Raw genomic sequence first — 115,134 nt, forward strand, 5'->3', positions numbered from 1 at the left:
ATATATAGCCACCAAAGCCCCATGGTATTTTCCGCACAACTCTAATGTTATCCCAATGCCCCTTGGCCCACTAAACTCCCGAAGGTTTTGCCCGACGGAGAGAAACAAAGGTTCTATAGAATCTTCATTTTGCTCTGTCGGACCAATCCCTAGTTCTGAACCACCCCCGCTTGGCACGGTGGAATTTTGGGACATTACATTACGACATTGAAGTGGTCCTCAGGCCGATACACTTTGGGAGAATTCTGTTATTGGGATTCCACCACCTACCACTAAGACCGGACGAGGGGGTTATATGGCCGCCAAACCCCCATGGTATCGTTGGCACAACTCTAATGGATACCCCAATGCCCCTACGCTAAACTTCAGACGATTTTCCCTGAAGGAGAGAAACGGAGATTCTGCAGAACCTCTGTTTTGCTTTGTCGAATCAACCCTTATGTCTGAACTGCCCCCGCTTTGCACTATTGTCACGGGTGACTCTTTCATTGCACCATCAAGCACCTACAGTGAGCCATCCGAGTGCCAGCCACGTGCTTTCAAGGAGCCAACATGTGTGTCATGGGTGGGCTTTGCTTGTATTTTGTAAGGGGGACCGCCGATGGCGTAATTGTAATTACTTAGTATGCTTTTCCATTATTTTGATGTTTCATATTGTCACTCCCCCAAAAGCTTAACGTACTCTTGGAGGGGAGGTAGGTAGTCGAGTGAGCTCATAAGCGTGTAAAGGTTAAGCACGAGATCCCCTCGACACTGTACTGTGTGCTTGTGCTTACCACTGATTAATGCAATACAAGTAGCCTTTTGCTAATTAGTGTGCCTTCTTGTTGCCTTTCTGTGTGTGTTTGCTTTGTTTCGTAGGCTTACTCGCCCATTTCGAGTGCCGCACGGGGCCCCAAAGATTATCCCCGTGACAGTTGGTATCAGAGCAGGTGCTCCTACAAATACTCTGGACCGTTTGCGTCCCTACAATAACCCAATGAAGAGCAATCGGGGCGTTTCCGATGACACACCACATGGACGGATTCAAGGCCACGACACTGACGAAGCGCCACTTGACGAACCTACCAAGACACAAGCCCCAAAGGGGCGTACAACCAAAGCTAGCAAGCGCGACAAATCAATCGACCAACTAGCTACTGTGGACATGCGCCTCCTACGTTGCGAGGTGACAGTGGGAGAAACCCGAGATCGGGTTGATGAACTCCACCTCAGCCTAGAGACGGTTGAAAATGCAGTGGTGGAACTAGAAGGACGTTTCAATGGCGCCTTCAGGGACATGCACACCACCATACAGAATTCGGGAGCTGGGCCTTCCCAAAGCAGCCTACAGGGCGTGCTAGACAGATTCCAAGCGCAATTGGATGAGATGAGAGATGAGATGACTCTCCTAAAGAGGGCAGTGGCCAACACACCAAGCACTCCCTCCACCCTAGCTTCCATGAACATCAAGATCCGAGAGCCAACACCTTACTCGGGTGCTCGGGATGCTAGGGAGCTTGACAACTTCTTGTGGCAATTGGAGCAATATTTCTCTGCCACTGGCATCATTGACAACCAAACTCAGGTACGTACAGCTGCTATGTATTTGACTGATATCGCGATGTTATGGTGGCGTAGGTGTTTCCAAGACATTGAACGTGGAATCCGTACCATCGACACTTGGGCTGGATTCAAGCGTGAGATCAAGCGGCAGTTCTACCCAGAAAATGTGGAGTACTTGGCGCGCCGAAGAATGAAGAATCTCAGACATCAAGATTCACTACATGACTATGTCAAGGAGTTTTCGGCCTTGACGCTGGAGATCACTGACATGTCAGACAAGGATCTTCTGTTCAATTTTATGGACGGTCTCAGACCATGGGCTGAGCTCGAACTCCAGCGACATGGGGTTGAGGACCTTGCCACCGCCATGGCCATAGCTGAACAGCTTGTTGATCTGAGAAAACCTAAGGAAGATGGGCAAAGACCATCCAGCCCAGGTACCAGGAGTTTGAGTGAGGGTGATCCACAATCAACCCCTACAAAGGAGAAGCCAGTGCCCGTGGACAAGCCCTACAATTACCAGCAAGGGAAGAAACCACAAGGAGGCCCAAGCTACCAGGGCCACCAATCCTCTAGGAGACCTCCTCCTGCGCCGTGTTACCTTTGCAACGGGAAGCATTGGACGAGTGACTATCCAACCCGAAAGAAAATAACTGCCCTCATCGCCAAACTCAGTGATAGTGAAGAGAGCGATGAGGAGAAACCCACACCGGCGCCCAGAGTAGGTGCCCTCCAACTCATCAATGCCATGGTCAAGAAAGAGACCACATCAAAGCGGTCCACCAAAGCCCATAAGGGACTGAGTTATGTAGACATCACCCTCGGCGGGAGGCCGACACAAGCCTTGGTGGACACTGGGGCCACCCACAACTTCATTTCGCTTGCGGAGGCAAAGCGACTCGGCTTGACCACCACCAAACAAACTGGGTGGGTCAAGGCTGTCAACTCCGGGGCCAAGGCAGTAGAGGGCACGGCCCGTGGAGTAGAACTCCGAGTGGGACCATGGAAAGGACCTATCAATCTATCTGTGGTTCCCTTGGATGATTTTCAGGTGGTTCTTGGAGTGGAGTTCCTCAAGCAGGCGGAAGCAGCACTTATGCCACACATCAACAGTTTGCTTATTCTGGATGAACACTCCCCTTGCATGGTTCCTGTCTCATCAGCCTTGCAGATACTTGGGAAGCAGCTTTCAGCTTTGCAGTTGTACCAAGAAACTATCAACCATGAAGACAGCTCGGCGTCAACAAGGAAGAACCCCTGTCAAGTACCTCACATCGACACTGGAACCGGTTGGGAAGTCGTCACCAGGAAGAAGGCACCCCCAAGACAAATCCATTTTCAGCGCCAACACCGGTGTCAGTGCCCAAGTCAACACCAACAGCAACATCAGCTTCAACGCCAACCACATCAGCAGAAGTCGACTTCACAGCAGAAGCCGCAAGTGCCCGCAACTGGTGGGCCCAACAGAAGAAGACCCAAGGCCGTGTCAAACCTTGCCCACGTCTACTACCACAACCACCGGGGAGAGCGAGTGCCACTCAAGCCATCTAGGAACCACATTCACATCATCCCTAAGGCTAGTTCCCGTAGCAGCCCTGTGAGATACCCTTGGGGAAAAATATATGGGAATCCACACCTTAATAATCCAAAACACCACTTTGATCCTTACCTGGCCCAAACCTACCCCTTAGCCAAACAGGACCAGCCGCTGACATACCTTGAGGTTGCCAGGAAAGGACTTATCCATAAGAAACCCCAACAGAATGAGCCAACCCGACCCTGCCACCAAAATCTACACCTCGGCCTTGGACGACAGCAGGTTTGGGGAGCAGCAGAAGAACCCTCCTTCCGCAACAGTGACTATAAGCGACCAGCCGAAGCCGATCTCCGAGGACGTAGATCGAATTGAGTGGGGGAGAATGTCACGGGTGACTCCTTCATTGCGCCATCAAGCACCTACAGTGAGCCATCCGAGTGCCAGCCACGTGCTTTCAAGGAGCCAACATGTGTGTCATGGGTGGGCTTTGCTTGTATTTTGTAAGGGGGACCGCCGATGGCGTAATTGTAATTACTTAGTATGCTTTTCCATTATTTTGATGTTTCATATTGTCACTCCCCCAAAAGCTTAACGTACTCTTTGAGGGGAGGTAGGTAGTCGAGTGAGCTCATAAGCGTGTAAAGGTTAAGCACGAGATCCCCTCGACACTGTACTGTGTGCTTGTGCTTACCACTGATTAATGCAATACAAGTAGCCTTTTGCTAATTAGTGTGCCTTCTTGTTGCCTTTCTGTGTGTGTTTGCTTTGTTTCGTAGGCTTACTCGCCCATTTCGAGTGCCGCACGGGGCCCCAAAGATTATCCCCGTGACACTATGGCATTGTTGGACATCACCCTACAACAATGCTGTGGTCCCCGGGCCAATACTCTCTAGGAGGACCCTGTGTTCCACACGCAATCAAATGCTAGGATTCCAAGACCCTACCATTGTGGTCGGGCGGGGGTGTTACATGGCCGCCAAACCCCTATGGTTATACCTAGTAATTTGGTTGGGTGGGTCGGGTTTGGGTTGGGTCAATGTATTTTTGGTTGATTTCGGGTGAGGTTGTCAAATGCTATACCCTAACCCTAAATGTTCGGGTTAGGGTTGACCCATGGGTCAATTCGGATCATCCAAAAAATAATTGAAATTTAAAAAATAAAGAAAAATTACATGAAAAGTGTCAAAATCAAAAGAGTTAACCTTAAAATTCCAAATATAAAATAAAAAACTTGAAAATTTAACAATTTAAAGAGTAACAATAAAAAGTAAAGACTAAATAGAAAAAATTAAAAGTGGAAACTTCTAACAATCCATAAATAATCCCAATTAGACTTGACAATCGAGTTAGTGGATTGAACCATGACCCAACCCAACCCAACCCATTTTTTTCAAGTTTGGTCGTATCGGGTCATTTTCACATTCGGGTAGCTGAATATGAGACCCTAATCCTATTTTTTCAGGTTGGGTTGGGTCGGATTTACGGTTGAGTCAACTTTTTGCTAGGTCTACCCATGGTATCGTCAGCACAACTCTAATTGATACCCAACGCAGTTCAACCCACTAAACCCACGACGAAGAGAATCAGAGATTCTGTGGAACCTTCGTTTTGCTTCGTCGGACCTATCCCAAGGCTTGAACAACCCTAGTTTTGCACTATGGCATCGTGAGACATCACCCTACGATATTGTGGTGGTCCCTAGGCTGATACACTTCGAGAGAACCATGTTTGTTGCACGCGACCAAATGTTGGGATTCCACCACCTACCACTAAAATCGGGTAGGGGTTATATGGCCGCCAAACCCTCACAGTATCGTCGACACAACTCTAATGGATATCCCAACACCCTTGGGCCCATTAAACTCCTGACAATTTTTCCGACGGAGAGAAACAGAGATTCTACAGAACCGCCATTTTGCTCCATCAGACCAATCCCTATGTCTAAACCACCCCCGCTTTACACCGTGGCAACAAGGGACATCACCCTACGACATTGCTGTGGTCCCCGGGCTGATACACTCCGGGAGGACCATGTCTACCGCACGAGACCAAATGTCTGGATTCCAACACCCAACCACTAAAACCGAACATTGGGTTATATGTCTACCAAACCACCACGGTATCGTTAGCACAACCTTAATGGACATCCCGACGCCGCTTGTTCCACTAAACTCCTAATGGTTTTGCCCAATAGAGACAAATGGAGATTCTACAAAACCTTCATTTTGCTTCGTCGGATCGATCCATAGGTCTGAACCGCCCTAGCTTTGCACTATTGTAACAAATGTTCTCTTCACCGCGCCTTCAAGTGCCAATCACCATGCCACTCCAGCGTCCAAGTGTGTGCCATGGGTGGTCTATGCATGTACTTTTGTATGGGGGATTGCCAATGACACTATTGTAATATTGCAGTATTCTTTTTCACCTTTCTGATGTTTCTTATTGTCACTCCCCCAAAAGCTTAACGTACTCTTTGAGGGGAGGTAGGTAGTCGAGTGAGTTCATAAGCGTGTAAAGGTTAAACACGAGATCCCCTCGACACTGTATTGTGTGCTTGTGCTTGCCACTGATTAATGCAATACAAATAGCCTTTTGCTAATTCGTGTTCCATCTTGTTGCCTTTTTGCTTGTGTTTGCTTTGTTGCGTAGGCTTATTCGCCCCTTTCGAGTGTCACACGAGACCCCAACAATTATCCCCGTGACAGTTGGTATCAGAGCAGGAGCTCCTCTTAAGCCATTCGGCCCGCGGCGTGAGTGATAGCATGAAGCATAACAAGGACATCATGGTGGAGATCGAGCATGGACTCTCCACAGCACATGAGGCCGATGATGTGCCCGCCAATGACATCGTCAAGGACAAGGAACCGAAGCCCAGAGAAATCTTCCAACAAGCATGCAGCCGTTGAATTGCACATGCTACGTTGTGAAGCCACCGTAGGTGAGATGCGAGACTCGATAGACGAGCTGCATCAAAACATGGAAGCCATGGACAACACACTGGTCGAGATTGAAGGTCGCTTGGATGGAGTCGTGGACGAGGTCTGAGACATAATCAATGGCACGCTCAAGCAATTTTGCAGCACTGCGCGCCAACAAGAAGCAAGCTCCTCCAACTCATAGGTACAAGACAGGCTTGATAGTTTTCAAACCCAGCTCGATGAGATGAAGAACGAGTGGGCAACGTGGAGAAGAAGCACCTCCACATCAATGGTCGTCCAAGCCCAGCTAGATGAGATGAAAGCGGAGTGGGCCTCAATGAAGTCCGCCGCATGTTCCTCCTCCGACACCCAAGCTCAATTAGAGGAGCTTAAAGCAGAATGTGTAATCCTGAAGTGGGCCATCGCTAATCCAACCAGCACCTCCTTTACACATACTCCCTCCCACATCAAGATTAGGGAGCCAACCCCCTATTCGGGAACCCGCGATGCAAGAGAGCTTGACAATTTTTTGTGGCAAATGGAACAGTACCTCGCCGCCGCCAATGTGACTGATGAAATGACTCAGGTACGTACCGCTACTATGTATTTAACTGATGTTGCTATGTTGTGGTGGCGCAGAAGGTGTGTTGATATAGAACGTGGTACGTGTGTTATCCGTACCTGGGCTGACTTTAAAAGAGAGCTGAAGAGACAATTCTACTCAGAGAATGTGGAATATCTCGCTCGTCGCAAGATGAAGACTCTCAAGCACGGCGACTCCCTCCACGACTATGTCAAAGAGTTTTCAGCCCTCACATTAGAAGTCACCGATACGTCAGACAAGGACTTATTGTTCAACTTCATGGATGGTCTAAAGCCCAGGGCCGAGCTCAAGCTCCAACGACGCAATGTTCAGGACCTTGCCTCCGCCATGGCCATGGCCGAACAACTTAGTGAACAAAGATTGTCGGATGACGAAGGAAGCAGACCAGCCAACCCGCGTACCACACATTTGAGTGGGGGAGATATACAACCCAGTCCCCCGAAAGAGAAGCCACCCTTCAACCACAAACCAGTCGAGCACCACAAGGGGAAGCAGCCACAAGGAAGTCAAAGCTACTACAACAATAAATATCAAGGGAGACCAAGCCGTCCTCCCATTTGCTACATTTGTGGGGAGGAGGACTTCACTAGGAATTGCCCAAAGCAAGCAAAGCTGAATGCCCTCATTGTCAAGCTAAGTGATGATGAGCAGAGTGATGGGGAACGGAGTACCCAAGCGCCAAGAGTGGGCATCCTCCAACTTTTCAATGCCATGAAGAAGAAAGGGGCTACCTCTAAACAGCCATCCTCAGTCAAAAGAGGACTGAAGTATGTTGAAGTAACCATTGGCGGGAGGCCAACTAGGGCCCTAGTTGACATAGGGGCCACTCACAACTTCATATCCATTGCAGAGGCCAAGAGACTAAACTTGGCCATTTCCAAAGAGCCTGGCTGGCTCAAAGCAGTTAAACAGGTGCCAAACCTATTGAAGGCATGGCCCGCCGAGTAAGACTACAACTCGGTACCTGGGATGGAGATTGACCTCTCTGTCATCCACATAGATGATTTCAACATTGTCCTTGGAATGGACTTCATGATACAGGCCAAAGCTGCACCGGCGCCTCACCTCGACACCCTGATGATCTTGGATGAGCAGTCACCTTGCATGGTTAACATGATCGGCACCGCCAGCACCAAGAAGAAGCGCGTCTCTACCTTACAACTCCAACACCACCCTCCACCATTGTTAGCCGAGAGATCTACAACTACCACCATTGCAACAGGAAGTGATCACAGCAACTCTGGGAAGAAGTCAGTGTCAGTGCCAGTGCCGCCACAACAACAACAGTGGAAGCCACCGTTGCAGTCGAAGCCGCACACACCCACAACTGGTGGGCCCAACAGAAGACCCAAGGCCGCATCAAACTTTGCCCACGCCTACTACCACAACCATCGGGGAGAACGAGTGCCACCCGAGCCATCTAGGGACCTCATTCACATCATCCCTCAAGATAAATTCTGTAGTAGCCTTGTGAGTCACCCTTGGGGAAAAATGCATGGGAACCAATACCCTAACAATCCAAAATACCATTTTGACCCAGTCTTGGCCCCCAACTTTCCTACCACCATCAAGAACAAGTCAAAATCCTACCTTGAAGCAGCCAAGTAGGGACATAACTTAGGGACTGGCCAATGGCACTATTGTAATATTGCAGTTTTCTTTTTCACCTTTCTGATGTTTCTTATTGTCACTCCCCCAAAAGCTTAACGTACTCTTTGAGGGGAGGTAGGTAGTCGAGTGAGTTCATAAGCATGTAAAGGTTAAGCACAATATCCCCTCGGCACTGTATTGTGTGCTTGTGCTTGCCACTGATTAATGCAATACAAATAGCCTTTTGCTAATTCGTGTTCCATCTTGTTGCCTTTTTGTGTGTGTTTGCTTTGTTGCGTAGGTTTACTCGCCCCTTTCAAGTGCCGCACGGGGCCCCAACAATTATCCCCGTGACACTATGGCATCGTGGGACATCACCCTACGACATTTCGGTTGTCCGGGAGCCGATACACTTTGGGAGAACCCTGTGAGTCACACGCGATCAAATGTCGGAATTCCAGCACCTCACCACTAAGACCAGGTGGGGGTTATATATCTGCCAAACCCCCACGTTATTGTCCGCATAACTCTAATAGATATCACAACCCCCTCAACGCACTAAACTCCCAACGGTTTTGCACAACGGAGAAAAACCAAGATTCTGTAGAACCTCTGTTTTGCTCCATTGGACCAATCCCTAATTCTGAACTCCCCCCACTTTGCATAGTGGCATCATGGAACATCACCCTACGACGTTGCAGTGGTCCCCGGGCCAATACACTTCTAGAGAACTCTATATGTCGTACACGAACAAATGTCGGGATTCCACCACCTACCACTAAGACTGGTCATGGGGGATATATGGCTGCCAAACCCCCGTGGTATTATCGGCACAACTCTAATGGATATCCCAACACCCCTAGCCAACTAAACTTCTGACAGTTTTCCCTGGAGAGAAATGGAGATTATGCAAAACCTTTCTTTTGCTCCATCGGATCAACCCCTATGTCTGAACCGCCCCCACTCTACATTGTGGCATCATGGAACATCACCCTATGACATTGCAGTGGACCCCAGGTCGATACACTTTGAGAGAACCCTGTATGTTGCACGCAACCAAATTTCGGGATTCCACCACCTACCACTAAAATTGGGTAGGGACCGCCAAACCCTCACAATATCGTCGGCACAACTCTAATGGATATCCCAACGCCCCGAGGCCCACTAAACTCCCAATATCGTCAACACCCAACCACGCCGCACGACCCACTAAACTCCCAAGTTTTGCCCTTTTACATTCCGAGGGGTCAATTTAGACCTCATACTTAAAAAAAAGGCCATTGTTAGCCACAAAATGCAGAGTGTTAGTGACGCCATTCACAATCCATTAAAAAATGAATACAACTAGAGGGGACCCATGCGATGCACAGGATTTATTAAGCAAAAGATAAATAATAAAAGGGTCGTTTACTAAAACACCCCCTATAGTTTTATAGATTTACTGAAATCTATCTTATAGTTTGTCTTTTACTAAAACACCACTTATAATTTGCAATGGATTTAATCAATATTCCATTAGATGACAGTGTTGACCCTAATGTTCGTTTAAATAAATTTAATCGAAAGAAAATATAAATAAAATGCCATTTTTACCCCTAATAAGACATGAACAACCACTCTATTGGATATATTTGGTCAATTTTGTTTTTTGTACAAAAAAATGTCAAGGGTATTTTTGAAATAAAAAATCATGGGCATAATGGCAAAACAAACACTCCTTAATGAAATGTTGATTTAGTAAATAAGTTGTAAAATATATGGGATATTTTAGTAAAATGAAAAATATAAGGCAGGTTTAAATAAATATGTAAAACTATAAGGTTGTTCTAGTAAATGACCCTAATAGAAACACATACGAGTATGAAGATTATTTTATATTTTCAACTTTTTAAATAAGTAATAATTATTCATATTTTATATACTACTTTTAATAATTTTTTATAATACAAAATTACAATAATTAATTTTAGTTAGGTTTATTCATCAAACTACAACCAACACGACCAACTCAACCAAAGTTGGTCGGTTTTCTAGTATTTTAGGTTGGCTTTGGTTAAAAAATTTCCCAACTCGATCAAATTGAATTAATTTCACTTTTGCCATTTGAAAACTAACGAAAATCGAATGACTTGACCATTGATATATATTAATATTTTATATTTTAAATATAATTTTTAATATGAAAAAGTAGGAAATTTTCCATATTTCTTAGTATAAAATGTTTTATATCATAAATTTAATTTGTAATAATTGTACTATAATTTTTAAAACTTAAATATAATTTTTAAGTTTAAATCTTTTGAACAAACTGACCAAACCAAAAACTCGACCCAAGCCAGTACAGCTTGAGTGGGTGGGTTTTCACAAATGGATAATCGGTTTAGGTGACGAACTCCAAAACATAACTAGGTGAAAATGGTTGCCCAAATAGCCTACAACCTAACCGAACTAACTCATAACACTCAAAATTTGAAATTAATTAAGAATCTCACGCTAATAAATAATAATAGTTAAATCTCTAATAATTATTGAAAATGTATAGTGAAAATACACGATTATTGAAAATATATTGATAATGAAAAATATAAAATAATTACAAAAATACAATAAGTAATAAATTATATTAACTTAGTCAATAAATAGTACAATCTCAAATAAAAGTTTAATCTCTAATAAATATTAATCAATAAGTTATAACAAAAATACAATAAACAAAATTTAACAATTTAAAAAATAGAAGTTTAATATCCCATAATTATTGAAAGTTTTCAATTAAATAACAAAACAAAATTAACATTATACATAATTATTGAAAATACATCTATCACAAAAGGCAACAAATAATTATTGAAATACAATAAACATTAATACTTTTATATAAAATTATATAATAAATATTTACTAAAAGTTTAAAATTACTAATAATAAATATTAATTTTTATAAAAGCTATATTCTTGAATTATTAATTGATATAAGTGAAATTAGTTATTTACAATATTATGTAAAAATATTAAATTATTATTAAAGTTATTTCATTATTAATTTTGTAAAATATTAAATTATTATCAATTTCAATACTATGATATAATTATTTGTCTACATTTCAGATTTTTTAAAATTTTTTACATAATTTCTTTACTTTCACTAATTTAAAATATACCTATGATAAATATTTTTTTATTTAAAATACTTAGTTATTTAAATACTTAAATAAAATGTAAAATATTGAGATGCTAAAATATTAATTAATTCTTTAATTTCAGAATTCATAAAACAAGAATTTATACTGTTGTTACATAATTTTGTTATATATTAAATTATTATTAATTCCAATACCATGTTATAATTATTTTTCTGCTTCTAAGAATTTATTTTTTAATTTATTACATAATTTTGTTTATCTAGTTATGTTAAATATTTAGATATGCAAATATTTATATATTATGTAAAATATTTAAAATTTTTGTTACTCAAAGAATTTAATAATCCATAAAATTATAATTTATACTATTAATACATAATTTTATTATTAATTTTGTAAGATATTGAATTATTATTAATTTCAATATATTTTTCTACTTTTAAGATTTTTTAATTTATTACATATTTTCATTATTTTAACTATTTAAAATCTAGTTATGTTAAATATTTAAATAATATGTAAAAATTTTAAAAATTTTTATTGAATTTTATTTATTTAAAGCTATTACATATTATTAAATATTTTTGTATGATTATTTAGATATTTATATTATTTTTTGTTTATGATAATTATTTATTGAACTATTTAAATAAGATTTTACTTTTTAATGTTAAAACTTTATTATTTGAGTAAATTTAAATTGATAACTTGGAAAACCATAACTTAAATTGTTAGTACATAATTTTGTGAAATATTTTTTAAAATACAGAAAAACTTTTTGTGTTTTTAATAAATATTATAAAGTTATTATTTTCTTTAATTTTTTAATCCAAACTTTCTTTAGATTTATATAGAGAAAAAGTGGAGGATAGGATAAATAGAAATTAGAGATCATTTAGGAGAAAAACTCTCTACAAAATTAGAAATAATTTTGGAGATAAATAGGAATTATAGATAATTTAGAAGATAAAAATGTATGAGAGATAATTTAAGAGAAAATGGGGGAGGTAGTTTAGGAGAAATTTTAGGAGAGGAGACTATTTAGATTATTGGGAAAATGCGTCTCATTGGTTGTTTAAAAAATGACATGGAATTAAAAAAAATTAGAAAAATGAGGAAATTTCTAGACTTCCTTGTTTTAATATATACTTGTGTGTGATGCTCAATATTTCTTAAGTAAAGCTAAACATTATAAATGATGATTTACTAAAATACCCCTTATAGTTTCATGGATTTACTAAAATCTACCCTATAATTAGTATCTTACTAAAACTCCATTTATAATTTGCAATGGAGTTAATCAATCTTCCATTAGATGTTAGTGTTGACCCTAATGTTTATTTAAATAAATTTAATCAAAAGAAAATAAAGATAAAAATACCATTTTTGCCCTTTAAAAGACACGGGCAACCACTCTATTGGCAAAGTTTAGTTAATTTTGTTTTTTGTACAAAAAAAAATGTTAAGGGTTTTGGAATAAAAAATAATGGGCCTAATGCCAAAACAAACACTCCTTAATGAAAGGTTCATTAAGTAAATAAGTTATAAAATAATTAATAATTATTTATATTCTATATATTGCTTTTAATAATTTTTTTTATAATACAAAAATAACAATAATTAATTTCAGTTTGGTTTATTCATAAACTGATGAAACCTACCAACCCGATCAACTGGACCTGAGTTGGTTAGTTTTCTAGTATTTAGGTCAGCTTCGATTAAAAAATTTCCCAATTCGACTAAGTTAGATCAATTTCACTTTGTCCATTTCTAAACCAACCAAAATCGAACGAGCTATTATATTTTAAATATAAATTTTAATATGGAAAATTTCCCAAATTTCTTAGTCTAAAATGTTTTATATAAAAAATCTAGTTTTTGAATATATTTTTAAAAAATTGCACTATAATTTTTAAAATTAAATTAAATTTTTAAGTTTAAATCTTTTGAACCGACTAACCAAACCAAAAAATCGACCCAAACTTATACAACATGAGTGGATCATTTTTCACAAAAGGTCACTTGGTTACACCTGACCAGGTCAATTTGGTTGGCCAAATAGCCTACTACCGAACCGTATCAACTCATGAAAACTCAATAATTTCAGCTAAATTAATAAACTCATTTTTGATAAATAATAATAGTTTAGTCTCCAATAATTATTCAAAATTTATAGCAAAAATACGTAGTTATTGAAAATATATTGATAATAAAAATAATATAATAATTACAAAAGTACTAAAATTATATTAGTCAATGATTAATATAATTTCAAATAATAGTTTAATCTCAAATAAATATTAATCAATAAGTTATATGACAAAAATAGAATAAATACCATGGTTTTCAAAACCAGACCAGACCAGACGGTCGGACCGGAAAAAGCGAGAACCTGTCAGGTGACTGGTTTCGTTTTTCCCCAAAACCGGATATTTGAAAAAAAAAACGTTGATTTAGTCAGCAAACCACTAACTCAGGCAGTTGAACCATTCTAACCTTTCAACGGTTTCGACCATTTTTTTTTTCGAATAGGCCGACTATTCGACCCGAGAATCGAATCCCTAAATGGTTCATTCTCCAGGTCGGTTTTGAAAACCTTGATAAATACAACAAGTACAATAAATTAAATTTAAAATTTTCAATAATAGTAGTTTAATCTCCAATAACAATTCAACGTTTTTTGTTAAATAACAAAACAAAATAAATTTACACATAATAATTGAAAAACATTTATCACAAAGACAATAAAAATTACTAAAATACAATAAATATTAATTTTAGTATATAATTATATAATAAATACAGAAGAAGAGTTTAAAATAATTATTAATAAACATTATTTTTCTGAAACTCATTTTCTCGAATTATTACTTGATATAAGTGAAATTATTTATTTACAATATTATATAAAAATATTAAATTATTATTAATTTCAATATTATGTTATAATTATTTTTTCACTTTTTAGATCTTTTTTTAATTTATTACATAATTTCTTTATTTTAACTATTTAAAATCAAGTTATGTTAAATATTTTTGTTTAAATTATTTAGTTATTTAAATACTTAAATAATATGTAAACTATTTAATCTTTAAAATATTAATTACTTATTGAATTTAATTATTCATTAAATCATAATTGATACTATTATTAGCTAATTTCATAATTAACTTTGTAATATATAAACTATTATTAATTTCAATATTATGTTATATTTACTTTTACTTTGAGAATTTTTTTAAATTTTTACATAATTTCGTAATTTAACTATTTAAAATCTATTTATGATAAATATTAAGTTATTAAATATTTAAATGATCTATAAAATATTAATTTTTTTATTATTTGAATTTTATTTAGTGAGAGCTATTACATATTATTAAATATTTGAAAAACATTTAAATTGATAATCCGAGAAAACATAGTTTAAATTGTCAGTGCATAATTTCGTGATATATTTTATAAAAATATAAAATTATATTTTGTGCTTTTAATAAATATTTTAAAGTTATTATATAATTTTGTTAGAATATTTAAATAATTCTTAAATTTTTGAAATAGGAATTAGAGATAAATTATGAAGAAAATCTCTACTCAATTAGAGAAAATATTGAAGATAAATAGGAATTAGAGATAATTTAGAAGATAAATAGGAATTAGAGATAATTTTGGAGAAAGCGGGGGATGAAGTTTAGGAGAAATTTTAGAAGAAGAGATTATTTAGGTTATTGGGAAAGTGCATAATCTCATTGGTTGTTTCAAAAATGACGTGGAATTAAAAAAAATAAAAACTTCAAAAATCAGAGATAATTTATAGACTTCCTTGTTTTATTATATACTAGCTGGGACTCATGCGATGCACGTGATTTATGAATTTTTTTGAAAGTTGTTTTATCGAATTATTACTGGATATAAGTGAAATTAGTTATTTATAATATTATGTAAAAATAATAAATTATTATTATTTTCAATATTATATTATAATTATTTATCTACTTTTCATAATTTTTAAATTTATAACATAATTTCTTTATTTTAACAATTTAAAATCTAGCTTATTGAATTTAAAATCTAGTTTATTTCAATACTTAAGTAATATGGAAAATATTTATATTAAAATTCTTAATTATTTATTGAATTTAATTATCCATAAAATCATAATTTATACTATTATTACTTAATTTCATTATTAATTTTGTAACATATTAAATTATTCTAGATTTCAATATTATGTAATAATTATTTTTCTAATTTGAAGAATTTTTTTAAATTTATTACATAATTTCGTATAGTTTGTAATGAATTTAATCAATCTTCCATTAGGTGACACTGGAAAATGATAGTGTTGACCCTAATGCTCATTTAAATAAATTTAATAGAAAAAATTAAAATACCATTTTCGCCTTTAATATTACATGGGCAACCACTCAATTGCCTATATTTGGTCAATTTTGTTTTATGTACAAAAAATGGTGTTAAGAGTATTTATGGAATAAAAAAACATGGACCTAATGGCAAAACAAACACTCCTTAATGAAAGGCTGATTAAGTAAATAAGTTGTAAAATATATGGAATGTTTTAGCAAAATGAAAATTATAAGTTCGGTTTAAGTAAATGTGTAAAATTTTAAGGTGTGCTCTACTAAATGACCATAATAGAAACACATAAGAGTAAAGTTCACATATGCACCTCACAACTTCCCACAGCACATCTCCACCATGTATTGGGAACATCTCTCAATGATAGTACCAAAATCAATTATGCCATCATCAGGAGATGCTCCCAATAAACGATTGGGATATGTCATGGGACGTTGTCGGCGCAGATGTGAGCTCATAATATTTACAATTGTTTTATATTTTCAACTTTTTAAATAAATTATAATAATTTATATTCCATACACTGCTTTTAATAAATTTTTTAAAAGACAAAAATAATAATAATTTATATTTGACCCGAGTTCATCAATTTTCTAATATTTTAGTTCGGCTTTGGTTCAAACTTTCCCAATTTGACCAAGTTAGATCAATTTCACTTTGGCCATTTGTAAATCGACCAAAATTGAACGACCTAACCACGAATAGATATTAATATTTTATATTTTAAATATAAGTTTTAATATGAAAAAGTGGGAAATTTCCCATGTTTCTTAGTCTAAAATATTTTATATCATAAATCTAATTTTTAAATTTACTTTTTAAGAATTATACTATAATTTTTAAATTTTAATTTAATTTAAAGTTTAAATCATTTGAACCGACTGACCAAATCAAAAATTGACACAAACGATACAACTTTTGTGGGTCGGTTTTCACAAAAAGGTCACTTGGTTTCAGCTGACCAACTCCCCAACCTGACCAAGTCAATTTGGTTGGCCAAGTAGCCTACAACCAAACCAAACCAACTCATGAACACTCAAAATTTCAGCTAAATTAGTAGTCTCATCTCCGATAAATAACAACAATTTAATCTCCAATAATTATTGAAAATTCATAACAAAAATACATAATTATTGAAAATATATTGATAATGCTAAAAATAATAATTACAAAAATTCAATAAGCACTAAAAATATATTATCTTAATCAATAAATAGTATAATCTCTTATAAATATTAATCAATAAGTTATAACAAAAACACAATACATACAATAAATTAAATTTAAAATTTTCATTAATAATACTTTAATCTCCAATAATAATTGAAAGTTTTCTATTAAATAACAAAACCAAATAAATTTAAAAATAGTCATTGAAAATACATTGATCACGAAAAATAATAAATAATTACTGAAATACAACAAATATGAATTTTAGTATATATTGTTATATAATAAATACATATTAAGAGTTTGAAATTATTATTAATAAATATTAATTTTTTTGAAAGTTATTTTCTGGAATTATTACTTGATATAAGTGCAACTATTATTAATTTCAATATTATGTAATAATTATTTTTCTACTTTTTAAAATTTTTAAATTTATTACATAATTTATTTATTTTAACTATTTGAAATCTAGTTTTGTTAAATATTACATAATTTATTACATATTCAAATTTAAAAATATTAACTATTTATTGAACTTAATTATCCATAAAATCATAATTTATACTATTTTTACATAAATTCATTATAACTTTATAGTATACTAAATTATTATTAATTTCAATATTATGTTATAATTGTTTTTCTACTTTGTAGATATTTTTTAACTTTATTACTTAATTTCGTTATTTTAACTATTTAAAATCTAGTTATGATAAATATTTAGTTATTTAAATAATCTATGAAATATTTATTTTTTTTAATTTTAGTTTTATTTATTTAAAAATATTATATATTATTAATAATTTGAAAAACTTTAAATTGATAATCCATAATAAACATGATTTAAATTGTTAGTACATAATTTTGTGATATATTTTGTACAAATATAAAATTAATTTTTGTGTTTTCAATAAATATTTGAAAGTATTATATAATTTTGTTATAATATTTAAATAATTCTTAATTTTTTAATCAAAACATTATTTACATAGATATAGATAAAAAGTAGGGGAGATGATAAATAGCAATTAGAGATAATTTATGAGGGAAACTCTCTACTAAATTAGAGATAATTTTGGAGAAAGTGAGGGATTGTGGGTGGGGGGGGGGGTAGTTTAGGATAAATTTTAGGAGAAGAGATTATTTAGATTATTGGGAATGTGCATATCATTGGTTATTTCAAAAATGATATGGAATAAAAAATATAAAAAATTTGAAATCTATTTACGATAATTATCACATAAATATTTCGTTATTTTATTGAAATAACATTTATTTATTTTACAGAAATATTTATGATAAATATTTACATGGTTATTTTACAAAATCAACTAAATAATATCATTATTTTAAATAATGATATTATTTGAAAATTCAAAATCTCATTTATTACATAATTTCGTTATTTTATTTATTTAAAATCTAGTTATGATAATTATTTAATTATTTAATTATTTAATTAATATATAGAATATTTAAACTTTTTTGTTATTTTAATTTTATTTATTTTAAGCTATTACATATTACTAAATATTTGTAAAACAGGTAAATTAGTAATCTGGTAAAACAAAATGTAAATTCTTAGTACATAATTTCGCCATATATTTTTTTATGTCTTTAATAAGTATTTTAAAGTTATTATATAATTTTGTTACGATATTTTAATAAATCTTATATTTTTTAATCCAAATTCTTTAGATAGATATAGATAAAAAATAGGAGAGAGGATAAATAGGAATTAAAGATAATTTAGGTGAAACTCTCCAGTAAATTAGAGATAATTTTGGAGATATATAGGGATCAGAGATAATTTAGAAGATAAATAGGAATTAGATATAATTTAGAAGATAAAAATGAATTAGAGATAATTTTGGGGGAAGTAGTTTAGGAGAAATTTTAGGGGAAGAGATTATTTAGATTATTGGGAAAGTGCATCTCATTGGTTGTTTGAAAAATGACATGGAATAAAAAAATAAAAAATCCAAAAAAAAAAAGAGAAAGTGGGTGCGATGATAATGGAAAATGATAGATAGATAGGTAGATAGATAGACTAGTGGGTGCGATGCACGGGATTTATTAAGTGAAAGCTAAATAATAGAAAGGGTCATTTATTAAAATATCCTTATAGTTTAATAGATTTACTAGAATCCACCATATAGTTAGCATTTTACTAAAACACCACTTATAATTTGCAATGGATTTTATCAATCTCCCATTGACCCTAATGCTCATTTAAATAAATTTAATCAAAAAGAAAATGAAAATGAAAATACCATTTTTGCCCTTATTAAGACTCGAACAACCACCCTATTAGCTATATTTGGTCAATTTTGTTTTATGTACAAAAAAGTGTTAAGGGTATTTTTGGAATAAAAAATCATGGGCCTAATGGCAAAACAAACGCCCCTTAATGAAAGGTTGATTAAGTAAATGATGAGGGGTATTTGGCCCGACCTAATAAGCAGAGGACACGTGGATGCGACTTGCCAACTAGATGATGATTCAACACCTCCAGCCACCTCGGCAAATTAAGTCACCTCGGATGGCATCGGGGTCTGGGAACCTCGAATGACCAAATCTGTTGAAGATGACACGTAGCAGATTCTAGAATCCCACCCACTACCTCTGAACCGTTCGGGATTATGCCGCACAATCGTAGGCCTTATCCTTGTCCCCCCGGAATTGGGCGGACACGATAAGCCTCATCTGCTAACACGTTGGTCACTTTCCGAAGCGGAATGGACTCCTCCTACTCAGTCCAAAGATCTCGCCGGAGTAGCCACCCCGGGTTCTCTGATCCTTAAACTTGTAGTTTGACCAACCAGTTGAGCATCGACATCCGAGCTGCCCTCCAGCTTGGAGCATCCAGATCACGCACAATCAATCGGCATTGTCTATGGGAAACGGCCGAAAAGCTATGTTTTCTACCCCACCATTTTTTTACTTAATGGCTTCTTCAAGCAACATTGGAAAAAGCGCTGACATGACTATTTTCGGGGTACAAGAACAGACTACAGCTAATTAGGAGTTCCCCACAGTCTGCATCGGCCAATTCACGATCCCCATCACTGTCTTAGGGATCCATACCGTACTGACTCAGCAAACCCAGTACCGTACCCAACCGTTGAAAGCCCCGCTGCCTCAGGTAAGCACCACATTCTCCGTGCCGAAACCTTTTGTGGTCCTCCCTGTAATCGGGCATCAATAGTTCGACGAGGTAGTTCGAAGTGTCCACAGCATGCAACTACAGATGCAACAGATACATTAGCTGAAATAGTTCCAGCAATATTACTTTTATAAGTAGTACCAACAATAGTTTCCGCCGCTGCAACCGGACCAGCATCAACACCAAAATCAGTAGCAGAACCAGAACCAGAACCAGTACCATGTCCTAAATCAGCAGTAGGATGTGCGTCAATTTCCCCATTGAGGTGTAGAGAACCCTTGGGTCCCAACTCCTCCCCGAGGTTGGACTCCTCGAGAAACTCGAGATAGGATTGAAGGTCAGCACACACCCACACCTTCTCAAGGGGAAAGAAACCAAAAGGAATGACCTGAAGTCAGTCGTCAAACAAGGACCAATCAACAACTGCACTCGCGGTATGAGAATCGCGATCCACAAGTTAGTGACCGTCAGCTATGGGAAAGAGGTGCGGGCATGCGACAAGAACACTTTGCCCCTCATAGCAGTCAGCACCAAGTTTGTGACCAAGAAGATGTGGGAGGTAGGTACCCACTACCACCTTGCGACAATGTTCTAGAACGAGAACGAACTAGAATTGAGGTGCAGATAATACCGAGGTCAACTATATCAACATGGAAGCAGTGAAGAATTGAGGTGCAGATAATACCGGCATCGCAAAACACGCCGGCTATCCGCTAAGAACAGCCCACCGCCAAAGATCAACTAGTCACTGGGACCGAGCAGAGTTAAGGTGTAAGTGAGCTCGGTAGCTACACAGTTGGCTTCTATATTGGTGAGTTGGCCCTTCCCCCCGGCGCCAGAGATCCTTGCGGCCCCGAGGCTGAAAGATTTCAACATACCCACACTAGAGACCTATGATGAAAATTTCGATCCCAACGACCACGTTGATGCATTCCAGTCTCAAATGCACCTCGCTGGAGCAGATGAGGTGAACATGTGCGTGGCCTTTTCCACCACCTTCAGAGGGTTAGCTAGACAGTGGTACATGAATATAGCACCTGGTTTGATCAAGAGTTGGGCCCAATTTGCCAACATGTTTACTGCCCACTTTGTCACTAGTAAGAAGTGCCCAAAATCTGCAGCGAGCTCTGAACATGGTCCAGAGGGACAATGAGTCGATTAAAAGTTACATAAGGCGCTTCAACGAGGAGTGTTTGTAGATACCCAACCATGATCCAGTCGTGCGCCTCACTGCGGCGTAGAAAGGAGTTAAGCACACTAAGTTCGCATGGTACCTTGGGGTAAATCAACCGAAGACGATCAAGAAGTTCCTTGACCATGCTGAAAAGCTCATGAGCATAGAAGAAGCCCTCGGCTCAAAGGCAGAAATCCAGCAAGGAGAGAAGAGGAAGAGAGAAGACGAATGGGCCAATAGCAACAAGCATCGGCGGAAGAAGAGCAAGTCACCAAGGAGAAGCAGGTCTCCTCGTAAGAGAAGTAAGTCACCATCTCGGGGATCTAGGTCAGGTTGGCGATCTAGGACCCCTCCTATTGAAAGGACATCCTACACCCCCTCAATGTAAAACAAAGCAAGATATGATGGCAATCAAGGATTCTACCTACGTCAAGTGGCCACCCAGGCTGTAGGGAGATTCGGTAACCAGGAATCCGAATGTCTATTATCACTTTCATCGTGATGTCGGGAACAACACTGAGAAATGCCAGAACCTCCGCGACAGGATTGAAGAACAAATCCACCATGGGTATTTGAAAGAGTACATCTAGCATGAGAGCAGGGAGTTGTCAAAATCTCCGCCTTCGAATCGGAGACTTGCAATAGCTCCATCTACCAATCAGACTACTCAACTAGCGAGTGAATCATCGAGTTCGTCTACCAAAGAGGTGCCGATTAGTAAGACAAAGAAAAACACAAAGAACAAATAAGTGAATTCAGAAACATACCACCATCAAATGACCCCACGCCGTGGCAGCAAGCTTGGAGTGCGGCATCCCATCGTACTTGGAGATCTTAGCAGGAAAGACAACCTCCTTGCTCTTGAGAGTGGCAATTCGAGCGTCAAAGATGTTCTGGCCCTCCTCAGGAATTGCGTTGGAAGTAGTAACCTTGGGTCGGACGAGCTCGCAACTTGGTTCCCTAGTCATCCTCAACCAGGTTGATCACAGGGGTGTCTTCTCTCCTTCTCGGCGCAAGATACCTTCTTCTTCTTCTTCTTCTTCTTCTTCTTCTTCTTCATATCAGAGAAAAGTTTGAAGACTAGGATATACGCCATGGTACCTATAAGTTCAACACAAATTTAGCAGAAAAACTATAAGAAAAGGCCTAAGTGTGTGGAACCGAAGTGGAGACCCACCTAGACTCAGCCCCGCACTAACCAACTTCTCATCGGTCAAGAAAATGTCCAACTCCAACCTGAGCTTTGCCTAGGCATGAGTTTGTTTCTTCATGTCCTCATCTAGCTTAATGTCGGGGTCACTGATGGTTGTTCTCCAATGTGTCAGAAACGGCCACCCCTAGCCACGGAAACAACGAAATAGCGCCTCTTCTAGGGTGGGACCTTGTTGGGGTAACTGTGCAAGATCTTGTATCCCAAACGGGGAGTCAAGTAGTAACTATGGTACTCACAAGAAGGGAGACTAGCAGAATTTCTGTTGACAGAACAAATCGAACTAAAAGTGTCCATGGTTAAAGGTCTACCGAAGTGATGAAACAGGGAAATGGTACCTACTATGGAGCGAACTGAGTTTAGTTGTAACTGACCTACGGTGATGTTAAAAAACTTGAGGATCTCTACGATGAATCGGTGGAGTGGGAAGTGCAGCCCAGCTGTCAGCTGCTCTTCGAATACAACGACCTCGTCAGAATCATGATCCCAGGGATGCCTTTCTAAGGGAATACTACAGCCATGGTCCTAGGGAAACTTGTAGTACTCGGCTAGAGTTTGAAGTCTCTCCGCAGTCATCACAGAAGGACCAAAGCGATTTGGCCCCGGTTTCTGAGAACCACGGGAGATCGAGGCATCCTTTTCGGAGTCCTCTCGCTCATTTGATTGGGATTCCACCTCGGATGGGCTGGGTTCAGAGCCATGTACCGAAGTGCCCACCTCGGCAGGACCAGACTCTACCATCTGGCCTGAGGAGTCCACCTTGGCCCCAGTTGGCTCATTACTGACATCTAGTAAGCTACCAATGCTAATACTCAGCATCGCAACTGAAGGAAAACAAACGAGAAACGAAGGTGGCTTACCTAAACCAGGGAGAGGAGGAGGCGATTTCGAGGACAAGGACAGATGACATTGGCCTGGAAGCAGACGTGCGAGCTCAAACCACGAATGCATGATTTACGGCAAAGAAAATGAGGACCCCAACGCCCATATTTATAGCCACTGTAACCGATCTTGGACGGTCAAGATCAACACGATCTGATGGTTCCTTGGGAAACTGACTGCACGCCTCCCGAGATTGAAGTCGGTTGAGCGTGCATTTTGACGTCCGTGGGGTTAAATAATCCGCGTAACGTCTCCACGTTCCCAATATGCGATCTGGCTTCGTAGTCGAGCTGGGAGGGTCATTGAGGTCAAATCACCATATCAACCATTAAACCTAAAGGTAACCAAGGCCAAATCCACTTCATCTCGCCATGAACTCCCTGTACCAGGTCAGAACCCCTAGCACGAGGAGTGGGGGGCAATTGATGAGGGGTGATTTGGCATGACCTGATAAATAGAGGAAACGTCGACGTGACCTATTGACTAGATGATGATTCAGCACCACTGGCCACCTCAGCAAATTAAGTCACCTCGGGTGTCCCAGTCACCTCGGATAACACCTAGGTCTGGTAACCTCGAATGACCAAATATGCCAAAGATGACACATAGTAGATTCTAGAAGCCTACCAACTGCCTCCGATCTGTCTTGGATTGTGTCACGCAACCGTAGGCCTTATCTTTGTCCCGCTTGAATCGGGCAGACACGATAAGCCTTATCAGCTAGCACATTGGTCACCTTTTGAAGCAGAATGGACTCCTCCTGCTCAGTCCGAAGATCTCAAAGAGGTTTCTTGAGGCTCAAGGCAGCAACTAAGCTATATAAAGGCATCAACCCTTTGTACCTTGGTACGCGCAATTAAGTGCATTCTAGCTCTCAAGATTACTGATTTCCAACTCACAATTCACCTCTATGTACTAACTTAAGCATTAGTGCAACCTCATTGGGTTAGACACCCCGGGTTCTTTGATCCTTTCACTTGCAGTTCAACCGGCATCCGAACTGCCCTCCAGCTAGGAGCATCCAGATCGCACACAATCAGTAAATACGTTGTAAAATATGTGGGATGTTTTAGTAAAATGAAAATTATAAGATATGTTTAAGTAAATATGCAAAACTATAAGTTGTGTTTTAGTAAACGACCCTAATAGAAACACATAAGAGTATAGTTCACATCTGCACCCCACAACGTCCTACAACACATCTCCGCTGTCTATTGGGAACATCTCCCGATGATAGTACCAAAACCAATGTTGTCATCATCTGGAGACATCCCCAATAAACGACATGAATATGCTATGGGACGTTGTGGGGTGTAGATGTGAATTCATAAGAGTATACAATTGTTTTATATTTTTAATTTTTTAAATAATTAATAATATATACTACTTTTAATAATTTTTTTATAATACAAAAATAATATTAATAATTAATTTCAATTAGGTTTGTTCGTCAAACTGATGAAACCGACCAACCTGATCAACTCGACCCGAGTTGGTTGGTTTTCTAGTATTTTAGTTCAGCTTTGGTTAAAAAATTTCCCCATTCGACCAAGTTTGATCAATTTCACTTTGGCCATTTGTAAACCAACCAAAATCAAGCGGCATAACCATGGATATATATTAATATTTTATATTTTAAATATAATTTTTAATATGGGAAAGTGGGAAATTTCCCATATTTCTTAGTCTAAAATGTTTTATATCACAAATCTAATTTTTTAATAATTGCACTATAATTTTTAAAATTAAATTTATTGTTTTAAGTTTAATTTTTTAGAACTGACTAACCAAACCAAAAAATTGACCCAAACCGATACAATTTGAGTGAGTCAGTTTTCACAAAAGGTCAATTGATTTTAGATGACCAACTCCCCAACCTAACCAGGTCAGTTTGGTTGTCAAATAGCTTACGACCAAACCGAACCAACTCATGAACACACAATTTCAATTAAATCAATAGCTTCATTTCTCATAAACAACAATAGTTTAATCTCCAATAATTATTGAAAATTTATAGCAAAAATACATAATTATTGAAAATATATTGATAATGAAAAAATATAATAATTACAAAAATACAATAAGTACTAAAATATTTTAACTTAGTTAATAAATAGTATAATTTCATTTAATTGTTTAATCTCTAATAAATATTAATCAATAAGTTATAAAAAAATACAATAAACACAATAAATTAAATTTAAAAATTTTACTAATAGTAGTTTAATCTCCAATAATTATTGAAAGTTTTCTATTAAATAACAAAACAAAATAAATTTATACATAACCATTGAAAATACATTTATCACAAAAACAATATATAATTACTGAAATACAATAAATATTAATTTTAGTATATATAATTATATAATAAATATAGATTAAGAGTTTAAAATTATTATTAATAAATATTCATTTTTTTGAAAGTTATTTTCTCGAATTATTACTTGATATAAGTGAAATTAGTTATTTAAAATATGATGTAAAAATATTATATTATTAATAATTTCAATATTATGTTATAATTTTTTTTACTTTTCATATTTTTCTAAATTTATTACATAATTTCTTTATTTTAACTATTTAAAATCTAGTTATGTTAAATATTTTGTTATTTAAGATACCAAGTTATTTAAATACTTAAATAATATGTAAAATATTTGAATTTTAAAATAATAGTTATTTATGTAATTTAATTATCCATAAAGTCATAATTTATACTATTATTACATATTTAAATTATTAATTTTGTAATATATTAAATTATTATTGATTTATAATTTCGTTATTTTAACTGTTTAAAATCTAGTTATTTAATTATATAAATAATCTATAAAATATTTAATTTTTTTGTTATTTAAGTTTTATTTGTTTAGAGTTATTACATTTTATTAAATATTTGAAAAACATTTCGATTGATAATCCAAAAAAATATAATTTAAATTGTTAGTACATAATTTTGTGATATATTTTTTAATAATATAAATTTATTTTTTGTGTTTTTAATAAATATTTTAAAATTATTATATAATTTTGTTAGAATATTTAAATAATTCTTAAATTTTTTAATCCAAACTTTCGTTAGATAGATATAGATAAAAAATTAGGGAGAGGATAAATAGGAATTAGATATAATTTATAAGAGAAATTCTCTACTAAATTATAGATAATTGTGGTGATAAATATGAAATAGAGATAATTTAGAAGATAAATAGGAATTAGAGATAATTATAGAGAAAGTGGGGGAGGTAGTTGAGGATAAATTTTTGGAGAAGAGATTGTTTAGGTTATTGGAAAAGTGCATCTCATTGGTTTTTTAAAAAATGACATGGAATAAAAAAACAAAAAATTCAAAAAAAGGGGAAAATTTCTTGACCGCTTTGTTTTAATATATATATATATGTAGATGGATAGATAGATAAATCTTGTAAAAATTTTAAATTCTTAATAATTTGAATATTATATTATATTTTTATTTTTTTAATTTATTACATAATTTCGTTATTTTAACTATTTAAAATATAGTTATGTTAAAATATTTCATTATATAAATATTACAGTAGTATATAAAATATTTAAAAATACTCATGATTTGAATTTAAGATATTTAGTTATTGAAATATTTAAATAATTAAATGTTTTTCTTTGTAAGTATTTAGCTATTTTTAGTATTTTATTATTCAAGATATTTACTTATTGAAATATTGAAATAATATTTTATTTTTATATTGTTAAATTTCTATTAACTGAATAATATTTAATTTGAATAATCTGAAAAATCTTAATTTATATTGTTAGTACAAAATTTCATGATAAATTTTGTAATAATATAAAACTATTAATAATATGAATATTATTAAATCTATTATAATTATTGCTTGTGTTTTTATTAAATATTTTATTGGTTTACTATTTTTACATAATTTAATTATGAACTTTTTAAAAATATCAATTTATTATTAATTTAATATTATTTTTTATTATAAAACTTTCTTATTTTATTGCATAATTTCGTTATTTTAACTTTTTAAAATATAGTTATGTTAAAATTTTAATTATCCATAAAATAGTTACTAAAATTTTACTAAAACACCACTTATAATATTAGTTATTTATGGAATTTAATTATCCATTAAATCATAATTTATACTATTATTATCTAATTTCATTGTTAATTTTGTAATATATTAAATTTATTATTAATTTTAATTTTATTTTTTAATTATTTTCTGTTGTTAATAAGTTTTTAAAATTTGTTACATAATTTCGTCATTTTTACTATTTAAAATTTAGTTTGATAAATATCTAGTTTTTTAAATATTTAAATTATCTATAAAATATTTAAAATTTATTGTTATTTGATTTTTATTTATTTAAAGTTATTACATATTATTAAATATTTAAAAAACATTTAAATTGATGATCATGAAAAATAGAATTTAAATTGTTAGTACATAATTTCGAGATATATTTTGTAAAAATATAAAATTATTTATTAGATAGTTTTTTTATTTTAACTATTTAAATTATAGTTGTGAGAAATATTTAAATAATTTATAAAATATTTAAATTTTGTTGTTATTTGAGTTTTGTTTATTTAAAACTATTACATATTATTTTAACATGTGCATTGACTACATCGACCTCAATAGAGCTTGCTCGAAGGACTGGTTCCCACTCCCTAGAATAGACCACCTGGTAGGCGCAACTTGCTGAGCTTCATGGACGCTTACTCCGTTACAACCAAATTAGGATGGACATAGCTGGCCAAGACAAGACCACTTTTGTAACCGAACTAGGGTTGTACTGGTATAAAGTAATGCCCTTTTGATTAAAAAACGTTGGAGCCACTTTCCAGTGACTTGTAAGTAAAGTGTTTGAACCTTTGATTGGAAATAAAGTAGAATGTTACATTGATGACATGGTCGTGAAGACACAATTTTCAAATTCTTTGTTGGATGATTTAAACCGTATTTTCCAAATTTTAAGAACATTTATCATGAAGCTCAACCCGAACAAGTGTGTCTTTGGGGTCACGTCAGACAAATTTGTCCGCTACATAGTGAACCAACGTTGCATCGAGGCCAACCCGGATAAAATAAAAGCCATATTAGATATGAGACATTATCAAAAGATAAAGGAAGTTCAAAAGCTAACTAGCCGGGTAGTAGCGCTAAACCGGTTTATGTCTAAATCGGTGGGTCTGTGCCTACCCTTCTTTAAAGCAATTAAAAAGAAAAAAGACTTTGTGTGGACCGAAGAATGCTAGCTCGCGTTTGACGAGCTAAAGAAATACTTAAGTACCGCATTGGTTCTGACCCAACCTGAGGAGGGAGACGAGCTGAAGTTATACCTCTCCGCGAGGGACGAGGTAGTCAACTCGATACTAATTAGAGAAGTAGGCTATGTTCAATGGCTCGTCTACTATGTAAGTATGGTTTTGCAGGCCGCAGAGACTAGGTATCCTAACATTGAAAAGCTGGCGTATGCGCTATTAACAACGTCTAAAAAATTGCACCCGTACTTTCAAGCCCACACGATCATCGTCCTCACCAACAAACCCTTGAGGCACGTTCTATTGATGCCCGAGGTATCAAGAAGATTGACAAAGTGGGCCATCGAGCTGAACGAGTATGACATCTAGTAAAGCCCAAGTCTTAGTGGATTCATGACAATGCACGTTCAGCACGCTGGCCCCTGAAGTGGTTGAGCCAGTTAGCATGTCGAAGGTGTTAACCAATGCGGCGTCGGACCCGGTAAAAGAAGCGCCGACCTGGGACTAGGAGCCCTAGATCCTCCATGTTGACGGCTCATCTAATCAGCGAGGAAGCGGTGTTGGACTAATACTATACGGACTGAGCGAGGTGAAGCTGGAGTACACTCTCCGATTTGGATTCGAAGCATCGAATATTGAAGCGGAGTATGAGGCGCTGATAACGACCTTAATTTAGCAAAAGAAATTGGCGCGAAGCACCTCGTAGTATGCAGCAACTCCCAATTGGTGGTGAACTAGGTCAATGGCGAGTACGAATATATATGCGCGAAGCACCTCATTGTATGCGCGAAGCACCTCGTAGTATATATATATATATATATATGAATCTTTTTTGGGAAAGTAGAGTTTCTAATTGTAGTTTTGAAAATGACATGGATTAAAAATTTTAAAAAATTCCAAAAAGGGAGAAAATTTCTAAACTTCATTGTTTATATACATACATATATATACATATATATATATATATATATATATATATATATATATATATATATATATATATATATGGAAATGCTGACATGACAGTGTTAAACCCAAAAAACTGAAAAAATTACAAGTGGGTCCCGTTGAATGAAATAAAAAATATTTAATGTATAATTAATTAATAAAAATATTATTTTTAGAAAAATAATAGGTGGGTCCCACTTGAAATTATAAGTGGGTCCCACTTTAAATTTTCTCTTTGAAGAAAAAAATAACAAGTGGGCCCTGTTTTAACTTTCATCCTTTAAGAGAAAAATTAATATGTGGGTTCCACTTGAAATTATATGTGGGCCCCACACATGTGAGTCAAGGTGAGGATGCATGTTTAATAACTTTCTCTCCAAAAAGTGGAAAGTAAAGATCTTATTAATAAAACCCACACATGTGAGCCGAGGCTGTCATGAAGTGAAACATGTAACTATGATTTGGGTAAATTTCATAAAGTACCCTTTTTGGCTTATGGTTTAGGAAATTAATTAACTATAACCTCTTCGTTTCCATTTCATTGGTGCACACATTCATGAATAATGTGCTTTATTCATAGTTGTGGTGCTATGGACAATGATCAGGCTTGGTGTCAGCCGATGATGACGCAACCTATGGCAAGCCCTTGCCTCAAGACTCCGTTGTACCACCTCTTGAGCTTTAGTTGGATAAGCTTCCAATTTCTTTATATTTTACATCTTCCCCCAATGCCAATTGCATTATTGTAACATCCCTTGCATGGGTGTTCAAAGAGTCTTTGGAACAATCTATCTTTAGCTGTTATGTTCTTATGCAACATTGATGCCGGTGTTTGTTTATTCTCTCTAATCACATGCTAACTCCCACTGATCACTTGTACATTGTTAGGTCCCAATTTTTGCTCTACCCCTTCACCCTACTTCTTTGTACCCAAAAGCTTAGAAACACAACCGGATCAACTTAATACTTTTCAAAGCCCGAAATACCCTCATTTGACACAATCCACGGGACGAATAAGAACCTTGAGATCAATATTCGATCAGATATCATCCCCATACTTGGAAAACTACAACTTAGTTATACATCAATTTTCAATACTAAACTACAAAGATCAATCGCTCATCATGCCAACCCCCTTTCTAATGGCCCTTGTCTATAAAATATTCAAAACCCTACTCCTCCAAAATCAAACCCAACACACCCATCACTTCAAGATCACTAAGAAGCAATCAACTAGCGAATCCCACTACACATTTATAATAATCAACTGCAAAAACATCAAAATCTCATTATGATGGCTTTGAATGATTACGAAGATTGACCATGTCTTTCTCAAATCAGAACCATCCACTTGACTCCTCACCCTAATCCATGCCAGCTACCAAATTATAGCTCAAATTTCCCCCGTTTGACCCCCATCAAGCCTAAATCCTATTTTAATAAATCTTATTAATTAGAGCTTACCATCTGTCATCACAACTTCATATGACCAATCGGATCTTGGAACTGTGTTTGGAGACCCAAGAAACCACAGCACGTGAAATTTCATGACCAAACACCATCATTTGATCGTTGAAAAAGTAAGATTCCATTTTGGGCCCTTTTATTCATTGAAAAACCATAAGCTAAGACCATTATCTGAACTAAATCAGTAAATCTATACCTCTAATCAAAGATCCATCACTTCCATTAGATTTAGGACATCCAAATGTGTTAACCCACCAAATTTCATCCCAAAATTCCTACGGTTGACCATTCATCAAACAAATATTTTATTGTAGCAAATTTCATTGATCCGAACTTGTTAGCCTTAGATCTCCATCATTCATACCTTATTTGACCAATCAGACATCACCACTGTGTTTAGAGACCAAAAAAAAAAACCTAGCACATCAAATTTCATGACCAAATTCATTTGTTTGACCGTCAAACTATAAATATACCATTTCGATGCACCATATTAAATTGCCACATCACCTGTCTCAACTTGAAGCTTTAAAAGGGTGATGGCTGATGTCAGGCCCATTATTGACCCATTAGAACACTTTGACCAATGAAATAGAACTAAATGGTCCCCAAAAAGCCAAAACCCTAAGATATCCCTACTTGAAACTATGAACAGGCAAAATAACATTTAAAAGTTCATCAAATTTACATTTCCTACCACTGATAACCCCATATACAAGACTGTCATGACAGACACACCCCAAGCTCCCATTGGACACACAAAACCCATGAAAAACACCCCATATCAAAGAAAATGTTTTACCAAATAGGAAAGTTTGACTGAGCATTTATTTATTTGAAGAATTTTTGTCTATTTGTGTGAAAAACCTCAGTTGAATCCTAAGCACTATAACCGGACGAATTCATACTTGACCCCCTTTCCATTCTCTATAAATACTGATCTAATTCGACCTTAAAGGGGGGAAGAAGAAGGGAATCTGAGGGAGGCCCCCAAGAGAAAGAGAGAGACAAAGAGAGAATAAGGCTTTCTCCTAGCCCATATACTACCTCTTGTTTACCCGAAAGTCGGAGATACTCTGAATCTCAGATTCTGAACTCGTCTTCTCCTCCATTTTCAAGTGGAAGTTGTTGTAAACAGAAACATTCCCTAGCTCAAGGACCCATTTGAACTTCATGCTATTTCACCATAGCTACTGCAAAACTTTTGACAATGTACATTTGAAAGGTTAGTATTTTTTAGTTTCTCTAGGTTGCTTGAGGTTCTGAAAGATTGGAGAATCAACGTTTGTAATTTCTTCTTGATTGACAATAGAGGCAAAGAGGCGAGGGTCTTAGGGAAATCAGTACCTAAGACCCGATAACATTACATCAAAATTGGTTTTAGAAGAAGTTGAAAGCATGTTCCTCTAGATTTAAGAAATTCCTGCAACCATTTATGATTTTCTTTGAAAGAAATTGAGTCTAAATAACTCTTGTAGTGGGCTGCTACAACAATTTGGAGAGAGGAGTGCCTAATACCTTGCCTCTTCCAATCCTTGGGACCTAAAATCACTCGGTTGTGTGCCTTTTCCATAGAGAACGGAGTCCCTATCAAGGCAAGCAAACGTTTTTTTGAATCTAAAAATGAGGGCCCATTCCCTCTAAAAAATGGGTGGCAACTCTATCTCTTTGAGTTACTACCCCTGTCACTGAGAGTCAGAGACCAACTTTCCAATATTAGCAATTGACAAATCCCTCAATCTACAATGGAAGACGAAGGACGATGCACAAATGTTATAAAAAATTATAGTTTAACGGGAATACCTAAAATTCTCTAAGGTTGGATATCAAACGATGATGAAGCCTAGGTTTTATTTTGAATATTTGAAGAATAGTATAGGACAAATTCAAAATTTCGTTGTGCTTAAGGGCGACGTCAATTGTAAAAAAACTTAAGGGTACTCAAGGATTAAGGTATCGATAGATACTCTCGATATGGAGTGTATCATATTCATATACATGATCATTGATATAGGATACATTATAAGTGGATATGTATCTCATGAGTTGTGCGTGGCAACATGATATGTTTCTGTATTGGGCCGTATCACATTGTATCGATTTGATACGGTTTGATACACACTGATATGGAGGCTTATCCGTATCTGGTTTTACAAAATTGAACATTAACTACTTTTGGATTGTTATAAAAATAATATATTTCATCTACCTTAGATGATTTATATATTTTATTTTAGACATAATCATATGTTAAAAATGAAAACATAGTTACTATTTTAAAATGGAGTTATTATATAAAATACTAAATAAATAAAAATTTCCAATAAAATTAATGAAAAAAAGAAAATTATATAATTATAAAAAATGAAACGAATAATTTAAGATTTAATTTTCCCAAAAAATTTAATAAAAACTGAAAATTAAATATAATTTATTTTATCTACCTCAAATGATTTGTTTGTTTTATTTTACAATTATGTGTAAAATAAAAACATTTATTTTAAAAATGAAAACTTATTCATTATTTAAAAAATATTTTTTATTTAAATAAAAATATTAAATTAATAAACATTCCCAAAAATTAGTAAAAATAAAAAATTATAATTATAAAATTGAAAGAGTGATAATTCTTATACAATGTTTGAGTGTTCTAGAATCCATTGTAATATTTATCTTCATATAAACTATTGAAATATGCATTTCTCATGTGCTTATATCTTATTTATAGATAACTCAGCTTTTAATTTAATATTATTAATATACTTTTATAACTTGAATGCATTTTCTTAATATATCTAAGTGTTTTTATATCTTTTATTTCTATCTATGCATTTTGAAAGATATGATACTCAAAGACTCAATACCGATAAAAGGATACTTTGGTCCTTGGGAATACACGGATATTTAAGACTAAATTTAATCAATTTACTAAACTTTATGTAGGGCTGATTTAAGAAATTTGCCCGTATGATTTGTAGTGCACTGTGCACCCCGGCACACCACGCCGAAATGCCGAATGCAGGAAATCCGGACTCCACTCTCTCACGGTAAGCATACCACATTTTGGGTTTTCTCGTTTAAAAGGAGGCCGCAATGGCAATTCAGCATCCTTTTGTGGCGCGAAGCTACTGCAACCTGGCGGTTACTCGTGTGTCCTGATTCCTGACCTTTTTCTCTGCGCGAAGCTACTGCAACCTGGCGGTTACTCGTGTGTCCTGATTCCTGACCTTTTTCTCTTTTTTGGCTTATGTTATTCATCTTTGCGCTCAAAATCTGTCATTGTTTTCACCAATTCGGATTCGGTTCCCTCTGTTTCAAGTTGACGCATTTTTTCGAACATCTGTTAGACCATTCATTCAGATGACAATTCAGCATCCTTTTGTGGCGCGAAGCTACTGCAACCTGGCGGTTACTCGTGTGTCCTGATTCCTGATCTTTTTCTCTTTTTTGGCTTATGTTATTCATCTTTGCGCTCAAAATCTGTCATTGTTTTCACCAATTCGGATTCGGTTCCCTCTGTTTCAAGTTGACGCATTTTTTCGAACATCTGTTAGACCATTCATTCAAATGATACGATGATGGCCGGAATGCCAAGCGAACGCGACCTGCTCTGAGATTGGTTCATGAGCTCTTTACTTGTTTGAAGAAGCCTTTGCCCATGAGGAATGTGACTGCAGGCCTCAAACGGCGGCATTTAGCGGCTCTATTTCTCCACCACCCTGCAATTCTTGCCACGAGTAAGTCATCTTTTCCATTTTTTATAGTCACAGGTATCTGAAAGAAACTACAAACGTACTAGAGTGAACATTGCCGAAACAATTAATATAGAATTCTCTAAGATATACGGGATGGGATTGAATAATTATTTGTCTGTAGGGGTCAAATCCCGCTGCCACCGGGGTGGGGGTGGGGGATAGGTTACCTTCATTCTGTAGCCCCATGTAAAAATGTATGCAATGCATTTTCAGCGAGAAAAAATGACAAGATTTTAATGAGTGTTGAATTTTAATCTCTGTCTCTCGGACCCCTTTTAAGTGCCTAATTTTAATTTCCCTGCACAAATATTGTTTTTTTTTTAATATAAGTTTTTTTCCACATTTCCCCTTAATTTGAAAGCCGCTTCTTATCCATTGGTGTAAAACATGGTTTAGATCCCAACATATTTGCGCTGCGGTAGGCTAATTTTAGTTGACGATCGGTAAACTTCAATCCTAGGAAGTATCTCCTTTGCATGGAACCTTTATTGGAGAAAGGGCTTCAGTTCTTCAACGCCTTGCTTATCTTCATATGTAATAATAATGTCGTCTACATGCACTGCCAAATGATTTGTCCTGCGATAATCTTCCTAGAAAGCACTGAATGATCCAATGACACTTCTTTAACGCAAAAGAAACCACAGCCTTATTGAACCTGTCAAACCAGGTCCGAGAGTATTGTTTAAGACCATAAAGTGCCTTCCTTAAGCGGCAAACCTTACCAGGGCCCTTTTGGGAGGGCTTCAGCTTTGATTAAGCTGCTTCGACTGAACTATTTTGAAGAAGCTACTAGAACAAAATTCACGGGAAAGCTAATCTTTTGGCTGAACGAAGTCATATCTAGGCTTTCTGGGTTTTTCAACAAAAATAACTTCTAGGCTGTCTATGTGGGGCCCACCTTGCAAAGCCAGAAGCCACTGTGTGAAAGCCCTCCCAAATGGGCACCTAGGCTCTTCCCAAACAGCAAACGTAGTAGGTTGCTCCATGTACACCTTGTCATGTAAGTTACCATGTAGGAATGCCTTGCATATCTTCACCTGTAATAACAATGTCATCTGTATATACTACCAAAATAGTTTGTCTCCTGATAATCTTCTTGTGGAACTTTAAATGATCCAAATGACACTTCTTTAATGCAAAAGCAACCACAGCCTCATTGAACTTTCCAAACCGGGTCCAAAGGGATTGCTTAGGATCATAAAGTATCTTTCTTAAGTGGCAAACTTTTCAAAGAACATACATGTTTTGGGCACATTTGTAATTCTGTCCCGGGTCAGCTTTTATGCTTATTTCTTTTGCAACTTCTTGTTGTATTCTAAAGCAATTTAATTAATGAATTTTTTTTTCAGAGTTATTGATCAAAAAAAAAAAAAAAAACAAGTAACAACAAACCCAGGAGGTTGTACACCTTATTCTGTAAGTCATCATGTAGAAAAACCAGCCCCCTTTGGTCTACACCAGCTTCTGGATTTATCAAATTGAACTTTGATAATGAAGGGGAAGTTATTGCACTGTATTCCAGACCTATTGGAGTGGGGGATTCTTTAAGGAAGGAATTGAATCTATAACAGACTATTGTTAAAGGAGATTCTAAGGTGGTTATAGAATGATTGCAAAATGAGAAAAGCAGATTATGGAAATATGCCAATGGAAAAAGGCAGTTCAAATGGTTAACTAAAGAACTAGAGATTCAGTTCAAATGCCCCTTAAGAGATTCAGATTCAAATGGTTAAGCAACGGGTGGCAAGGGAACAAATGTTTTGGGCAGTATTGTAATGGTTAAGAGAGTTTATTTCTCCCGATAGCTTATTGTTGTATCCTGCTTAATATTCACATTAATAAAATGTTCTATTATTGATAAGAGAGAGTTACCATGAATGCTCCTGATGACTTTATGCAATGGCCTTTGGCCTTTTGAGACTCTATCAGGAACCTCCACAACCATTTTCCCAATAATGCACTGTTTTTAATTATCAACTTCTCAATTCCCAGTCTACACACCATTCTCCAATTTATTAGATGATCCATTTTTGAAAATCCTGGTTCCCAAAGAAAGTCTCATTAATTTCTTAACCTCTTTTCTACCAACACAGGGAGTTTGAATACTGACAGTTACTACCCTTACCTCCTTTCTTTTTTGTTTTTTGTTTTTCAAAAAATATAAATAAATGGACAGAATAGCTAGAGTTGACTTGACCAACGTAATCCTCTCCAAGTACCCCCCAAAGAGATGTAGTTTTCCTTGCGAGTTGAACAATTTCTTAGTGAGCTAGAGCCTATCCAAAATTGGGTTCCAAAAGCTACTAGATCTAGAATTGCTCCCTAGGGCCTAGGGATAATCCAAGATGTTTCATTGGCCATTCCCCTTTCATGCACCTTAGCATCTCTGCATACCTTTCCATTACTGAGTCCTCAATATTAATCCCCACAATATTGCTCTTTTACAGGTTGACTCTCAAATTAGAACCTTTCAAAGCACTTAATAAGAAACTGAAGGTTTCTTGGTCCTTCCTCCCTTATATCTTCACAAAGAACAATGATACCATCAACAAATTACATACGTGTGATAATCACTCTCTTTCTCTCTCTCTCTCTCTCTCTCTCTCTCTCTCTCTCTCTCTCCCCCTCCCTCCCACTCCTCCACCCATGCACCAAGTCCAAACTATCTGCCCTAGAAATGAGTCTACTTAGGCATTGGCTGTGATTGCAAACTAGAAGGGTGAAAGGGGGTTGCCTTGCCTCAAGATTCTTTTAGTAGGAAAGAAATCTCTAACATGACTGTTTACCAATATTGAGCTGGCATCCCTTTATGTTATTAATGAAATATAATTTGTTTTTGTGATAGTTAATGAAATATATAAAATATAGTTTGATACCAACAAAAAAGGAAACATTGGGACATGGGTCATGGTTGAAATAATTTATTCATAAACCTCAAAATGTTTACTTATAAAAAAAAAACTCAAAACGCTTCACCTGCAGCATAAAGGGAAGTAACTTATATGCTTGTTTTTTTTGATGGTAAAATAAAAATTCATCAAAATAAAAGAGAAGAGAAATTTGCACCCTCCTTGAGGGATGTGAAAATGTAGGGGAAGAGGTTTGTCTGAAAAAATTGCAAGAGGAGGAATTAGAGAGGATATGGGGACAAATTTGCACTCTCCTTGCAATAGAAGAGGTCCTCTTGCGAGAAGAAATCTCTTGGAGGCAGAAACCTAGATGCAAATGGATCAAGGAAGGTGATGGTAATACAAAATTCTTTCATGAAATAGCCAATGGGAGGAGGAGGAAAATTATGGTGATTAAACTCGAAGTGGATGGAATGGTACTTGACTCCCAAGAGGAAATAGCCAATTGTTTTGTAGCTCATTTTAAATCTATTTTGAGGAAACCTTTAGAGAATAGAGTAGAGTTGGAAGGTGCGGATTGGTTGAGACTCTGAAGAAAATAAAGGCTGGTTGGAAGGAATTTTGAGGAGGAAGAAATTAGGCAAGCAGTTTTGTCATAAGCCATGGAGTCAATGCTACTTTTTTTTTTTTTTTTTATGAATAACATAGTCTGACAATTTACGTATTTCATCAAGTCAATGCTACTTTTCTAGCCTTAGTTCCAAAGAAGAAAGAGGCTAAACATCCAAATGATTTTAGACTGATCAGTCTAGTGACTAGCATTTATAAGATCCTGGCTAAAAGGTCTTGTTTGTCTTTGAGGATTAAATAGATACTCCCCTCACTCATCTGTTAAGATCAAGGTGCTTTTGTTCACTCTCTGTTTCCAGCACCCACTCTGTGAACTGTTTGCTGTGGAACATGAACAGCAAGAGACCCACAATCCCACACGTAGTTTCCTCACCCCCATCACCTTCTCTCTTCCCCATTCTAACGTCGCCCAAGTCTCAAGGTCTTTCGTCTCCACTTCTCTTTCTACTACCCTTCCTACTAAACTTGCATATAAAGTTTTCATCTTTTCTTCCATCTTCCCAGCTCTCCTTACATCCACTACAATATTTTTCACCGCACCTTCCCTTCCCCGCCCTTTCATCTTCTCTACACCTTACCATAGATCATGTATAAAGCCATCTAGGTGGTGAGAATGCAGCATGACCATCATGTATAAATATGCTAGTCTATATATATATATATATATATATATATGAGTAAAAGCAGTGGAAATGACCTCAAAGTACCAAAAGAATGTTTGGAGAAGTATTATAATAATTTTCTCTATTGTTGTATCTAATTTTTGTTTAAATTTTCTTTTCCAGATTTACATTGTGGTATTACTTCTGCAACCATTTCAAGGAGGTATCATTTCACAGGAGGTCAAACAACTATTGGAATTGGGAGAAGATTACTTGATTGGAATCCATCATACTTGCTGCATAGAAATTCGTATGTGAACGCCTGGTAGTTAGGGAACTTTATTACTAAAGTTGCTTCTGTTATTGATAAAAAAAGAGAGGAAAAGTTCAGCTGATTTATTGTAAGCAGGGGATACTTTATCAATAATATATAATAAGATGGGATAAAGAAACCAAATATTCTAGCGGAAACTAAAATGATATCCCATTGAAAACTCCCACCAGAAACACAGGAAGGAATAGCATAATACAAGAATTACTCAAGGTGGGGTGGGGTCAGCCCAACAGTACAACTGAATCCTGGAAACCCTATACTGATGAGAAACTTGGCTACCAAATTAGCATATTTAGAACTGATCTAAGTTATATGTTCAATCTCTCTCTAGGAACTGTCATATAGTGTCTAAGCTTCTAGGAACTGTCAAAACCCTCTCTCATCCAGCCAATGGCCTACCTGTGAATTACTCTCTACCTCATTCTTATGACCCATAGGGATCTAAAGTGATGCCCCTTATTACTTCAATTTATTCATCTCTCATATCCTGCATTCTGTCAATTACCCTCTATCTCATTATTCGTCTTGGAATTCTGTTTTTATATATATTATGTCTTTTATGCTAATGATTGCTGTATTTTTGCAGTTCTTCAACCAGCTTCACAAGTGTCCATGGTGAAAGCCCATCAGCTGAGTATGCAAAATTAAGGAAGGAAACGCTTGAGAGTCAATTTGGGCATGCACTAGGAACTTATAGCTCTAAAAGCTTTTCTGCTTACTTCCATTTTGGTCCCTTTTTGGCCTTGTATCGAGCAGCAATTATTTCATTCCAAGTGGCAAAATTAACCATATGGCACTTCTTTCTTCAAGACATACATAAACGTGCAGCTAAGGTAATGTTTATATTATCTATGCTCACTTTACTATTCAACAATTTTTTCTATTATAAAATTGGTCTAAAACCTACTATGTGGTGCAATGAGACAAACCTACTGGTGTTATCTTCACAGTGTTGTGTTCTTGAATTACTAAGCTGAGAGTATATACTGCTATGACTGCAAAGGTATTCCTTCTCTGATCAACCTGGAAACAAGAGGTCCTTGAAGTGCAAGGGGGGGGGGCGGATTCATATACCTATTGCACTAAAATGTTAAACCTGTAGTACAATTTTCCCTATTGACCTTGTTTGTTTTGGTAGTTTGGTATTTGTGGGGTTTGAGAGCCCTGTTGACCCTACTTTTCATTAAAAGGCTTGCCCTATCACCATGATGGTCTAGGTAGTTTTAGCTTTTAAGGGAGGGTCTAGAACTTTGGTCCATCCTAGTAGAGTCAAAAACTTTTATCTAGAAGGTTCACAAAGGGAATTATAGTGAACACAATTTTATTAAAGAAAGATCTATAAAAAAATTATTAAAAAAAGGACAAGGAACAAGGAATTTATAAGCTGACCAACAAATGAGAAAAAGAGGATTGAAGAGGAGAAATGAGAGAGAAAGAAGAAGAGAAAGAGGAGAAGAGAGAAAGGGAGATGTATCAAATAGGGTGTTTTCCTTGGGGCTGGCCCACCCTTTCTTATTTATATTAATGTGTTTAAAAATAGGAAATATGCCCTTCTTTACATAGAACTAGACATTCCTAAGCTCCTCCTAAGTGGAGCATAGATCTCAATCATGCTCAACTTGTCTTGTACAAAGGCAAGTTTCTTCTTTATTAGGCCCTTTGTCAGAAACTTAACGAGTAGGTCTTCAGTCTTGACATATGGAAAGCAAATCTCATTCTTGTCAATCTTCTCCCTTACAAAATGTTTGGCAATTTCTACATGTTTAGTTTCATCATGCCGTACAGGATTATGGGCTATATTAATGTCTGCTTACTTATCACAATACAACTTAATGGGGTCTTTAAACTCAAAACCAAGCTCGTTCAAGCATTTTTAACCCCAACAACGGTGAAATTTCATTTGTCATAGAACAAAATTCTTCTTTTGCACTAGACTGAGACACAACATTTTGTTTTTTGCTCCTCCAAGTAACTAAGTTGCCTCATGGAAACTAGGGGAGGGAAGAAAGATCATCTGATTAGATGGGAAAAATTGTGTGGAAGGAGGGTGGCTTGGGATGGGTAATGTGAGTAAGAAGAATCTATCTCTTTTGGGTAAGTGGTTGTGGAGGTACCCCTTGGAGAATGATTAGATGATTGAGATGCTGGTTTGTTGCACAAAGCTAATTTTGTTGCACCCTAGAAAGCCAGAACACAGGTCTTCTGGTAATAAGATGAAATTTTGGGAAGATATTTGGATAGGAGAGTCTCCTTTGAAAGACCCTTCTCTATATGCTTTATCCAACCTTAAAGAGAGACCTGTGTTCGATTTTTTTTTTTCTACCTTTCATCCTCAAGGATGAATTGGAACCTGGGTTTAAGGAGGAATCTTAGAGATTTAGAAATCTCCTCTGTGTCCAACCTTTTGAACCTATTAGGTGGGGTGGTACTTGATGATTCTGTTGGAGATGGCTGTGTGGTCTTTCAATCCTAATGGTAGTTTCTCTTGCAAATCCTTCTTTAACTCCTTAATGGCCGGCCTTTCCCTCTTCTCCATACTTCCCTGTAAAGGAGGTGTGGTGTGCTCCTATTCTCCCAACAATCAGTGCCTTTTGCTAGGAAGTTTTCCACGGAAGCATTAGTACTTGTGATATATTGCAAAGAAAAAGACCGTATTGGCTTTTGCCCCTTAGCTGGTGTATCATGTGAAGATTGAATGGTGAGACTGCCCATCACCTCTTAACCTTCTGTCCATTCATTTGCTGTATTTTGGAATGTTTTTTTGCTCTTCAGCCCCCCAAAAGACATTAGCCACCCTCCATCAATTTTACAATAGTGCCCAAAGTCAATTGCTCTCTAGGTTTCCTAGAGAAAAGTTACAACAGTGCCCAAAACATTTGCTGTCTATAGACCCCTTGCTTTGCTAAAGAGTGATCCATCCTTTAGTGTAGGGTTTCTGAGTCAGTTCATGCCGAACCCCACAATCATTCATTGGGAAGGTGTTGTGAGAGTATTGAGATATCTGAAAGGTGCTTCAGGCCAGGGATTACTATACAAGAAAGGGGGAGAATTAACCTTAGAGGGATATTCCGGTGCAGATTGGGCAGGTTCCTCAATGGACAGGAGGTTTACTACAGGGTCCTGTACCTTTTTCTATGGAAATTTCATTACTTGGAAAAGTAAGAAGCAGGGTGTAGTCGCTCAGAGTACTGTTGAAGCTGAGTATAGAGCAATGACCCACACCACCTATGAGTTGATATGGCTGAAACATCTTCTTCAAGAGATAGGTAAATCTCCAACGACCCTCATTCAAATTCTTCATCTAATTGATTATGATTATAGAGTCAACCTTCCAGCACTACCAAGGAGGTTTTCAGCCTTAACACCTTCCTTAGGCCCTCCAGTAAGGCTTGGATCTCTGCTTCTACAGATTCAGCCACACTAATTGGGCCACTGAAAGCCCAGATCAGATCATCAAGTGAATTTATAATTCTACCCCCAATACCTGCCTGACCTCTATGATTAGAAAAACTGATGCAGCTGCCAACAAACCGAAAAATGTACTCAGCTAAGGTCTTGGGACAGTATTGGGTCTAATAGAAACTGTCAAAGGTGACAAATTCAAAACCTGCACAAGGTTTCTTTCTAAGTCTCCTACAAAGATACCTCTGATCAGCATGGAAACTCTCATCCATGAGTTTACTAAAGCATTTGTTTCTAAACACTCTTTTATTGTTCTTCCCATAGGCACCACATTACACCATGAATAATAGCCTTACCATAGAGGATTCCTCTTTTACTGAACTTACAACCTGGCCATTGAAAGAGAAAATCAACCACTACGTTAGGGGGAACCCAAAAGAAACTGCTATTAAGAACCTGGCCCCAGAGTTCATGAGCAGATGCCCACATGATTCACCATCACTTAGGCACATCACACACACGAGGAGCAAAATAGAGGATCCCTTTCCTTTTCCTCAATAGCCTGTCACAGGCGTTAATGCTACCATTGGAAACCTCCCAGACAAAAAGCAAACTCTAGGAGGAACTGCTGCAAGCAAATCTTTTTATGGGGGAAGGGGGAGCTAACTAAACCTTGCACCAGCTTAAGGAAGAAACAGTTCACAGTAAACAGGCCATTTGAAGAAGGCCACCATTCTCTTATCAATGGACTGAGGGGTGAGGAAGACAGGAGAGAGAAGACAACGCAGGCTTCTTTGTCAGATAAGGCTCTATGGAAGTTGAAATTGAAAGAAAGACCATGCTCCCCTCTAGAAATTACAGAGGAGGTGGTGACCTCTTTATAAAGAGGAACCCTAAAAAGGAGAGGGTAGGAAGAGCAGAGAGGCTGTTGACTGAGCCACAGGTCAGTCCAGAATTTAATTCTAGTACCATTACCAGGACTATATCACAAAAAAGGTGAGAAGAGCTCAAAGTAAGATATTATACCTTTACAGGGACTGAAGGAGGAGATTTTACGAGAGAAGTTGTTATCCAACTATTCCTGGTTAGTTCCATATTTGCTCTGAATTACTGAGGCCCATAAGGTGTCTTCTCCAGGGGAAACCCCCACAGCCACTTGCCTAGCACAGCAATATTCCTCTCCAAGATGTGTCCCAAGCCCAGCCCCCCTTTTGACTTGACTTATTTATCAAGGCTGTGGTTAAGTCTGAAACTCTAAATTTGTGCACAACTTTGGCAAGCTGGGCATGACTAATGTCTATGCTCAGCTTGATGGTGAGTATTGACGTACTGTACTATTTTCTCACAGGGGTATTTTTAGTTTTTATATCTTCCTTTATAACTATAAAGATAGAAGGCTAAGTGGTAACTATTTATTGCCTGTATGACCTTCTTTTTTCATCTTTGTATTTCTTCACAAACACTAGTCAATCCAACTTAAATGTTAAAATATGAGTTTTCCCTACTTTGGACTCTGTTAAAGTTGTATTGTTTTTTTTCTTTGTGCATCATGACTCTAGAAAAAAATGAAGAGATGAGAACTTAGAATTTTGTGGTATAACTTTTCCTTTTTCATTTTCCAGTTATTTGGCTTTTGGATATGTTTAGAAGTCACCATGTCGTCATAAAATAATTGTAGCCTGTCCATTTAGATTTGGTGCAGTTCTAAAATTTATATACTCATTTATTTTGCAGTTTCGGGAGACTCTGATTCGCTTGGGGCCCTTCTATATTAAGGCAAGTCATATTGCCTTTCTTTTTTAAATTAGTTAGGTGGCAATTATTTTTGTTTCACCTTTTTTTATCAGCAAATTTTACATGTAAAATTGAATGAGTAACAGTTTTTTACAGTCTGAACTGAAACCATTTGTTCTGCTGTTTAATATATAGATTGACACACATATTGTCTCTATGAAGAATGGCATTCTAAAGAGAAATTATAGGGCTTAGTACTAAGACAAAGAAATATGCAATTGTAACTTGTCAATGCTGTTCAGCCGAACTGAGAAAAGAGAGAGGAAGAAGAAGAGGAGAAGAGGAAGAACAGTGTTGAACTGAGAAGACACTTCTTCTAACCCAGCCAACCATATGCTTAAACATTACAAAATAAAGTACAAAGATTGAAATGCCCCTGCATATGAGGAGACATACAGCCAACACCTTACTTAAGGGGAAAAGACCAAATTACCCCTCTTTAGTCGACTCTAACACTCCTCAAGCTGGAGAGTATATCATATAATCCCAGCTTGTTACATATATAGCTCACTCTTCCCGAACTCAACCCTTTTGTGAACAGATCTGCCCATTGATCACTTGTTCTCACATGCTTAGTACTTATCTCACCATTGATGACCTTTTCCCTTACAAAGTGGCAATTTACCTCTATGTGTTTAGTTCTCTCATGAAAAACTGGGTTGGATGAGATGTGAATTGCAGCCTGATTGTCACAGTATAGCTTCATGGATTTGCTTATTAAAAACCCAATTTCTTGCAATAGATTCTTCAACCATACTAGTTCACATGTATGTGCCATGGCCCTGTATTCTGCTTCTGCACTACTCCTTGCTACAATAGTCTGCTTCTTTCTCTTCCATGTCACTAGATTTCCTCCCAGGAAGGTGCAATAACTTGTAGTGGATCTCCTATCTAATATAGAGCCAGCCCAGTTTGTGCCAGTGTACCCAACTATTTCAAGATCACCTCTTGGCTTGTATAGTAACCCATGACTTGGGGCCCCCTTCAAATACCGCACAATTCTAAGAACTACATCCTAGTGAGGTATCGAGGATTTTGCATAAACTGGCTTACTACACTAACAACAAAAGAGATGTCAGGCTTAGTGATAGTTAGATAATTTAGTTTTCACACTAGCCTTCTATACCTTCTAGGATTATCAAACAATTCACCTGTGTCACTTCCCAACTTTACATTCAGTTCCATGGGAGTTTCAATTGGTTTAGCACCTAGCAATCCAGTTTCTTCTAACAGGTTAAGAACATATCTCCGCTGACAGAGGTTGATGCCTTCCTTTGATCTAGCAACTTCTATACCCAGAAAATACTTCAACTTCCCAAGATCTTTTGTCTGAAAGTGATTTTGTAGGAATTTCTTCAATCTATCAATCCCAACTCTATCACGGTCAATTATGACTATGTCATCCACATATACTATTGGCAAGATCTTCCCGGCCACAAAGTCATAGCTAAATATTGAATGGTCAACTTGACATTGTCTCATTCCAAACTCCTTCACCCCTTCACTGAATTTGCCAAACCAAGCACGGGGGGACTGTTTGAGCCCATAGATTGCCTTATTGAGCTTACACACCTTACCATCCTCCCCCTGAGCAACAAACCCTGGTGGTTGTTCCGTGTACACTTCCTCTAGAAGATCACCATGGAGAAAGGCGGTTTTAATATCAAGCTGAAAGAGAGGCCAATCATGCAGGATAGCTAAGGAAATCATCACACGTACTGAGCCAATCTTTGCAACTGGAGAAAAGGTTTCAACATAGTCTACACCATAAATTTGAAAGTACCCTTTTGCAACTAAACAGGCTTTCGGGCGTTCTACTCTCCCATCTGGTAGATACTTAACAGTATACACCCACTTACAATCAACAACATGTTTACTTGGGGGAAGATTGGTGAATTCCCATGTATGATTGTGATGAAGAGCAGAGAGTTCCTCTTCCATAGCTTTTCACCACCCTGGTGAAGTAAGAGCTTCCTGAACATCCTTAGGTGTGGATACAGAGGACAACAAGGTAATAAACTCACGATGGGAAGCAGAAAGGTGAGATACATAAACATAATTGGATATAGGAAGCGTGCAACTACGTTTACTTTTCCGAAATGCAATAGGAAGGTCAAGATCAGAAGGCAATCCGGTTGTGGAAAGAGCTTGATCAGCCGTTGGAGTAGAAGGTGGTGGAGGTCCTGGCCTTTGTTGATGAGTATACACTTGACGAATTGGTGGTCTTTTCAGTACGCTCCTACATTGGGGAAGGTGTAGACTCAGGCATAATGGGAACCACCGGGATGTAATTATCAACTGGAAGAGGAAGAAGAACCTCTGTAGGAGAAGGGATATCAGAAGTAGAGAAGTATGGCACCGATTCAAAGAATGTAACATTAGGACATACAAAGGATTTTCAAGTAATAGGGTTATAGCGTTTATACCCTTTCTGGGTCCTAGAGTAGTCAAGGAAGATACATTTAATGAAACGAGCATCCAACTTGTCTAGCCCAAGACCAAGATTCTGAACGAAGCACACACACCCGAAGATCCTGGGAGTCAGAGGATATGGAGACAAAGTGGGAAATAAGATAGAGAACGAAGAATGACCATCAAGAATAAATGAGGGCATGCGATTAATGAGAAAACAAGCAGTCAGGAATGTATCACTCTAGAAACGTTTAGGAACATTCATATGATGGAGAGACCGAGCTGTTTCAAGTAGATGTCGGTTCTTCCTCTCAGCCACCCCATTTTGTTGAGGGGTGTGGGCACAAGATGTCTGATGAATAATACCATGTTGTTCCAAGTATTGCTGAAATGAAGAAAGAAAATACTCTATGCCATTGCCGGAACAAAGAATTTTAAGTGAAACACCAAATTGTGTACGCACTTTAGCATGAAACTTTTGGAAAATGAAAAATAATTCACTTCTTTCTTTCATTAAATAAAGCCATGTCATTCTTGAACAGCCATAAAAAAAGATAACAAAATATTTGTAACCGTTATAAGACTCAATTCTGATTGGACCCCAAACATTTGAATGAACTAAATCAAAAGGACTCAACATACGACTATCAACTCTAAGACTGAAGGAAACCCGATGGTGTTTCCTATATTGACACAACTCAGATGGCAAAGACGATAAATGACTCAATGACAGAACAAGAAGCTTGAAAGCTTTAAGAGATGGACGGCCGAGTCTACAATGCCACTGAAGAGGAGTCAAAGAGGTTTGAAGTGCAACCGTAGATCCACCGCCGTCAAGATAATACAATCTGCCAGGTTCATTCCCTCCACCAATCTTCTTCCTCGTCGTTAGATCCTGAAAAACACAAGAGGAAGGGTAAAATGTGTTAGAACAATTGAGGGGTTTGGTTAGTTTACTAACGGACATAAGATTAAAAGGAAACTTGAGAATGTATAAAACAGAAGTCAAAGAAAGAGATGCTGTGTTAACATTACCAACACCATAGATGGGGGAAGTAGATCCATTGGAAACGGTAACATTATTTGATTAGAGGTTGGAGAAAGGGAGGAAAACACACATGGAGTCCCGATCATGTGATCAGAGGCTCTAGAGTCAATTATCCAAGGTGGGGGTTTGGATGCTAGGCAAGCTATACTTGAATGAGCAAGGGTGACAGTATTCTGATGTGAGGTGGCTTGAAGAAATCTCTCATACTCCTCTCTTGGAATACTCATCATCTCTTTCCCTGAAGTAGTTGTGATTGTAGAAGATGCTGGATCAACTAGTTGAATATCACTGACTTCACTGCCACCAACAGTTGCATGATTAGCCCATGTTGATGGAGGGCCATGCAAATCATAGCAGAAGTTAACTGTGTGTCCTTATCTCCCACAATGTGTGCATTTTCTAGTAGTGCTCCCCCTTCCTCTGCCACGGCCTCCCCCTGAATCACGACCTCCTCCACTACCACGACCCCCCATAGGGTTACCATGGCCTCCCTTAATTGTACGACCACCTCCTTTGTGCCCATAAGAACCACCTCTAGTGCCAACAAGTGCTGATCTGTCAGAAGGTATGTTACACTCTGTGGGGGTAAGAGATATCCTACGGAGACGGGCAAACACTTCTTGTAGAGTAGGGAGAGCAGACCCTCCCAATATCTGTGCCCTGGCAGGTTCATATTCTGCTTTCAGTCCCACCAAGAACCGTGTAACATCTAGTTGTTCCCTTTGTTGCTGCTGAATTTTGACATTCAGAGTCAAGGGATGATAGACATTAAGTTCATTCCAAAGATTCCTCATATTGGCGTAATATTCTTCAAGAGTCTGATTTCCCTGTTGCAAACAGAAGTATTCCTGATAAAGCTGATAAACCCTAGGGGTGTTGTCTTGTCCAGAATAGAGTTTCTTGGCATGTTGGATATATCCCTTGTTGTATCAAAAAGCATGAAATTAACACTGATTCTAGGCTCCATACTGTTCCACAACCACGTCATAATTTGAGCATCCTCTTGCTCCCAATCACTAAAACCTGGGGATTCAGCACTAGGTTTCTCCTCCCATACATGTTTCACTTTTTTCTTAGCCTTCAGAAACACCTCCACCGACTTGGACCACGGAACATAGTTTTCACCATTAAGTTTGATGGAGGTCATCTAGACATTTAAAAAATCAGAGGAGACCATGACACTAGATTTCTGGTCACCACTCGCATCACTGACCGAAGCCATTTCAATCTACAAAGTAGGTTCTGCCTGTCACACACAAAAAAAAAGTTCCAACCACTGTATTATCGTTCGTCAACTACCACACCAGCCCACTCGCAATCACCACATACTTGCCCTAGCATACATTCGGCCACTTCAAACACCACTGTACTGCTAACAAACAGATTTAAAACCACAAAGAATCCCTCTTGAAACGGTTCATTAGAGGGTTCAGATCACCATGACTGCACCTACTCGACCACCACAGCTGTCACACATGGTGACAGCAGTCCACACGAGAAAAAAAATTGTTTTTCTGTTCACTCAACTTTTGTACTCTTCCCTTGTCACCAGAAGTCAAGCCACTGAAACCCTAGAGGTTGCCACAGGAATCTGGGTTGTGCCGCAGTCTTCTACCCCAGATTTCTCGCACCAGAAAAAAATGAGAAAAAAAGAACTGAGAAATGTTAGTTGAGAGAGCTGTAATTGACTGCTGTCAATGGCGCTCTGATACCATGTCAATGCTGTTCAGCCGAACTGAGAAAAGAGAGAGGAAGAAGAAGAGAAGAAGGAGAAGAGGAAGAACAGTGTCGAACTGAGAAGACTCTTCGTCTAACCCAGTTGACCATATGCTTAAACATTACAAAATAAAGTACAAAGACTGAAATGCCCCTGCATATGAGGAGATGTATTAGTGTCTTTGTACCACTTTAATTTTATAACATATAAATACTAATAGTGGGGCAGCAGGAACATCATAACTGCATTCTTTTTTTTTTTTCTCATTATCTCGTCTTTCTCCTCATCTCCTCTTTTCTCTTCTTCTCTTTTTCCTTTTTTTCTTTGCTGAATTCACATCAGAACATAGATTGACTGTGAACTCTTTCAGCCAACCTGGCATCAGAGCCAAGTTTAGGGTTTGTTAGGGTTCTCATGTGGTCTTAATCCAGCTAGCTGCATGAGAACTTCTTAAGGCTGGTTTCAGTCTTGTTTGCCTGATTCTTGGAGGTTATTGGAGAGACCTGTTGCTGCCCAAGACTTGTTTATCTTGGAGATTGCCCATAGCCGGGAAGAATTAGAGATTTCAGGCTGATCATAGGTTTAGGGTTTAAACTTTAATTAGTAGTGGCGCTCAATGTTTTCTGAGTAGAAAATACATCTCTCTTGAAATCGACAACTTGTAGGGGTTGATTGATTGGATTTTTTTGAAGGAGCTGCAGTTTTTTTTTTTTTTTTTTTCTAGGGCTGGTTCTAGGGTTTTCATTGGAAAATTGATCAGTTCTAGGGTTCTAGCCTCTCTTTAGTTACTTTTTCCTACCTCTTGTTTTTCTGAGAGCTTTAATTGGCCTTGGGTTGCTGTACAGACATCTTTCAGCCTATAATTGGTGTGCTTCTGAACCTCTTCCCTATAGATTTGCGAGTTCTTGGTGGTGTGTTTACCATGGAGACAACCAGGAAGGAATCAAAATCACTTGGGGAAGGATCTATGGGGTTTGGAAGTATGTTGGACAATTCTTTTCAGATTACTACTGTTAAATTTGATGGTACAAATTAATTGGAATGGGTTAATTGGCCTTGATCTTTTTGATCAATAACAGAATTTCATTAGAATTATAAAAAGATAATTACAAGATTAGGATTGGTAAACTTTCTTTTCTTTTTTTTCTTTTTTTTTTTTTTTTTTTTTGAGAATGGGTCATAGTTGTCAAGCGTCAAAGTACCATAGTCATATTTCCTTAATATTTTTTCATAATTTTCATGAGAAAAGTATAAAGTTCATGTTAAAGTATAGAAAATCAACATATTGATGAGAAGAAAAAGAAGAAAGAAAAGAGAATTGAAAAAATATGGGGGCTGAACCCTTATTTTTGTTATAGGGAAAGAAGACAAGAAAGCGTAGAAGATATGGAAGAAAAAGTAGAAGAAAAGAAGAAGAATATATGGAAGAAGAAAATGTGTTGAGTAGACAAAATTTTAAGTTCAATACAGCATTTAGCCATTTAGCAATGTTTATGTTGATTAAACTCTAACAAATAGGAAAATGATAAAAAGAAATTAGTATATAAACACGCAAAATGAATATTTTAGTTTAATAATGTCTATTTTATAATTATAATCTCAAAAAATAAAGAATAAAAAAGTATTTTATAATAGGAAGTACAAAATTGCTTGGTGATTAGGCGAGTTGAGCCTACAAGGGCACCTTTTCGCCTAGGTGTCGCATTGACAACTATGGAATGAGTAAAGTAACTTTATTACAAAATGATCAAGAGATTACAACAACATCCCCAAAAGAGGAGCCGGATATACAAGATCCAAGCTCTAGATCACATTACAAATCTAACAGACTTCTGGTCCTCAGCTGTGCCCCAAGAACCGAGGTCTGGAGACCTTTTACAACCGCAATCGTACGGGATCAATTGATCAAAAGGCTGTTAAGGACATTGGAAATGAAGGATGCTGCACCTCCGAGGCTCTCGCCGACGAAAAGCCCATCTTGGATAAGAGCATTGTGGCAGTAATTCCCAACCACTAGACCTCAGCGGGTTACAACATCTGGTTGTTGCTGTTCTTCTCTCACCATAGCTTTCATAGTTGAGAATTTGTTGTTGATCTTTGTCTGTGCCTTTTGGTATCATGACTCATGAGTGCTCATAGAAGCTAGGGTTAGGTTTTGCAAGGTCCCATGAAAATGGAGAAAATGGAGAAAAGAGAGAAAGGGGAAGGAAGAGAGGAGTGGGTCTATGCAATGCAAATGAGTAGATGCATTTGAATTCTTATTTGTAAAATATTCGATACAAAGACGATATGTGCCTTGAGAAGGACAAGAGAGATGGTTTTGTTAGTTTCTAGAGCAAATTTTATTCTCTGACCTATATAAAGGTTTCGATTTTCTAACGGTTAGGTCACTGGATCAGAGTGGGGGAGAGAATTAGAATTTGATTCTCGATGCTTGTATGGGAATCTTTATAGAAGCCGATGGTTGTTGGCTTGTTGTATTGGTGACTCACCAACTACTAATATCCCCGGTTGAAGAAAGGAGAGGGATATAAAAAGCAATGTTTTAAAACGCGGAGGAGTGACGCGAGGCGTTCCACTACCTAGAGGCGTGAGGCATAGTTCAGAATGCAAGAGGCATAAGCCTTCCGAACACAAGGAGGCTTACGCCTCCTTAGGTGGTGGGGGGGGGTGGGTTAGGAGGAGGATGAAGAGGAAGGGGGGACCTCGTTTTTTTTTTTATTTTAAATAAAAATCTTTTATATTAAGAAGAATAAAGATGCATAACTTCGACAAGACCCCACTAACTCAAAAAAAAAAAAATTGGGTTGCATCGAAAAGGGGGGCCGGGGGGTTTGGGGGGTGAAGCCCCCCTAGCTCAAGGAGTAGGGGGCAAACCACTTTCTTTCCCCTTATCTTTTCTTCCCTTCCCTTTCCTTTCCTTTCCTTTTCTTTCCTTTATTTTTTTTTTCCTTTTTTCTGTCTTTTTATATCAGATGTGCATGAGGTGCATGAGGCGTACGCCTCTAGCACGCCTCATGAAAAAACTCCAGGCGTACACCTCCCACACCTTTTAAAACATTGATTAAAAAGAATACATAAATCAATGTATATTTTGAAAATTTGAAAGAAAATGAAGGACAAAAGAGTCACAAGTGCTTATTGGAGAAAAAACCACAAAACGCCCAAAGCAGTTGAAAAAGTTGGGTGCCAAATGCAAATTAGCGGTTATTCGAATAAGCACTTATTCAATAAGCACTAATTTTTAACATAAGCACTTCCAAACATGGCCTAAATTTTATAATATATAAGATTATATATTGTATAGTATATATAATAATATGTTGATACTTAATGTATAATAATATATTAAAGTAGTCGTACAAGACTACAGAGACTTTTTAGGTTTTGAACAGAAAATAAAAAAGGAGAAAAGGAGAAGAAGAGAAGAAGAGAGATAGAGAAGAAGCACTCGTGGGAGAAGCTTTGAAAGAAGAGAATGGTTGGAGTGCTTAAAATAGCTGCCCCACTCCTTAATTTATATACATGGTTTCCTAATTGTAAAAGAACTTTAATGCTTACATGGCAATAAAAGATAAGATTAAAATAAAACTAATCCTAGATAAGATAGAATAAAATTTATCCTTATCCTACTAGGAAAGCTGATCCTAATCAATTAAATCTAAGTACATCTCAGGGTGTCACACGAATACTCTCAATGTGGGGTCCACAGTTTCCTGCACTCCCCCTCAAGTTGGGTAGTAGATATTTGTCATTCCCAACTTGCATAGATCTTCTTCTAACTTTTTCTTGAAACAGCCTTGGTGAGAAGGTCTACAAGCTGCATGTCGGAGGTGATGTAGGGAAGGCATACTTTTTGAGATGTAACCCTTTCTCTGATAAAATGTCGATCCATTTCGATATGCTTAGTTCATTCCCAATTTGCATAGATCTTCTTCTAACTTCTTTCTTGAAACAGCCTTGGTGAGAAGGTCTGCAAGCTGCATGTCGGAGGTGATGTAGGGAAGGCATACTTCTTGAGATGTAACCCTTTCTTTGATAAAATGTCGATCCATTTCGATATGCTTAGTTCTGTCGTGCTGTACTGGATTATGGGCTATATTGATGGCAGCCTGATGATCACAATACAACATTAGGGGTTTCTCATAACCAATACCCAATTCCTCTATTAATGACCTCAACCATAAAATCTCAGCCACACCATTTGCCATGGACCTATATTCAGCTTCAGCACTGGAACGAGAAACAACACTTTGTTTCTTACTCTTCCAGGAGACCAGATTACCTCCAACAAAGGCACAATATCGAGAGGTAGATTTTCAGTCATCAACACACCCAACCCAATCAACATCTGTGTAGACTTCTATCTTCATGTGGTCATTTTTCTTGAATAAAATGCCTCTGCCTGGGGACCTCTTCAAATATGCTAATATCCTTTCAATCGCAAGGAGGCGAGTAGCTCTAGGAGAGTGCATATACTGACTAACTACCCTGATTGCATAACTAATGTCAGGTCTTGTGAGGCAAAGATAGAGAAGCTTTCCAACTAATCGTTGAAACATAGCTTTATCTTCAATAGGCTCTCCACCCTCTGCATTAATCCTGTGGTTCTGTTCAATAGGTGTGTCCACAGGCTTAACTCCCAACTTTCCTGTTTCTTCTAGCAGATCAACAACATACTTTTGTTGAGAGACAAAAATCCCATGCTTGGATCTAGCTATCTCAATGCCTAATAAGTATCGTAGTTCCCCCCAGATCTTTTACCTCAAACTCTTGATGAAGGAGTTGCTTAAGAGACTCAATTTCACTAGTATCACTCCCAGTTATTACAATATCATCCACATACACTACAAGCAAGGTTACAGAGGAATCCACTCTCTTAATAAACAAGGTGTGGTCTGACTGAGCCTGCACATATCCGAACCTATCAAGGGCTCGTCTGAATCTGTCAAACCATGCTCTAGGGGATTGTTTTAGTCCATATAGAGCTTTGTTCAACCGACAAACCTTTCCTGTCTCCATACCATAAAATCCTAGAGGCAACTGCATGTAAACTTCTTCTTGTAAGTCTCCATTGAGAAAGGCATTTTTAACATCCATCTGATACAACGACCAAGAGTAACTAGCTGCAAGAGATAATAGTACTCTGATAGTGGTCATCTTTGCTACTGGTGCAAAAGTTTCTAAGTAATCAATACCATATGTCTGAGTAAATCCTTTTGCAACTAATCGGGCCTTATACCTTTCAACAGAACCATCAACATTATGTTTCACAGTGAATACCCATCTACATCCAACCGGTTTCTTTCCTTTAGGTAGATCAACTATCTCCCAGGTATTGTTTCTGATGAGGGCATCCATTTCTACTTTTATTGCATCTTTCCATTTTGGTACTTCCAATGCTTTCTGTATTGTTCTGGGAATGGGAATATTAGCAATGGATGCAAGAAAAGACTTGTAGGAGGGAGACAAATGTTCATAGGATAGGAACTGAGAAATGCAGTGAGCTGTGGTGCAACGGCGTTTGCCTTTACGGACTGCTTTGGGGAGATCAAGGTCACTGAATGAAGGTGAAGGCTCCACGGTTGAATGTCTCTCATCTGTAGTATTTGTGGTACCTGGATCTGGATCTGCAGAAGGAACTGGGGCTATTGTGGTACTGGGATCTGGATCTGTAGTGGGGACTAGGACTGGCCTGCACTGTTGATGTCCAAAATCGACTTGTCTCCATCGTTTGTGATAGACTCTCACATCCTTGCACCTTTGTCATCCTTCCCCATTACATCCTTCTTCACTTAATGGGATTGGAAAAGGAACTTCCGATGAGCTACTCCCGGCTTCACTATTCTCCCCCTGAGGAGAAACCCTTGGATAATAGGGTTTATCCTCAAAGAAGGTGACATCCATTGAGACAAATCTTTTTCTAGAAGTCGGTTTATAACAACAATATCCCTTTTGAGTTTGGACATAACCAAGGAAAATACATTTGGAGACCTTGGGATCAAATTTGGAACGATGAGGGCTTAGGATTTGAACGAAACAAGTGCACCCAAAGGTTTTGAGGGGATTGGTAAATAATTCTTTATCAGGGTATAAAAGGGTAAATGGAGTTTTCATGTTAAGAACCCGTGAGGGAATCCGATTGATGAGATAAACAGCTGTAAGAACAACACCCCCCTAGAAACGTATAGGCACATTTGAGGTAAATGTAATGCCTCTGGCTACCTCCAATATGTGTCTATTATTTCTTTCAGCAACCCCATTCTGCTGTGGTGTATGTGGGTAGGTACTCTGATGGATAATCCTATGATTAAGCATGCAGGAGGCTAATGGGTTTGCAAAATATTCTTATGTATTATCTGACCTAAAAATTTTATTTTTGACCCCAAATTGGGTTAAAATCATTTGATGAAAGATCCGGATTAATGCTGGAACCTCATCTCGAGAATGCATAAGGTAAATCCAAGAAAATCGAGTGTAATCATCAACAAATAATAGGAAATATCTATACCTCCCCATGGCAGTGGTATGATAGGGTCCCCAAACATCAGTATGCACAATTTCAAAAGGAATATTGCTTATGTTATTACTTAATGAATAGGTAGTCCTGCAATGTTTTGCAAGCTCACAACTTTCACATTTCAAACTAGTCATTTAAACAGATTCAAATATACTAGGAAACAAACTTTTCAAAGCCTGGAAAGATAAATGGCTCAATCTATTATGCCAAAGGATCACCTGATCAACAGATTGAGAAACAAAGGATTTCTTAGTTTTACTATCTTCTTGATGAGCACTTCCTCCAAGTAGGTAGATTCCATTTGTCTCACGACCAGTCCCAATCACCTTCCTTGTTTGTAGATCCTGGAAAACACATCGATCAGGAAAAAAGGATACTGAACAATTTTGCCCTTTTGTAATGCTACTAACTGAGAGCAAGTTAGTATTAAGCTTAGGAACATGCAGGATAGAGGATAGGGAAATTGTATCAGACAACTTGATGTCTCCTTTGCCAGAAATAGGGACAAGAGATTCATCAGCAATGGACACTTTGTCTTTACTAGAAGATAAATGATAGGTAGAGAATAGTGAAGGCAAGCTAGTCATATGATCAGATGCTCCTGAATCTATTATCCAGGAATGTTCTGTATTACCTGGAGTTGAAGCATGATAAGTTGAGGCCCGATTACCTGGTTGAGCAAAAGATGAGGTTGAAGGAGCTTGTGGTGGCTAAGGAGATGATATTGAATTACTGACTTCACTTTCTAATTGTGTCAAAGTAGATCAGACAACAACTAGGGTATCAAAAGGGGTACCTCTTAAAGCCGTTGAGGCTGCACTGTCAGTGTTGACAGCCATTTTGGCATTACCCTTTTTGTTTTTGATTTTTGCTGGAACTAGATGTGGATGCAACTTCCAACAGGTGTCTTTGGTTTGTTTAGGTTTCTTGCAATGTTCACAAACTAGGTCCTTTTTAGCCTCTTTCTTCATATCCCTTTCCTTATTGCCCCTTGGCTTGGGTTTAACTGCTGCCAGGGCAGATTCGAAAGACTGCAGCTGTAACATGACCTTTCTCCTAGTCTATTCACTGTGCACTAGGGAATAGGCTTGAGATAGAGTCACACTTTCTCTTGTCAATAGATGCTGTCTTACAATATCATATTTTCAGAATTTAGACCAGCCAAGAACTCAAATACTCTGTTAGTTTCAATCTGCCTTTTGTAAGTCTGTGTATCTTTCTTACTCTCCCATTCAATCGTCTCAAGGTGGTCAATCTCATGCCACAGGGATTTTAGGGTTGAGAAATAAACTGCTACCTGTTTCTCCCCTTGTCTGAGATTTTTGACCTCACATTTCAGCTCATAAGCCCTAGCAACATTAAGGGGCTGAGAGTAGGTTTCTTTCACAACATCCCAAATTTCTTTAGCCGTTTTTGCCCATAAGTAACTTTGGCTGATGTGTGGCTGCATAGAGTTGCACAGCCATGTCATCACCAAATAATTTTCTTGAATCCACTTAGCATAAGTGAGATCGTCCTTGGTTAGTTCCTTCACATCGCCCAAAATATAGTTCAGATTTCCTCTTCCCCCAATGGCCATCATGGCTGATTGGGCCCACTCTAAGTAGTTTGAACCATCAAACTTCACAGTTGTAATCTGGAAGGTGTTTTCAACCATGCTGCCTGAACCCCCCAAAACACCCTCCCCTTGGCTTTTAAACTCCATTAGAATGCTTCCTAATTACTATACCAATTGGCCTATTGGGTCTGTAGCAGATAACAGGAGGGTTCTGATTTAGAAACCCTAATTTTGTGACAGTCGGCCTATTGAGACTGAACTGTATCAGTCCTGTTAAAAGGAATTACTGGATCTTCCAAAGAGCAAAGAAAAAATAAAGGGAGAGGAGACAAATCTGATTACCTCCCTGAAGCAATAAGAACCCTGAAACTTGAGGGTTTTCTCTTAAACCCTAAAAAATGCAGAAAGGAAGTTTTTTTTTTTAACCGTACCTCTTATATCAAGAGACCCTTGCTGCCGATTTTTGGTAAGGCTTGAAAACTTACCAGAAAATTCTGAGAAACTTTGATCTTGATAATCAGCTTCAGTCTTGAATAGCGGAAACCGATCTTGAACCAGAATTCTTCTGAAACTTTGATCACCACCTCTAGTCTTGATCAAGAACTGACTTGATCCTCTTCTCTTCCTTTGATTCTTCCTGGTTATCAAAGATCTGATCCAATCTTTGGACTGCTGCTGTAGATAACCTCCAAGAATCAGCCGAAGGGAGCTTTCTCTATTCTTCCAGCTCTAGGCGGTTCTCATGTGGCCGGCTGGATCAAACTCACATGAGAAGCCCTAAATTTGGCTCTGATACCAAGTAGTCGTACAAGACTACAAAGACTCTTTAGGTTTTGAACAGAAAATAAAAAAGGAGCAAAGGAGAAGAAGAGAAGAAGCACTCGTGGGAGAAGCTTTGAAAGAAGAGAATGGTTGGAGTGCTTAAAACAGCCGCCCCACTCCTTAATTTATATACATGGTTTCCTAATTATAAAAGAACTTTAATGCTTACATGGCAATAAAAGATAAGATTAAAATAAAACTAATCCTAGATAAGATAGAATAAAACTTATCCTTATCCTACTAGGAAAGCTGATCCTAATCAATTAAATCTAAGTACATCTCAGGGTGTCACACGAATACTCTCAATGTGGGGTCCACAGTTTCCTACATATATAATAATATGTTAATACTTAATGTATAATAATACATTAAAGAAATTAGGTTTTAATTGAAATAACTGAAAACTGAACCTTAACTTTTGGTTTCGGTTCGGTTTCTCATTTCAAACTTTGGTTTTAAAAATTTTGGTTTATTTGGTTTGGTTTTTAACCGAATAGACTGATTTCCTCTAGGAGTGTAGAAATACAGTAGAGTACAGTAGACTGGTGTAGTCCCTCTTTATGTTTTATGTTTTGTTTTTATGTCTTTTATTAGTTGTTAGCTGCTGTTATTATTTTTTCTTTTCTTATTTGGGTGGCAGGGGTATTAGTGTCTTTGTACTACTCTTTAATTTGCTAACATTATAAATACTAATAGTGGGGTGGCAGGAACATCATAACTGGACTCCTTTTTTTCTCATTCTCTCTTCTCTTTCTCTTCTCTTCTGTTCTCCTTGTAAGCCCACCAAGGGATGAGGATGGCCTGGATCCAAAATTCTGGAGGAGAATGGTGGTGGTTTGCAAAGCTTGGCGGTTCATGGGGGAGGAGAGAGAAAATGTGGGTCTTCTCTTCCCCCTTAATGGAATTGGGATCTGCTCCTCACGGAGCGCACCTCACATGGACCTCACAGCCCCATTCCACAATGTATTGGGAACATCTCCCAATGAATAATAACACAGAGTATGGGAGATGTTCCCAATACATGGTGAGATGGAGCTGGGTTGGCCGGGTTAATAATGTACTTATATAAACCCACTGTCTCATACTTCTCTGTTCTCTTCTTCTCTTTTTCCTTTTCTTTTCTTTGCTGACTTCACGTCAGAACATAGGTCGGCTCTGAAATATTTCAGCTAACTATTATGAAGGAAAGCTAACACTAGATTATTTCTAGTTTCAAATCACCACTAGAAGCATTCCAATGGTAAAATTCAGTGAGAAGTGTGATTGGAGCCTTAGAATCACCTTAGGGTTCTCTAAAAATTACTTATATAGATTTGGGAATGATTCCTTGGATTAATTTGTATTAGATAACTGAATATTTGCTGTGGGAAATAAAAGCTCAGTTATTTGCTTTGAATAAAGAACTGCCTCACTTTTTACCTAATTGAAGCAGTGCTCACAGAAATAATAAAAATGCCGGTGTCAGCCTAAACAAGAAGAAAAATGCTAATAATTCCTCAATTACTAGCTCAACTCTGAAAAATCTTGAGTTGACATTAGTTAGGATCTAATGGACATTTGGATATGTTTGCACCCTAAAAACAAGATGTGCAATGACTGAAGTACTTTGCTAGCTGTAAATTAAAAAAAAAAAAAACAAAAGCCAACAGTATTGGATAAATTTGCATTAGATAACTGAATATTTTCTGTGGGAAATAAAAGCTCAGTTATTTGCTTTGAATAAAGAACTGCCTCACTTTTTACCTAATTGAAGCAGTGCTCATAGAAATGATAAAAATGCCAGTGTCAGCCTAAACAAGAAGAAAAATGCTAATAATTCCTCAACTACTAGCTCAACTCTGAAAAATCTTGAGTTGACATTAGTTAGGATCTAATGGACATTTGGATATGTTTGGACCCTAAAAACAAGATGTGCAATGACTGAAGTACTTTGCTAGCTGTAAATTAAAAAAAAAAAAAACAAAAGCCAACAGTATGAGACTTCAACACTTATAACACATGCACTTTCCGAAGGTATATAGAGGGATTGTTTATCATCCCTGTGTATTCTTCCCAGAAGTATTCATTGGACTAGAGGCCTCTTCAGTTTGTTAGTTTTTGTGTTAAGTTCTTTTTCATTCTTCATCAGCGGTTTCTAAATATTTAGGCAAATATAAATGCTTAATAGATTTTCAAATTTGTCTTGTACTCCTGTCTTCAATTACAATGTAATGCCTATTGTTATACCGTTGCTCAACTACGACTGGCTATTGGCAGTGCCCATTAATATGTTATATGTTTTATAGTTGCAGGATATGAAGTTGGAATTAGAGCTCCAACTGTGGAAATATTCTCATTCATTCGTTTGATCCATGTGTTATTTGACATATTAATTTTGATTTTCCTTTTACTGAATAACAGCTTGGGCAGGCTCTAAGCACTAGGCAAGATATATTACCAACTGCATACTGCCAAGAGCTTGCTAAGTTGCAGGTACATTTTTTTTCCTCTTAGATGACTGTCAGAGAAAATTACCATCTTCACATGTGTTCTTTAGAATTTTTGTATGTGTGTGTTGTGTTAGTCCTGGATATTTCACAAGGGCAAAAGAGGAAAAAAAGAAATGGTATGCAATACATGTGTGAAAAGGGGGTGATAGAGATGAGAGGAAACACAAAACAATGGCCTTGACCTGAGGCTAAATCCTCTCTATGGCCAACATGCTTGGAAACAGACCTATACAAAAGCACCTACTTTACATGAAACTTTAATTCTTTAATGCTGACTTTCCCTTCTTGTAACTGGAAGGTTTCTATTTTTCTAGGATGAGATACCCCCATTTCCAACTCGGGTTGCAATTCAGTCTATTGAGTCTCAATTGGGTAGACCTGTTGCACAAATATTTGCTGATATCAGCCCGGAGCCAATTGCAGCAGCATCGTTGGGGCAGGTTTATAAAGGTTAGAGAGCTTGTTATTGTAAACAAGGGAATATTGTGCATTGCTTAGGCTATATCTATGTTGTTATATTATCAGTGTGCTTGTTTTAATCTTTTAAGTGAGTGTTCCCTTTTATTGTTTCAAGTTTGCAGCCCATTTGCATTCTGGGGAGCTTGTAGCTGTTAAAGTACAAAGACCTGGTATGTCACAGTTATTGACACTTGATGCCCTGTTGTTTAATATGATTGGAGGCCAGCTGAAGCGATTTGCAAAGGCTCGGAAGGATCTCTTAGTAGCAGTGAATGAGATGGTGTGTCTACCATTCTTTTCTTGTTTCTTTGTGATGCCATGAAAATTAACCTTAATTACCTATTTGTGATATATATTGCTACATTTTTTTTTGTCAGGAGATATACATTGCTATTTTGTTAAAATTTGTATTTACTTTTGGTTGATGCTGCAAATTCTAACACCTTGAGCGTTGCTGACAAGAATAAATGGGGAAGCTTATGCTACAAGGGTATCTAATAATACATGATCATGTTCAATGTAATATGCATTCTGAGCTTATTAATTCTAGGCTCTTTCTAAGATTCTTTTTGGAGTTTCCATTATTTGTAACAATTGTTTATTCACTTGATCTCAATTTACGGTTATCCTTAGTGTTGAGAATGTTTGGGCAAGGGTGTTTCATCATCCTTTTGTATTTGGGCACCCAAGTATGGGCTTTATTGTAAATTTTCCTTCAAAATATAAATAACATTTTTGAGGGTGTGAACAGTAAGAAACACACACCTCTTCAATACATTCTTCTTCTCCTTCTTCTCCTCTTTTATCTTCTTGTACAAACTCTAGATCTACAACTCTAGATTTGAAACTTGGTATTAGAGTAGGTAGAGTCTCTTGGGATTACCTTTCCTGCTGAAATATGCTGCAGAAATTCTCTTATACATTTAGCACTGATAGTGTTCATTGGGGAAATGTCGATTCCGGTAAAATTTCATGTTGTTACCCATGGAAGTGAAAATATGTCATGGAAATATTAGGGAAATTAGGGGCATTTTAAACTATGCTCTTGTTTTGTCATTGATTCCGTATTTTTATGGAAAAATACTGCCATTCTCCAAACGAATCCTTCAGCATCGCAAACAGCCTCTTCCGTGACCACCTTCTCTATCAAAGCCTTTTCAGCCTCTGGGGCCCCTGATCTATCTAAAGGGTTCTTAGCTTCTTCTGTCATTTATTTCCTCAGACTCAAACTACTTGGCTCAAGGAGTCTGTGTTCTTCAAACTGCTCAACCCCAGAAAACTCTTGGGCTGAATAACCTTCATAACTGGCCCCACCCTTGGACTCAATTCTAAAGGATTTAAATTTTCTGTGCCCTCTGTTATAATCCTTCTTAAATTTCAATTGTTTCCTGCCCAGATTGTCGCCCTCTTTTATGTCCACATGATGATGCAGGAACTGAATGATCAAAATTGGAATTGTATGATATTTTATGTATTTCTGTATTTTTGGACAGTAGGGGTATTTTTGTCATTTTGCAAATTTCTGTGGGATCCAACGATAGGGTTTAAATTATCTAGGTATAGTTTGTTTTTGTTTAAAATTTCAGAGTCATTACATAAGTAGGATTAGAGTTATTGAGTCTTCTTTAAATTGAAATAGGATATGACAGCTTAGTTTGAGTCCTACTATGATTATTTAGTCTATCAGTTTGACACCTAAGACTATTATGAGTCTAACAGTTTGACTCCTAGGATTATTATGAGTTTAGAATCTATAAATATGTATAGGCGTTTTACACAAAGGAAATGAATTATCTTGAGTTTTCTTCAGCTTATGCTAGCTATGGTGAGTGATTCTAGGCACCCTGTGAGTGATTTCAGGTAATATCTCTCTTCTTTCTCTTCCTATTTTCTCTCTTATTCCTACAAGAGGCCATTATAGCCATTGACAGCCATAAAACTCTGATCAAGAAGACCATTAAACATTCTCTAAGGACTAGAACTGAGCTGGTCCTACATCACATGCTCCCCAAAGGGATCACGTGTTGAGCTGCTGATAACAGGCCCAGCCAGTTGTAGTTGCTCTTCTTTCTCCCGAAACACCTGTTCGTCTTCCTCTTCTCCCTTTCCAATCTCCCTATTCTTGATATCAGCATTACAAGAGCCTTTTTTCGAATAAACACCATAGGATTTATTTAGTCTCGAGCTTTACACTCAACATCTCTTCACTCTCTCCCTTCTTCCCCAAGCCTTCCAATCTGCTTGTGCCATGTGGATTACACCAAACCCTACCTGCATCATCTTCAACCTCTTGTCTCCCATACCACAGGGACGCTTCAGTTTCTGATGCCACCTAGAGCTTCCACCATCTCCCTTCAGCGAAGAAATTGATTGTGCAGGGAATCTTATCCAGTTTAGTTCCTGCAACTATAATCTTCACTGCATGAAGGTCAGCAGTGTAAATGTCTTCCAACACTCCACCACGTGCAACTTCTAACTTATCGAAGATGTGATCCGTCTACAAGTTGAATAGCAGCCCAAAAATCTTCAAGATCACACTCTCTTCAGGTACTGAAATTTCATTGCAAGACGGTGTCCAGTTCGCCACCGTCACCAAGCCTTTTGACGTTTCAACATTCATGAACTATGCCTTTGATTTTCCTAGGTCCAGAGCTACTTTACAGTCATCAAAAGGAATAATCACAGCCAAATCTGCATTTGAAATTCTAATCGTAACATCGTTAAGAATCCTCTTCCAATCACTTGCCTTCTTCTTTGCTGTCACTGTCAATATTTTGCTCCAATCTTCCTCGCCTCCTCCCAACGCAAAATTAGGAGTGCCACCAGCTCCTTCAAGCATCACCTCTTGATTCCCCCATTGACCTTCTGTATCCTGAAACTTCTTCTCCACCCATATTCCCTTTAATTTTTCTTTTTTCAGCTAATACCTTTCTTTGTACTCCGGCAGCACCTCAACAACTGCAACCCATCTCGTCTATTTCTTCCTTCTAGCAAACAAATAGTCTTCCTCCTGCCATCTTCCATCTCTTTGTCTAACCTCAAAACACATCCTTTGTTATTGACTTTTTTATCAATTGAGAAGAGCTTCTGATCCCTTCTCAAGTCACTTCTCTAGCTTGGTCTGGTCACTGTATTGATTGCTTCCTCCACAGATCCTTTAATCCAACCTGCAACGACTTGGGACAGGAAAACCGTGGCCCTCCCTTCCTCTTCATGCATCAAAATGTCTCCCCCTTTGCATTCCTCTACCAGAAAACTCTTTTTCTCGGCGCAGTGGAGAGGTAAGAGGGAAAAGATGCACAAAAAGGAGGAAGGAAGAATGGAAGGATACTGAAGGGGGTGAAGTCAGGAATGTAGAGGTCTGCAACTCGGGAGGAGAGTGAAGGAGAGAGCAGTAGTATTGACGCTACAGATAATGTGTTAAGAATTGAAGTCCAAGTTGGCAGACTTGGAGTGGACTTAGGATGGAGGGGACTGGTGAACAAGGGGATGAAGATGAGTCGGGGATGATGAAGGTCAGAGTTCCAGGTAAGTTCCAATTTCCAAATTGTTCACATTTCAAAATTTTATTCAAGACAGAAGTATGGTCTGATTGGCATTGGTCCTACAAACAAGTTTAAGAAAGTTTATAGGAAGATACGTTCTAGTGTCAGAGGCCTAAAGAAGAAGCTTGATGAGAAAGGGGTATTGAGACTCAAACTAGAGAGGGGGAGGAGCTGCATCGGTGTTCTGTTCCTAAGGATGGTGTGGCGATTAGGTCGGAGGCGGAAGAAAAGTAGCTTAGGGGGGATCAAGAAAGCAAGACGACTCTAAATGATTCATTGACAGTCAGGGTGGAGAAGGGAGGAAGGATGGAGAATGAGAGTTTGGTAGAAAGGGGTTTTAGGATTGAAAAGAGTTTAGGCTTATTTTTCTTAGGTGGACTGGAGTTCGCTAGAAGGGCTTTTGAAGGTTTTGAAGAAGCAAGAGAGAAAAGAGTCTCAAGAAGTCTGTTATTGGCGTTGGTGGAGAGGCATTGAATGAGGATGGGGATGAACAAGATGAAGCGTTCGAAGCTGAAGATTAAGTTCTTTCTTGGTTGGGAGGCTTCTTTCTGCTTTATTTTTGAGTTGTAAGATTGAAGGGCTTTTGAAGCTTTTGAAGAGGTAAGAGAGAAAAGTCTCAAGAAGTCTGTTATTGGCGAAGGTGGAGAGGCATTGAATGAGGATGGGGATGGACAAGATGATGCGCTTGAAGATGAAGATTAAGTTGTTTCTTGGTTGGGGCCTTGGGGGGCTTCTTTCTGCTTTATTTTTGAGTTGTAAGATTGAAGGGCTTTTGAAGCTTTTGAAGAGGTAAGAGAGAAAAGTCTCAAGAAGTCTGTTATTGGCGAAGGTGGAGAGGCATTGAATGAGGATGGGGATGGACAAGATGATGCGCTTGAAGATGAAGATTAAGTTGTTTCTTGGTTGGGGCCTTGGGGGGCTTCTTTCTGCTTTATTTTGAGTTGTAAGATTGAATTGCTCTGCTAATCATTGGGTTGGGTGTTATTGTAACACCTATTCTGCTGTTTGTAAGCTGCTCTTTTTATTTTAAAGATTTTTTTTTTTACCACAGAAAAACTAAGTTTGCTCAGTTTTTGCGCATGCCTTATGTTAGCGTAGGGGTATTTCTGTCTTTTTACCTAGATTAATGTTGCTGATCTGTAATGTTGTGTTAGAACCAGTGCTCCTAACTTAATAAGGGCACATATGTCTTTTCAATCAGTTTTAATAATATAAGTTTTGTCTGGCCGACTGGGAGAAGGTTATGTTGACTCTTCCAGTTCGAACCAGAATTTCCCCCTCTCTCTCTCTCTCTCTCTCTCTCTCTCTCTCTCTCTCTCTCTTTCTTCCACCTTTCTACTTCTTTCTACCTAACCGATCTCAGACAGATAGAATTCTAAGGCAGGCTGAATCATAACTTGGTATCAGAGCTTGTTGAATCTGCCTAGATTTCTGTTTGCCTAGATTTCTATTCTCTGCGCACCCTATCTAGGGTTTCTCCTTTTTTTCTGCATTCGACTGGAGATAAGGGAAAGGGCTGAAAAGGAGTGATCACCCTCTTCCCTTGGAGGTTTCTATGCCTCTAGTCAGGTTGTGTGTGGTCGGTTGCTGTGGTTTCTAAGATCGCCCTCCCCTAATTGATGAAGAATAGAGGGCCGATCTGTGTGGTGCAGTGGCTGCTCGTGTGTGGACTGATTTCCTGCTCGTGTGGTTGTTACTTCAGTGATAAGGTAAGAGATCTCAGTGCATGATATCTGTTATGGATCAAATAGGAAGTGTGTTTCAGACCATATGCTAGGGTTTCAGACAGTAATGTGCTAGGGTGTATGCTGGTTTTTGTGTATTTCGGAGGAAGAGTTATAATCATATAGTGGTGATATTTCAGGTAGTCGTAGGAGTAGGGTTTGTGGTGTAAAGAGCACACTTTTCAGCAACAACAAGTGCTGAAACCAGTGTGACAGGTGTGATATAGTTGTGTGCAGTGTGCAGAATTCAGTGGTAATAGAATTCAGCAAGTGTGCAGAATCGGTGATAACATAATGGGAGATAACAGTGATTGTAAACTTAGTGTGATGGTGCCTACAGACTACTTGAATATTCAGATGACCTCCATTAAACTAAATGGAGAGAATTATGTGCCTTCGGCTAAATCCGTCGAAGTCTTTTTGAAGGCAAAGAAGAAGGTAAAACACATAAGAGAGGAGAAACCCTCCACTGACTCTCACGAGTATGAAGACTGGGAGCAAGAGGATGCTCAGATCATCACATGGTTGTGGAATAGTATGGAACCCAGGATTAGGGTAAACTCCATGTTTCTTGACACTGCCAAAGATGTGTGGGACCATGCGAAGAAATTGTATTTGGGTCAGGACAATACAACCAGAGTGTATCAGCTGTATCAAGAGTACTTTAACCTGCAACAGGGCAATCAAAGTCTTGAGGAGTACTATGCCAACATGAGAAACATATATAATGAGTTGAATGTCTATCACCCTCTCACTTCTAATGTCAAGATTCAGCAGCAATAGAGAGAACAACTTGATGTGACTAGATTTTTGGTGGGACTGAAGTCTGAATATGAACTAGTACGGGCTCAGATATTAGGAGGATCAGCTCTTCCCTCCTTAGAAGAGGTATTTGCTCGACTCCGGAGGATTTCTATCGGATCTACTGAGAACTCTAATATCTCAGATAGATATGCCTTTGCTGTATTGAGAGGTCGTGGTACTCAAGGTGGAGCTCAGGGAGCTCAGTCTGGCCGTGGTGGTGGTAGTGGTTCTGTGCATGGCCGAAGTGGCAATGGTGGGCCTACTTATAACCGTGGTGGTGGTCGTACGGGGGGCAGAGATTCAGGGGGAGCCCGTGGTAGAGGACGTGGCTCAGGCCCAAGGAAGTGCACTCATTGTGGTATGGATGGACATACCATTAACTATTGTTATGATCTACATGGTTCACCCTCAACCTGGGCCAATCATGTCGCGACCAGTGACTCAAGCTCCAGCTTTAGACAGGAGAATTATTCATCTAATCAAATACCTCCTACACCCACAGATGGTCCCGTGAAGGAGATGGTGAGTGTTCCCCGTGATGAATATGAGAGGTTTATCCAATCACAGCAGAACACGACGACTTTTGCTCACTCAGGTATGGCTTGTCTGGCATCCACACCCAATCCCTGGATCATTGACTTTGGAGCCTCCGATCACATGACTGGAACTCCAGGTGTGTTTTCTTCCTTATCTCATTGCTCAACATCACAATCTGTCACCCTTGCTAATGGTTCCATATCCTCAATTTGTGGTGTTGGTAATGTTGACCTAGATCCTGTATCCCTCTCCTCAGTTTTGTATGTTCCTAAATTGCCTTTTAATCTTATGTCTATCAATAAGCTGACCAAATCACTTAACTGCAACATTACCTTTTATCCTTCTATGTGTGTTTTTCAGGATCTCAAGACGAGGATGAAGATTGGTGGAGGGCATGAAGTTGCTGTACTATATTATCTTGACGGTGGTGGTGGTAGAACTTCAATAGCTCTCTAGTCATCCCTTTCTCCTCTCCAGTGGCACTGCCGATTTGGTCATCCATTGCTAAAAATCTTGAAGTCTTTGGTTCCGTCCTCGAGTCAGCTTTCTGTTTTGGATTGTGAGTCGTGTCAGTTTGGGAAACACCATCGTGTTCCCTTTAGTTCTAGGGTTGATAACCGTGTGTCGAGTCATTTTTCTTTAATTCATTCAGATGTTTGGGGTCCTTATAAAGTGATGTCATATAATGGATATAGATATTGTCATTTTTGTAGATGATTTTTCAAGGATGACATGGCTCTATCTAATGAAAGAAAGAAGTGAATTCTTTACCTTTTTCAGAAATTTTATGCTGAGATTCGTAACCAATTTGGTACCCACATCAAAGTTTTCCGTTCTGATAATGGCTGCGAATATTTATCCTCATCATTTCAGGAATACCTGGACCAACACGGCATTATACATCAGACCTCATGTACCTACTCCCCACAACAAAACAGGGTGGCTGAGAGATAGAATCGCCATCTCCTGGAAACAGCAAGATCCCTCATGCATCACATGCATGTTCCTGAACCCTTTTGGAGTGATGCAGTGCTTACCTCGTGCTTTCTATTTAATCGGATGCCCACATTCATCCTTGATGGTCATTCTCCGTTTCAAGTCTTGTTTCCCGCTTTGTTTCCGTTTCCTCTTACGCCGAGGGTATTTGGGTGTGTCTGCTTCATCCATAATCTGGGTCCCGGGAATGACAAGTTCGATGCCCATTCTCTTAAGTGCATCTTCCTTGGCTATTCTCGAACCCAGAAAGGGTATAGGTGTTACCATCCTAGTTCTCGACGGTTCTTTGTGTGTGCTGATGTCACCTTCTTTGAGTCTACTCCGTTCTTTTTGGGGTCCAGTGATGGTTCTTCCTCCTCATCACCTCCTCTTCAACTTCCCGTTGTCGACCCTCTTCCCTTGGTTCCAGCCGTGACCAAACCCTTGCCTCCGGTGCCACCACCTGTTGAACGCCCACCTCTCCGTCATGTGTATACACATCGCCCACGCATGCCAGCTACTACTCCTCTGGCTACATCTCCGTCGACGGATCTGGCACTAGACCCGCACTCAGCATCTGAGCTTGACCTCCCCATTGCTTTGCAAAAAGGTAAACACACTTGCACCCTTCATCTTATTTCTAATTATGTTCACTTACTCACCTTTTCGCTTCCCATCGCCAGTTTGTCACCTTGTTATCATCAATTGTTGTCCCTAAGGATTTCCAGGAAGCCCTTGCCTCTCCAGGGTGGTGCTGAGCCATGGAAGAAGAACTCTCTTCCCTTCATCATAATCATACTTGGGACCTCACTGCTCTTCCTCCTGGGAAGCAAGCTGTTGGTTGTAAATGGGTTTATACGGTTAAGTATCTGCCTGATGGTAGTGTTGAACGCGTGAAAGTGCGTTTGGTTGCAAAAGGGTACTCCCAAACCTATGGCGTTGACTACACAGAGACCTTCTCACCGGTTGCTAAGATAGGGTTAGTTCGTGTTGTGATCTCTCTTGCAGCCATGTATGAGTGGCCACTATATCAGCTTGATATCAAGAATGCCTTTTTGCATGGTGACTTACTTGAGGAGGTCTACATGGAGCAACCTTCAGGGTTTGTTGCTCAGGGGGAGGACGGTAAGGTGTGCAGACTAAGGAAGGCTATATATGGGCTTAAACAGTCTCCTCGAGCATGGTTTGGTAGGTTCAGTGAGGTGGTAAAGCAGTTTGGTATGAAACAGTGCAAAGTTGACCATTCTGTATTTAGTCATGACTCTCCGGGAGGAAAAATACTGTTGGTGGTGTATGTAGATGATATTGTTATTACTGGAAATGATAACATGGGTATTGACAGGTTGAAGACTTATCTACAGGATCATTTTCAAACAAAGGATCTTGGTAAGTTGAAATACTTCTTGGGGATAGAGGTAGCAAGATCCAAGTATGGTATTAACCTGTGCCAGAGAAAATATGTGTTTGATTTGCTGGAAGAAACAGGCTTGTTGGGTGCCAAACCAGCTGAAACACCCATGGACACAAATACCAAGCTAAGCAATGATATGGTTGAAGTGTTTGAAGACCCTGGCAGATACCGACGACTTGTGGGCAAACTGAACTACCTAACCATTACTAGACCAGACATCTCATTTGCGGTTAGTGTGGTAAGCCAATTCATGCAAAAACCTTTGATTCCTCATTGGAATGCATATCTGAGAATTGTGAAGTATCTAAAAGGGGCTCCGGGTCGCGGTCTGATATACAAGAGTGGTGGAAAACTTGAAATAGAAGGGTATTCTGATGTTGACTGGGCCGGATCTATGTCTGATAGGCAGTCTACTACAGGCTATTGCACTTTCCTGGAAGGTAACCTGGTGACATGGAAAAGTAAGAAGCAGACGGTTGTGGCGAGAAGCAGTGCAGAAGCAGAATATAGGGCTATGGCACACACCACTTCTGAATTAGTGTGGCTAAGTAACCTTCTACAGGAAGTAGGGTACAACATCAGCACTCCGATGAAGCTCTATTGTGATAATTAGGCTGCAGTTCATATTTCCTCTAATCCGGTGTTTCATGAAAGAACCAAGCACATTGAAGTTGACTGCCACTTTGTGAGGGAGAAGGTGCTGAATGGAGAACTAGACACTACACATATTAATACAGGAAATCAGTGGGCTGACTTATTTACAAAAGGCTTGAGTCGGGGAAGAGTGGACTACATATGTAACAAGCTGGTGAGTGTTAGCATCGGGGTATTTTTGTCTTTTTACCTAGATTAATGTTGCTGATCTGTAATGTTGTGTTGGAACCAGTGCTCCTAACTTAAATAAGGGCACATATGTCTTTTCAATCAGTTTTAATAATTTAAGTTTTGTCTGGCCGACTAGGAGAAGGTTATGTTGACTCTTCTAGTTCGAACCAGAATTTCCCCTTCTCTCTTTCTCTCTTTCTTCCACCTTTCTACCTCTTTCTACCTAACCGATCTCAGACAGATAGAATTCTAAGGCAGGCCGAATCATAACATCTTACACAAGTGTTATCTTAACACCTGTTCTGCTGTTTGTAAGCTGCTCTTTTTATTTTAATGAGTTTTTCGTTTACCACAAAAAAAACTAAGTTTGAAAGAAGACTAGAGAACTATGGAATCTATAGTTCTAGGTAGAAGTTTGGGATGATATTGAGAGAGATGAAAGATTATGAGGATGTTATTGGAGGGCATCCAAATATGAGAGAAATTGGGGTTGGTTTGGCACAAAATGACGAAAATAATCAAAATGAGAAAATTTTGGGTTTTGATGAAAAATAAAGAAAAAATTACCTAGGTTAGTTCCATTCCTTTAAGAATGTTGAGAAGCGAATATCTTTAAGAACTTATGGCTATTGATACTACAATGATTTATTGAATGATTAAAGAGAATAAATAGAGAGAAAGAAGAGAGGAGAGAGCCTAGTATCACTCAATAGGGGTGCTTAGAACCACTCTAGGGCATGGAAATCACTCAACACTGAGCACACATTTTAAGATCTTGAATAAAATCAATGCATTCATCACTTTAATAGTGTATATAAACACTGCTTTATTCTTTCCTTTTGCTAAGTTACCTCAATTCATTTCATTAATATAAACAAATTTGTACAATAAGGATCCAAGAAAAGGGGCAAAAATCCCTAGAAAACAGCAGTTGTAACTGATCCCAGTACAACCTACTTACCCCTTTCTTAGCTAAAGAATCAGCCAACCCATTTGCATCCCTTAAGACCTATTGAAATAGTACTGTTATCCCCCTTAACCGCAATTTGATTTTCTTCCGTAAATCCAAACTATCTTCTTTTCATCCTTCATCCAACTTAGCTCCACTTGAGAGTTCCCTTAAATAACTAACCTTTCCAAACCCAATTCTTTTGCTTTATGGGCTCCATATAGAACGTCAGACAACTTGGCTCTTGCAGAATCTCCTAGGCCAATAGGACCTGAGAAAAGAGCTGTTATATTCCCATCTTTATCTCTAAGCACTCTCCCAATCCCTGAAGGGCCTGGCTTACCAAAACTGTTCCCATTGAAGTTAAACTTAATGAAAATTTCCAAATGAGGTTCCCAAGCTTTTAAGGTCCTGATCTTCCCTGTTGATGATGAAGCCACTTTCTTCCACTTCCTACTTAAGTTGTCAAAGGAGTAGGGTGAGAACAAGTCCATAGATTTAATCCAATGGAAAAACAATAATTGTAGAATTTCCACTGTCATAAAAAGCTAAATAACTCCTAAACCACTTATTCAATTGCTTTGGAACTTTAAATATGAGTAAACCTTGACTAGAAAAATCAAACTCGTTAAGGCTGAACCATATAGACTAAATGTAAAATGACCACAATCCCTTGCTGTCTAAAAATACAAAAATATATAAAAATTTCAAAAGACTTCCGGCTTTGGTTTTCTTTGCTCTTGCATCACCTACCCTTTTTGGAAATGGAAGGATGATGTGGTCTATCCAAATTAGTGGACTGGAACAAGATTTGCAAGCCTAAATCCGAAGGGGGGCTGGGTGTTAAAAGGGTGAACGAAATCAATAATTCCTTACTAGGGAAGTGGTTTTGGAGGTTTGGGGAGAGTCAAGGAGGGCTGTGGAAAGGAGTGGTACAGGCCAAATATGGAGATAGGAATTTTGGATGGGACAAGGAGCTTCAAATCAAATAGATAAATACTATGGGTGTTCAGTTTGGAAAGGAATTGAAAAAGCTTATAATTTGTTTGCAAAAGGTGTGAAACTCAAAATAGTAAGTGGGGAGCGGGTCAAATTTTGGAAGGATGTCTGGTGTGGGGAGAGGTCCTTGTCTGAGAGCTTCCCTGCTTTGCTTAAAGTGGCAATGGACAAAGAAATCAAGGTTGGTGAATGCTTGCAAGTTCAAAATGGTAGCATGGTCTGGACCCTGCAGTTCAGGAAGAATTTAAACGACCAGGAAATGGATGAGTGGCTGGGCTGCTGCAGCTTTTATATAGTACACAGGTGGAGTTTGCAAGGTCTGACAGAAGTCTGTAACTGGAATAAAACTGGAAGATTCACAGTTCAATCCTTTTATAAGGCATTGGTCAGTGCAGGACATTCAGTCCCAGCTCATATCATCTGGTGTAAAAATGTGCCTTCAAAAATATCTTTCTTTGTTTGGATGGCTTACATCAATAGAATACTTCGGGACAACGTTGCTCGGAAAGGCTTTTTGCTTGATTCAGCCAGCTGTGTACTATGTGAAGGACACTGGAAACAGTGGATCACCTATTACAGCACTGCAGCTTCTCCTTTGTGATTTGGAACAGAATTTCACACTTGTTTGAAATACAAAGTTGCTGCCCAGGATCAGTAGGACTCTGTATAGGGTTGGAGGGTGGAAGGGATGAGTAAAACAAGAAAGTTAATCTAGAATATAACCCACCGGTGGTTTTTTGGTGCCTTTGGCAAGAAAGAAATGCCTGAGTCTTCAAAAGCAAGATAAGTTCTGCTGATTTTATTTATCAGAAAATTTTGGGAAAGATGTTCTCTTAGTTGGCTGGTCATTGGTTGTTTAAGGGTGTAGGTTGAGTCTTTTTTTGTACATGCTAATCTTTTTGTAAAACAGGGTGGGGGTCAAGGTTAGAAGGAACTATTTTTTTTGGTTCCCGAGTACATCTTGCTGTACACTTTTTTTTTTTTGTGATGAATGAATGGTATTTTATTAAATGGGGATAGAAATAGTACAAGCATGAAGCACCCTAAGAGGAGGCACGAGGTGTTACCTCTCCTTAAAGGTGGTTCCAAACCCAGCTCTTTTCAGATTACAGTTACAAAATAGCCAAAAACAGAGAATCCCTTGAAGCCCCATATTTAGCTAAAGAATCTGCGAAAGCATTTGCCGATCTACTAACCCACTGAAAGCTAACTGACATGGTTCTCGTAAGCAATTTGACTTTTTTGATGATGCCCTATATCCCCAAACAACAGTTTCTGGGTCCAACATCCATCCCATTATCACCTTAGAGTCTACTTCAACTATCAAATTAGTCACTCCAAGTTGGTTGGAAATCTGTAGTCCTTGTACCACAGCTTCTTAGCCCTTGTAGAGTCTCCAAAACCCATTGGACCTGAGAATAAGGACAGAATGCTGCCATCCTTATTCCTCAAGATCTCTCCTATACCCAAAGGTCCTGGATTGCCTTGACTGCTCCCATCAAAGTTCAACTTTACAACTCCTTCCGTAGGGGGTAACTAACTTGCTCGTGTTCTATTTTTCTTGGATGAGGTGGATGCCACTGCTGCCCAACTCCTTTGAAGGTTATCGTTAGAGTAATCCACAAAGAGATCAGTAGTTTTTAGCCAAAGGATTGCCCTTGTCAGTATACAATCCTTTATTTCAGCAATGCTTATCTCCTCTTGAAAAATTCTATAATTTCTTTCCCCCCAAATGGTCCATAAGAGGGCTGCCCTAATACATTTCCACATTACTTTCCCTCTCTTTGTTGGCCAACCAAAAAAAGATGGATCAAAAAGTAGATTTACTTTAGGAGGCAGGTTCCACCTGTACCCAAACAACATAAAAACCCAATTCCAAATATTTAACTGTAAAAGAGCAAGAAATCAGTAGGTGATAACAGTTCTCATTCTGCACTTTACATAAAATGCACCAATTGGGGGACAAACATGAATAAAGTCTCTTTTTTTGTTCATACTAATGCAATGATACTTTACCTTCTCTCTCTTTCTTTCTCTCAAAAATAGGCCTATCTAAATTGTTCATCATGAAGGCAACCTTTTGGGTCATGTTTTTCGTTTCCATCTCCACATCAGCCCTACAACTACAACCTATTTGGGCTTTTCTCAAGCAATATTAACCAGCCAGAGTGGTAATTTTTTAATTTAAACAATACCAAAGAAAATGGTTATTCATTTTGGTTGGGGTGGGGGCTTTTGGGCTGAAGTTTGCTTCATGGACAAAGCGTTATAGCAGGAACAAAAAAGATTGCCAATCATGTCCCATAGGGAAAATGTTTTTCATGATTCCCAAACCTGACCACCTTAAACTGTCTCTTGTAATCACAATTTGTCTAGAGTTCCACCTATTCATATTGTTTGCATTCTTTTATGACATTTTTAGCTTTTATTCTATGATGATAATAATTTCATTGTGGAATACATGAAGTGACAGGTTAGGCACATGTTTGAAGAAATTGATTATGTCTTAGAGGCACAAAATGCTGAGCGCTTTGCTTCTCTTTATGCATGCTATCGTGGTAAGTTATTCTACACAATAACTTATGTCTCCATTTGCTAAATTTATTGTACCTCAACTCCAGAAAGTAATTTTTCTTGTTGGAAAGTCAAATAGGATAAAATCTTATTCAGATCCAATGGTTGGTCTGTTTTGGGTGTCTCTCCAAGAAGTGACTCAATAATTGAATAGAATTTGTTGGTAGGTTATATGATAATTATGTGGTTAGTGCTCTTTGAGAATGATGCTTTGAAGTTCCTCTTATGTTTTGAGTTGATAAGTGCTAATCCTACTTTGAAGAATAGGATAGAGATCTGATTTTCTTTTTCTTGCTTTTGGTAGTCTTATTTTTTCAGTTAAGAAGTGCTAATCTTGCTTTGAAGAGTAGGAATAGAAATCTTTTCTTTTGATTGGTAATTAAAATGCTTTATCAATTCAAGAAAAGAAAATTTTCTGAAGAGCCATAACACCTAAGTTCAAACAGTTGGAGTTTTACCCCGCATTTAGCCAATGCGTTGGCTAAACCATTTACTGTCCTTTATAACCATTAGAAGGCTGCCTTTGGTTCCCTATCAATATGGGAAACACCATTGGGTTTCCTTTTGTCCTAGAGTTGATAGTTGTATGTTGAGTCCTTTTGCTTTAGTCCATTCAGATGTTTGGGGTTCGATTAGAGTCGAGCCCTGTAATGGTTACAAGTATTTTGTCATTTTTGTTAATGATTGTTCAAGGATGACATTGATTTATTTAATGAAAGAAAGGAGTGAACTATTCTCTATTTTCCAAATATTTCATGTTGAAATACGCACACAATTTGGTGTTCCAATAAAAGTTCTTCATTCAGATAATGACTGAGAATACTTTCTTACTTCATTTCGACAATGTTTGGAGCAGCATGGCATCATTCATTAGACTTATTGTGAGTCCACCCACTCCCCTCCACCCCCCCCCCAAAAAAAAGGGGGGGGGGGTGGTTGAAAGGAAGAACTGTCATTTACTTGAGATTGCTCAGTAGTCAATCCCTTCTTCATCATATGAACATTCCTGAATAGTTTTGGAGTGCTGTAGTGCTTACGGATTGTTTTCTCATTAATCAGATGCCCTCATTCATCCTTAATGGCTGTTCTCCTTTTTCTATTTTGTTTCCCATTTTGTCTCAATATCCTTTGACTCCCAAGATCTTTGGGTGTGTGTGCTTTGTTCATAAAGTCATTTGTTTGTCCTGATGTCATATTTTTTGACTTAGTGCCATTTTTCTCGGGTCCTGCTGTATCTCCCTCTTCTTCAATGGGCCCCCTTCCTCTTCTAGTTGATGATCCCATTTTGGTTGTCCCTATTGTGACTAAGCCTTCACCTCCTCTAGTGCAGAATCATACTGAACGATCACTGATTAAGGTTCAAAATATTGATACGTCTGATACGCCAGTACAGGCATATTGGGCAGTATCGGTAGTTCTTTTAGTTTTGTTTTTTCAAATCCGGTTCAGAGGGGCCGGTTTACGTCCACCCCCTGAACCAGTCAAAACCTTGATACACCCTCTGGAGGGGCGCATCGGGAAGCTCCTGATACAATACGTATCGACTGATACAAGCCGATATGTATCGATACTTTGAACCTTGCCACTGATCCGACAAGTGTATACTCATTAGCAGACACTAGCACCTCCTCCGGCTTATACTTCGTCAACGGATCTTGTAGTTGCTCCTACAACAGTGTTGCCTCCTTTTGAACTCAACCTTTCTATTGCACTGCGGAAAGGTCTATTTCTCATCTTTCCACATCATATCACCTGTTTGTTTCTTTGTTGTCATCTATATCTATACTTAAGCATCTCCAGGAGCCTCTTACCTCACCAGGGTGGTGTCAAGCTATGGAAGATGAACTCTTTGCTCTTAAACACAACCACACGTTGGAGCTCACCACTCTTCTTCCAGGTAAGCATGTTGTAGGTTGTAAATGGGTGTATATTGTTAAATACATACCAGATGGCAAAGTGGAGCGGTTGAAGCGCGATTGGTTGCTAAGGGTTATTCTCATTAGCAAGTATGTATGATTGGCCCCTGTTTTAGCTTGACATTAAAAATGCCTTCCTCCATGGTGATATTTTGGAGGAAGTTTACATGGAGAAATCACCATGGTTTATTGCTCAAGGGAGGATGGTAGGGTGTGTAAGCTCAAGAAGGCAATTTATGGGCTGAAACAGTCTCCTCATGCTTGGTTTGACAAGTTCAGTGAAGTAGTGAAAGATTTTGGGATGAGACAATGTCAAGTTGACCAATTGGTGTTAGCTATGATTTTGAAACTGGGAAGATTTTGCTAGTGGTTTGTATAGATGACATTGTCATAACTGGCAGCAATAGATTGGGGATTTATAGGCTAAAGGCCTTTCTACAAGTTCACTTCCAGATAAAGGATCTTGGGAAGTTGAAGTACTTCTTGGGTATAGAAGTTACCAGATTGAAGCAAGGTATAAATTTGTGCCAAAGGAAATATATTTTTGATCTATTGGAAGAAATGAGACTGTTAGGTGCTAAACCAATTAAAACACCTATGGAACAAAATTTTAAGTTGAGCAGTGATGTGGGTGAAATGTTTGATGATCTTGCAAGATATAGACAATTGGTGGGAAAGCTAAACTTCTTAACTATTGCTAGAACAAATATCTCCTTTGCTATTAGTGTGGTAAGCCAATTTATGCAAAACCCCCAAGTCTTTCATTGGGATGCAATTCTTAGAATTGTGCGGTATTTTGTACAAGCCTGGAGGAAGTCTTGACATAGTTGGCTATATGGATGTAGATTGGGCAGGCTCGGTGTCTGATAGGAGATCTACTACAGGTTACTACACCTTTATTGGGGGAAATCTGATGACATGGAAGAGTAAGAAGCAAATTGTTGTGGCAAGAAGTAGTGGTGAAGCTGTGCTGAAGCTGAATACAGGGATATGGCACACACTACATTTGAGTTAGTATGGTTGAAAATTCTTCTGTAGGAAGTTGGATCCTCAGTGAGCAAACCTATGAAATTATATTGTGACAACCAAGCTGCAATATCCATCTCATCTAATCCAGTCTTTCTTGAGAGGACAAAACACATAGAGGTTGATTGCCATTTTGTAAGAGAGTAAGTCCTTATTGGAGTGATAAGCATAGAGCATGTGAGTTCAGGTGATTAGTGGGCAAACTTGTTTACAAAAGGGTTGAGTTCAGGAAGAGTGGATTATATATGTAACAAGTTGGGACTATATTACAGATACTCTTCAGCTTGAGGGGGAGTGTAGCCACTTGAACCATTCAAACACTTCTTCTACATGGCTAACTTTTTGGAGAAGTTTTCAAGAGTTGGGTTCCTAAAGTTACCTCCCTAGGGTTACCTCCAAGTGGGAGGTATCCACGTCTTCTAACTAATAAAAACCAACTTCCTCTACCCCCAAATTTATTCTGACAATACATCTCGTTATAATTAACTTGTAGACTTGACATTTGCTGAAGCAAGTTGATCATAAATTTTAGGTTCCTCACTTCTTTATCCTCATCTAAAAAAAATTGAATGATGTTATCTGCCAATTACAAATGTATAACCTAGGGGTGTCCATGAAAAATCGAAAAACTGAAAAACCGAATTGAACCAAGAAAACCGAACCACAAATTGCGGTTAACCGAACCGACTAGTTCGGTTTCGGTTCAGAATTTTTGAAAAACTGAAGGACCGGTTTGGTTTTTGGTTAACCTATAAAAAAACCGATGGTTAAGCGAGCCGACCGGTATATATATTTATATGTATATTCTATAAATATTTTTAATATATGTCACATATTTTCTATGTATTTTATATAAATATATACTTATATTATATTTATAATGATCTATTTACAAATATATTATATATTTTTAAAATATTTATAATATATTATATATCATTTATTATTTATAATATAATATTATACTTATATTTATATAATATATATTATAAATATAAAAAATCGAAACCGGTAGACTGGTTAACCGGTGGTACCGGTTCGGTTTCGGTTTGGCAAAATGAAAAAACCGGTACTACTGGTTCGGTTTACAAAAAGGGGCCATGGTTCGGTTACACCCCTAGTATGATCACTACTCTACTCATCTTCCATCCCTTTATCAATTGTAGTCTACCTACCCTCAAATTGAACCTAATGAATACATCAACTATGAGGGTAAATAGGAAAGAGGAAAAGGAGTATGGATCTTTTTTTACTCTTCAAATGGGGGTGAGGTGGGGGGAATATTATTTTCCTTGGGAAGTGGTTATGGAGATTCAGCTATGTGGTGTTATAGACAAGAACTCAAGGAAATTAGATGGCTGACCAAGAACCTAGAGATAGCAGCTTGGTGGGTACAAATATTGGCAAATAGTTTGGATGATGTTGTATTCAAACAAGGGGTGAATAGGGATCAAATCTGTTGGGCGTCTATATATGAGGCTGTATATAAGCATTCTACATACTTAATTGCTGTCCATATTTAATATAATTTCAGTTACTTACCAAAAAAGAAGAAGATATTTCCATAGTGTTAGTGTAAGGTGGCTTAAGTAGAGAGGTGCATTCAGTGTGTTCTCTGATCAGCATATACCAATGAGACTAAAAGAAAATTCTTCAAGTGCTAAGTAATCACGAAAAAACATGTTTAAAAAATAGGTGTGGCTAATGATTTAAAAGGCATGCCTAGGCGCACAGGTGATGCACATTTTAAGCTATGTGCCATGCCTATGTCCTAGGTGCACCACTTTCAAAAGGCGTGCACCTGGTGCGACTCAGCCGATGCATGCGCCTTTTTTTTATTTTTTGCAGTTTTTATATCTTTTTAATAAAAGATATTTTTAAAAGATAATTAAAATTATAAAATCAATTATTTATGTCTTAAAAATTTTAAGACCCTAACATAGACTTGTTTTGGCTTGCATCAAGGGGCTTGGTACAAAGGCAGCTTGTAGAATTTGGAACTAAAGATGTAACATCACATTAACTATTTGAAATAACACATTTGAGAAAGAAATGAAGAAATTAAAAGTTTGACATCCTTGATTATGTTTTATATGTTATGTTTATGTATTTTAATTTAAGCAAATAGGCTTCTTTAAAATATCTAGTTTAAAATTATAGTTTGACTTTTCTTTATATGTTTTATATGTATGTTTATGTATCCGGTATTTTGCAATTTCTTTTTGATTATTTTTTTCTTTAAATTTGTGTCTTGCTTAAAAAAGGTGTGCACTTCGCCTTGTGCCTTGCACCTCAGGTGCGAAGTGGCCTTTGCGCTTTTTTTGCGCCTTGTGCTTTTAAAAAAGTGGTTGTGGCTGAGATGGATAAGTAGCAAGACTAGAAAGAACATAATATGAAATGAGACATTGGACAGGATTTAAGGGTAGCTCCAATTATTGACAAGATAGGGAAAGTTGACTGAGATGATTTGGCCATGTGAATAGATGGCTGTACCAGCGAGGAGTAGCTTAGTAGGCTCTAAAAGAGCAAGGTGAGGACCAAGGAAAATGTGGTGTGAAGTGGTAATAAAAGATATTAAGGACTTATAATTTGACAGAACTCTCTCTTGATATTGATTAATGGTGAGACAGGAATCATGTAGCTGACCCCTAATGGTTGCGATTGAGGCTGAGTTGAATTCTGGTATTGTTGGTACTGGGAAACTCTTTAGAGTTTTTAGATTTCCATTTTAGATTTTTTTGATAGATAGATTTCCATTTTAGATTATTTCTCCATATATTTTAAAGTTATTATTCAGAGGAAGTTCTCATTGCAAATATGTATATTGTTAGATGGTCTAAAGTGTTGCGGTGTTAGTCATTTCAGTCTATATTACTATGAAGTAGTCTATAAATAGCCAATTGGAGAGAGGTGTATGACTTGGTTCTCTCAATCTATTCTCCTTTTTCTCTTATCTTCTTCTCCTCTACTCTTCTCCATTTATAGTAGGTTGAATACCAGAATATTTGTGTTCAAAAAATCTATGAATGATATAGTCTCTACTCTCTACATTTCGAAAATTACTGCAACACTTGTTTGCACTGTTCTTTTTATTTTTCTCTCATCATGCCCTTCTCTTTTTTGCTTTGAGATTTCAAAATTTCATTAAATTTGTTATTTGTTGTTTTTCAAGCATACAGACTGGAGTTGATGATAACTGCCTGTTGATTGACAGATCATAGTGAGAATACTCCACAAAAGGATACTATAAGAGAAGAGAAAGCAAACTTTATTAGGGTTCCCAAAATATATTGGAACCTTACTCGTAAAGCTGTGCTAACAATGGAATGGATTGATGGAATTAAGCTCACAGATACAGACCGATTGAAGAAAGCCTGTTTGAATCGGAAGGAACTGATTGATATGGTATTTGATAGAATTGCTCTTAGACATTTTATCTGTGCAACAATGTGTTCTTGAATCAACTTTAGAACTATTTGCATCCTTACAACTTTTTAGGAGAAAATCCTCAAATTTCCCTTGAGAATTTTAACAAATTCTAAAATCTCCCTCAGTTATATTCTAATCCTTAAATTTCCCATATAATAAGATTCCACTGTTAATATCAAAATGGGAGCAGCATTGAAAATGCCATTATTACTGTTACAGGGTATCCCCAGAAGACAATCTTTACAGGGTGTCCTTAGAAGTAAATATATTGTTTGTAAGCAAAACCAAGCATAGCACACAATTGATGTTCAAGGAACTCAACGTTTTAGTGACTATTGAGCTATTCTGATATCTATATATATATGTGTGTGTGCGTGCGTGTTATTCTCTCTCTCTCTCTCTCTCTTGTTAGAATAAGTGACTGGTGATTTTTGTCTTGTGTTCCCATGTCAAACAACAGGGGAGGTTAATATCCTTTTAGAAAGGTGAGGGGAGGTTTTAGTATTTATTAGAAACCTCAGGGGAGGTTTAAGGAGTTTTCCCTGTTTTACTAACAATGCTGCCCAGCTGTATCTAATATGGTGTCTTGATACCTTGTGGGCTTATGTTTTTCACCTGGTTTTCTAGGGACTCTACTGCTCACTAAGGCAGGTGCTTGAAGTGGGTTTCTTCCATGCTGATCCTCATCCGGGAAATCTAGTTGCTACAGTTGATGGCTCTCTTGCATACTTTGACTTTGGAATGATGGGAGAGATTCCTCGCCATTATCGTGTTGGGCTTATTCAAGTGGTAAGAACTTCTTGCAAGAAGACAATAAAGAGATCATAATCTGTCACGTGGTTTCATATAGCCTTTTTGTATAGTTCTGTTAGTTTCATCTATGTAGATCTATATTCCTTAGGTTGGTATATGTTAAAACACTGGCAACTTGCAACCTATTATTGATATAAGATGTGGAATTTGGGGAATAGAGTTTCTCACAATCTCTTGCATGTTTCCAAGCTGTTTTGGTTGATTCTACAATCTACATTTCTAATTAAGTATTCCCCATATTAGACTTTGTATATTTGAAAAATTCCAATTGATAAACTCAGTAACTCATATTTCTTTTATTTCATTTCTTTTCTTTTAAATGTGAAAATGAGATGAGTATTTTTGTCCATTGTTGATTTTAATGTACAAACGTATTAATTATCCATAGCTTCCCGATAACATGGAATTTGTTTAACTGGAATCTATGTTACATGGATATGGGCTTGAGTTTTAGAATTTGACATGGATACGAGATGCCAGACTTGGTGAGCCTGAGAAAATAGGATTGATAGATCACATTGGTATATTTTAGTTTTTACTTTTTAATATTATGTTTTTCAATTCATATGCATAAAGGTGGTGGAAGGCGACTCTAGGCTGTCCGCTTGTTGGCTGCAGAAGGAAGACTTCAGTCTGTGGAAGTTCTTAAATGAGAAAAAGAAAATTAACCAGCTAACTCAGAAGTCAGAACATGGAAATTCAGGTTCAGTAGTCCAAGAGGAGTGCTAATTCTATGGCAGATTCTTTGGCCAAACAAGGGGTGGGAAGAGCTAATCTCTTTTGGGCATTGATATAATCTGTTTTCTAATTTTAGGGAGGGTTAAGTGATTTTACCCCTCCCTGTTGTAACTTTATCTTTTCTATTCCTCTTAATAAAAGTTTCCGTTATTGATAAAAAAAATCCATATGCATAAAGGTGGAGATCCCCCACCTCTGATGCTTTTTATTTATTTTAGTAGTGAAGTTGATGAGTGAGTTGTTGAGGAGTGTGGGTAATAGAAATCTATTAAAGGGTTTTAGAGTGGGAAGAGAAGAAAGAATTGTCTTACATTTGCAATTTGTGTGACACAATCATAATGTGGGAGTTCAAAGGGGCTTAAGATATGAGATGTCTTAAAAGAATTCTAGAAATTGTAGAAAAGGTTTCTAGATTGAAAGTCAATATGGCTAAGTGCAGCTTAGTGGAAATCCAATTAGAGCCACATGAATTGGAGGAATGCGTAGGGATATGGGATGTGAAATTAGACCATGGCCTCTCCAATATTTGGGTTTTCCAAGATAATCATCATTCTAGAATGTAATCATTTAAATGATTCTCTAAAAAATTGGCAGTGTGGCGAAAGAATTGTATTTCTATGGGAGGAAGAATAACATTCATTGAGTCTACACTCTAATCTACCTACCCACTTCCTTTTGGCGTTTAAGACCCTAGTGAGAGTAGTAAAGAGATGTTTGGGTTGGAGAGATTCCCTTAGTGATAGGTTCCCTACTATTTGTTCACTGTTAGAAAATAAAAGAAGAGTGATCTCTTTCGCTTTTATTGATAATTCTTGGGACCTTGGTTTGAGGAGAGGTCTAAGGGAGAGTGAGAAATGGCAATGGTGGATGAATTAGTTACCCTTTTAGGGTCAACCTATCTGGATCAATCTTGTTTGGATAGTAGAATTTGGAAACCTACCCCATCTAGTGTATTCACTTGTTCCTCTTTCTTTGATGTCCTCATTCAGTCAACAAACCCTGCAAGGAGCCTTCCTTCAAAGGAGGTTGGCCTGTACCTCCAAAAATTTGGGCTTTTTGCTAGGAGGTGGTTCTCCAAAAAATCAATACTATAGATATGTTGCAAATAAAAAGGCCAATTTTTTGCCTGTCACCCCATGTTTGTAGCCTCTGCTTGGGTTCTGGTGAGACAATCACAACTATTAATTTCTTGTCCATTTGTGTGCTTTATTTGGACTTGGTTCTCTTTTATCTTTGGTTGCAGGTGGTGTCCCCCCTTGGACGTGGGAAGATTTTTTGACCCAAGATTTTTTAGGCAACCGAAGAGACGTGGTAGATAAATGTGGGGAACCATAAGAGCAGCTATCCTATGGTCAGTCTGGGAAGAAAGAAACAATAGGATCTTTAAAGGAGTGGAGAAATCCAAGGAGGAAACTATAGAAAAAATAACCATGACCACTGTTCAATGGTTGAAAACTTCGGATTTGTTTAAAGACTTCTCAGCTGAGGACATTTACAGGAATTGGGGAGTAGAGGCATCTACAACTTCCATAAAACTTACTGTGCTGGAATTGTGGTCTCCACCAACACAACAAAGAGTAAAACTGAACTTTGTCGGGAGTTCTAGAGGTAACGCAGGCCCTTCAGGTATAGGGAGAGTATTCAGAGATGAAAATGGCAGAATTGTGGCTATGTTTTCGGGGCGAAATAGGAGTGGGGGACTCATTGAGAGCGGAGGTGATGGCCTTGCTTCAAGGTGTAAGATATGCCAAACAATTGGGGTTACGCCAAATTGAGATAGAGGGAGACTCTAAATTGTTGGTTGATTGGCTGCAATCAGGTAAGTTGGGAGCCTGGATTTATAGACAGCCCCCAAGGGAAATCCTAAATACAACAACGGATGTTGGTGCTTGCTTCAAATGCACAAGGAGATCAGCTAATGGTTTAGCTGATATGTTGGCTAAACAAGGGACTGTGGGGGAGAGTATGTTTTGGGCAGTAACAAGGGACTGTTGGATGAGAGAGCATGGACCTGACACCCTAGTGGCAATTTATCTAGTGCTTCCTTTACAAAACACACCATGAAACCAATGTTCTGTCCTCTCCTTTCCTGATGGAAGCAATTTGAAATAGTCCCTCTCCAAAAATTCTAGTTTTCTATTGGGAGGCAATACTTCAAATCATAATACATTCTGCTTCAAAGGAAATGGAAAATCTGTTGTTTATCCCGCCTTGTGTTGTGTTCTATGTTTCAATAGTGGAGAAGCCACAAACTATTTTTTTTTCCCTTTCTTGTCAGTATGCATCTCAGGTATGGTGCTTTCTACCTATTTTGGGACTTCTTGGACAGCACCATGAAGCATCTTAGATCTCTTAATGGCAAACGTGGTTAACTGCCATATGAAAAGAAAAAATGTACAAGCACTGGTATCCTATGGAAATTTGAGTTGAGAGAAATGCTAGACTATTCATGAACAAAGAACAAGGTACAGTCATTAATAGATCTCATCAAGGTGACAATAGTTCATTAGGTTCTGGTAAGTGAAGAATTCAAGGGGGTCACTATGGATGTACTATTGAGACGTTGGAAAACAGTGGCTGGTTTCTCTGTTAAAAGTCAACCCAGAATAGTAGATTAGAGCCCTCCTGAAACAAGCAGATGAAATTAAACTTTGACGTTTGCAGATTAGGCAGCTTTACATGAATCCGGTATAGGAGGGGAAGTAAAAGATGATAGAGGAAGAACCTTACTCAGATTTTCAGGGCTAGCAGGGTTCAGTATTTCATTGAGGGCTGAAATGATGGCTATAATTCAAGGTTTAATGTTGGTAGCATTAAACAGTTGGAGATATCTGATTGTGGAAGGGGATTGCCTAGTTGTATCCACTGGTGTGTACAGAAGAAGAGACCCCTTGGACTGTTCTTTTTCCTATTAGAGAAGCAAAAGCAATAAGCAATAGCCTGAACTGCTCGTTCAGGTGGATCCCTACGACTGTTGATTGCCTAGCTGACAGTCTAGCAAAAAGCTGAGTGATGAGGTGGAGTCTTCTTTGGGGAGTGCCTGGGTCTGGGATTGAATTATAAAGTTGTAAACGGAAGTTTTGTTGGAACTCACTTCCTATGGTGTATGGAGTCTTTTGGTACTCTACAAGTGTTGTGCAAGCCTTTTTTGTTGGATTCTAGGGCTGCAAACTACTATAGCGAGGTACTGTTATACCTGTATTTGGGCTTAAAGTTGTTGTAGTGTGTTTTTCATCTTGCAGTTGGTGATTAGTGTTGTTAATCCTTGTTGTTTGGTGTCATACCCCTCCAATGGCCGCTTCCAGTAATAGCTCCAAGCCCGCTCAAGTAGTGTAATTGGACTTCATGAATTCCTAGTTAACCACCGTTAAGCTCAATCATATTAATTATGTACTATGGGCTAAATCTATGGAAGTTTCTTTGATTGATAGAGGGAAGTTGAAATGTGTCAAGGAAGATCAACCCTAGAGTGGGTCTGAGGGTTAAAGTGAATGGGTGCAAGTAAATGCTTAGATTATGATTGCTTTATGGAATGATATGGAAAACAACATTAGTGTTAATCTCATGTTTCTGGACATTACCAAGGAAATTTGGGAGCATTCCTAACAGTTATATTCATGATAGGACAATGTGACAAGGATCTATTAACTGTATCGGGATTATTTTTCTCTCCAATAGGGTGATAAGAGTGTAGAGGAGTATTATGCTACTCTGAAAATTTTACGGAATGAGTTGAATGTTTACCAGCCTCTCTCCCTTGATTTGAGGGTACAGCAGGCTCAAAGGGAACATTTAGATGTTGCTAGATTCTTGTCAAGACTGAGATCTGAGTTTGAACCTGTGAGAACTCAGATTTTAGGATGTGGTGATCTTCCTTCCCTTTCCAAGGTGTTTTCTCGTATTTGTAGGACATGCCAACCCTAGAATGATCATTCTATCACTTTAGAGAGGTGGTAGAAGAGGTGTTAGGGGGAGAGGTACATTTAGAGGTGCCTGTCTTGGTTTTAGTGGTGGTCATGGTAGAAGTGAGGAAGAGGTGGTGGAAGAAACAGTAGAGGTTGTGGTACTGTGAGAGAGTGCACACATTGTGGCTGTGAGGGACACATAGTTGCTTTTTGTTATAACTTGCATGTCCCTCCATCTTCCTGGGCTAATCATGCTGTAGTTGAGGATGACACTAGTATGAATGATGCTATTGATGCGTTGCCTACCATAGGAGTTGGTAAGAGCAATGAACTGGTTCCATAATCCGTGAGGGATATGAAGGACTTCGTCAAACCTCTTTTTTGCCTTACAAGTCCACTGCTACCGTTGCTAAGTTAGGGAGAACTTATTTAGTATACAGTTTTAACCATTCACCATGGGTAATTGATTCTGGAGCTTCAAATCATATGACTAGATCTTTAGATCTTTTTGATTTCTTGTCCCCACCCTCTACTACACCGTCTGTTACCTTAGCTGATGGTACTTCTCCCATTAATGGTATTGGTAATATTTCCCTTGGTTCTGATATTAGTCTTAACTCTGTTTTTTACATCTCTAAGTTTCCATTTAGTCTCTTGTCTGTAAGTAAACTTACTAAGTCATAAATTGTTCAGTCATCTTCTTTCCATCCTATTGTATTTTTTAGGATCTCGTGTTAGGGAAGATGATTGGTGGAGGTTGTGAAGCTGAAGGATTGTGTTACCTGGATGTCTTAGTTGGATTAGTCTAGTGACATTGCCGTTTGGGTCATCCTTCACTTAGGATTTTGAAGAAATTAGTCCCTAATTTGGCATTAGTGTCTCAGTTAGATTGTGAAACATGTCAACTTAGCAAGCATCATAGAGTCACTTTTGTTCTCGGGGATGACCATAGAGTCCAAAGTCCTTTTGATCTTGTCCAGACCAGTCAGATGTTTGGGGTCCCAGTTGTGTGTTGTCTTACAATGGGTTTCAATATTTTGTAATCTTTATTGATGATCATTCAACAATGACATGGATATATATATATATATATATATATAATGAAAGAACATTCAAAATTGTTCTCAATTTTCCTTTCATTCAATGCTGAAATTCAAAATCAGTTTGGTGTTTGTATTAAAGTAATTCGTTCTGATAATGCAAAGGTGTATTTTCATAGTTCATTTCAATCTTATTTTGACACTCACAGAATTACACATCAATCTTCTTGTTCCCACACTCCTTAGCAAAATGGTGTGGTGGAATGGGAGAATCGGAGAATCAACACATTATTGAGATAGCTCATGCCTAATTACTTCAAATGTTTGTTCCTAAAACCTATTGGAGTGATTCTGTTCTTCATTTTTCTTGATCAATCGTATGCCGACATCAGTCCTTGCTGGGGACACTCCATTCTCTATCTTGTTTCATTCAAAGTCCCCTTTCTCTCTTCCTCCGCATATTTTTGACTATGTTCGTTTTGTCCATCGCTTGGGCCCTAGACATGATAAAATTGAGTCCCAAGCAATCCGATGTATCTTTTTGGGCTCCTCTCGCACACAAAAGGGATACAAATGTTATGGTCCTATCCTTCGTAAGTCGTTTGTTATTACTGATATCACCTTCTTTGAGAGTCTTATTTTTCTGGACGGGAACCTTCTCCCTATGTTCCTCTCCTGTCTGCTTTAGGTGATGTGTTTATCCCTCTTCCCTATTGAGGATTCCATTTGACTATCAATTCACAGAGTGTACGTTAGATGTGCTTGAGAGCTTGCACCAATTTGTACACCGGGTCAGACTCTATCTTTTGCCCCTCCATCATCGGAACCATCAATAGATCCTCCATTTTCAGATCTTGATCTACCCAATACTGTACGTAAGAGCAAACATACTTTCTTCCCAAATTTGTCGATATTATGGTTTTTGCTCCCTATTCTCCTCAGTAAAGAGTTTGTTTTTGAGTTAAAACCCAATCAGTTGGGTGCATCCACATGCAACCAAAAATCAAGAAAAACCACTACTAAATATAAGAAAAAGTAATGAATAGGGGATTGGTAATTGGAACGAGGGTTAAAGAAAAATTATATAAAATAAAAAAGAGAGAATATAAAGGAATGTGACCAGCAGTCACCTGATAGAAAATAAAAGACCTACACCTCGAAAGACCAATCTGAACCTCTAAAAAATCGAAATAACCAGACACACCACAAAAAGCAGCAATACCAAAAACATCCACCCTTTCTAAACAAAAACAAGACATGAACAACTGCCTACATCGGTATAACAAAATTTACCCAACTTTCCACAAGATTAATTAGAATCCTCTTTGCTTCTCCTGCCAACTTTTTTCAACTTCACCTTCTTAGTAGGCCCAATTCCAAACAACCCCCTTTCAGTCTTCCAAACACTTACGAGACTTGAACTATTTGAGGAGTTTTTTGGCTGTTGAATCAAGGTTCTTTAATGACATTATGGATTCAACAAGGGGAAGAGTTCTCTCAAGTGTCATTTTAGTGTCAACATGGGTATGTCACTATTTTGGAATTTCCATGTAACATAGATGGAATGTGTTGGACTACCAATTTGTATTCTGATAGGATTAAACTAGACATTGGAAGTGGTAGCCAGGTTTTAGAAATCTTTGTTTTTTTCCCTCCATAGTAAAGAAGGTTATGGCAGCTTCAATTATTTCATAAACCCTTTAACCAGTTCCGAAGTTTTTGTTGCTGAAATATAAAATTTGATCAGATTGTTTATCTTTTTTTTTTCAGCTTGTACACTTTGTCAACCGTGACTCTCTAGGCTTGGCAAATGACTTTCTTTCTCTTGGATTTATTCCTGAAGGAGTTGATATATTGTTGGTTTCAGATGCCTTACATGCATCCTTTCATGATGGAGCTAGGCAATCTCAAGATTTCCAGGTCAGTATTCTTAGTTCTTTTCTTGTTTTTCTCAATCGAAACATTTTCTTGACTGTTTAACCCCCACTAACTGAATGTGTTGTTTTTATTTCCTTTAAATATGATAATAATACAGAATTTTAGAATGCGTATGATATGCAGAGCAGGCAACGACATGGCTGATGCTTTGGCAAGACAGGCTGTAAATAGATATCTACGTTCTTGGTGATTTCAAAATATTCAGGGCTTTAGGAAAAAATGTCTATACCACCCTTCATATTTTTGATAAATATTAAAACCTCCCTTTCTGTTCACCCTAGTCCTTAAACATCCCCTGTCAGGTAAGCCAGATGTCAGTCTTGACTAAATATGAAAAAAATGTCCAATGTGCTCTTATGGCTTTCCATGAAATCATTCCATTCTTCTCTAAATCCATATACCGTAAAATTTCCTTTTTGTTTTCTTACTGGCAACCGAGATTGATGGATAAGGAATGAAACCTATTCTTATGTAATGGATTTGGTTGAAACCAGCCAATCATCTATAAAGTCCTGTCACCATTGGTAACCACAGCTAAATGATTCAAACAAATACAATTTTGTGCACACCCACTCTTCTACTTTTTCCTAAGAGTTACATATTAAAGTTTTCGTAGGGAATAAAAATTCCTATGGAATTGCAAACTATGCTCCTGGGTAATACCAGGTTCTGTCCAGGAGCTGCTGTTAACTTGGCACATTTCTGGGCTGAGTTAGAGCTAAAATGTGTGTTGGAGGTTATTCCTGCGGCTGTTATTGGGCTGATGAGGGGAACAGGAGATTATTCAGTGGCAAGTATAAGGGGGTGGATGAGCTGATTAGGTTCCTGGTGGGCAAGTTGGATTCCTGGATCTTAGTCCCCAAGTATTTCTCTAATCAGAATGTATATGCGTATGAACTTCAAAAGTGTGGGATATGTAATCTTGTTTTTGTTCCTCCTTTGGGGGTGGAGGCTGAGGCTTTACTCCTGTGCCCCAAGGAGCTTGTTGAATTGTATATCTGTTGCATCCAATAAAGTTTTCTTTACCTTTTTCAAAAAGAAAAGAAAAGCTTCTTTGTACCCTGAAAAGGATTGGGTGAAGTCATACAAACAGCTCAAAAACTGACAGAACATTAATTTCCTAGTACACTTTTAAATCTCACCTTGATTTACAGAAATACCCAGACCTGGTGTAACCCACAGAAGATGGTCCCTAGTTACTCCGTTCTTGCAACAGCATCTGGTATTGTATTAGCTAATCAGGGTGTTCATATGAATGAACTTTTCAAGGTGGATGGCAACAACCTAGCTTCTCTAACCAACAGTTGGATTACCTTGGGGGCCCTCTGTCTGCTTTTCCATTCAGCTGATGACAAGTTTATAATTTCCTTCCCCAAAGGTTGGATTACCCTGGGGACCCTCTGTCTTCTTTAGACCTTGAAGGAATGCAAGAATCTCAGCTCTTAGAAAGTTCCCTTCCCCAGTTAGACGTGTGAAGCTCATCACTATATCTTCATGATGATCTGTGACACACCCTGGATCACCTAAACTGCACGCATTAAAGTCGAGCTTCATTTCCCCATTTCTGAGGGAGATTGATGCACTCAAGAAGTCACTGCAGCAAGAATTTAAGACCCAAGCATGGGATATTCATCTCTTAGAGGAAATATGTGTTGGACCTACTGTAGGAAACTAGGAAGCTAGGAGTTAAATCAGCTGATATTCCTATTGACCTGAACTACAAGATTAATGCTTTGGATGGTGAGTTGGTTAAGGATGCTGGGAGATATTAGAGGTTGATGGGCTGGTTACTATATTTATGTATGACACGCCCAGACATTTCCTATGCTGTTAGTGTTGTGAGCCAATATATGCATGTTCCTCATGCAATCAGTTGATCTAGGACTGCATGGATGAACTCCAAGAAACCCTAACCTGACTCTGATACCAAGTAGAAATCTGCTGAATCCAAAATCTGCAAAGAAAAGAGTTTCTTGTGGAAGAAGAGAAAGGGAAGAGAAGAAGTTGAGAAAGAAAGAGAAAATCAGATCTGGCTGCCCTCTCTCCCATTGGTATTTATACTTTTAAGTAAAAAATAAGTACAATGACTAATATGCCCTTATAGGGCGGCTAACTCATAAAACTGTATAAAAAACTTAAAAATATCACTCCAAAGGGTCCCAACAAGAGTGCTGTTGTCCCCACTCACTATCTAAACAGAGAATAAACAAAAACAACTAACAAATCTGCAAAAAATCTTCAACACTGGCCACTGCTGCCCAACTTTTTAATATTCCATCAATCGGTAAACCCTTCAATTCTTTATTTATCAACACCCAATTAGCTACCCTCACCTTGATAGTCTGATAAACAAGGTTTTGTTTATAATTTCTTTATTCTGCTAATGCAGCAACTAATTGTCATATTTTTACCAATTCTTGAAAAGCAAATTACCAACTTTCTGATTTTTATCTGATTTCAGGGCATAATGAACCAGCTGTATGATGTCATGTATGAATTTAACTTCTCTCTTCCCCCAGATTATGCACTTGTAACAAGGGCTTTAGGATCGCTTGAAGGGACTGCAAAAGCATTGGATCCTGAGTTCAAAGTTGTGGAGAGTGCATATCCTTTTGTTATAATGAGACTTCTTGCTGACTCAAATCCGGATATGAGGAAAATACTCAGAGAGCTTCTTATCTGTAATGATGGATCCATCAGGTGGAATCGACTTGAACGTTTGGTGGGCTTTTCTCCTTGTTGGCATTTGTAATGTACAGTTCAATTTATATTTGCAGTGTGTTCTAGATTTTGGATGATGAGATCTCACCTTTTGTTTCCAAATTCTTCAATATGTGATGCCACCTTGAATTGGTTGATTTCATGGTGAGCATATTTGCTCCGAGGATGGCCTTATGGACATCTTTGGCCCCCATCCTGTCATATTTGTTATTGGTACTCTACTCTGGTGGGGATACTTGATTATATGTGATATTTTGGTGTGAAATCTAATATATTGTGAGCATTTTCGCATGTTTTCTGGAACAAATTTTGTGGCATTTTTACATGTTGCGATATTTTTTTCACTGAATCTGCAGAAAAAAAACTGATGTCTTTATTGACGCCTTTAGGCCCCCACATCTGTATTTTCTTGGTTATTCAGTTTACTATTTGCTTGGCAGAACTGAATTTGGCATATAGGTACAGATTTTGGTTTCAAACAATTATAATCCTTTCTCATGTGGGAGTTTTAGCAGGGAAACAAATTTAATGGAAGAGGTCACATTGAATTATCTCTTGGTCTTCAATCCTAAATGTGCCTTGGTTTGCACTCCTATTAATTTAATAATAATAGCAGTGCTAACTAGGGTACATTTAGGATTGGAGACCAAGAGATAACTCAATGTGACCTCTTCAATTACCTTGGTTCAATAATTCATAACAAAGACTTGAAAGAAGAAGAAGAAGAACTGTTTACTGTATTAGAGAAGTAATACAGGTTCGAAGAGAAGAAAGAGAGAGAGAGAGAGAGAGAGAGAGAGAGAGAGAGAGAGAGAGAGAGAGAGAGAGAGAGAGAGAGAGAAGGGGTTCGGTGTTTAATGATTTTCCGCCCATACACATTTATTTATAGTTTTAGGTTCCTTACAAGAATAGGAAATAAACAAAAATTAGAAACAATAAGGCCAGCCAGCCCAACTTAAAAGAAATTAAAAACTTCTAATAAAAGAAATTAGAAACTACTAATAAAAGAAATTAGAAACTACTAGGTGTGGGTATGAAACCACTCACACTAGAGCCTGAGTGTGGGTATGTGTTATGGGCCCGCGAATAGGATCTTGTCACGGGTCGGTCCACGGGGAAAAACCTCCTGTTTTCCCTTGTTCCTCCCTTTTTTTGAGGAACCTATCTTGGCGCCTTAATGATGATTTGTTCAAGAGATCACCAACTCTCCTCTTCTCTTTCTTGACTGAAAATTTCGATGTCTTTATTGAATATCATCAGCTCCTTAAATAGGAGATTACAAGAAGATAAGAGTCTTATTTTTAGGAAGACTCCTTGCTAATTAGGAAGACTCCCTAATAATCTATCCTACTGAACTGATAAGGGAAGATAAGACTCCCTACTAATCCATACTACTGAACTGATAAGATAAGATAAGACTCCCTACTAATTAGGAAGACTCCCTAATAATCTATCCTACTGAACTGATAAGATAAGATAAGACTCCCTATTAATCCATACTACTGAACTGATAAGATAAGATAAGATAAGAACTGTATCTAGCTAGAATTAGATAAGATGAGAATCAGCAAATCTTGCTCCCTTTACTGCTGCTGCCGGCGGTGATATTTCTTCCCAATAAAGCATCCACATCAGTATGGAACCCCACACTCGTGGCTAACCAACTATTTTTTCAGAAAGCAGAGATTGAGGGGGATGCCACCCATAGAATTAGAGTAGGATGGGAAAAATGGAAGGGTGTATCCAGAGTCTTATGCGATGGGTGAGCTCAACCACTGTTTTTAACCTGTTGTTGATCTGGATGATTGCACTGGTTGACCTGTCACTTGGCCAAGACGGTCTGGTTTAGTCTCAAACCCATCAACTAATAAAAACCTGTTGACCCCATTCAGACCAACTATTCAAGCTGTTTACTGGTATACAGTTCAAACTGTGACCAGAACAATATTAATTTTGAAAAAAAAAACTTTTAGTGGAAATAAGTTGACAGAATAAAACTGTAAAAGAACAAAATGGGAGACTGAAAATAGGGAACCTTTTCTCCATGGCTGTCAATGGCAACTCTAATCTATGAAGAACACAAGAGATAAGTATGGCAAAGTCTTCTTCTTCTTGGTTGCTGCTAGTGGTAAACCAGCTGTAAACTGTGATGGCCGCTGGCAGATCTATATACCCATTTGCATCATGGGTACCATCTAGATTTGATTATGCTTCTTTTTTTTTTTTTTTTTTTTTTTCTTGTCCCTATTACCATAAGTTAGAGGCAACTTGATCTAATAACTAATATTATATGTTGTCATCATAGATAGAATGAGGCTGTAAGCTTGGACTTTTCTTGTCCCTACCATGCTCCATCTATCATGTATCTGAATTTGGTAATTTGCTTCAGGTTGCAGCTATCTCTGAACAAGCGTCAGGACCATCTGATGCCTCAAAATTTTCCGGATGGTCCCTTGACATGCATGCTGTTGTTACTGCCACGGAAGATCTGTTCCATTTTATTCTATCTGAAAAGGGTCGTAGGGTCCAGGTTTTCCTTGTTAGGGATATACTTAAGGCAGCGGATACCTTTCTACTAGAGGTTTTTCCATGCATATTTGATGAAAAATTTGAAACAAGGGATCTTCCAAAATCTGAGGTATTTTTCATCAATCTAAATTTCTGTTGACTGAATATGTTGCCCTTATAATGGAATTTCAACTAAATCCAAGCTCATAGGGAAGTATTGGTTTGCATTTTGTGTCACATGTTGATGTGAGCAGGCAAGCAAGTTACGTGCAGTACTTTCAAGTGAACAATAATAAACACAGCAATACAAAGATGAAACAACAAAAACCAAAGATCTTTATAGATTTCAGAACTAAACTTGATGTAGGGCTCCTTGCTACACTAATAATTGCATTAAGCTGGCCTCCGGTATGGACACGTAATGATAGAGGGATTGGAAGGCATGCAATGGGTTGACTCATGACTGCTCAAAACCCCACTCTTGATACTTGAAAATCCTAATTGGGGCTGAGCTACATCTCAAGTAAAAGAAAAAGAACAGACTTCCACAGAAACAACCCCTTTCTCTTTTATAGGAATCAATGGCTTGTTGGGGAAGCCAACTAAAAAGATTTAAGCATAAGCCCATAGAATGTTCCCCTCCTCCTCCCTTCAGAATAACTCCTTAATATATCCAGGCCCAATTGGAGTAGGTGACTCTTTAAGGGCTGAAGTTATGGCTGTCATGGAAGGATTGCAAGAGGCAAAGGAATTGAATGTAAGAATTAAGAAAGCTGATTATAGAAGGTGATTCAAAGTCAGTAGTAGAATAATTGCAAAAGAAAGAAAAGGGTTTCTGGATTTTCAATAATGAAAAAAAGAGATTCAAGTGGCTGATTCAAGATATGGGTGTGCAACATAGTTGGGTTAAAAGGACAGAAACGGTTTTGCTGATGTATTAGCAAAACGAGGGGCAGGAAGGTAACTTTGCTACACAACAGTGAAAACACCCAAGAAATCAAAACTCAAAAGAAGCACCCAACTGCCCTTGACCAGAATCTAAACTATAAAATGACAAAAATACCCCTGGACCCAAATTGTCTACACAGCTATCCAAAACAACTATTTGGGATCCTACTACCAAACTTCCAAATTTAGAATATATTTACATTTCTCTCTTTTTCTTTTCTTTTTCTTTTCTTTTTCTTTTTTTTTTACTCTTCTTTTCTCTTTTTTTTTGGGCTCATCATTCTTGCTGGGTTAAAAGAGCTTGAGTCCATGTAAACAACACAGTTAGCAACCTTACACATGTCTTCATCCATAATATGTTTCTCAATATTCCAACTTGCTTCTGCTCCGTCTTCTCCTTGAGTCACCTCTTCATCTTTATTTGAAAGAATGTCCTTGATGGCCTTAGTTACATCCTTGTTTCCTTGGTGTTATCTCTTGTCTCCAATGTAGGTCCTTTCTCTTCATGATTCATGCTTTCCTTTTTCATTTCCTTGGAAGCTATGGGTAGATATTTTTTTTTGAAGATAAATAAATAAAGAAATTCAATAAAATACAGCAGAGTACAAGAGATTTTGGTGACAAGGTGTTGCCAAACCATACACAACCAAAAGACTAAAAAATACAATATCTTTTCAGAATATGAAATATTCACCGTACTCCAAAAATTCGATGCAAATCCTTCTTTAAAGCCTTCAAAATCAGGAAGAATCAACACACAATCCATAAGCTTTGCTCCAATGCTTGCATCTAGCCTCTCCTTGCTCTTTATCTTTCCTTCAATAGTAATTCTCTTTCTTTCGACACTTCCCAACATACTCCAAAAGGAACACATCTCCATAAGATTTTTGCTTTAATGCTCCCTTGAACCACTAGCCCAAGTCTAAAAATCTCTCTAGGCACACTTGGGGAATGGGGACCATCCTCCTATCTTTTGAATGACTGCAGCTTACAGATGGAGACTATTATGACGGGGGGAATTCAAGAATGTTCTTAGAAAAGGAGAGAAATGGGGAGGTTCTAATGGAGACTATTATGATGAGAGTGGCTGAAATCCTTGGAAACTTTCTCATCCATTACAATGGATGTTATTATTAGTGATAAAGTTCAGATATGTACCAGTTTTAGTTATAGAATAACAGAGGAAAAGGAGAGAAGAGTGAAAGGAGAAGAAGAGAAGAGAAGAGAAGGAAGGCTGGTTTGAACTAGAGAAGTCAATCACTCTCTAGTTGGACAGATTTTATTTATAAGTTTCTAATTAAAAGCACAAAGGCAGTTGTTCCCCTATTTAAGTTTGAAACACAACACTTAGACCAAATTATAATAGATAGTAAACCACAATCAGCATAGAGAAAATTGACCAAACTACCCCTATACAGCTGACTCTAACACTCCCCCTCAAGCTGGTGAGTGTATGTCATATAGTCCCAACTTGTTACATATGTAATCCACTCTTCCTCGACTCAGCCCCTTGGTGAACAAGTCTGCCCATTGACTTCCTGTGTTTACATATGCAGTACTTATCACTCCACTGAGCACCTTCTCTATCACAAAGTGACAATCAAATTCTATATGTTTTGTTCTCTCATGGAAAACTGGATTGGAAGAAATGTGAACTGGAAGTTGATTGTCACAATATAGCTTCATGGGGTATCGATTGGGTACTCCATTTCTTGCAAGAGATTCCTCAACCACATTAGTTCACACATTGTATGTGCCATGGCTCTATATATAGCTTCTACATATCTTCTTGCCATCACAGTTTGCTTCTTGCTCTTCCATGTCACCAAATTGTCCCCAAGAAAGGTACAATGCCCTGTAGTAGACCTTCTGTCAGATACTGAACCAATCCAATCAGCATTTATGTATCCCTCTAACTCAAGACTTCCTCCACTCTTATATAACAAGCCACAACTTGGAGATCCCATAAGGTACCTTACAATTATTATAACTACATCCCAATGTGGAACTTGAGGTCTCTACATAAATTGATTCACCACAGTAACTACAAATGAGATATCTGGCCAAGTAGTTGTTAGGTAATTCAACTTACCCATCAATCTCCCCTACATTCTAGGGTCTTCAAACTCCTCACTTGCAATGCTACTCAAATTGACATTTGGTTCCATGGGTGTTTCAGTTGGTTTAGTACCCAACAATCCCATCTTCTCTAACAGATCAAGGACATACTTCCTTCGACATAAATTAATACCATGCTTAGACCTTGCTACCTCTATCCCCAAGAATAGTTTAATTTACCAAAATCCTTTGTCTGGAAGTGATCATGCAGAAAGGTTTTCAACCTATCAATCCCCAACCTGCCACTGATGGTGTAAACAATGTCATCTACATATACCACCAATAAATTCTTCTTAGCACCTAAATCATAGTTAAATGCTGAATGATTGACTCGACATTGTTTCATGTGATTTTTTTTACCACTTCACTAAATCTATCAAACCATGCACGGAGAGATTGTTTAAGTCCATAAATGGCCTTCTTGAGTCTGCACACCTTATTGAGAAAGGTGTGTAAACTAAAGAAGAAATTGATGCCCTACACAAGAATCACACATGGGAATTAGTGGATCTTCTTAAAGGGAAGGAGCCTATTGGGTAAAAGTGGGACTTCATCATGAAAAACAAGGTTGGCGGATCCATAAAAGGTATAAGGTGAGGCTTGTAGCTAAGGGCCTCACAGTTCACACAGACATGGTGTAGACTATTGGGAGACGTTCACCCTTGTAGAGAAAATGAACTTCGTAAGGGTGTTATTATCCTTACCAGCCAGTCTGGGATGGCATCTTCATCAACTTGATGTGAAGAATTCCTTCTTGAATGGAGATTTAGAAGGGAAAGTGTGCCACCTTAAGAAGTCATTTATGGGTTGGATATCTTCACAACTTTGTTTGGGGTAAGAAACTTTCAGCCAAGGTTTGCTTTAGAGATCTTTTCATTATGGCCAAAGCTCAGAGGTAGTAAGAAAGCCAGGCTGATTTGGAGATAAAGCTTGGAACTTGGATTGGTCAGTGGTAGCTGTTGGCAAATCTGTTTTCAGACTGGGTCTTGGAATTGCCAGAATTTGAAAGTTTGTGCTTACAAATTTTTTAATTTGGATTTTTTTTTTCTGTTTTGGTTCTGCTTGTAGGTGTTGCCTCAACACCTGATTAGCTTGTAATACTTCTTTTCTTTTTAATGGAATTTTTACATTTACTATAAAAAAAGGGCTTGGTTTGGTCATTTCAACAAGGCAGTTCAATAGATGGGGTTCAAACAATGCCAATCAGATCATACTATGTTTGTCAAGAAGGGAGGCAACAAACTTGCACTCCTTATTGTCTATGTAGATGACATTATCATTACAAGTGATTGGGAATTAGAAACTAAGAAGTTAAAGCAGTTTCTTGCTTCTCAATTTGAAGTATCTAGGTCCTCTTAGGTATTTCCTTGGGATTGAAATTTCTAGATAAAAAAAAAGGGTATCTTCATCTCTGAAAGTTTTGGATCTCCTACAGGATGCTAGTAAACTTGGGTGTAAGCCAGCTAACACTCCCAATGAACCTAATCACAAGTTAGGAGATGCTGAAGGGGAAACTGTGGTTGATGTGAGACAATTATAGAGACTTGTTGGGTGAATGACTGATTGTTGTATCTTTCTATGACTCGAGTAGACATTGCTTATGCTATTGGCATGCTTAGTCAATAACTCAATATATGCATGCCCCTAAATCACACATAATTTAGATGTTGAAAGGGTGTTGAAGTTCTTGAAGAAACACCCAGGGAGAGGTATTTTGTTTGTTAATCATGGACACATGAAAATTGAAACCTACACAAATGCAGATTGGGCTAGTTCCCTAGATGACAGAAGATCAACCTCTAGGTACTGCACCTTTAGGAAGCAACCTTGTAACTTGGAGTAAGAAACAGTTGGTTCTGGCCAGGTCAAGTGCTGAAGCTGAGTACTGGGCGGTGGCACATGGAGTTACTAAACTGTTATGGGTGAAGGACATGTTCATCGAGTTGGGGCATCCCTTTACTGGTCCTATGATATTGTAATTTGGTAATAAGGCTGCTATCAGAATTGCCCACAATCCTCTCCTTCATGATCGGGCAAAGCATATTGAAGTGGGCAAGTTAGCTGATGTACTTATTGCCCCTAGTCACACTGAACTTTGTAACAAGTTGGGAATGATAGATATCTATGACCCAACTTGAGGGGGAGTGTTGTATTTTCTGTATTTCTTATGTACTTTTAGTGTGTCAGTGTCAGTACTGTCCTTTCACATTTATTTATGGTTGCCCTAATATAAATAATAAGATGGGCAGCCACCCATTGACTTTTTGACTCCCAAACTGTACAATCCTCTCTTCTCTTCTCTCATGCTTTCTAATACTGAAAACACTGACCATCCCAATGATCAGTCAAATATCTAGATTGCACCTTCTTTTTCATTTTTTACCATTCCTTGTGGGTTTTGGTGGAGTGGAAGGTTTGTCACTACCTCACTCATCAAAAAAAAGTTCATGATACCTCCTTTAAAGCACATGCCTTGATTTCCCACCCTGCACCTCTTTATTGTTGATTGCCACCTAGATGATCCTGTTGGATGTTTCTAACTATAAAGGTCTATCATATCCCATGGGGCAACCTACATAAATAAAGATAGAGAAAAGTAGTCCAAAAAGAGGAAGTCTGTTGGTTACTTCATTGAAATTCTTCAGTGCATTGCCTTTTTTTCTCTGATCAATGTCAATATAGGTTCTTCTAAGGGTACAACATGGCTTAGACTCAAAACCTAACTGGAGTGATCAAACCCAACATTTGGGGCAGGTTTAGCTGGAATTGATAGATCCTCAGTTCAGCATCCATTTTATGATTATAAGGCTTGGTTGAGGCCTTTGACTTATATTTATTATGGTAGGTAACATTTGTCTTATAGGTACAATTGTTAAATGAAAACACTTTTTTTTTTTTTGAAAAACACCAATTTTTGTTGTTATAATTATTAGTAGAAAAGTCTATGATGAAGGAAAGACATGATTGAAAAGCTTTGACTAATCAAAAACCCCCTTGAATTTTGATGGAAACCCACCTGATTGGTTACCACTTTCATGATGCTGGTTGATTGGTTATAAGTTTTTCTGGTATCAACTCTTTCTGGCATCATGATTGACCTCATTATTGGTAGTATTAATTTTAGTATTACAATTGTGATTGTGAAGCTTGTCTGGCTGTAAATCCTAGCTTATTCAAGTTTTTCTTAAACTAGGTTTAAGCAAGGTTGGAATAACAACAATATGGGTTTACACTTGGCTTAGATAACTCTGTTTGGTACGTCAACTGATCAACCATATTTCTGGGTTGGTATGGCACACGCAGGATATCTGCTACATGTGTTTGTCATAGCCTTATTGGTCCCTATGATATACCCTGATACACACAATAGCTGATGGTGTACATTGCTTGGAAAATTTTCTACCGTTCACTTTTTCTTTTTAAACCACTGCTTCAACATCGCAATCTTTCTTAAGTTTGTATTATATTCATTAAGGTTGTTGTGATCCTATGCAGGGACATGAGATGATCAGAAGGGTGCTAAAAGGGTTTCAGTCTCTCTATCAAGCAGTAAAGCTAGCCCCAGAGGTTTGGATGGCAATGCTAATACGTATGGCAGAAAAACCTGAGGTTCATAAATTTACATTGGATGTCATCTCTGCCTTAGCCACACATTGTGGTAATACGATGTCGGAAGAATTATGGCTTTGTATATCTAGGCTCTTCCACCAGATGGAAAGAAACTACGGACAGAATGATTTGTGAGATAGCCTTTCTTCGACCCAGAATACATTGTCATATACAGTTACAGAAATATGGCTAGAAATTCTAATCTATGAAGGCGTAGATTAATTCTCAAGCACTCCAAGAAATTATTAAGGGTGCTTGGATTGTTTTTAGAAGAAATAATTCTCAAGGTGCTTTGAGTGGTAAACAAAATAAACACAATGGCATTTTGTGCTTAGCTGTCTGGTAAGAATTTTCTCAAGCCGTCTTGGAAAACAGCCTCTGTGTATGTGTAGGGGTAAGGTTGCATACATCTGTCCCTCCCCAGACTCTGCATTGGTGGGAGCCTCGTGCACTGGGCTGCCCCATTTAGTCTGGTAATAATGAGTGAATTGAGATAGGATACCCAGGTAACTGGGTACCCAATACCTGTGGATTGCAGTGTTGCACTGAGACGCTACAGAAACACTGGTATCAGTAGACATGAAAATCTGGAGCTGGGACTTGTGAGAAGGTAGTCCAGACAGACTTATGATATTTCTGGGTTAGAGTTGGCCTACTTCGTTAAAGATGGTAGTGTAGTGCAAATGGTAGTTTGGCCAAGTTCCATTTTTGATGTCGCTCTAATTTCTGGTAAAAGGATTTTTACAATTTATTAAGTTGTGTGACAGTGTGCAACTGCGTGACTTCAAGAATATTGAGCCTGGCTTGGGTGGATTTTGGGCGTGAAATCATAGAATGGATTTGCTAGTTGAGCCATCTAATCATCCTTTCACTACCCTCTATTAACAAGGCAAGTTTCAGCCCCAAACCCTTCGCATGTGTTTTTGTGTTGAGATTAACTCTTTTTTTGGGCAAACTTTTATATTAAAGACTTGCAAACTTGAATAGCTAATATCAGTCCGGAAAATACCAATACAAGGTGGCAATCTATCATCAGAAAAAGGATTTGGTTGGGGAATATACTTCCTCTTCATGTGCCATCTGAATGAGGTAACATTGATCTTCGATAAAATGGTACAATTCATCAAGGCAAGTTGGATTTAGGGGCCAAGGAGTTCTATCCTTCTCATATTATTGAGCCATGTGTGCTCTGTCTATTTCTATATATTAAGGATTCTAAAAGGTTGTGTTTGGTAGAATTGCAAGTTGTGATTTCAAAATTGGAAACTTTCTTGCATTCATCAACTTCGAGTGCAAAAGTTTTTTTTTTTTTTTTCATTTTTGGAAAGCAAATTTTCTTCTCCCATTTTAAATGCAAACATGTTAGGAAATAACAAATTTGCCGTCATTTGTGGTACAAAAAGATATTCTTAACCAAATGACCACAAAACTGAACTTGAATGCAGACTTGCTTTGGTTCAGCATTTGCTTTAGCTCAGCCTCTCCACAAGGTCAAGCATGTAGTCCTTAGGCCATTATCTCTCCCCATAGAATTACCAATGGTAGTTGAGAGGAGGTAACAATCACCAAGGCATCAACATTCTATCAACTGAAGCCTCCATGCCATTTTACTTCCATCCAGAAGTCGCATGTTGTAACAGCTACAACAATCAGTTGTTATTAAAGGAGATTGAAGAGAAACAATGTGCAAGCAAAGTGACGAATCCAGTCACCCTCATTTTTATGTTTGGTTCTCCATGGATGTCTACTCTGCTATTTCAACTTGCTTTAAACCCAAGGTTCAAAAAATCATTACGGTTAGTGCTTTTTTTTTTTTTTTTTCTGTGCATCAGGGAAAAAAACATTGATTCTGTGTGTGTATGTGTTTTGAACCGTGTTTATAACCAATTATGTCTGACCAATACCTTGAACTTGCTCCAAGCTCAAGCTAACCACCTATTGCTGCCTTGGTTCTATCTGTTGGTCCAATTCCAGGACTTCTAAACTTGACCAGTGGACCATTAACATGTGCACTGACTCTAAACACCAAGTCGAAGTGAAAAAAAAGTAGGTCGAAGATTACAATATGAACTAATAAGGGTAATTAGAAATTACATATTATCTTTTTGACATACCTTTCTAGCATCCTGAGTCCATAACAAGATAATTGGTGAACAGTGATTGTAACTGTTTCTTGAACGGGGGTAACATTGCTGCCATGTCACACTTTCTTGATGAGGCAATACCTGTAATTTGTATGCTGCTTCGTGAATTCTTAACGTTGAAGCATCTCTTACAATCACTTCTATACCCATTGAACAAAAACAAATTTCCTTCTATGAAGGATTACATGGTTCATCAATTGCCTAGTTCTGTCTGGTCTTACTCTTATCCATACTAAGAAGCTACCTTACTGGTGTTGCAAAAAGTATATTTTTAGTCCCGAATGGTAACATAAGGGGTATGCCTGTATCGACCATTCAACTTGCACATGCATGCACACACACACAGACACACACAGAGAGAGAGAGAGAGAGAGAGAGAGAGAGAGAGAGAGAGAGAGAGAAGAAAAAGAAAAAAAGGAAAAAAAAGAAAAAGAAAAGAAAAATGTAACGAAAACAAAAAAATTAAAAATAAAAAAAAAGAAAAAAGAAAGAAAAACAAATATCTGAAAAATACAAAAATAAAGTGATGTGTTAGAAAAAACAAAATGAAATAAAAAGCATAATATAACAATTATAAATAAAAAATTATGAATATATGGAAAATCAATTAAGAAGTTAAAAAAATCAGAAAAAGTTGAAATACAAAAAGAAAAAGAAATAAAAAAATGAATAAGAAAGAAAACAAAAATCATTTAAATAAGATAATTTCTGAATATTTCTTTAGGGTAATTAAGGAAATTAATCATAACACAAATAAACAAATAAAAAATATATTAATAAAAAAACAACAAGAATTAAAGATCTAAAAGAAGAGAAAAGAAAAAAAAAATAAAAAATTTTCAAAATAAAAAATAAAAACAACAACAAATAAAATCACATTAGATTAATCAAAGAGTAAAAAAAAAAAAGAGATAATAGATAAGTAATAGCTAAGTTGTAAAATGTGGGACCCGTGTAGAGTGATAACATGAAATTAAAAAAGAGAAACAAGTAAAAAGTAAAAAGAATTATTATAATAGAATCAAAATAAAAAAAAAGAATAAAGATAAGATAAAAGTTCAGAAATAAATAAAAAATGAAAAGATATCGAAAGCCAAAAAAAGCACAAAATACAAAAAAAAGAGAATCCAAAATCCAAATAAAATGCAAAAAGAAGAAAAATTCAAATAAAAAAAAAACAAAAAGGAAGTGAAACCCAAAATCCAAGAAAAGGAAAAAACCAAAATACAAAAACAAAAGAAGGAAAAGATAAAAAAAAAAAAGAGGAAATGAGGAAAATTATCATAAGGACAATAAATGATAAAAAAAATAGAGGAAAAAGGGATGAGGATAATCCTGTTTTCTTTGAGTTTGTAAGTTTTGTAAAATGTAATAAATGTATTATCAAACAAAAAAAAAGAACAAAAAAAAAGAAAAAATGATAAAAAATCAAATCATTATAAAAAAAGAGAAAAAAAGAGAAAAAAAGAGAAGAAGAAGATGTATACAAAGGTGAAATAATAAAATAAACAAAAAAGGGATAAATGGAAAACTAAAAACAAAAGAGAGGCAAAAGAGAAGAAAAAAAGAAAAAAAGAAAAAAAAGAAAAAAAGAAAGAAAGGAAAGATGCCCAAGTTACGACATAGAAGAATAAGCAAAATATGAGATGATGGTGCACAATGATATAATTAATGTCCATTTTCGGAAGAAGTTATTCTTGAAGATCCTGAATTCAAAAAGCACTACGGTTCAACCCAAATTCTTTATCATGTTTGAAGTCTCTCTTAAAACCATTTACATCTTTTAAGCGGCAATCCTACCAAGCCCAAAGGCAACAGTGTCGGCTTTGATAGTAGGGTACCTTCATCAGTTTAAACGTAACTTCCGGAGTAGGGAGACAATGCTCTCTACCTACTTCCACATTTACCAAGAGCATCTTTGTGTCATTTTACATAGTGCCTATCCATTTCTATTTCCGTTTAATTCAAAGACACATGCTGAACTACGTTTGGCCTGATCCTTCTCACAGGGGTAAGTAGAGCATCCCATCTCACGAGTCTGACCTTTTCCTTCAATAAATTAATAGTTTTTTCCAATCATTTTCCACCATTTGCTTTTCCCTAAATCACTTATTCATGATGGAACAATAAACCCCATTGGGTCTCGTTACCCTTAGAAGAAGATGAAGATTCCCCTTTCTGAGAAAGTTGCATAATTGAAGCCTAAAAAGTCGGGGATTTGCAATGAATCACAAAGACATGTCTTCGTAAAAAGCTAGTTGACAATCATTGACTCACATTTGGAAACACTCAAGAAAGGGGACAGTCCAATGAATAAAAACATTGATGCCCACCCCTACCCACCTCACTAAACATTCAAACAGCCCTAAGCCTACATCCTAATCTTTTTCCACGAGCACCCAAATATCCTTGAATTGGGGCATTTTTTGACCATTTAAGTATGTATCCTCTACTAATTTCCCTAGAGATAGCATATAACAAGGATATCATCATGACCTAATGCTTCACCAATTGATAAAAGAAAGGACTGGAGGCCACCTTTGGTCGTCTTAATTCTCAAGTGACCCTATTATTTCTTAAAACCCGCTAGTTAGCCCGATTGAGCCATGCACAAATACCTTTTCCTTAGTAAACTAGCTAAATTTCTGGTGTGCCTTTTTGTAGGGCCTAAACAAAAAAAAAAAAGAAAAGAAAAAATGAAAAAAAGAAAGAATAAAAAATAAAAAAAGTGAAAAAAGAGAAAAAAAAGGGAAAGAGGAAGGAGCAAAGAAGAGATTAGGGCAACTTAGTATGGAGGAATGGTCAAGTATGGAAAATTTGGAAAGCTTCAAGGGAATGACAGTCAAAGAAGATCAAACTAAGGAATCTGGGATAGATGAAAAAGTAGGGAGAATGATAGAGAAATATTTGAAGAAGGTTTAAAAAAAACTGGGGCAAATATATGTTTCAAATCATTTTAGAATCAGTTGGCTTGAGTATTTGTTTGTCGATTCTCTAACATGTGAAGTCCATCATGATCAGTGAAGAAACATGATTTATATTGGAAAATGTGAAGAGTATTTATTTGCATTTTCTAATTTTCATTATTATCATCATTTTCATCATTTTGCACAATAATATTTTCCGCTATTGCATATGAGTTTTGTTCGCGCTTTTGAACATGAATTTTTCCGTTATTGCACAATAAGTTTCTCGCCATTACACATGAACTTTTCCACTATTGCACACGAGTTTTCTGCCTCTAGTACAGAATAAGTCAAAATTTTCTGCTATTGCACGATTATTCTTCCTTCATTGCACATGAATTTTTTCGCTATTGCACATGAGTCATCCGCTATTGCATTTAAGTTTTTCCACTATTGCACAAATAAGTTTTCCACCATTCGCATGAAGTTTTCCGCCATTGCACATGAGTTTTTCGTGCTTTTGCACATGATTTTTTCCGCTATTACACATTAGTTGTTTCCACTATTGAACATGAGTTTTTCCACTCTCTAGCACATGAAATTTTTGTCCACGCTATTGCACATGATTTTTTTTGCTATTGCATAGAGTTTTCCAGTATTGCACAATAAGTTTTCTACCATTGCACATGGAGTTTTCCACCATTGCACTTTAATTTTGTTTGCTATTGCACATGAGTTTTTTCGCTATCGCACAATAAGTTTTCCACCATTGCATAAATGTTTTTCTGCCATTGCACATGAGTTTTTCATGCTTTTGCACATGATTTTTCTCGTTATTGCACATGAGTTTTACCACTCTCTAGCACATGAAATTTTTGTCCGCGGTATTACACATTTTTTTTTCGCTAGTGCACATGAGTTTTTCCGCTATTACACAATAAATTTTCCACCATTGGACATTAATTTTTCCACAATTGCATCTGAATTTTTTGTCATTGCACATTGTCCACTATTGCACAATAAGTTTTCCGCCAATGTACAATAAGTTTTTTGTCATTGCACATGATTTTTTCCGTTGCATAGCACATGAGTTTTCCGCCTCTAGCATAGAATAAATCAAGATTTTCTGCTATTGCACATGAATTTTCTACAATCACACAATAAATTTTCTGCCATTGCACATGATTTTTTTTGTTATTGCACATAAGTTTTTTGCCTCTAGCGCAGGATAAATTAAGTTTTCTACCATTGCGTAATAAGTTTTCCGCCATTGCACATGAATTTTTCCGCTGCATAGCATAAGAATTTTTTGCCTTTAACACAGAATAATTCAAGATTTTTCGTTGCATAGAACATGAGTTTTCCGCCTTTGGTACATCACAAATGATGATTTTTAAATCTCTACAAGTTGTCTTCTACACTTTGGAATGCATAGATCTTCAAAAAGTTACCCAAAAAAATAATAATAATAGAAAACCAATCAGACAACTGAGTGCAAAGTTATGGCCTTTAATAGATTTTATTATATTTTTTTTGGCAAATGAAGTTTTTAATACATTTTGAGTTGTAAATCATGAACTAGTGACTGGATCATGTGGGTCAATGGTTCAACCACCTAGGTCAAATGAGTTTTGACTAAGTCAATAATTTTTTATCAATTTCTAGGTTTTAGAAAAATTGAAATTGGAAATATGAATGCATGACAGTACTTAAAAAGTAGGGAAAATATAGTGAATGCGGCTATTAGTGGATTGGGTTTTGGGTTAGATTGGGATAAATTATGTATGAGTCCCTGACCTAGACCTTTAGGATTTGTAAGTGTTAGATTTTAATTTGCTTAGAGATTAAATCCAATGGGTATTCGATTGGTTAATCACATAATAGAACACATTTAAACTTTCACTATAGAAAATGGTTTAAAATTCCCACCAAAACTTTGTTTTTAACTTTTTTCCTCATTTTTAAGTCTTTTCCCACATAAGAACTTGCTTACATTCTTTAGAAATATAGTGACTTGCTACTATGCAATCGCAATGAGATGCACTTTAGATGGAACTATATGCTTTATGATAACATAGAGGTGCGCTGAGGTCACATGTGATATGCAATGATGTGTGATGTGATGAGACGATGAGATGAGATGTGATACGATGAGATGCACAAAAATCGCAAGTTCCTCATCACAAATCATGATGTGCAGAAATCACTTGTAATTTGTAAATCATGCAAAAATCAATGTGCATAGAAATCACAAATCACTAATTGTAAGCGATTTATAAATTGCAAAAGCGCAATTCTGAAGTTGCAAATCACGATTTCCTAAATCGTAAATTGTGATTCGTGATTCATAAATAACGATTTGAAAAATTGCACATTGACTTAAACTACACATAAGGATATATATGAACACATTTAGGAGATTGAATTATGACCATTAATGGTTTAAGTTAAATCCAACGGTCATAACTTGATCAGAATTGATCAAGAGACACTGTTCAAACATTCTTAGTCAATGATCGTTAACTAATTGTGAACTGTAGAAAGAGTCTCTTCAAACATACACACTTCTTTTCATAATGACCATAAAAGGGTGTAAGTCAAGCTGCTTTTTTACACAAGTTTTCATTCAAATTCATAGCACAAACACTCTTGTCTCTCTCAATCTAAATTTCTGCTACTATCTCACTGAAGGTTTTTTTGGAGATTATTGAACTTTTCTGATTGTAGTTTTTTGCCTAAGGATTTTTTTGTATCCTAGAAAAACCAATTTACCTACAACCAAATAACACACTTAGTCGACTAAGTTGGGGCAAAAAACATTTAGATACGTTTAAGAACCTCTCCAGTTTTCTATAACTACAATTCCAACAATATGTACTATGTCTTGAACCAACCCTTTTATCAATTTGGCTTATCAGTTGTTGCATAATTCAATTATTCTTAATAAGCCTAAAAAAGGGTATTCTATAATTGTGTGGTTTCTAAATCTTGATGAATTTTCTTTTATTTAGCAAGAACAAAAGACCTCATGATGAATTTTCTTTTATTTAGCAGAAACCAAAAAACCAAATAAACAGTTTGAACATAGAGATTCAACTAATTTGAAAGGTTCTTCCGTAAAAACCAAATAATTCCATTTCATGTAATTATTTATTACAAAGAACTATTTTCAAAAAAAAAAAAATTCTCTAGGAAACAAGTGTACTTAACTAGAAAAGAAGGATAAGGAAAATATAATATATTCACATTAAAAATACAACTAGAATCTTAAATAATAAATAAACAATCATCATCATCATCATCATCATCTAATCCTTGCCCCGTAGGGTTGCTTAAACAAATCCTATTTTGTCATTGGGTTCTATTTAGTGTCATATCCATTGTTAAATTATGGGGGTTTAAATAATTTCTTAATACTTTAAACCAAGTCATTTTCAATTTGCCCCGGTTCTTTTAGCCCATTTAGCTTATAAAATATCACTTTTTCCAATTAATGCCAAAAAAATGATGTACATATTAGTTTTTAGGGTCACTAATACAATAATTATTGGGATTTAGGACGTGTGGTTATATTAAATAGTTAATGCCCTTTCAAGATATGTTCAAGTTCAAAACTTGATAACAGGAACATTTTGTATCCATAAGTATTGATCCTTTGAAACACATGATGAGAAAATTTTGTATATTGTGTATATTGATATTTTGAATACTGTTTCTAATAGGTACACGGATGGTCTTTTATTAGGGGTGTTCACAAAAACCAAACCGACCGAATTGATCTGATCCAATTCAATTTGGTCAACTTCGTAAAACATTTGTTCGGTCTCGCTTAATAAATGTAAACAACCTGATTGGTCAGTTTGGTTTTGGTTTTCAAGTAATTAACCCAAATTTAACCGAGTATGGTTAGTAGTCTAATACTTTTGGTTTTGGTATAGAGACGACTGAACTCCCTCCACCTTTAAGATTCTACACAATACTTTTTACAAATATAGATGATTGGACTCCCCTTCAATTATCACCAATGTTTAGAAAATCAGATCGGATCAACTGGTTGAACCGATTGAATCATGACTCGGGACCTTGGCCGGTTTGGTCATACCCCAATAACCACTTTGGATAAAAAACCGATGAAAACCGACTAATCAATTGGTTTAATCGAAAAACCGGTTCCAGTTTCATGAAACCACCTAAGTCCTTAACTAATAGAAAGTTTAAAATGTGCTCACTAAGGTGGCGTTTGATAAATCTGAAAATTCAGATATTGAAAGTTAAAAAGATATTAGAAGTGTTTGAAATCTGAAAAGAGGCATAAATGCTTTTCTACTTTTTAAAGGATCTGAATCCATAAGTTTGTTTGTATTGGATCAAACCTTTACCATATGAAATTTACTGATTTTACTATTTTACCCCTAAAACATACCATTTGGGGATGTTGAGTTCAATTTGCATTATCTCATAAAATATAATTTTTAACCTTAAAATAATATTGAAACAATACAAATAAAAAATAATAAATCAATAATTACTAATTAATAAATGAAATGATTAAAATAAAAAATTAATGATTATAAAAATATTAAAATAATTAATAATTAATAAAAATATTGTTATTATTCACAGAACCATGCAACAACGGTGGCGGTGGTGGGAAGACAAGGGAGAGAGAGAGAGAGAGAGAGAACTGGGAAGATAGGGGGAGAGAGCGATGGTGGTAGGAAAACAGGGCAGAGATAGAGATAGAGATAGAGAGAGAGAGAGAGAGAGAAAGAGAGAGAGAGAGAGAGAGAAAGGACTCTTCCAAGTTTCAAGTTTCTATCACTCTGTCTTCCATTTTTTTAGGCTCCAACTATTGTGAAGTGCAAAGTGTGAACTATGAAAACGAGTTAAACGACTAAACAACAAAATAGGTAAAGTGTAGTTGTGTAAACTTGATTTTTTATGATTTTTCTCATTTTCCTATAACTATGTAGACTATTAAACTCTATAAACTGAAGAAGAACCTCCTATAATTTTATAAATTGTGTAAAACTATAAACTGAAGTGAAGTGAACTAAAAATCTGAAGACAGTTTGTGAGTTGTTTGATGAGGATTGTAGTCCAATTTTTTATGTAAATTCAATAAGAAAGATAACAAATAGAAGAAGAGAAGAGAATAGAGAGAAGAGAGAAACAAAGGAGAGAAATGAGAGAAAGAGTGTGGGGTTAACAAGAAATAGCATAGCAATTACACTAATACCCCTATTGCTTACATAAACAGAAAAAACTAATATAACTAACATCGCTAACAACCACCTAACAACCAATATAAAAACTTAAAGCAATCTGGCAGTAGTGGGGACCACAATAAATAAACTAACAACAATATAACAACAATCATTATTGCTCTACATCTCTACACTCTCCCTCAAGTTGGGAATAGATGTTAATCATTCCCAAATTGCATAAATTTGTTTCCAACTTGGTCTTTGTAATTGCCATAGTGAAGAGATTAAAAAGTTACATGTAGGAAGCAATATATGGAAGGCACTTCTTGAGAATCAACTCTCTCTTTGATAAAGTGTGTATCTACTTGAATATGCTTAGTTCTGTCATGTACCAGATTATGGGCAATGTTAATAGCATCCTGATTATCACAATACAACATCAAAGACTTCTCATAAGCAATGCCCAGTTTCTCAAATATGGACCTTAACCATAACACTTCAGCCACACTATTTGCTATGGATCTATATTCAGTTTTAGCACTAGAATAAGCAACAACATTTTGTTTACTACTTCTTCAAGAAGCAAGACTTCATATGACCATTATTTCTAAAGAGTATTGCCTATGACTGGACATCTCTTCAAGTAAGCAAGTATCCTCTCATCTACAAGGTGAGTGGTTCTGGGGGAATGCATAAATTGACTAACAACTCTGATCGGATAAAATATGTTTGGTCTTGTGAGGCAAAGATAAAGAAGTTTCCCAACCAACCATTGAAACATAACCCTGTCTTCATGGGGCTCTCCACTTTTTGCATTTATCTTTTGATTTTATTCAATAAGTGTGTCGGAAGGTTTAACGCCTTGATTCCTAATAGGGGTGTTCACGGGTCGGGTTGGGTTGGTTTAGTGGGATTTTCCCAACCGATCCAACTTGGTCGGGTTACCTAAGGTGGGAACTGAAACCGACCCACTAATAGGCCAATCGACCTGGACGGTTTGAGTCGGGTTGGGTCAGTTTGGGTCGGTTTCGGTTTTGCTCTTGTACAAAGCCGAATAAAATCTGAATTAGTTTCTCAATAAAATAAAAAATTAGAAACCTTCTAAATTCTAATCTAGGTAAAAAACTAAAAAAAGACACCTAATTGAATTATAATTGTAATTGCCTAATGGGCCTTCTAGAGTTCTAGTTCTAATAGAAGTCTAGAAGTAGAAGACTAGTAGGAATTATGAAACTACTCAAACTAGGAAGTAGGAACTACCAAACTAGTAGAAGACTAATTCAGTTCGGGTCGGGTTGGTTTCGGTTTTCACGCAAGAAAACCGAAACCGACCCAATATATCGGTTTATGTATGTGCCCAACCCAAAATCGACTGATACGAATGAAAACCCGACTGACTCAGGTTGGGTCTGTCCGGGTTGGTCGGGTTGGGCATTCTTATGAACAGCCCTAATTCCCAGTTTCATGCAAAAGATCAAGAACATACTTCATTTGGGAGACAAAAATCCCATGTTTGGATTGGGTTACCTCAATGCCCAAGAAATAACGTAGTTCTCCAAAGTCTTTGACTTCAAACTCTTGGTGAAATAGTTGTTTAAGAGAGTCAATCTCACAGGTATCACTCTTTGTTACCACAATATCATCCACATATATAGCAAGTAGAGTCAAGGAAGGATTCAAATTTTTAATGAAAAATGTGTGATTTGATTGGGTTTGGACATGGCCAAAATTTTCAAGAGCCAATCCAAATCTATTAAACCAAGCTCTCAAAGACTGTTTCAATTCATATAAGGTTTTATTCATCCAGTAGACCTTCTTCCCTACTCATGTACTGTGGAATCTGGGAGATAACTCCATATACACATCCTCTTGTAAATCACCATTGAGGAATGCATTTTTAACATTCATCTAGAACAATAGCCATGAGAAGTTCACTATAATAGACAATAAAATTCTGATAGTATTCATCTTGGCTGCTGGTAAAAAGGTCTCCAAATTATCTATGCCACAAGTCTATGTAAACCTTTTTACATCTAATCTTAGCCTTATACCTTTGAATAGAGCCATCAACATTATGTTTCATTATAAACACCCAACAGTTTCTTCCTTTTAGGTTGATAAACTAATTCGTATGTATTGTGTTTGAGAAAGGCATCCACTTCTACTTTTATTGCATCATTCCACTCAGGTACTGAAAAGTCTTTTTACACTGTCTTGGGAATGGAAATAGTAAAAATAGATACCAAAAAGGATTTATAGGATGGCGACAAATGATCATAAGTCATAAATTGAGAAATACAATGTGTTGTAGATGAAATACAATGGTGCTTCCCTTTACATACTACAATTAGAAGGTTAAGATCATCCAAAAGAGGATAAGACTTTGCAATGGAAGGTATTTCATTTGTAGTGGAAGGTAAA

The 115,134-nt window shown here is 37.2% G+C and overlaps 1 protein-coding gene and 1 long non-coding RNA gene across 4 annotated transcripts; one reads left to right on the forward strand and one right to left on the reverse strand.

Moving 5' to 3' along the window:
- Nucleotides 1–33,997: 33,997 nt before the first annotated feature.
- Nucleotides 33,998–34,508, reverse strand: LOC148844114 (uncharacterized). The gene is made up of 2 exons (XR_016102837.1): nt 34,209–34,508; nt 33,998–34,148 (listed from the first exon to the last, which is right to left on the reverse strand). It is a non-coding gene; the product is annotated as an uncharacterized LOC148844114 (long non-coding RNA).
- A 108-nt stretch (nt 34,509–34,616) lies between these two features.
- LOC148844115 (Protein kinase superfamily protein) lies at nt 34,617–102,802 on the forward strand. Of its 3 annotated transcripts, none has more exons than XM_088956616.1 (14): nt 34,617–34,750; nt 39,033–39,174; nt 39,770–40,016; nt 44,320–44,361; nt 60,857–60,928; nt 61,260–61,395; nt 61,527–61,684; nt 75,647–75,731; nt 81,904–82,094; nt 82,746–82,907; nt 90,385–90,534; nt 93,014–93,274; nt 95,663–95,911; nt 102,343–102,802. In XM_088956616.1, the coding sequence occupies exons 1-14, from the start codon at nt 34,672–34,674 to the stop codon at nt 102,589–102,591; spliced, it is 2,223 nt and encodes a 740-aa protein (XP_088812742.1). In that variant the 5' UTR covers nt 34,617–34,671; the 3' UTR covers nt 102,592–102,802. The 3 variants fall into 3 exon arrangements, with proteins under 3 accessions (XP_088812742.1, XP_088812743.1, XP_088812744.1); XM_088956617.1 differs by having other exon boundaries at nt 39,033–39,159; XM_088956618.1 differs by lacking the exon at nt 95,663–95,911.
- Nucleotides 102,803–115,134: the final 12,332 nt, after the last annotated feature.

The sequence above is a fragment of the Nelumbo lutea genome, chromosome 8 (genome assembly GCF_056320005.1).
Source record: "Nelumbo lutea isolate HS-2025 chromosome 8, American lotus-T2T, whole genome shotgun sequence".
NCBI lineage: Eukaryota > Viridiplantae > Streptophyta > Magnoliopsida > Proteales > Nelumbonaceae > Nelumbo > Nelumbo lutea.

Bases quoted from the DNA above. Each gene is read 5' to 3' on its own strand.
- LOC148844115 (XM_088956616.1), top strand. From the start codon at position 34,672: ATGAGGAATGTGACTGCAGGCCTCAAACGGCGGCATTTAGCGGCTCTA. The intron at 61,685-75,646 runs GTGTGTCTACCA...ATGAAGTGACAG, and splicing joins TAGTAGCAGTGAATGAGATG to GTTAGGCACATGTTTGAAGA. The intron at 82,908-90,384 runs GTAAGAACTTCT...TTTTTTTTTCAG, and splicing joins GTGTTGGGCTTATTCAAGTG to CTTGTACACTTTGTCAACCG.